The sequence below is a fragment of the Meriones unguiculatus genome, chromosome 6 (genome assembly GCF_030254825.1).
Source record: "Meriones unguiculatus strain TT.TT164.6M chromosome 6, Bangor_MerUng_6.1, whole genome shotgun sequence".
In the NCBI taxonomy this organism is placed as follows: domain Eukaryota; kingdom Metazoa; phylum Chordata; class Mammalia; order Rodentia; family Muridae; genus Meriones; species Meriones unguiculatus.
The window spans coordinates 96,340,274-96,484,452 of NC_083354.1; the positions used below are offsets into that span (position 1 = coordinate 96,340,274).

The 144,179-nt window shown below is 40.8% G+C and overlaps 2 protein-coding genes across 4 annotated transcripts; one reads left to right on the forward strand and one right to left on the reverse strand.

Moving 5' to 3' along the window:
* Window positions 1–4,299: 4,299 nt before the first annotated feature.
* On the forward strand, window positions 4,300–85,701 carry LOC110541158 (signal-regulatory protein beta-1-like). The gene is made up of 7 exons (XM_060385746.1): window positions 4,300–4,372; window positions 14,054–14,410; window positions 67,157–67,513; window positions 78,574–78,888; window positions 79,325–79,639; window positions 83,679–83,793; window positions 84,755–85,701. The coding sequence occupies exons 1-6, from the start codon at window positions 4,300–4,302 to the stop codon at window positions 83,789–83,791; spliced, it is 1,530 nt and encodes a 509-aa protein (XP_060241729.1). The 3' UTR covers window positions 83,792–83,793; window positions 84,755–85,701.
* A 10,904-nt stretch (window positions 85,702–96,605) lies between these two features.
* LOC110541159 (tyrosine-protein phosphatase non-receptor type substrate 1-like) lies at window positions 96,606–113,489 on the reverse strand. Of its 3 annotated transcripts, none has more exons than XM_021627957.2 (4): window positions 113,352–113,489; window positions 101,935–102,291; window positions 97,770–97,884; window positions 96,606–96,842 (listed from the first exon to the last, which is right to left on the reverse strand). In XM_021627957.2, exons 1-3 carry the CDS (start codon window positions 113,413–113,415, stop codon window positions 97,772–97,774), a joined length of 534 nt encoding a protein of 177 aa, XP_021483632.2. In that variant the 5' UTR covers window positions 113,416–113,489; the 3' UTR covers window positions 96,606–96,842; window positions 97,770–97,771. The 3 variants fall into 3 exon arrangements, with proteins under 3 accessions (XP_021483632.2, XP_060241735.1, XP_060241734.1); XM_060385752.1 differs by having other exon boundaries at window positions 96,606–96,867; XM_060385751.1 differs by having other exon boundaries at window positions 96,606–96,960.
* Between the last annotated feature and the right edge of the window lie 30,690 nt (window positions 113,490–144,179).

Below are 144,179 nucleotides of genomic sequence, written 5' to 3' on the forward strand. Positions count from 1 at the left end.
CACAGCACATCCACACAGTAGCTCACCACCTTTGCTTGCATTCTTCCTGAGGTGGAGGAATACTTTTTTGCTCAAGTTGCTGTCTCTATCTTTGGTCCGTGATGTCTTCCTCCTAGATTTACGTAACATGAAGATTCAGTGTAAATAACATAATGGTTCCTCAACTGTTATCCCTTCTAGTGTTTGTTAGTATTTCAGGGCTCTGGGTATCATGCAAGTCTCATGCAGATTAAGCATCCACCCCCAGTATTCAGTATCTTATTGCTATAAAAAGCTACATCTTTAAAGGTATGTTTATAAATCATGACATCTTTATAAATATGCTCTGACTCTCTGGGGTTAAGAGAAAGCTACCATTTGCCTTCTTCAAAATATTATCATTTCAGTCACTATGTTGACAGTACTGTATACCCATTCCGAGCCTTTCAATTAGAGTGAATGCTGTGCTACTGCAGAAGCATGGGATGAGGAAGTGATACTAACGGCAAATTATGTTTGAGCAGAGTGAGGCTACAGTACTACAGTACGTGTGTCAAGCACAGCATTCTAGTAGGAGTACCCTAAGAACTACAGATGCAAAAACGTCCTGGGAACTGGTTCTCATGTGGTAAACGCTCAGCGATGAGCAATGTTCCTATTCTGATGAAATCACCCAAAACCCTTCTTTTTCTAGGCTCTGTCTTGGTTGTAAGCTTTCCAAGTACCCACTTGTGTTTGATGAGAAAAATCCTGTAAAGAAGCAGATGGAAAATTCATGAATGTTTTGAAGACTTTCAGGCACACTGATTGGGGTAACAAATTGTGTAAAAAAATGTTATACATGAACAATTTTGCATGGGTTTGTAGAGTTTACCTTAAAAAAATGTGTTTTAACTGACTTACCAAAAGTTAATTGAAGATTTTTTCAATTATTTTTTCTTTATTAATTACACTTTATTAACTTTGTATCACCCTGTGGTTCCCTCCCTCCTCCCGTCCCAATCCCTCCCTTCCTCCACCCTCTGTATACATGCCTCTCCCCAAGTCCACTGATAGGGGAGGTCTTCTTTTCCTTCCTTCTGATACTAGTCAATTATTAGAAGGCTTTAGGTTTAACCTAGTCTTGACACCTGGGCTGGGAAGAGGTCAAAAATTGGGAGCCCCTGGCATGCCACTGTATGCCAATGTAAACCACTAGAAAAGATAGTGATGGTGACTTAAGATATAAGGCATTGAGTCTGTAGATGGCTTTTGGCAGGATGGCCATTTTAACTGTGTTAATCCTAGTGATACAGGAGCATGGGGGATCTTCACAGTTTCTAAAATATTCTTTGCCGCAACCCGCGGTGTTAGGAATTATAAAAAAAAGAGAGAGATGTGGAGGTTACAGAGGTTACACGCAAGGGTCCACAGATCACACCACGAGATTGGTTCCACGCGGGAGGTTTATTAGGTAGAGGGGGGTTACAGAGAGGGAGGTAGATAGAGAAGGAGAGAGAGAGAAGAAGAAGCGAGAGAGGAAGAGAGAGAGAAGAAGGAGCAGGAAGACGAGAAAGCAAGGGGAGGGCCCCAGTTCTCTTATAGGAGGGTCCAGAGCATGCGCGGGTGGTTCCAGGTGGTCAGCAGGTGGTCTGGGTGTCTTTCCAAATGCCTGATACCTGCTGGGTCTGCCAGGCCCCAGGGGCTGCCTGTAGAAATGCCTGCTTGCTGATCCCAACACGCGGGACCTAGTTATTTGTGGGGGCGAAGGGGGTCGCAGCCTGTAAAAGATGAGCGGGAGAAAGGAAGGACTCAAGCAAATGTGCACTTGTCAAGAGTCAAATTTTATTGAACCAAAGTAGGCTTTTAAGGCCAACCTTAGATAGGGGAGGGGCGATGGAGGAGCGCAGTGTAGAATCCTTTTTACTTTGGGAGGGGCAGGTTGGAAAGGCCTACTTTAGAGCCGCCCAACTCTGGAAGGGGCAGGGTGGAAGTTACAGAATCTTCTTGGCCCGGGGCCTGGAACACTTTGCAGTTATTATAGGAAGTCAAGGCACAGTTAGCACATCTCTGTAACTGTCAAGCAACCAGGTGCAGCAGGGTGGGGGGAGTGAGAAAAGGTCGGAAGTTTCTCGGGGCTTGTCTCCAACAATTCTTTGATTTCTTTTTTTTTAATTAAAAACTTATTTATTACAATTTATTCACTTTGTATCCCAGGTGTAGCCCCTCCCTTAGCTTCTCCCAATCCTGCCCTTCCTCCCTCTTCTTCTCCCATGCCCCTTTCCCAGTCCACTGACAGGGGAGGTCCTCCTCTCACTCTATTGCCTGCTTCTGGATCACTTCCCCCTGGCAGGCTGCCTTGCCTGGCCTCAGGGGATGAGGATATTCTCAGTCCTGATGTGACTTGATGTACTGAGGAGTATTAATATGGGGACGCTCACCTTTTTATGGGGGAAAGGGAGAAGGTAAGGGGAAAGTAGAGGAAGGGGGAACTAGGATGAGAGGAGGGAGGGAGCACCCTTGGGATGTAAAGTAGATAAACTGAAGTTTTAAAACAGCAATGTACATAAAATGAAAATAAAATTAAATATTAAAACTATATAAGCAGAGGTCTATGTCTGGTATGTCACAGTATCAATACTTCTGTGTGCTTCTTATTATCAGTTTACAAAACTGGCATTCCAGTAGCATTCAATAGTAAGCATGCATCACTTAGTCATGAGTCTGCAAATTAGCTATACTTCAACAGATCAGAGTGAGACTGTTCACTCATGACTTTAAGCTTATGCTGGACCCTGGATTCTCATTCTTTCTGTCTAGTTGCCTTTTGTTATGTTAACTACTTTCCACTCAGGCAACATCTACAGACAATACTTTTGACAAAGCATGGCACAAGATGAGCCCGAGAATATTTAGCAAGCAAAAGTACCTTTTTTAAAACAATGTTAATAAAATTGATAAATATTTACAAACAGAAAAGATGGTTTATATAACCAGTTTAAATATAATTCTATATTATTTTATGGAAAACAAATGTTTAATTTGCTAATTTCACTGCATAATGTTCTACCTTCTAGAGAACCCTAGGGGACAACATTACCACTTAATTCACATCTTAATGACCTTCAAATTTTCTATGTCAGTTAATTTGTTGTCTAGAATCTAGCCACACAGTTACTACTACAGTGAACTAGATCCTCCTTAATTAACAATGGGAAAAAAATGCCCCACAGATGTGCCCATGGACCAGCATGAAACAGGAAATTGCATAACTGAGGTTCTTGTTTTTGATGTTCAGTTCCTAGCCAAGATTAGCTCTCATACCAACAGAAACACCACAGTAAAGACTTCTTCAACCTAGATGAGAGAGGATAACATTGGGTCTTGAAGGTTTAGCTCTCTTGCTCTTTTTTCTAGGCACACATCTGAGGTTGGTGAGGGCACTTATCCTCTCTTCCTAGTTCTTAGCTGCACACAGTAAGAAATGAAATATCTTCTCTCTATCCAGAAAGACAATGGCATCATTGTGTCTGTGTTCTCCCTGTCTCAAAAAGCAGTCTTTTCTATTTCCTTGTCACTGTAGTGATAAAAACCTTCATGTTTCATTAAGCATATACTTAACTAAAGTGTTCCCACTTGCTCTCTGGAAGAAATCTGGATAATATTATTGAATGTCCTGGCAAAAGTATCATAAAGGATCAAAGGCATACTGTATTCACAAATCCAAATTAGTTTGTTGCAGCAACTTCAAGGTTGAAAGATCTTGAAGATCCATAGACAACATCTGAGAGCAATGAAGTAGTGCATGCATGCAAGTACTCAGGTGACCCTGTCTATTTTACAGTTCAAGATCCTCTGCTCAGGACATTGATCTGCCCAAAAATAAGATGCATTTTCCCACTTCAATTAATTAAACACAGTCCCTCACAGATAGGCTCAGAGACATTCTAAATCACAGCAAACTCTCACAGATATCCCTGGTGATCGGCTTTGTCTGTGCAAAGTTGACAATTCTAATTCTAACTTGTTTTACTGTGTTTGTGTAAATAGAAAGACTCCTAAGTGTCACTTGGAGTACATGCACCAGGATATCAGTAAGAATATCTAAGGGATAATTTCAAGATAAACATAAGTTTTTCTTCAAAACATGAATTATAAAGAACAAATCTTTGCTTATAGCTATATACCACACTGGGTATCAATTTCAAAATAACCGTTATGGTTCCTGTTTCCCCCCAACACTGGCATGCCCATTAAGCACAGTACCTCTCTTCTCTGCAGATCAGAAGCTGAGATCTCCTGAGCACACACACTGGCAGAGCAGGCTCCTTGACCCTGACCATGCTTCCCATGGACTCCTGGCCACACTCTCCTCACTGTGTCCTGCTGCTGATCCTGCTGCTGGGACTTACAGGTGAGCATGTCCCAGGAATAGCATCATCTTCCTGCGTCTGGGTGACCCCTGCCTTAGAAACTAAAGGACTCCAGTTGGCCACCTGAACTGTCCCAGGAATATTCAGAATATTGTCTCAGGTCCTAGAGCCAGAGCTCTGAGCAGTGCTCTGCATGTCCATAAGTTTTAACAGTGGAATAGAAGCATCCTATGAGATAATGCTTTAAAAATGGTATGTTCTTATATTTAAGCTGAAGAAAATATTTTCAGCAGAATCTTAATTAAATCACTCTATCTCTTGGGCCCATTGGAGCCACAAAATCACTTCCAGTGCACCCGTCCTTTTCCTCTGACCCTTACCAATCGGGTCTCATCAGGACTGATTGCATTGTCTTCCTTTGTGGACTGGCAAAGCTGCATCCCTCACGGAAATGTGAACAGAGAGCCTGTCACTGAGTTCATGCTAGAGACAGCTCCTGCTCCCCTTACTAAGAAGCCCACTTAGAGACTGAGTCTATAGACTGCATCTGAGCTGGTGTTTTAGGTCTTTGGTTGGGGTATCATTCTCTTCAGGGTCCCCAGAGCTGAGATTTTTTTTTTGGCTCTATTGGTCTCTTTTGGGGATCCTGTTCCCTCTATGTCTTTCTATCCCTGCCTTGTTCATAAAATTCTATGCATTCTGCCCAATGTTTGGCTAAGAGTCTCAGCCTGTGTTTCAATACCTCAATCAGAAGAGTTGTAAAATTTTGTTTCAGTAGTGAGAAGGTATTTAGTAAAAACATTATGCTTTGAGGCTCAAATATATTAAAATTTTCTGTGTTAAAATCTTTTCAACAAATAATGATGCTACAGTGAAAAATTGATTATTTAGAAGATAACGTCTAACAGGATAGAAGGTCATAGAAAATGGGGGGAGGAATGCCTTTGAGGGCAGCATGTAGCCTACATCCATTCTTGCCACTCTATGTTCTCATCACCATAAGACATGATCTTGGGTCATTGACTCCTTATAACCTTTTCATAAAATTTCTTGCCAAGATTTTAATCAATATAATGTCCTTCAGGAACTTTGGTTAGAATTACATTGTTCTGTAAAAGGCATCATTCTACCTTGTCATCTTCTGGTTTTTAGTGATCTCTTTCAAGATTCACCCATAAGGTGATCTGTTATTTTTGCTACACCAATGAAAAGGCCTTTATAGTAAATTCCCCTTCTCTTGAAGATTGTCTGTTATGCAGTGTTAGTTTTGTTTCCAGTGTGGCACTGTGGTAAAGACCCTCTGTATATTTTTGATGAAATCAAAAGTTTGTCACAGTTCAATACATGGTCGAGTCAGAGACCCATGAGCTCACACAGGTGAGGATCACAGTGAGTGTACACAGCAGAGGGGATGGAAGCCCAATGTGTAGCCATCATAACAGTGAGAGTGGTTGTACTAGTAGAATGATAATTCTTTTGTATATAAAGGGTTAAACTCAGTAGTGGTAAAGTGCCTTTGGCATTGCAATCTCTGAGAGAACAGGGGGCCTGAAGCTCCTGTCCATAAAATAGCCAATGGCATGAGCCACCCTCAGTACAGACAGAAGCAGCAGAAGAGCCACAGTGTTCCTACTCTATTATTGATCAGACCATGGACGTTTCAGCATGCTAAGATAGGGCCTAGAGGCAGAGTGGAGATGGGTACTTCATGTCCACCAGTTCTCAGTCAGTCCTAGCATTAATACAACCCACAGAGAAGACAACACAGCATTTGACAAAAGAGATACAACATACTTGAAACTTATTATCATGCAAGAAGCTCTACTCCAATCTAGTGAAATCCTGTTCTCCTTTATTAAGAGGCACTGGACAGTGCCTGTCACTTTTGTCTGCTGGGCAAGCTGTAGAGGGTGAAACTCCTGTGCTAGTGTCCTGGGATTTCTGTGGACTCAAGAATGAGGATGTAAAAGACTATCTGACCTCCCACAACCAAACCAGTATGAAGTCAGAAACACTTCACTGATTTGGATAATGTATAGCTACTGTAGCTTGGGGTCTTGGATGAACAAGAGAATGTCTGGCAGCTGTGAAGACTCTTGCTGGTCTCCCTAAATAACCTGAAGCCAGTCATGACTGGAAATTCTCAGACCGCCTATTTGTTCTCCCACATCCATGCAAACAGACTTAGCTGAGAATCTCAAATCCTCTCTGAAAAAGAAATTTCACAGTTGTCAGTATACTTATTTCAGTTTTCTGTGCTCACAGTTTTCTGTGCTTTCCAGACAGGCAAGGTTCTAGCCACTCCTTTGATGCATTCTTTCCCTCTCCCTTGGTGGCTTGCCTCAAAATACAGCTGGTTAAAACATTAGGCAGAGTACAGGAAATCTTATCATAGAAGGGGAAGAAGAATTGAAAGAGCTAGTGAGGTCAATAATACCACATGAAAACCTACAAAATCAACTATCCTGGATCCTTAGGTGCTCACAGAGCCTGTACCACCAACCAGAGAAAAGCCATGACACAGATTTAGTCCTCACATATATACCTAACAGATGTACAGCTTGGTTCTCATGAGGGCCCTCTAACAGCAGGAGTAAGAGCTGTCCCTGACTCTCTTGTCTTCTCATGTTTCCCTTGCCCATAACTGGGATGTTTTGTCTAGCCTCAATAGAGGAAGATGCACCCAGTCCTCCATAATATGTCTAGGTGGGCTGATACACACAGGAGGTCTCCCCTTTTCTGAGAAGAAAGGGAGGGGAGCACAAAGGAGGGGACAGGAGAGGAGAGGAAGAGACTCGTAGGAGAGGAGGGAGGTTAAGTCCCTTCTGGGATGAAAAGTAAATAACTACATTAATTAATGAAAATTTAAAAAATACAGCTGGTAACAGATGTAGTTCTATGTGAGAGATGAGATGAATGGTAGGCACATGTGACTGGCCTTCATATCTCCCCATATTTAACATTTTACCTTTATAGAATTTAATGTCAAACTCCCTTATTATTATTTTTCTTTTTAAATATAAATTATTTCATGTTTTTCCTTTTCTGTAGCACTCTCCCTAGTCCCCTCCAATCCCACCCTCCCTCCCATTTCCCTACCCCAGTCCACTGATAGAGGAGGTCCTCTTTCCTTTTCCTCTGACCCTAGCTTATCAGATCTCATCAGGAGTGGCTGCACTGTCTTCCTCTGTGGCATGGTAAGGCTGTCCCCACCCCTCAGGTAGAGGTGATCAAAGAGCCAGCCACTGAGTTCATGTCAGAGATAGTCCCTGTATCTCATACTAGGGTACCTATTTAGACACTGAGCTGCCATGGGCTACATCTGTACTGGGGTTCTAGGTTATCTTAATGCATGGTCCTTGGTTGGAATATCAGTTTCACAAAAGACCCTGGTACCCATATTTCTTGGTTATGTTGCTCTCCTTGTGGAGCTCCTACCCCTCCAGGCATTTCTATCTACCTCTTCTTTCATAAGATTCCCTGTACTCTTCCCAAAGTTTGGCTATAAATCTCAGCATATCCTTCAACACCCTGCTGGGTAGAATCTTTCAGGGGCCCTCTGTGGTAGGCTCCTGTCCTGTTCCCTGTTTTCTCCCTCTTCTGATGTTCATTCTTTTTGCCTTTCTGAATGAGGATTGAGCGTATTACCCAAGGTCCTCTTTATTGCTTAGCTTCTTTAACTGTATAGATTTTAGTATGTTTATTCTATATCATATGTCTAATATCTGCTCATAAGTGAATATATACCATGTCGGTCTTTCTACTTCTGGTAAAGCTCACTCAGGATGATCTTTTCTAGTTCCCACCATTTGCCTGCAAATTTCATGATTCCCTTGTTTTTAATTGGTGAGTAGTATTCTACTGTGTAAATGTACCACAAATTCTGTATCCATTCCTCAGTTGATGGACATCTGGGTTGTTTTCCGATTCTGGCTATTATGAATAAAGATGCTACAAACATGGTTGAGCAAATGTCCTTGTTGTGTACTTGAGCATCTTTTGGATATATGCCTAGGAGTGGCATAGCTGGATCTTGAGGCAGCACTATTCCTAGTTGTCTGAGAAAGCACCCCTTTGACTTCCAAAGTAATTGTACAAATTTACATTCCCACCAGCAATGGAGGAGGGTTCCCCTTTCTCTAAATCCTCTCAAGCAAGTGTTTTTCACTTGAGATTTGATCTTAGCCATTTTGATGAGTGTAAGGTGAAATCTCAGGATGATGAGCATTTAAGTGTTTCTCTGCCATTTGATATTCCTCTATTGAGAATTCTCTGTTTAGCTCTGTACTCCATTTTTTTTAATTAGATTACTTGATTTGTTATTTTATAAGTGTTAAAACAGCATTTCATTTTAGTTTGTTCATTAATTTATAGAATTTATGGTAACAAGAAATGTTGCAGAGGATGGGGTACCAGACATGGTCATGTCTAGACAATCCTACTGGAGCAGAAATCATACACACGCTCTCTAATTTGTGTTTTGCTCCTATCTGACACCATAAGCCCTAGTGCTTAATAATATTTGAAGTTACAGTTCTGTTGCTTTATTTTTCAATTTCTTGTGTTATAGTATCTTAATACACATAGCAACTAGTGTTTTTAAAATTTAATATTACTTATATAATTATTTATTTTTACAATATATTTACTTTATATCCCTGCTGCAGCACCCCCTGCCTTGTCTCTTCCTAGTCCCATGCACCCTCCCTCTTCTCCTCCTCAGCCCTTTCCCTAGTCCCCTGATATGGGAAGACCTCCTCCCCTTCTATCTGAACCTAGCTTATCAGGATTCATCAAAGGCTGGCTGCATCATCTTCCTCTCTGGCATGGCAAGGCTGTACTGCCCAATAGGAGGTGATCGAAGAACCAGGCACTGAGTTCATGTCAGAGACAGACCCTGTACCCCTCACTGGGGAAAGCACTTGGAAACTGAACAGCTAATTGGCTTTCTTAGAACAGGGGTTCTATGTCTTCACCATACATGGTCCTTGATTGGAGTATTGATGTCTCCAGGCATCCCTGGGCCCCAGGTATTTTTGTTCTGTTGGTCTCTTTGTGGAGTTCCTGACCCCTCCATATCTTTCTATCTCTCTCTTCTTCCATTAGAATCTCGACATTCTGCCCAAAGTTTGGCTATGATTTTCAATATCTCCTTCAGTACCTTGGTGGATAGAGTCTTTCAGAGGTCCTCTATGAAAGGCTCCTGTACTCTTCCTTGTCTTCTCCTACTTCCAATGTCTATTCTTTTTGGTCTTCTGAATGAGGGTTTAACATCTTTCCTAGGGTCCTCCTTATTGTTTAGCTTCTTTCTGGTGCTTTCTCGGAAACTTAGGAATAGTGCTACCTCAGGATCCAGCTATACCTGTTAGGCATATACCCAAAAGATGCCCCACCATTCATTAAGGACATTTGCTCAGCCATGCTTTCGAAGCTTTATTTGTAATAGCCAGAATCTGGAAGCAACCTAGATGTCCCTCAAAAAAGGAATGGATATAAAAATTGTGGTATACTTAAACAATGAAATACTATTCAGAAATTAAAAACAAGGAAATAATGAAATGTGCAGGCAAACGGTGGGAACTAGAGAAGATCATTCAAAAATGTGAAAGACACATATGATATATACTCACGTATAAGTGGATATTAGCCATATAACATAGGTAATTGTTTTTTGTTTTTTTTTTTTCAAAATTCATTTTATACCCTGATCATAGCATCCTCCCTTCTCTCATTCAGGTCCCACCTTCCCTCCTTCTTTTCCCTATTCCATCTCCCCTACTCCTGAGAAAAGGAGATCCTCTTGCCGCAACCCTATCAAGCTGAATCAAGACTGAGCTCATCTTCTTCCCCTGTGGCCAGGTGAGGTAGCCTGCAAAGGGGAAGTGATTGAAAAGCAGGCAACAGAGTCCATGTCAGAGATCCCACAGTTTCCTTACTAGGGAATCCACAATCTCTATGATGTTTAGTTAAAAATATTTTAGTCTATAATTTTGGTATATAAATTTAAGATTTTCAGTTGGAACAAATTATAGAACTTTGACAAAATGAGTTATATAATTTGTGCACACTCTTATGCCAAAGTATAAATTACTATATAGCCTTACACAATGCAATCCATTCAAGTTATTTTCATTATATTTTATTTTTTGTCAGTTAGTATCCTAGTACTATCTATCCTATCCACAAGTTTGCTAGATCTGCCATTAGTCGGTTACACAAAATTTTAATTTCTTTTTTTAAAAAATTTTTCATTCACATTTTATTCAATATATAGCCCAATTGAAGCCTGCTCCCTCAACTCTCCCAGTCGCACTCTCCCTCCCTCTTCTCCTCATCCCCTTCTCCTAGTCCACAGAAAGAGGAGGGAGCTCTCTGCTACTGCCATCTGCCCATAGCTCGTTAAGTCCCATCGCACTCTCCCTCCCTCTTCTCCTCATCCCCTTCTCCTAGTCCACAGAAAGAGGAGGGAGCTCTCTGCTACTGCCATCTGCCCATAGCTTGTTAAGTCCCATCAGGACTGCTTGGATCCTCTTCCTCAGTGTCCTGGCAAGACCCCAACACAGGGGGCCAGAGATCAGAGAGTAGTCAACTGAGTTCATGGTAGAGATTGCCCCTGATTCCCTCATTCAGAGATTCACATGGAGACTGAGTTGCCAATTGACCACATCTGAACAGGGGGTCTAGGTCCTCTCCATGCATGATCCTCAGTTGGTTCATCAGTCTCGCCAGGACCTCCTGGGCTCAGATTCTTTAGCTATGTTTGTCTCCCTGTGGGGTTACTGTTCTATCCACGTCCCTCTAATTCCACCCTCTTTTTTGCCCAAAGTTTGGCCCTGATTCCAGGAATCTGCTTCAATCCAGTTATGTGAATCCTTTTAAATGACCATCTATAGTAGACTCCCATCCTATTTCCTCTCTCCCACTGCTTCTGGTTTCTATCCTGTTTGCCATTCTGAGTGAGATCCAAGCGTCCTCCCTAGGGTCCTCCTTGCTGTTTAGCTTCTTTAGGGCTGTAGATGGCTGTGCTATATTATATGGCTTATCTCCACTTATTAGGGAATATTTACCATGCCTTTCTTTCTGTTTCTGGGTCACCTCACTCAGGATGATCTCTTCTAGTTCCATCCATTTGCCTGCAGATTTCATAATTTCCTTGTTTTTAAGAGCTGCGTAGTATTGCATTGTGATATTCCCTTACCCTACATTGATAAATCACTAATATTCAGAATATATTAAAAAAACTCAAGAAATTAGACACCAACAAACCAAGTAATCCAAATAAAAAATTGTGTTCAGAGCTAAGCAGAGACTTCTCAACAAAGGAATATATAATGGCAAAGAAATGCTTTAAAAAATGCTCAATGTCTTTAGTCATCACAGAAATGCAAATTAAAACAACACTGAGAATCCATCTTATACTTACCAGAATGGCTAAGATAAAATCTCAATTGACAACACATGCTTGCGAGGATGTGGAGAAAGGGGAACCCTCCTCCATTGCTGGTGGGAGTGCAAACTTGTACAATCACTTTGGAAATCAAATGGGCGCTGTTTCAGGAAATTGGGAATGGTACTACATCAAGATGCAGCTATACCACTCCTGGGCAGACATTAAAAAGTTGCCCTACATTCAATAAGGACATTTGCTCAACTATTGTCTTACCAGCTTTATTTGTAATAGCCAGAATCTGGAAACAACCCAGTTGTCCCTAAAAGAGGAAAGGATACAGAACTTGTGGTACATTTGCACAAAGTTTTAATTTCTTGAAATTCCTTTTGTTTTTGGCTTCAGTTATCTAGGGAAGCTGAGTCTTGCCCTCAGATATCCTTGTCTGAGACCTAACAGTGACTGAGTTGTCTGTCCATGGCCATCCCCCATACTTCTCAGCAGGTTGAAAATTAGAGTCACCATTATCCAAAAACTAAGAGGAAATGCTGAGCTCAGAATAAATGCTTTATGAAAATGTAAAAGTCACGTAAAGGAAGAAGTTATTTTATCTTTCACTACTCCCTTACTCTCTGGCTACTTTTATGTCAGCCCAAAAGAGCCCATTAGCATTCCCTGCAGGGAAGGTACCATTGTAATGAGAGGAGATATTTAACTTGAATACTATGTTGATTCCTTTGTGTTGATTCCATAGTGTTATCATGTATGGAATTCTTGGTTTTATTTAAATTCTGGATGTATTCTCTCTTTCTGATCGATACAGTATCTCACTACTTCCTGGATGTTGATATTTCTGATATGAGCAATGTTCATATCATTTTTCAGGATGTTTAAAGAAAAGAATTATGCTCTAGGCTGCTTTCAGTCTTCTCTTACTATACTTGGCTTTTGTCTGTTGGATTACAAATGTGCCGGCAGGATTTTCTCTGAGTTTATACCACATTTAATTAGTTCATGTTGGCTTTACAGATTTTGTATTCATCAAGCTTCCAAGATATTAGACAACATTTTTTTCAATAATCCTTCACCTTTACTCCAAATTCTTTAATTTCTTCTCTTTATTTGCCCACTGCCCCTGTGCTGCTGACTCAGTCATATTATTGTATCTATTTCTATGATTTATGATTTATTATAAAATATGTAAGTACTTTATAGATGTGTAAATTGAACCTCTAGGTCACCTTGTATCTTGACTCCCCAATAGCATGTGTTTCCTGCTTACCACTTCTCTAGTGTTCTTATCTTCCTAATCAGACTCTTGACTTTCTTTCATTCAAAATTGGTAGCTAGACTTCTGGTTGTTATCCTGGCCTGCGGTCCAGCAGGAGTCTCCGTTTTTCTGACTGGCATGGCCTTTCCTTGAGTAGCAGCTATACAGCAGTGTAGGTGTGGGGGCATGGCAGCAGGAGGCAGATGTCAGAAGCTGGGTCTTTGGGCTATGAAAGGAGAGAGTGGGAGGGTTCCAATGGCAGATGGAGCCCTTCCCTGTTCTGGCTTGTGTGGCCTGTACCTGAGCAGTGGAGGTCTGCCTAAGAAGGGGAACGTACATTGAAAGGGTGGGGGCAGAGGGCCAGGGAAGGTATCATTGACTTCCAAACTGAAGGAGTGGGAGGACTCAAACAGCAAGTAGGTCTCTTACCTCTTTTGGTTGGCATGGTCTGCCCCTAAGCAATGAATGTGCACCTGAGTAGCAGGAGTGTGGAGGTGTGGGGAATGGGGAGTGTAGGTGAGTGTTGTGTGGGGTAGCAGGTTTTATCTTTGGGCACTGAACCAAGGAAAGAAGAGTGAAAGAGAGTTCAAACAGGATGTCAACTCTTTCCTGTTTTGTCTAGAAGTTTTATTTCTTAATGAGGTTATATGTTATAATTTTTGGGGATCTATCTAAAGCAGCATTACCCCATCTGATAAACCAAATCCCATCATGAGAATATTGAAATCATATGTAGAGCTCACTATACACTTATGTTCCTATGTCATTGGTCTAAAAGAGTCAAATAATCACACCCAATAGTATTGTAACTGAAGTTCCATATGCTGTGTGCACAGAAAATGAAGCAGATACTGGATGAAGCATGAGAACTCCCAACAAAGTAGGGCTTCAATCAGAATCCTGCCAATTTCCCTCTGTATCTGTGATTCAGTTTCGTCATCTGTGTTAAGAGTCACAAGAGAGGGGAACTGTGATCATGTGCAGGCTGAGAGTTCCTGAGAACAGTATTTGATCACAAACCTGTAAGCTCTCATCAGCATGAGCACTAACTGATGTTTCCCGCAGGAGCAGCTATGCTGGAGCTGAAGGTGATTCAGCCTGAGAAATCAGTTTCTGTCCCTGCTGGAGAGTCAGACACTCTGAACTGCACTGTGACCTCCCTGCTCCCTGTAGGGCCCATGAAGTGGTTCATGGGTAGAGGACAAAGTCGGCACATTGTAAATAGTTTTACTGGAGAGCAGTTACCCAGAGTCACAAGTGTTTCAGATACTACAAAAAGTAACAACCTGGACTTTTCCATCCAAATCAGTAACATCACTCTTGCTGATTCTGGCACCTACTACTGTGTGAAGTTTCATTATGACCCATCAGAGTTATGGAAAGAGCTTCAGTCTGGGAGAGGCACTGTGTTGTATGTGCTTGGTAAGTACTACATTGTCCTCCTCATCCCTGATTTCTCCAACAGGTAAAAACCGTGTCCAAGATCTGTGAACAAGTAAGAACCAAGTGTGGAAGTAAGCCCTCATGTTCATAGGGTGACTTTCCCCAACTGTGGTCCAAGTAACCTGAAGAGAGGAGATGACATACTATTTGCTAGAGGTTCCCCTTCTGATAAATCCATGCCCTTGTCTGCCTGCCCCACAGAGCTTACCTTTCCCAATATGTCCCAACCAAGTGACTGACAGCTGACTGCCTGGTCCAGTGATGAGATCACACCTGGCCTACGGCCTCCATAGGGTCTTTCTTCACCTGATGAATTCTTCTCTTTCTATCCAAAAATCCTGGGGCCTAGTTGTGCCATGTTCTACTCTAGATGTCAACACAGACGGCAGAAAGCTGCCAAGCAGGAGCTCTTTACTCAAAATTTGTGTTTTCTCCCTCCCAAGAGAAAAAAACACATCACTACAGAAAATGACCAGGCTAAGGAAGGGTGTGATTTCTTCATTTGCTCTACATCTACAGCACACTGAGAAAATTCTGGATATGTCTACATTCTCTGTGGAATCTCTTAGCTCTGGTTTAGGTGTTGGCACGAGGCTACCCTTAGTACTGTCAGAAAACATTTTGCGTCAGGGACCAACTCTCCCAGGCACTAAAGGTCTAGGCCAGTGTTAGCTTGCCTCCTAGAGGTCATTCCATGAGGATTGTCAGTCGCCAGCTGAGGTAGCCAGGTTCTCACATTGAATTTCCTGACAGAAGCCGAAATTCTTCTAACTTGGTCTTGATTTCAGGAATTTTGCAGCATGAAGGACAGTCACACTATCCAGCTACTCCTGTAGGTGATATGAGCCCTCAATAGCCTGAGTCTTGACCTTGATGACATAGCCAGCTATTGGTCAGATCTGACATATAATCCATGTCTCATTCTAGGCCTCCTTCTGATTGTCCAAGCAAGAGACACCATGATCAATTATTAGCCTGATTAATAAGAGATGTTGATTCAGAATTTCATGAACTTGGGCAAAATTTTCTTTCACCAACAGCTCCAAGATTTTGAGATTTTTCTCATTCTCAGAATCTATATACAGTAGTGATCAGAAATCTTCGCAAATGTCAACCATACTCTTACCCCATATTCTAGGTGAAAACTCTTCCACTGTGGAAATAAAGCATAATAGTCCAACAGCTAGAGATACCATATTTCAGATCTCAGGCCATGAATGTTTCATTTATTTCAATTTTTGGCTATTCAAACATTGCCACAGTGATCAACTCTGATAGCTACCATTTTGGCCATAAGGCACATGTTCTCCGGAGAAGGACTGCTGGATTTGAGAGTGAATTAGATTATAAGGATGTTACTGTTTTCCCACATAGATATGATGTAGCAAGTCTTCTCATAACACCTTAACAGAAAGAAACAGGGAGAGTGGCTTCCTCCTGAATCCATCCATATCATGAACAAGGACACTGAAGTTCTAGGTAATGCAATATTTAGGCAACCAGCAAGTGACTCAAGTAAGATAAAATGAGTAAGTTTTTAGTGATAATAGCTTTATTTTCCATATCGTTTGTCCTAAGGATACTGTTGATGAAGGACACACTTATAAGAACAGGTATGAAATAGCAATGTGCTATGTGTGATGTCTCTGTTATGCAATTTTCTGCTACGCATGTGTTACATGGGAAAAGTCACCTCTCCCTTTTAGAGAAGAAGACCCTGAGGTTTATAGAGCTCACCTGACTTGTGCACAGGTAAGGAAGAGGAAAGGGTTGACTACAGCACACTGCCTCACAGACTGACACAGCATATGTGCTAGTCTTCCTACATAGTATGTATATTCTCTGAGCAGCAGACACAAAAGAGAAGGTCAGGGTCTACAGGAACCTGGGGCCCCTGGAACAAAGGTCTCCTCTGCCTGGAGCTATCTGGAGCAGGCATCTGGCAAAGAATTCTTCAGGTCAGATTCTTAGGGAAGAAGTAGAGTGCAGGGCTCCAGTGTGGAGACATTTAGTTTCTTGTGAGAAACAAAAGTGAGGGCACAATAATGGCCTCTGAGATGCAGCTGGGAAGAGCAGACAGGGTGTCTGTTTTAGGCTTCAGTATCCTCATTTGTAGCATGATGTTGCTCATAGTTCCTTAAGAGAAAGCCCTGAGCCCTTTCTATATTACCTGAGAGCAGTATGCCAAAAACAAAACAAAACAAAACAAAAACAGTGGCATATCATGGTTTTCAAACCCTTGGATAACTCATTGAACCTGACCCGTAGTTTCTTCTTCTGTAGAAGATGGCTCCTGTGCCCACTTTTCCAGAGTGCTATAACTACCCAGGCATGGAGGGGCACAATCTAACTCTTTATGGAGTCCTCAGTTTTCTATTTTGTGATGATGACAGCCATGGTCCCTGGTAGGTGTTTCTTCATGAAGGAGAAAACATGTTCATATTCTTGGCTGGTGATATCAGGGTCATTAAGAACATCAAAATTTCAGTGGTTTGCAGGAGAGAGGAAAGAATTTAAATGCCTGAACATGCATCCCAGCACAGCTACTCTCTGACAAGTGCTCAAAACAAGACCTTCTGCAGGGGCCTCATGATATAGTCTTCCTGCTACATAGTATGTAAACTGGCTATACTGAAGGAGTGAAGTCATATTAAAAAACTTAGAAAAACTGCTGACTTCTAGAAAATATTTCACCAATTTGAGCTGTGTTACTAAGGGGCCATGTGACCTTGGCTTTTCACTTTCTCTCTAGGATTTAGGTGTCAATCAAGTTAGAATGAGGTAGGTTGTTCTTTACTTGGCTATTTTTGGAATTCCTTGGAAAACAAAAGTAAATCCTAGATCCACATTCTTTTAATTGTTCACTTCTGGGTATTTGCTTCTGAAATATCAAATACATGCTCTGAGACAAAAGTACATATGTAATCATTCCCTAGATAGAGCTGTTCAGACACCAAGCTGAGACATTACAAACCCTCATGCTTCAAAATAGCGGGGCCAAGCCTGCTGTGCTCAACTCTCTAAAGCCAAAGGAATGAACTAGGAACACTTCTTAGGGAGAAGACCAAGGCATTAACCAAGGTTTAAACTAAGGTTTAACTAAAGCAGAGCCCTGTTCAACTGTAATCTCAGGGCAAATATTTCCTACATTGCACAGGTCTGCATTAAAACTATTTCTGGGGAGAGAGATTTCTCTTCTTCACTCAGAACTCTATGTTTTATGACACAGTATGTCAACAACAGCTCTGAGCTTCTCCCTTCTCATGGTCATGTGCTCTCTAAAGTTAGCTCCTCTGGAGTAAGGGCCTGGGTCCCCATTGTGCTATATAAGGCACTGGCAAACATAGTGAGAGGATCACTAAGAAAGCAGAAAATGTCAGGGTATAGAAGCTTCTGCTCCTTAGGTGGGAATGTCATGCTAGTAGTGGCAACAACCCAGAGACACAACATATACCTTTTGTATATGTCTTTGTATGCCTTTTCCTGAACCAAAATGGTGAAAAAGAATAAGTGATTCTAAAACTTGTAACAAGGGTAGTATAAGTAGGATTTGATAAGTGGGATTCTAGCATCCTTTTCATCTTTCTAGGGAGAGGTTTTAATCCAGTTTTTAATGGAAGGGTATTAGGAAAAGTATTAGCTCAAGTACCAGTCCAAGACCAAGTTCTCATCACAAAGGACAGAGGGAAGAGAGCAAGAGATAAAGTCAGGGAATAAAGTTTAAGGAGAAGGGGAATGGAACAAAGTAAAGGGAGGAAGGATATTTCTTCTAAAAAACAAAGGACTGCCTCTTGATAGAGAGGAGAAAGACATGGCTCAGAGGTAAATGGCAGTTTATGAAGGCCAAACAGGAAAGGTTGTGCTAGGATGACATATTCACTTTTAATTGGGTATGTTAATTAGGTAAGCTAAAGGGGGTTTTTGAGTGATGGAATTCAATACTTGCACATTGGTAGTCAGCCTCAGGAGGAGAAAGTGGCTAGGTTTCTGAAGGGAACTTAAGGTACATAGCAAGGCAAAGTGAGTGGGGGAGAAGGGCAAGGCCTGCCAGAGCCACACTTGTCATGCTCAAGCTGGCCAAAGTCTCTTCGCAGGGGACATTGATGTATATTAAATAAAGATTAGGATTTAAGTTAATCAGCTGATGTGTCTTAGATGAACTTTGCACTTTAGACTGTGTAACTTCTCCACCCACATGCACTCTGATCTTAATCCTACCAAAGCTTCATCACTGGAATCTACACAGTGAAAGAATGCCTAGAAATTCCTAATAATTGGTGGCTTACTCTGGCCCCCACAAACCCATAGGGTCATCACGTTTGCTAGAGCTTAGATAACTTGACTTCACATAACACTTGTTTACATTCCTGATTGGATGGCCATTTGAGAAGGAATTACACATGTATAAGCACCAATGTGTAATATTTGTCATACTTTGCTTATAAGACAGGTGAATTATGGGAACCTCAACATGAGACATCTACAGGGAAAACTGCATTCATCTCAACAGTCCACACATATGCATGCATGTAGGACCAGAGAGTATTTCTGTCTGCTCAGCAGGCTTGCTTCTGTGTCTTTTGAGATTAATAGTTAAGAAATAAACCACCTCTGGCTTTATCCAAAGAAGGTAAACAGTGTTTGACTTAAGACTAAGTCTACCTTGAGCCCAGGTATGGAGATACAGACTCTTGGGCTCTCAGTTTGAAATTCAGGACTTGGCACAGAATAGACATAGTGGCATATAGGTACAAAGAAAGAAAGAAAATGGAATCAGGAAGGGTTCTTGCTTTGTGCCACTTCTGGGATGCATTTTATTTTCTCAGTTATACTAGATGTCAATCTAGAAACATTTACTGTAGGTTGTCTAGATTTCATGAGGAGGCCAGCAGGAATATATGAAATAAAATATAAAATACTTTTGTAATTGCCATTTTTGGCAAGGCCTAGAACTTTAACTGCCCTGGCTCTTCCTCATTTTTTCCTGGGCACCTCTGTTAAACTGTGCAGACACAGAACAAGGGATACCACAGGAGGTTCCAGACAAAAAACAGGAAAACACAATGAGGAGGATGAGCACTTACTGTCTGTGGCTAGGACACAAGCATGACATGGGTGAAAAGCAGGTCCTTAGTATGGCTGAAGCTCTGCTATTGATCCCGAGCACCAAGCAAACCATGATGGTGGTGATATTATCTAGGAAGGTTCTTCACAATGTTATGTCCTCAGTGGAGGCCATAACAATCACATCCTTGTCTACATGCTACTTTTCAGCAAAGCCTTCTCCTCCTGTGGTCTCATGACCTGCAGCCCGAGCTTCACCTCAGCAGACAGTAACCTTCACATGCAAGTCTCATGGATTCTCCCCTCCGAATATCACACTGAAGTGGTTCAAAGTGGAAAAGAGCTCTCTCCCTTCAAAACTGCTGTTGACCCCAAAGGAGAAGGAGTCTTCTACAATGTCTCCAGCACAGCCCAGTTAGTGCTGGGACCTAGGGATGTTCATTCTCAGATCATCTGCGAGGTGGCCCATGTCACCTTGCAAGGAAGCCCTCTCCGTGGGACTGCCAACTTGTCTGACATCATCCAAGGTAGGTGTCTTTAAATCACAGCTCAAGCTCATATCTGATTAGAATGGTTTCTCCATAATTCCCAGCAAGTATTCATGTGTACCACACAGGAGCAATAAAAGGCTATCATCAGCACATGAAGGAAATTTTATTTATTTTAACAGAAAAAATGAAAGCTGTACTAATTATGAGCCCCACAGCTCATGCACACATTTTCAGGCATTTATTTCTGTTCTAGTGTACACTGGAGTTTTTCTTTTCTTTTTTTTTCCATAATTTTTTTCTCATTAGTTACATTTTGTTAATTCTGTATCCCAGCTGTATCCCTCATTCCCTCCCCAATCCCACCCTCCCTCCCTCATCTCCTCCCTGCCCCTTTCCAAGTCCACTAATAGGGGAGGACCTCCTCCCCTTTCATATGACTCCCTTTTGTCAGGTATTTTCAAGACTGGCTGCAAAGTCCTCCTCTGTGGCCTAACAGTACTGCTCCTCCCTTGGGAGGTGGGGAGGTCAAAGAGCCAGTCATTGAGTTCCTGTTAGAAATAGTCCTTGTTCCCCTTACTATGGGAAACCAATTGATTACTGAGCTATCACGGGTCACATCTGAGCAGAGGTTCTAGGTTTTATCCTCTCATGGACTTTGGTTGAGTGTCCATCTCAGAAAAGACCCTGTGCCCAGATACGTTTGATCCTTGTGGAGCTCCTATCCTTTCCACATCAAACTCCCCTTCTTTCATATGATTCCCTGCACTCTGCCGAAGGTTTGGTTGTGAATCTTAGTATCTATTTTGGAGCACTGCTAGGTAGAGTCTTTCAGATGCTTTCTGTGGTAGACTCCTGTCATACGTTCAATGCATATCCCATTTGTCTTTCTAAATGAGGATTGATCATCATACCCCGTGTCCGCTTTCTTGATTATCTTCTTTAGGTTTATAGATTTCATTATGTTTATCCTATCTTTTAGGTCTATATAAGCGAGTATATTCCATGTTTGTCTTTCTCCTTCTGGGATACTTCACTCAGAATGATCTTTCCTAGATCCCACCATTTGCCTCCAAATTTCATGATTTCCTCCTTTTTGATTGCTGAGTAGTATGCTCAATGTCATTAGCCATTAGGGAAATGCAAATCAAAACCACCCTAAGATTTCACCTTGCACCCATCAGAATGGCCAAGATGAAAAACACAAATGAGAACACATGTTGGAGAGGTTGTGGAGAAAGGGGAACGCTCCTCCATCCACTTTGGAAGTCAATCTGGTGCTTTCTCAGACAATTAGGAATAGCGCTTCCTCAAGACCCAGCTATAGCACTTGCTAGGTATATACCCAAAATTTGCTCAAGTACACAATAAGGACATTTGCTCAACCATGTTTGTAGCAGCTTTATTTGTAATAGCCAGAACCTGGAAACAACCCAGATGTCCGTCAACGGAGGAATGGATACAGAAATTGTGGTATTTTTACACAATGGAGTTTTTCTTATTAATTTCACTTATTAGGATCCACACACATCACTGCCTTATATGCTTAGTGGTGGCTCTACCCTGGAACAAACATTCCTGTCCCATGATGCATTTGCAATGGTGGTGGGTCCTCAGGACTCCAGACTCTTCCCTGTGCCTCAGTTCCATCTGCCTCAACTTCTGCTTGTGTTTTTCAGTTCCACCCTCCCTGGAGGTCAGCTAGCATCCAACAGTGATATTGAATCTGATAAATGTCACCTGTCAAGTGAAGAACTTCTATCCTTTGAGCCTTCAGTTGACCTGGATAAAGAACAGAAATATTTCTCTGACAGAAGTGGCTTCTACACTCACAGTAAACAAATATGGAACCTACACACGGACCAGCTGGCTCTTGGTGACCATATCTGCCCACGAGGAGGACATGGTACTCACATGCCATGTTGAGCATGATGGACAGCCAGCAGTCATGAAATCACATACTGTGATGGTCAGTGCACATCAGAGGGAACAAGGTACTGGCATTATGTCTGGTAAGGTCTCCACCCCTCCTCCTTGGCTGTGTAAAATAAGGCCATTTAGAATAAATTTCTAATAAGAAATAGCACAAGATTATCTGTTATTGTGTTCCCCTAAAAATCTGTTCTTAACTCCAGTAGCAGAGATTGTGATCTTGAAGGCATATAGGACTGTGTTTGTTGCTTCTGCATAGCTGCGCACAAATCAACTTAGGTCAGGAACAAACTATATTTCCCAACAAGGATCTTAAAAGGACTGTATTTTGAGTTTTTCAAAATCACTTTTATAAGCTTTTGTGTGCCACAAAATTAGGTTTTATTTCATCTTTAAATCCTCATCATCTTTCTTGATAAATTCTTTGGACCTCAAAGAAATCTCTCCCAATGTGTTAAAATGATGAATTCAATTTCCTTCAATGTTCATAAAAACACATTAGTCATCTGATATTGGACATATTGTTGAAAGTTGTATGTTTTGGAGAATTTTTATCATTTTTATCTGAGTTTTGAAATTTCTGCTATAGAAATTCTCAAAGGGTTTTATTGTCATTTTTAGTCTGCTGTCTATGATGATACTCCTGTCTCAGTGTTGATGTGGAAAACTTGTGATTTCTCTTATATTCCATCAGTCATTAGAGAGATATTGTGCACAAATGGTGGGAAACGGGGTTCAGAGAAACTGTAGCACAGCCTCTGAAAAAGGATAGGATACTATGATGGAGCAGCTGAGAGTGGCCATTGTCACGGTAAATTCTACCAGAGTGGACGCAGGACTAGCCACAGGATTATCATCATGGATTGCTGCAGCCATGAATCATCTGAAGGAATGGGCGGGCATGGGAGTGTTAGCAGACCTTCTGATTTTGGTCTCCTTTGTTTGCCTGTGGTACATATGCAAGATTAGAGTCTCACAACAGCATAATGCAGCCATGACCATTCAGGCCTTTACAGCCATTGAAGCAGGACAGTCTCCCAAAGCATGGTTGGCTACCATAAAAAGCTAAAATATTAAGCTCAGGATGCGAGGCTAAGCACTGCACTCAGGGTCAGCCACTTTGGACCCAGAGAAGAGCATGTCTGATTGCATCCGGGTTGATGCCCCAGGTCCCGCCTCAGAGAAAAAGGTATCGGTCGGGTCTGATGCTCTTTGGGTGGATGACACCTAAATGAACATCAGTACAAAGTCCCAATCTATTTCTAATATCAGAGATCAGACCTCTACTCTTGCCTGATGCATCTAAAACAAAAAGGGGGAACTGTAGAGAGCTGCGTAATGCTATGCCTTAAAGATGGAGCTGGTTTCCGCCTTCCACCTTCCCGATGGTGAGTGCTCTCTGTCACGAACAACTGCACATTCGGCTAAGGCTGAGGATCTGGCTTGCTTCCATGTATGTGGACCTATCTGCATTGCCCACGTGGCATGCTGGGGCTGGCTACCCAGAGGCTATTTAAGCTGTGGGCTGGCTTTCCCCAGGGTCAGATGATTGTTCAAGGTTCCTGAATAAACTGCATTGAAAAAAAAATTGTTTTTTCATGGCCAGACCTCAGTTGTAACTAAACTTAACAGCAGCTCAGCTAGCAGGAACAAAGCTAAGGACAAAATTCTAGGAAGGTGAAGGGCAGCATTTCATTAAGGGACTAAGTATTCCACCTATTTATTTGGCATGAGATAGACTTAAGTTGCCTTCATAGGACTTAAGCTAGAGATTTTATTTTCTTGATATGAAGTTTTAGTGCATGGGCCTTTATTGCTATTCTAAAGATATAATTTTTTCACTCTGTTTTCTCCTGGTTTATTTTTGTTTTGTTGGTTTCCTTGAAATGGGAGCAATCAATTTTAATGCTTGATGCAAAAAATAATTACCTTTCTGTGTATAACCATTGTCTGCTGATTTAAGGTAAACAGTTATACTCCAGGGCCTCTGATCTGTCATTCTTGGATCTCCAATTCCAGGCAGTATATTAATTAAATTTCAAATTCATATTATAATTCCAAGGAAATACATGCTAAAGTGGATGAAGAAAGGGAGGCCATTCTGTAGTACTGTGGCTATCAGCACAGGTGTGAAACAGCTGGTTTAGCAAAGGAAGACATGATCACAGTATTGGTCCAATAAAAGACATCATAGATACTCAGAGAGCTGGAGGATGGGATGGCCATTAATAGTTTTTCAGGCTGAAGAGATGGGAGGAGGCAATAGAATTCCTATCTCAAATAAGCTGTATAAAGTGGGGTGTCTGCTTATTCCTAAGGCTCCATCAAGAGAATTTTATTCTTGTTTGTGTGTAATTTCAGGCAATGCTATACTTTCATTTCTGTTGCTGTGATAAAATATCCTGACCAAAAGAAACATAAAGGATTAAAGCTTTTGAGTAGCTTACAATTCCAACTTACCTAAAGAAAGCCAGGCAGAGAGAAAAACAGCTATAATTTCTGTTTGCTGCCTGATACTCAACTAGATTTTCTTGCTGATCTTACACACTGTGGGGCCCAGTGGTTAATGAAGTGTTGCCACCTACATTCAGAGGGGGATAGCATCTCAATTAGCAATTAAGACAATCTTCCAGAGCCCCACGAACAGGTCAACTCAACTTAACAATATCCTTAACTACAATGTTCTTCCTAGGCAATTTAGGTTTTGGCAATTTGCACTGGTAGCTAACCACCAGACAGTGTAAGAAATAACACTTTTGATCCTCTTGTTTCCACATCACAAGTGTTAGGATTATAGGTATGGGCTACCAAATTATCTGTGGTGTTGGTGTGGTTGTGCTGGAGAGTGAGTCTAGGGCCTCTCATTTGTTAGCAAATACCACACCCAGTGAACTATGCACACCGCCTGTTTCTATTCTTAAAAATAATTTTAATGTTTGATTAATTGCAAATTAAAACTAGCTCTTCCTGAATGATAGAAATAGTTCAGATGACATCTGTGCTGGGGTGGACATGGGCTAGATGATGGTTGAGTCACCAGGCCATGTAATCTTGTCTTATAGATTCTTATCTATACATTTTAATTCCTTTACCTGCATGTTTTCCAGCAAGTGGTTTTATGTGGCTGTTTTCCATTTACCAGGCTCCAATCATACTCCAGAATCTAGAATTTTTTAGGATGACTTTTATCTAAAAGAGGAAGAGTGTCAATTCTCTTACTCACAAGTTTTCTCTTTTATGTGTAGTTCTTGTTTACAGCTATTCCTGGGCTATTAGAGATGACCCTGTCTGGGCAAGGATCATCCTAGACAGGAGCAGTGAAGAACATCTCTTGATCCCACAAAACTTGTGACCCTCACCCCCAGTGTACAGTTATTCCTGAAAAGTGGTAACCCCTGAAACACAGGATTCTATAAACCAAGCATTGCTTACTAATTAATTAATTAACTATGTATATGAATTCCCTATCTGCAACCTGCATGCCAGAACAGGACACTAGATCTCACTGTAGATGATTTTGAGCCAATATGTGGTTGCTAAGAATTGAATTCAGGACCTCTGGAGGAGCAGCCAGTGCTCTTAACATCTGAGCCATCTCTCCAGTCCCCCAAACCAAGTATTTAACAGTTGACAAAACACTATTCTCTCCTCAAAGAAGACACAAAACAGTTCATTTTGGATCCAAATATCAGTGATCGTTTCCCAGTAATACAGGTTCCAGAAAGCTAAAAGTCCACTGTGAAAGTTTATGAAGTTATTGTAGTAACAGAAGAAAGAAAGTCATTAACCAAGACAATTAAAATTCTTTGTTGGGAACATGGTAGAGGTGTGTTAAGAGCAGGGAAGCACCTTAGAAGTTTCAAATATTATCTGATGACAACCAGCATTTATATTAGCTGAAACTCCATCTGCTAAGTTAATGTTAATTTTCCAAAGAAAATGTACTTTGCTTGCACATTCCAAATGATTCACCTAATCATCACAAAACTGTTAATCAGGCACAGAGGAAGGCAATACATAGCTATTATGAGGATTAAATATGATCCAAGCTAATTTGGCTCTGGCCTGCAATATGCCAAGCTCTTACTCACTGAAGTTGTAAACAGTTAATTGGCCTTGTAGAAGGTTCACTTTGAACTTTCATCTTTTTGTGAGAACTTTTGTTCATAAAATCAAGTGCTATGTGACACTGACCACAAATTCTTACACAGTTTTTCCTAGAAGGACAAGTTGGAGACATGAGCTGTTGCCAATAGAGAAATAGAAACCTCATTACCATCTCTTTTGTTTTGAACTTATCCTTTGAACTGGTAGAGAATACACATTCAAAATCCTAAGAGCTTTGAATGTGCTTAGAGGTCCACAGATGAGCCAAGAGAAAACCAGTGATGATGAGCTCCATGTGACCTTTCTAATGGTTCCTTCTACATTTTGGTTTCAGAATTGAAGACTTCAGATTCTGCTAAAGTCCTTGTAGCTGTGCTCTTTGGACACAAACTGTTGCTGGTAATTGGGGTCTTTGTTGTGTACAGGTACAAGAAGCAGAAGGCCTGACTGTAAGTTAGAAGGGATGCACGTTTATTCATTAATTTTCTGTTTCTGTGATAAAATTCTATGACTACAACAACTTACAGAAGAAAAGGGTTTATTTGACCATTTACTGTTCGAGAGGTGTATGAGTCCATCATGCTGGGGAGGAATGGCAGATAGAAGAGAAGTTAAGTGCTTACATTCGTAGAAAAAAAGCATGAAGCTGATTGAACAAACTGGAACTAGTAAAAAGCTTTTAATCCCAAGGCTCACTTTTTGAGACATACTTCCTTTACCAAGGCTAGACCACCTAAATCTTCCCAAACAGTACCCACAACTGGGAACCAAGATCAAAATATCCTAAAATATAGGGAATGTTTCTTATTCAAAGCAGATGGATATCAGTGTGTTGATGAAAATAGACATAGCAGGATTAGTAGGACGGCCATGTCATTTATCTGTGATAATGGCGTGTTTCTAAAGCTCATCAAGAATCTCGTGGAACCCTTTGATACATACCTAGCTTACAGGAAATGTGTGAATACTGCAGAAATGATTAAATCCAAGATCAACAAAGGTGCATAAGGAGACCTAGAGGATGTGAGGGAAATGGGCCCTGGGGTAGGATGTGGTGTATTGGCTAAACTATTCTTCTTGGAGATTACTACAGTAAGTGGAAGACAAGGAGTTCATGGGAAATATCAGTCTACGTTTATGGGACAGAATTTATACATTTCAAATGGCTGTAATAATGACTGTTTCTGCTTTGGCCTCTCTGTGACCATGAAGAATAGGGTCAGAAGACTGCATGACTCAGGAGCTAGGCTGAGATGACACTTTTATGACATGGAGACCTAATCTACTCAGGACAGGAATGCTAGGGGGAGAGAAGTACCGTGGACACTGAAGAACTAAATAATGTGTAAATGATGAAAGGAGTGTTGAGTGAGAGGTGATTCTTCACAACACTGGAACCCTGGCTATATGCCATAGAGGCTCATTCTAGAAGAAACTGGTGAGAAGCCATGGAAGACTTTTCGCCTAATGACTCCCTTACAAGGACAACCCCAACACAAAATTTCTTGTTGTCCCTCTGTATCTGCACTATTATCAAAGAGCTCTGATGTTGTGTATTGGGTTCTATTCTTGGAGTCTTTTTTGTCATTTTTAAAATAATTTAGATATGGACTTAAAGTTCAAGGATAATCTACCCTAGTGCAAAGAAAAATTCTCAGTACAAGCAAAGTGTAAATCTCTGCAACCTCATGGAAAAGGAGGACAATGGAGGATCAAGGGAGGAAGCAGCCTTGCTGTTTCAGAAGGCATGGATGTCTGACCTCAGAAAGGAAGGTTTACCCCGCTGAACCATAGCATAGCATTTAGCGACTGTGCTGGGGTGGGAGAATTCTAGGAAGGATAGGGTAATGTATCAAATAATGGAATAAATTATTTTGATTTCTTTTGTTATTGAGACAGGATCTCACTGTGTAGCCTTGACTCTTCCAGAACACACTATTTAGCCTAGACTTGCCTTGAACCATTAAGATTGACTTGCCTCTACTTCTTGCATGCTGGGATTGATTGTGGGTTGCATCATTACATCTACTTAGGAAAAATTATCCCATTTATTCCTTCAGTGAAGTGTAAGAGTATCCTTTACCTGAGGCACCAATGGATGACCATGCATGGAGAGGACCTAGACTCCCTGCTGGCTGATTGGCAGCTCAGTTTTCATGTGGATCTCTGAATGAGGATATCAGGGGTTGCCTCTATCATGAACTCAGTTAACTGCTCTCTGATCACTGACCCCTGATAATGCAGCCTTGCCAGGTCCCGGGGGAAGAGGATTCATTCATTCTTGATGAGATAGGATAAGCTATGAGCTGATGGCAATGGTGGAGAACTCCTCTGTTTTAGTGGACTATGGGAAGAGGATGGGAGGAGGACGGAGGGAGGGTGGGACAGGGAGATTTGAAGGAGCAGGCTTCAATCAGGATATATAATGAATAAATTGTGAAGAAAAAATAAAAATAACAACTATAAAAATGAGTGTCCTTTGCCTGAGTAATTGACCCTGAGTTCTCCACCAAGGTCACAGTTTCGTTTTCTAAATCATCAACTTTTCTTTTATTGATACTCTAACACCACTCTGAAAAGGTAATCCTAAAATCATTTGGGAAACAATATCATGGATTACAGCCTCCAAAGACTTTTGGAATCCTTGGCCTTTAGCAAAAACAAGGAACAAATTGTCCAAAGGACAATTTTCGCTTCTAGACAAAAACTGAAACTCTTTGTGGTCTGTTTCCATTAAATCCTGTTCAGATTCTAACTCTTATTCTTTTGTTTTTGTTCTTTCAAGTCAGCTTCCACTGTGTAACATTGTCTGTCCCAGGACTCACTCTATAGATCAGGCTGGCCTCAAATTTACAGAGATCCACCTGCCTCTGACTCCCCAATGCTGGGATTAAAATTGTGCACCACCGTTACAGGTTCTACCTCTTATTCTTATCACAAGATCATTATGTGTGAAAAAGGATCTGAGCACCTGTTCGTGGTATGAAATTTCCCTTTTTGAATGCATCTTCCTGTTTATAATCCATTCCCTTGGAGTTACCATCACTGCTCACTTTAGTTCATGTTCTCTGGTACTATTCTGGCTCATAAACTCCCAACCTATTGATGTTCTCTGTTGAGCAGTATCATAATTTTAGGAATAAAAATTATTCTCATCCCTATTTTTCTGAAAGATCCTCAACCAAAATAAATAAGGAAATGCTCTTTAATTATTGAGATGAGAACATAGCTTTTTCATCTTTATTGCTTTCATCCCTGCTGCTCATGGTGTAAATGTTGTAAAAGTTCGATGAATATGGCCATTTGCCTTTCTTCCTCCTTGATCTGTGTGTCTGTGTGTGTTTCTCTCTCATAATGCATCCAATGGAGACTTTAAAATGGTATCGCTTCTCTTGCCAGGGTAAATACACAAAATTTGGTTCTGAAGAGAGGAGAAAGTACTGATCTGCATTACTTTCAACATACCATCATGTAAACAGTTTCTCAAGGTCAGTTTCAATCAGCCAACCTTTAAAACTCTGAATGCCCAGCCATGACAGTCTATCACAGAGTGGTCCAACCTGTGCCTATACATCACTGCACTGTGTCTATGGTCTGAGCATGCCTTACCTGCCTGTCTGCACTTGCCACAGCATCTCCTAAGAACTCTCTCTACAGCTTCTACTAGCTCCCATTTTAGCTACCAGAATGTGTTGATAAACTAAGTTAAATAAATTGACCTCTCTGCTTCTTCCAAATATTATTTCATTAAAATTATTTACCATACGTGCTGGTTGTATCTCATCTCTCTTTCTTCAGAGACTTGGAGTTTTTACATAGCCACAAATAATGTAAAGCATCTTGGTGTTACTCTGACCCAGCAAGTTATAGACCTGTATGACAATAACTTCAAGTTTTTAAAGAATGAAATTGAAGAAGATATCAGAAGATGAAAAGATTTCCCATGCTCATGAATGGTAGAATTATCACAGTAGAAATGGCCATTTTTTTTTACCTAAGGCAATCTACAGATTCAATACATTTCCCATCAAAATGTTAACACAATTTTTTATAGACCTTGAAAAAACAATTGTCAACTTCATATTGAAAAATGAAAAACCAAGAATAACTAAAACAGCCCTATACAATAAAAGAATTTGTTGTTCAAGTAAAACAAAGCAATAGTAGTTAAAATAAACACATGGTATTAGCATAAAATCAAACAGTTTAATCAATGGAATTGAATTGAAGAACCAAAAATAATCCCACACACCAATGGACGCTTGGTTTTTGACAAAGATGCTAAAACCATACAATGGAAAATAAGAAAGCATTTTCAACATATGGTGCTGGTCTAACTAAATGGCTCATATACAAGAATGGAAATAGATCCATATTTATATCACCATGTACAAAGGTCAAGTCCAAGTGGATCAAAGATCTCAACATAAAACTGGACACAATAAATTTAATAGAATAGAAAGTGAAGATTAGCCTTAAATCACTGGCACATGGAAAACTTGCTGAACAAAACAAAGCTTTGATTTGTTGTACCCCTACAACTACTCCATCTATGAACTGATGGAGCCAGATGAAGGGGCCAGTCTTGCAAAACCAAAGCTGCAGGATCTTCCATGACACAAGGCAGCAAGGTATCCTATCAGACCCTTGGTGAGGATCAATTGTTGATAGGGTAGCAGAAGCTAGAGCCCGCAATCAGGCCAATGACTCATTGCAATTAACGTTTGCAAGAAAAGATATTGACCAAATGGGTATACTGGGTGAAACATCTTGACATCCTGAAGCTTCTTCAGCCCAAAATGTATTTGTATTAATAATCAATTACTTACTTTTATTTTTATTTTTAAGGGAGTTTGCAAGGACAAAGGGCAGATAGGGCAGGATGGGAAGATGAGGTAACTGCGGTGCATGATGTAAAATTCACAAAGAATCAGTGAAAAGTTAAACAGAAAGAAATAAAGTAGGAAGGAAGGAAACAAAGAAAGCAGTAGATAGTAAATACAGTAGCACATTTACAACTGAAAAATCTTGAAAGCAATTCACTACAGGGAAAATATTGCAAGGGTAGTGATTTAGTGTAAGAAAGTAGGGAACTTGAGATCATTATTAGAGCAATGCACAAGGACATTTTTCATACAACAAGAAATGAGTAGGGGAGGAGAGTATGAGACTAACTATAACTGTTAGAGAACAGTTAGAGTGCACAGTTCCATCTATGTGCATAAAATACATGCACAAATGACTATGACATTGCACAGTGACATATTTGTATAAACCAGTGTAGCTCTACATAAAAAGACTGAATGCTGTTAACAGGGGCTTTTTTTTTTTTTTACATTTTTTCTATTAAATTTTTATTTTTTATATTAATTACAGTTTATTGACTTTGTATCCCAGCTGTAGCCTCCTCTCTTTTTCCCTCACAATCCTACCCTTCCTTCCTCATCTCCTCCCTGCCCCTCTCTAAATCCACTGAGAGAGGAGGTCCTCCTCCCCTTCCATTTAACCATAGCTTATCAGGTCTCATCAGGACTGGCTGCAATATCCTCCTCTGTGGCTTAGCAAGGCTGCTCCTCCCTGGGTGGTGGGGAGGTTTAAGAGCCAGCCATTGAGTTCATGTCAGAAACAGTCCCTGTTCCCCTTACAAAGGAACCCACTTGGATACTGAGCTACCATTGGTTACTTCTGAGCAGGGGTTCTAGGTTATATCCATACATGGTCCTTGGTTGGAGAATGGCAGCGACCAGTGCACACTGTATTCAGAGGAGCTGAAACTCTGAATTGGTGAGTCGAGAGGCTGTGGAACCCAAAACAACAGTACAAGGTGTCTGGGGTGAAGTGGAACAAACCCTGATGTGAGTCCAGTAGGACACAGGTCAACCGGGGACATCTTGGGCACTTCCCTGTAACAGGCAGAAGCAGAGGAAGAGGTATCCAAATCTGCAGGTACTGCAGCCAGCAGGGAGGCAGCAGCACAGGTACCACAGCCTGCAGCAGAAGCAGAGGAGGCAGCCAACAGCAACTTGCAAAGAGCACGGTGCTGCCTGCTCCAAGCACAGATCTCCCTTCTTGAGATTTGAGACTGAGAACACTCAAACCCAGGCATTTCCCTCACAACCTCTGACCTCCCTCCACCTCTAGTCTTGCCTGAGGGGGAGGCGGCAGAGAAAACACAGAGCACTTCCCAACTCAAATAGCAGAGCCTAGCCTGCTGTGCTCACAGCTTCTAACACAGAGCACAGGGCCCGGCACACGGAGCCCACAATAGAGTATGTGTCCCACCCCCAGCGTCAGCCATAGACCTGAGTCCAGACCGCAGAGCCCGCCACAGACTGTAAACTATTAGGTATTCAGGAAACCTGTGCAGGCGCTTTGCACCCACAATCTGAGCTTGCTAACAGCGCCAGCACCCACATCCCCTCCTGCGCTTGCTCCCAACCCCCATAACCCAAGCACCTACACTCTCTAGCACTCCCCTTCAAGACACACACACACACATGCTTACTCCCCCACAATAACGATTCTGCGCCAGAGGCTTTTCCTCCCTCAGGTGCAGCTGAAGCAACAACTCAGACTCTCAAACCACTGGACCTCTCTTATCTTCCTGAAGAGTACTCCAGACAACAGAGAAAGATGGTTCCAGTCTGAAGTTCACACTCAAGGAACAAACAGTGAAGTTTACATATAAGCAAATGGCCAGAGGTCTGCATAAGAACTCTCTCAACAAAAATCAGGAAATCATGGCCCCACCAACAACCCCCAAAATCAATGGATATTTTAATTCAGCAGAAACACAAGAAAACGACCTTAAAGCTATGCTTATGCAGTTATTAGAGGAACGAAAAGAGGAAATGAACAGAGCTCTCAAAGAAATTCTGTATTTCTCTCAAAGAAATACAGAAGAATATAACTGCCCACATAGAGGAAAAATTAGTGGCATATAGAGAGGAAACAAACAAAAAAATAGGAGCCACATTCAATCAGATGAAGGAAATGGTGCAAAGCATGAAAATAGAATTAGAATCTATAAAGAAAACACAAACAGAGAAAACCCTGGAACTGGAGAACTTAGAGAAAAGATCAGGAACCACAAAGGTAAGCATCACCAATAGAATACAAGAGATGGAAGACAGAATCTCTGATGCTGAAGATATACTTGCTGAAATTGATACCTCCCTCAAAGAACAAGTAAAATCAGAAAAGTCCCAAACACATAACATACAAGAAATCAAGGACCCCGTGAAAAGACAAAATCCAAGAATAATAGGAATTGATGAAAAAGAAAACTCCAGGCTCCAAGGACAGGAAAATGTTTTTAAGAAAATCATAGAAGAAAATTTTCCCAACTTAAAGGAAGAGATGTCCATAAACATATAAGAAGCCTACAGAACACCAAATAGATTATACCAGAAAAGAAATACCTCATGTCACATCATAGTCAAAACACTAAGCCTACAGAACAAAGAAAAAATATTAAAGGCAGCAAGGGAAAAAGGCCAAGTAACATATGAAAGCAGACCAATCAGAATCACACCAGACTTCTCATCAGAAACTATGAAAGCCAGAAGGGCCTGGGCAGAGGTCATGCAGTCTTTAAGGGAACACAGATGCCAACCCAGACTACTACACCCAGGAAAGCTTTCAATCAACATAGATGGAGAAAACGAAATATTCCATGACAATATTAAATTTAAGCAATATCTACACAGCAACGCAGCGCTACAGAAGATACTAGAAGGAAAACTCCAATCCAATGAAAACAACTACACCAAAGAAAATATAGGATACCTATAATTTCCCCAAAAAAAAAATTAAAAGAAAAAAAAAGAGTGAATCACAGTAAGACCACCAACTCCACAAAAAAAGGACTAACAGTCATTGGTCACTGTTATCTATCAACATCAATGTACTCAACTCTCCAATAAAAAGACACAAACTAACAGAATGGTTGCGGAAACAGGATCCAACATTCTGTTGCATCCAAGAAACACACCTATGCAACAAAGATAAATACTATCTCAGAGTAAAGGGCTGCAAAAAAAGGTTTTCAAGAAAATGGACCCAGTAAACAAGCTGGGGTAGCAATCCTAATATCTAATAAAATAGACTTTCAACCACAATTAATCAAAAAAGATGAGGAGGGGAACTTCCTTCTCATCAAAGGAAAATTCCAACAGGAGGACATCACAATTTTGAACATTTATGCCCCAAATACAAGACCATCTACATTTGTAAATAAAACATTGATCCCAACACCTTAATAGTGGGAGACTTCAACACTCCACTTTCACCAAGGGAAAGATCAACTAGACAGAAAACAAACAGGGAAATAAAAGCACTTACAGAGTCCCTGAATCAAATGGATCTAATAGATGTCTACAGATCTTTTCATCCAAACTCAAAGAGTATATCTTCTTTTCAGCACCTCATGGAACTGTCTCCAAAATAGACCATATAGATGGTCACAAAGCAAGCCTCAACAGATACAAGAAAATTGAAATAATACCTTGTATCCTATCTGACCATCATGGTCTAAAGCTGAACCGCAACAACAACAGAAACAGCAAAAAGCCTGCACATACATGGAAACTGAACAACTCCCTACTCAATGACAGCTGGGTTATGGAAGAAATAAAGAAAGAAATTAAAGACTTCCTAGAATTCAATGAAAATGAAAGCACAACACACCTAAACTCATGGGACACAATGAAGGCAGTGCTAAGAGGAAAGCTCATAGCACTAAGCACCTTCAAAAAGAAACTTGAAACATTTCATACAAGCAACTTAATGGCCCAACTAAAAGCCCTATAAAAAAAAAAGAAGCAGATACACGCAAGAGGAGCAGACGGCTGGAAATAATCAAAATCAGGGTTGAAATCAATCAATTAGAAACAAATAAAACTATTCAAAGAATCAGTGAAATCAAGAGCTGGTTCTTTGAGAAAATCAACAAGATAGACAAGCCCTTAGCGAAACTAACTAAAAGGCATAGAGAAACTATCCAAATCAACGAAATAAGAAATGAAAAGGGGGACATAACTACAGACACCAAAGAAATCCAAACAATCATTAGGTCTTACTACAAAAGCCTATATGCCACAAAATTTGAAAATCTAAAAGAAATGGACGATTTTCCTGATAGATTCCATCTACCTAAATTAAGTCAAGATCAGGTAGAAAGACTGAATAGTCCCATACCTCCCAAGGAAATAGAAGCTGTCATCAAAAGTCTCCCTTCCAAAAAAGGCCAGGGCCAGATGTTTTCAGCACAGAATTCTACCAGACCTTCAGTGAAGAGCTAACTCCAATTCTCTTCCAACTATTCCACAAAATAGAAACAGAAGAAACATTACCAAATTCATTCTATGAAGCCACAGTCACCTTGATACCTAAACTACAAAAAGACCCAACAAAAAAAAGAACTTCAGACCTATCTCTCTTATGAATATTGCTGCAAAAATACTCAATAAAATACTTGCAAACCGATTAGAAGAACACATAAAAGATATCATCCACCATGACCAAGTAGGCTTCATCTCAGGCATGCAAGGATGGTTCAATATACGAAAATACATCAATGTAATCCACCACATTAACAAACTGAAGGGGAAAAACCACATGATCATCTCCTTAGATGCTGAAAAAGCATTTGACAAAGTCCAACACCCATTCATGTTTAAAGTCTTGGAGAGATAAGGGATACCAGGCACATAACTAAACATAGTAAAGGCAATATAGAGCAAGCCTATAGCCAACATCAAACTCAATGGAGAAAAACTTAAATCAATCTGATTGAAATCAGGGACAAGGCAAGGCTGCCCACTCTCTCCATTCTCTTCAACATAGTACTTGAAAGTCCTAGCTAGAGCAATAAGACAGCTAAAGGAGATCAAGGGAATACAAATCGGAAAGGAAGAAGTCAAAGTATCACTATTTGCAGACGATATGATAGTATACATGAGTGACCCCCAAAATTCTACCAGAGAACTCCTTCAGCTGATAAACACCTTCAGCAAAGTGGCTGGATACAAAATCAACTCAAAGAAATCAGAAGCCCTCCTGTACACTAAAGACAAAAGGGCTGAGGAAGAAATTTGGAAAACAACACCCTTCACAATAGCCACTAATAGCATAAAGTACTTTGCTGTGACTCAAACCAAACAAGTGAAAGACCTGTTTGGGAAAAACTTCAAGTCTCTGAAGAAAGAAATTGAAGACGATATCAGAAGATGGACAGATCTTCCATGCTCACGGATTGGTAGGATTAACATAGTGAAAATGGCCATTCTCCCAAAAGCAATCTACAGATTCAATGCAATTGCCATCAAATTACCAACACAGTTCTTTAGAGACCTTGAAAGAAAAATTCTCAGCTTCATATGGAAAAACAAAGAAACCCAGAATTTCCAAAATGATCCTGTACAACAGATCATTCCTGATCTCATGCTGTACTACAGAGCAATAGTAATAAAAAAAAAAAAACTGCATGGTATTAGCATAGAAACAGAATAGTGGATCCATGGAACTAAATAGAAGACCCAGAAATAAACCCACACAGTTGCCGAAATTTGATTTTTGACAAGGAAGCCAAAACCATTCAATGGAAAAGAGACAGCATCTTCAACAAATGGTGGTGGTCCAACTGGATGTCTCTATGCAGAAAAATGAAAATAGATCCATATCACCCTGCACAAAACTAAAGTCCATTTGGATCAAAGACCTCAACATAAAACCAGACACATTAAATCAGTTAGAAGAAAAAGTGGGGACAAACTTTGAACTCATTGGCACAGGATATTACTTCCTGAACAGAACACCAACAGCACAGGCTCTAAGAGCAACAATAAATGAATGGGACCTCATGAAACTGAAAAGCTTCTGTAAAGCAAAAGACACTGTCATCAAAACAAAACGAGAGCCTACAGATTGGGAAAGGATCTTCACCAACCCTATATCTGACAGAGGACTAATATCCAGTATATATAAAGAATTCGGGGAGGGGCAAGATGGCGGCGCCGGGAGGACTCTCATTCTGAGCAGCAGCACAGCAGGATCAGCACAGTGAACAGCAATCAGAACTCTCGGCCATAAAACACAGTCATTGTGTTTCCCAGGTGAGAGGATACCCCACGGTGGGGGATTCAATCAGCTTTTAACTCACCCGGCTAAACTGTGGAAGAGATCCCGGTTCCGCCAGATGCTTGGCTGCCGGCCACCAGCCCCAGCCCCAGCCCAGAGCCACAAGCCAGTGTCTCTGGTCATGGTCCCAGACTGAACCTTGGGCACCACACTATCAGAGACTGGAATTTTCAGTCGAGAGATAACCCCAGGGTACAGGAAACGATTGGGACCGGCCTTAGGTCACCCAGACATCCCCTGGAAAAGACTCGGGCGGGTTCCACGGGCACCCCAGGAGCCAGCCCGGAGCCAGAGCCGGGGACCCAGGTTCCGGCACAGAGCCCTGCCTGCCTGCGCGCCTGATTCGCCGCCAGAGATAGAAACGGCGGGTCTGATCTCAGAGCACTCAGCTCACCCCCAACCTGAAAAGGTCCCCGGAAAATTACCCAGCTTAGGGAGCCACTCAGACTCCCAAAAGCCACAAAGGCAGACACAGGCAGTTTCTGGGCACCAGACAGCTGGCAGAGACTGAGCCGCCATCACACAGCTGTGCTCCAGGCACAGGCAAATTTCTGTGGCCAGCCAGCTGGCAGACACTGAGCAGTGTGCACCAGGGCAAAAAAAGACACTAGGAGTCCGTGTCTCCAGAGAATCCACGGGGAAGGAAGGAAACTGTACTGATCTAAATCACCCAATCCTTCCCTAGAAAAAGTCTAGTAGTCTAGTGGGGCCGAGGCGCCAGCACTCAGCTGTGCTCCAGACACAAGCACAAACAGTTGAGGCGCGCCTGATGTCCAACTGGGTCACAGCAGCTGATCATTAAATTTGCAACAAGAAACCCAGATACAGGGCAGCTGCCCTCAGGACTTCCCTGGGTGAGAGGAGAACCCTCTCGACAAACAAAGACCACAGTTACCACTCAGGTCTATATCCCTGAGGTGAGCAACTCCTGAAAAAACACCAGCCATCCAGGGACTATACCCAAAAAGCTGAGAAGACATCCTTCAGGAAAATCCAGCTTTCTGCAAAGGGGATTCTCTCCACCACAGGATCCCCAGGAACCACCAGAAAATAACCCCAAACTCCTAAGATAACACAATGGGTAGAGGCCAGCGTAAAAGCTCAAGCAACAAAAGACAGAGCAATATGGCATCTCCAGAACCCAGTTACCCAGGGGCAAGTAGCTCTGAACACCCCACCATAACTGAAATCCAAGAAGATGACCTAACAAGTATGCTCATGAAGATGATAACAGAGGAAACAAATAAGATTCGTAAAGACATAGAGGAAGATAAACTCAAACAGAATATTGCCATCCGTAAAGAAATAGAGGAAGCTGCAGCCAAACAGTTTATGACCTTTAGAAAGGAAATGCTTAAAACACTGAATGAAATGAAAGAAACAGAGTTGAAGGAACTAAAAGAAAAACAGGAAAGTACAATCAGACAGGTGAAGGAAGTAAACAAAACAACTCAAGACCTGAAGATAGAATTGGAAAAATTAAAGAAAACACAAATGGAAGAAATAATGGAAAGGAAGAATCTAGGGAAGAAAACAGGAACTACAGAGGTTAGCATAACCAACAGACTACAAGAGATGGAAGAAAGAATCTCAGGTGTAGAAGATACAATGGAAGAAATCGATGTATCTGTCAAAGAAAATGTTAAATCTGAAAAATTCCTGACACAGACCGTCCAAGAAATGCAAGACAATATGAAAAGACAAAACCTAAGAATAATAGGTATAGAGGAAAAAGAAGACTCCCTTCTCCAAGGCCCAGAAAATATTTTCAACAAAATCATTGAAGAAAATTTCCCCAAGCTAAAGGAGAGGCCAATTAGAATACATGAAGCCTACAGAACACCCAACAAATTTGACCAGAAAAGAAAATCCTCCCGCCACATAATAATCAAAACAGTAAGTATACAGAACAAAGAAAAAATACTAAAAGCTGCAAGGGAAAAAGGCCAAGTAACATATAATGGCAAACCCATTAGAATCACACCTGACTTTTCAACAGAGACTATGAAAGCCAGAAGGGCCTGGACAGATATCATGCAGACCCTAAGAGAACACAGATGTCAGCCCAGGCTACTATACCCAGCAAAACTCTCAGTCCTCATAGATGGAGAAAACAAGATATTCAATGACAAAAACAAATTTCAACAATACAAACAAATCCAGCATTACAGAAGACACTGGAAGGGAAAATACAACCCAAGAAAGCTAGCTACATTCAAGAAAACACAGGAAATAAATAACCTCACTTCAGTAAAACAAAAAGCAACCAAGCACACAACCTGATGACCACAGCCAACATCAAAATCAAGAGATCTAACAGCCACTGGTCATTAATCTCTCTCAACATCAATGGACTCAACTCTCCAATAAAAAAGACACAGATTAACAGAATGGATACGTAAACAAAACCCAGCAATCTGTTGCATACAAGAAACACACCTAAGACACAAAGATAGACATTACCTGAGGGTAAAGGGTTGGAAGACGACTTTCCAAGCAAACGGACCCAAGAAGCAAGCAGGAGTAGCCATTCTAATATCTGATAAAATAGACTTTCAACCAAAATTAATCAAAAGAGATGGGGAAGGACACTTCATACTCATCAAGGGAAAATTCCACCAGGAAGACATCACAATCCTGAATATATATGCCCCAAATACAAGGGCACACACATTTGTAAAAGAAACATTGATAAAATTTAAAGCACATATAGATCCACACACATTAATAGTGGGAGACTTCAACACCCCACTCTCAACAAAGGACAGGTCAACCAAACAGAAATTAAACAAAGAAACAATGTCTTTGACAGAGGTCATGAATCAAATGGACCTAACAGACATTTACAGAACTTTACACCCAAACACAAAAGAATTTACCTTCTTCTCAGCACCTCATGGAACCTTCTCCAAAATAGACCACATAGTGGGTCACAAAGCAAGCCTCAACAAATACAAGAAGATTGAAATAATCCCATGTATCTTGTCTGATCACCATGGAATAAAGCTGGACCTCAACAATAACAGAAATAACAAAAAGCCTACACACACATGGAAACTGAACAACTTGTTACTAAATGACAGCTGGGTCAGGGAAGAAATAAAGAAAGAAATTAAAGTCTTTCTAGAAATCAATGAAAATGAAGACACAACATACCCGAACTTGTGGGACACAATGAAAGCAGTGCTAAGAGGAAAGTTCATAGCACTAAGTGCCTTCAAAAAGAAATTCGAGACAGCTCATTCAAGCACCCTAATGGCTCACTTAAAAACCCTAGAAAAAGAAGAAGCAGACACACCAAGAAGGAGTAGACGGCTGGAAATAATCAAACTCAGGGCTGAAATCAATCAATTGGAAACAAATAAAACAATTCAAAGAATCAATGAAACCAAGAGCTGGTTCTTTGAGAAAATCAACAAGATCTACAAACCCTTAGCCAGGCTAACTAAAAGGCAGAGAGACACCACCCAAATCAACAAAATCAGAAATGAAAAGGGGGATATAACTACAGACACTGAGGAAATCCAAACAATCATTAGGACTTACTTCAAAAGTCTATATGCCACAAAATTTGAAAATCTAAATGAAATGGACAATTTTCTTGATCGATTTGACTTACCAAAGCTGAACCAGGACCAGGTAAATCAACTAAATAGAACTATATCCCCCAAAGAAATAGAGGCGGTCATCAAAAGTCTCCCATCCAAAAAAAGCCCAGGACCAGATGGCTTCAGCGCAGAATTCTACCAGACCTTCAAAGAAGAGCTAACACCAATTCTCTTCAAACTATTCCACAAAATAGAAACAGAAGGAATATTACCAAATTCATTCTATGAAGCCACAGTCACCTTGGTACCTAAACCTCACAAAGACTCAACAAAGAAAGAGAATTTCCGGCCAATCTCCCTTATGAACATTGATGCAAAAATACTTAATAAAATACTTGCAAACCGAATCCAAGAACACATCAAAGATATTATCCACTATGACCAAGTAGGCTTCATCCCAGGTATGCAGGGGTGGTTCAATATACGGAAATCCATCAATGTGATCCACCATATTAACAAACTGAAAGAAAAAAACCACATGATAATCTCCCTAGATGCTGAAAAAGCCTTTGACAAAATCCAACATCCATTCATGTTCAAAGTATTGGAGAGATCAGGGATACAAGGCACATATCTAAACATAGTAAAGGCGATATACAGCAAGCCTATAGCCAACATCAAACTGAATGGAGAGAAACTTAAAACAATCCCACTGAAATCAGGGACAAGACAAGGCTGCCCACTCTCTCCATATCTCTTCAACATAGTGTTGGAAGTCCTTGCTAGAGCAATAAGACAGTTGAAGGAGATCAAGGGGATACAAATTGGAAAGGAAGAAGTCAAATTATCACTATTTGCAGATGATATGATAGTATACGTGAGTGACCCCAAAAACTCTACCAGGGAACTCCTACAGCTGATAAACACCTTCAGCAAAGTGGCAGGATACAAAATTAACTCAAAAAAATCAGTAGCCCTCCTGTATACAAAAGACAAAAGGGCTGAGAAAGAAATTAAGGAAACAACACCCTTCACAATAGCCACAAATGACATAAGGTACCTCGGAGTAACCCTAACCAAGGAAGTCAAAGACTTGTATGAAAAAAATTTCAAATCTCTGAAGAAAGAATTAGAAGAAGATATGAGAAGATGGAAAGATCTCCCATGCTCATGGCTTGGTAGGATTAACATAGTAAAAATGGCCATCTTACCAAAAGCAATCTACAGATTCAATGCAATGCCCATCAAATTACCAACACAATTATTTACAGACCTGGAAAGGAAAATTCTCAACTTCATATGGAATAACAAGAAACCCAGAATTGCTAAAACAATCCTCTACAATAAAAGATCTTCTGGAGGTATCTCCATCCCTGATCTTAAGTTGTACTATAGAGCAACAGTTTTAAAAACTGCATGGTACTGGCATAGAAACAGAATGGTGGATCAATGGAACCGAACAGAGGACCCAGAAATAAACCCACACACTTATGGACACCTGATCTTTGACAAAGACGCCAAAACCATACAATGGAAAAAAGATAGCATCTTCAACAAATGGTGCTGGTCTAACTGGATGTCTACATGTAGAAAAATGAAAATAGATCCATACTTGTCACCCTGCACAAAACTGAAGTCCAAGTGGATCAAAGACCTCAACATAAAACCAGACACATTAAATCAGCTTGAAAAAAAAGTGGGAAATACCCTAGAACTCATTGGTACAGGGGGAAACTTCCTGAACAGAACACCAACAGCACAGGCTCTAAGAGCAACAACCAATAAATGGGACCTCATGAAACTGAAAAGCTTCTGTAAAGCAAAGGACACCGTCATCAAAACAAAGCGACCACCTACAGATTGGGAAAGAATCTTCACCAACCCTTTATCTGACAGAGGACTCATATCCAGTATATATAAAGAACTAAAGAAGCTGAAAAGCAGCAAACCAAGTAATCCACTTAAAAAATGGGGAACAGAGCTAAACAGAGAATTCTCTGTAGAGGAATACCGAATGGCAGAGAAGCACTTAAAGAAATGCTCAACCTCATTGGCCATTAGAGAAATGCAAATCAAAACAACCCTGAGATTTCACCTTACACCCATGAGAATGGCCAAGATCAAAAACTCAAGTGACAACACATGCTGGAGAGGTTGTGGAGAAAGGGGAACCCTTCTCCACTGCTGGTGGGAATGTAAACTTGTACAACCACTCTGGAAATCAATCTGGCGCTTTCTCAGACAACTAGGAATAGCGCTTCCTCAAGATCCAGCCATACCACTACTGGGCATATATCCAAAAGAGGCTCAAGTACACAAAAAGGACATTTGCTCAACCATGTTTGTAGCAGCTTTATTTGTAATAGCCAGAAGCTGGAAACAACCCAGATGCCCCTCAACTGAAGAATGGATGCAGAAATTGTGGTACATCTACACAATGGAATATTACTCAGCAATGAAAAATAAGGAAATCATGAAATTTGCAGGTAAATGGTGGGATCTGGAAAGGATCATCCTGAGTGAGTTGTCTCAGAAGCAAAAAGACACACATGGTATATACTCACTCATATAGACATACAACATAGGACAAACCCACTAAAACCTGTGCATCTAAAGAAACTAAGCAAGAGAGAGGACCCTAACTAAAACGTCCAAACCCCATCCAGAAAGGCAAAGAGGATGGACATCAGAAGAAGAAGAAAACAGGAAACAACCTAGGAACCTACCACAGAGGGCCTCTGAAAGCCTCTGCCCTTCAGACTATCAAAGCAGATGCTGAGCCTGATGGGCAACTGTTGGGCAGAGTGAACGGAATTTTAGGTAAGAACTGGGAAATAGTAAGAGCTGGAGAGGACAGGGTCTCCACAAGGAGAGCAACAGAACAAGAAAATTTGAACACAGGGAACTTCCCAGAGACTCATACTCCAACCAAGGACTATTCATGGAGATAACCTAGAACCCCTGCACAGATGTAGCCCAGGGCAGTTCAGAGTCCAATTGGGTTACATAGTAATGTGAAGAGGGACTGCCTCTGACATAATCTGATTGGCCTGCTCTTTGATCACCTCCCTCTGGGGGGGGAGCAGCCTTACCAGGCCACAGTAGAGGACAATACAGCCACTTTAGATGTTAACTGACAGACTAAGATCAGAAAGGAGAGGAGAACCTCCCCTATTAGTGGACTTGGGGAGTGGCATGCAAGCAGAGGGAGGAGGGAGGGTGGGATTGGGATGGCAGGAGGGAGGGGCTTATGGGGGGATGCAGAATGAATAAAGTGTAATTGATGAAAAATTTAAGAAAAAAGGGAAAAAAGTAATTTAAGAACCTTAAATGACTTTCAAAATTGGAGGAAAACATGGAGTTAGTCAATTGGCATGGAGCACATCTCGCCCCTGGGGGCAATGGTCTCCTGAACCTACTCAGACCTCGGACACCACCACTGCTAGTTCTAGAACTGACGCAGGATGTTCCAACGAGGGGTTAAGGCTTCTCATAATATTTCCTATAAGCCCACACCTGTTTGTCTATATCCCCCATTTTTATTCATTATTAGCCAGATAGAGCCAAGTAATTGTGGTAATGATACTTGCTTTTTTGCCCAATGCTGGAATGCTAGTAAAGTTAGGTATGCCCTGGTTACTCGCATGCCTCACTGGGTGCCTATGCCCATTGATGCCCCTCACGCTATGACTCTCTTCAGACAGAAAAGGGATCTTGGAACTACAGCCACCATTGTTACTACCATCTCATTGACGGCTGTTGGAGCTACCACCAGGGCATTAGCCATGAGTCATACTGGGCAGACTGCTCAGACCCTGAATAATCATTTAGCCAATGTAGCTCATGCCTTAGTTGTACATAAAGGAATTAATGCTCAACAAAAAGGAAGCTTGATGGTGTTCAATCAGAGGATTGACCTCTTGCAGGAGCAAATTGATACCCTATGGCAAATCGCTCAACCTGGCTGTCAATGAAAGTATGCTGGACTTTGTGTCACTAGCATACAACATGAGAATTTTTCCTGCGCTGCAAATCTGTCTAAACAATTGTCGAGCTATATTTTAGGTAATTGGACTGGAGAATTCGATACTACGATGGAGCAGCTGAGAGTGGCCATTGTCACAGTAAATTCTACCGGAGTGGACGCAGGACTAGCCACAGGATTATCAACATGGATTGCTGCAGCCATGAATCATCTGAAGGAATGGGCGGGCATGGGAGTGTTAGCAGGCCTTCTGGTGTTGGTCTCCTTGGTTTGCCTGTGGTATATATGCAAGATTAGAGTCTCACAACAGTGTGATGCAGCCATGATCATTCAGGCCTTTACAGCCATTGAAGCAGGACATTCTCCCCAAGCATGGTTGGATACCATAAAAAGCTAAAATGATACGCTCAGGATGCGAGGCTAAGCACTGCACTCAGGGTCAGCCACTTTGGACCCAGAGAAGAGCATGTCTGATTGCATGCGGGTTGATGCCCCAGGTCCCGCCTCTGAGAAAAAGGTATCGGATGGTCTGATGCTTTTTGGGTGGATGACACCTAAATGAACATCTGTACAAAGTCCCAATTTATTTCTATTATCAGAGATCAGACCTCTACTCTTGCCTGATGCGTCTAAAACAAAAAGAGGGAACTGTAGAGAGCTGCGGAATGCTATGCCTTAAAAATGGAGCTGGTTTCCGCCTTCCACCTTCCCAATGGTGAGTGCTCTCTGTCACGAACAACTCCACATTTGGCTAAGGCCGAGGATCTGGCTTGCTTCCATGTATGTGGACCTATCTGCATTGCCCCCGTGGCAGGCCTGAGTTGGCTACCCAGAGGCTATTTAAGCTGTGGGCTGGCTTTCCCCGGGGTCCGAGGATTGTTCAATGTTCCTGAATAAACTGCATTGAAAAAAAAAAAAAAAAGAATTCAAGAAGTTAAACAGCAACAAATCAAGTAATCCAATTAAAAAATCGGGTATGGAGCTAAACAGAGAACTCTCTGTAGAGGATTGTAGACTGGCAGAAAAAACACTTAAAGAAATGCGCAGCATCCTTAGCCATCAGGGAGATGCAAATCAAAACAACCCTGAAATTTCACCTTACTCCCATCAGAATGGCGAAGATCAAAAACTCAAGTGACATCACATGCTGGAGAGGTTGTGGAGAAAGGGGAACCCTCCTCCATTGCTGATGGGAATGTAAACTGGTACAGCCACTTTGGAAATCAATCTAGAACTTTCTCAGACAACTAGGAATAGTGCTACCTCAAGACCCAGCTATATCACTCCTAGGCATATACCCAAAAGATGCTCATGTTTGTAGCAGCTTTATTCCTGATAGCCAGAACCTGAAAACAACCTAGTGTCCCTCAACAGAGGAATGGATACAGAAATTGTGGTACATTTACACAATGGAATACTACTTAGCAATTAAAAACAAGGAAATCATGAAAATTGCAGGCAAATGGTGGGAACTATAAAATATCATCCTGAGTGAATTTTCCCAGAAGCAGAAAGACATACATGTTATATACTTATAAGTGGATAATAGACCTATAAGATTAGACAGCATAAACATACTAAAATCTGTACACCTAAAGAAGCTATAGAAGAAGGAGGACCCAAGGTAAGAAGATCAATCCTTACTTAGAAAGACAAATAGGATGCACATTGGTAGTAGAAGAAAACGAGAAGCAGTATCTGAGCCTACCATAGATGGCCTCTGAAAGACTCTACATAGCAGTTTATCAAAGCAGATGCTGAGACTCAAAACCAAACTCTGGGCAGTGTGCAGGGAATCATATGAGAGAAGAGAGAGTTAGTAACACCTGGAGATAACAGGAGCTCCACAAGGACCAAATATATCTGGCACAGGGGCTTGTCTGAGACTGATTCTCCAACCAGGGACCATGCATGGTTATAACCTAGAACCCCTACTTGGATGTAGCCCATGGCAGCTCAATATCAAAGTGGCTTCACTAGTGAGGGGAACAGGGACTGTCTCTGGAATGAACTACATGGCTAGCTCCTTGATCCCCCAGCCCTCCTATGGAGGAGCAGCATAGCTAGGCCACAGAGGAGGACATCGCAACCAGTCCTAGTAAGACCTGATAAGCTAAGGTCAGATGGAGGGGGAGGAGGACCTCTGCTATAAGTGGACTTAGAGAGGGGCAAGGAGGAGATGAGGGAGGGAAGGGGGGATTGGGAGAGAATGAGAGAAGGAGCTACAGCTGGGACACAAAGTAAATTAATTAATTAATATAAAAATAATTATATAAAATAAAATAATTAATATAAAAATTATAATAAAAAAGACCAAAAAAGAGAAAAGACCTAAGAGGGGCTTCTTAAAGGTGGTTTCATACACCTCTGAATTTACTTTTACCAGAAAAGCAGTTGTTACATTTCCACTGATAGTGGATTGTTGGAAAACAAAATGAACAGATAATATACATCTGCAAAAACTTTTGAAAACAATTCAGCTCATGGAATTTTACAGCAAGGAGAGTGATGATTTAGTATAAGAAAGCAGAAAAACATAAGTTTATCATTGGATCACTGCACAAGGACATTTTTTATTACAAGAAACAATTGGGGAGCAGAGTACGTATTTCTTTAATATTTATAGCACACAGTGCCATGAATGTATAGAAAACACAGGCACAACTGATTAAGCATGGCATAGTGGCTTATTTGCAAATAAACAATGAACTTCAACTATAGAGAAAACTAAATCCCATCTACAATGGCTAAAAGATTTCTTCATACATTGCTGGAGTAAGAAACTCCAGCAAACTTTGCTCTTTAGAAGAGCAAAGCATATAGTCCCGTGTAAGTTGCATTTTTAGAAAACATGGTGAAAATGGTAATTTCCTTTTCACTTGCAAAATGTATTTAACGCAATGCAAGGCAGGGGAAATTTCATCATGGAAAGTGGTAATTTACACTAAGGAAGCAGGCCATATGAGTTTATTTTACTAGCACTTCATGAGGACATTTGTGCTAGATTTATGGTAAAAATTAGAACTAGAAAGGAATGGCAGAGAAGCATGTGAGTATCTGAAATGTTCACAGCACACTCTACTCCATGCCACACACACACACACACACACACACACACACTACAAAAATATTGCAAAGTGATCTATTTGTCCAAATGAATGTACTTCAACCATAGCAAAGACCTGGGAATGAGGCTTGGATATTGGGCTTGGAGGGAGAGTTGAAGCTCTATACTTAGCCTAACTGCTTCCCTGGAAGGAGTAGCTTGTGGGTTTCCAGGGAGTGCCTGGTGGAGGTGGGGGTTGGCATAAAGAAAGTAGTTGAGAGCGAGGTTAGAAGAAGATCAGTGTGACCCACTGGAGATGAGGGCAGGGAGAGAGGCTAGGCTGCTGGAGGTTGTTTTGTTGCAGGGCTGGAGATGAGGTGGTGTGTTTGGTTGGAGGAGCAAAAGGAGAGGTGAAAATCTGGAGTTAGCCAACCTTGTTCCCTGCTATAAATCCATAATCAATTTTTCTTTGAGAATCTTTTTTAAACTCCCAGAGTAGCTTGAAAAAATTTTACACTACTATGTCCTAAATAGACTAAAATGAGATACATTTGCAGTCTGTATATAACAACATATGTAAAATATGTCTAATAACTGAGTGGACAGCATCTTACTAGTCATACTCAGAAGGCAATTATTCATAAAATAGGCAGAGTGTTTTGTTTGTTTTTGTTTTTGTTTTTCTCACAGGCAGTAGCTGTCAAATTTGTCCTTGGTTAGTCTTTCAACCTTTTGCCTCTCCTTCCTCTTTTCTCTTCCTAATCTTTGTCCTCTTTCTGTTCTCCTCCTCTTTCTACTTCTCTTTTTTCCTTCCTTCTTTTGGAGACTAGGTCTCACATGTGGGTCAGAATGCCTTGAGCTTCTGGACTCAGGTGATTCTCCTGTATCAGCTTCCAAAAGTTGGGACCACAGTGATTACCCCCTGGCTGGCTTCTGATGGTTAAATTTACAAGTCCATTTGGTTATGTCACAGTGTTTTAGATATTTTTGAAAATAAACTGAATATTTTTCTAAAGTTTTTTTTTTTTTTGGTATATGTGAATGAGTTTATCTTAAATAGGTAAACCAGTTTCACTCTCTGGTATGGTGGGCCTCATTGTAATAGTGATTTACTAAGCCACAATTGAACAAAGAAAGGTTTCCTACCAGATCTCCGTGAATAGGGAATTTTTCCTGGATCTATAGTCAGGTCCTACTGGCTGGCATATCCAACCTCCAAAATTCAGTGAGTCATTTTATTTTCTAAAGAAATCTCAAAATGAATAAATTGTAATAAATTATTTAAATTAAAAATTAAAGAAGAGAAATCTTCCCTTTCCTTCGTATAAATGTTAGAAAAAAAAAAACACTGAGTAATTTATGTAAGGATCAAAGAAACATAAAGAAAACAAATGTATCTCAACAAGGCAGTTATTTTGCAAAAATGCTACCAGAACTCAAACTGTGCTGTAACACACAGAGGTAAGATGGCTGTTGTCTTTTAGTTCTGATGTAGGTGGTCAGTGCATCCCATCGGATTGGTGGGAGCTCTTCTTCAAAATCTAAATCAGTTGACTGCACAAACAAAGGGAAAGCAGAAGGTTCAGCCCATATGGCTTCTTCCCAAGCTAAGTTTTCTTGATGAAGAAAAAAGAAAGATCTGACACGAATTGTTTCTCTGGTAGCACTAATAATGTGCCTGGCTTTTTCAATTAAAAAAAAAAATCCTGTGCTTTACAGAAGCTTTTCCGTTTCATGAGGTCTCATTTATTGATTGTTGCTCTAAGAGCCTGTGCTGTTGGTGTTCTGTTCAGGAAGTTGTCTCTTGTACCAATGAGTGCAAGGCTCTTCCCCACTTTTAGTTCTAACAGGTTTAGTGTGTCTGGTTTTATGTTGAGGTCTTTGATCCACTTGGACTTTAGTTTTGTGCAGGGTGATAAGTATGGATCTATTTGCATTTTCTACATATAGACATCCAGTTAGAGCAGCACCATTTGTTGAAGATGCTATCTTTTTTCTATTGTATGGTTTTGGCATCTTTGTCAAAGATCAGGTGTCCATAAGTGTGTGGGTTTATTTCTGGGTCTACTATCTGATTCCATAGATCCACTGGCCACAAAAGAAGACAATGCAGGCACTCCTGATGAGACCTAATAGACTAGGATCAGAGAGAAGGGGAGGAGTACCTCCCTTATCAGATAGTGGACAGGGAGAGGGACAAGGGTGGGGAAGAGGGAGGGTGGGATTGGGAGGGGAGGAAGGAGGAAGGTACAGGGGGGACACAAAGTAAATAAACTGTACTTAATAAAAATAAAAATAATTTTTCAAATTCCTGTAAAGAAACAAATGGAAAATTTGTGAATGTTTTGAAGATTTTCAGGCACATTAATTGGGTTAACAAATTGTGTAAAAAAAAAAAAGTTCAACATGAACAACTTTTCATGGGACTGTAGAGTTTTCTTTGAAAAAAAATTACTTTTTAAATGACTTACCAAGAGTTAATTGAAAATATTAACTAGAAGGCTTTTGGTGAAGCTCTGGTCTTGAGACATGGGCTGGGAAAAGGTCAAATTTGGGAGGCATTGGCATCAATACTACTAGGAAAGATAGTGATGATGACTTAAGATACAAGGCATTGAGTCTGTAGATACCTTTTGGCAAGATGGCCAAATAAATTTCAATTCTGACTTTGTATAGTGTATATTATGACACTGAATGAAAACTCATGGCCAGTTCCTAATATGACTTAAACAAGTTTTCTGAATTCTGCATTTCTACATGTCTGAGACTTTCATTTACTTCTAGTACAACAGTGTCATATTCGGCTAGAAGAATTTCACTGCAACCCCTTCAGTCTTTTCTAGGCATCTGTGCCCTATACACATGCACAGCCTACCAATAAGGGTAAAGTGATATCTCAAAGTACTCATTGGCTTCATACTTCCTTTAACACTCTGTTGGCATGACTTATGACATAGAAATGCAAACATCATGGGGCTAAGTCAACAAGTGATGAAAATAATAATATTCAAATCAATTGAAAGTAAGTAGAAATTTCATTATCCATTGACAGGGTCTTTCATAACCTGTTGATAGGTATGTAATCCTGGTTGGCCTCATGCTCAGAGAGAATTATCTGTCTCTGTTTCTGAGGGCTGAAACTGAGGGTGTGTACCTCATCCCTGGCTTGTGTGCCTTTCTTATTCAGGCCTGATTCACCTACCTAGGGCAGCATTGTTCACAGTGAACTAGATCCTCCTTAGTTAGCAATGGAAAAAAATGCCCCACAGGTGTGCCCATGGGCCAGCATGAAGCAGCAAATTGCTCAACAGTGGTTCTTGTTTTTGACTTTTAGTTCACAGCCAAGATTAGCTTTCACACCAACAGAAATAACATAGTAAAGTCTTCTACAGTCTAAATGAGAGTGGAAAAAATTGGGTCTTGAAGGTTTAGCTCTCTTTCTCTTTTTCTTAGGCACACATCTGAGGTTGGTGAGGGCACTTATCCTCTCTCCCTATTTCCTATCTGCACACAGCAAGAAATGAAATATCTTCTCCCTATCTAGAACAGACACTGCCATTATTGTTTCTATGTTCTCCCTATTTCAAGAAGCAGTCTTTTCTATTTCCTTGTCAGTATAGTGCTAAACACCTTCATGTTTCATTAAATATATACTTAACTAAAGTGTTCCACTGGATCTTCCAAAGAAGTCAGGATAACATAATTGTATACCCTGGCAAAAGCATCATAAAAGATCAAAGGCTTATTAGTTTCACAACTCCAAATTAAAGTTTATTGCAGCAACTTCAAGGTTGAAAGATCTTGAAGCAGGGAGTCGCATTACATCCATAGACAATATCTGAGAGCAGTGGAGTAGTGCATGCATGCTAGTACTCAGGTGACCCTGTCTATTTTACAGTTCAAGACCCTCTGCTCAGGACATTGTTCTGCCCAAAAATAAGATGAGTTTTCCCAGTTCAACTAACTAAAGAAAATCCCTCGCAGATAGACTCAGAGACATTGTGAACCCCAACAATCTCTCACAGATATCACTGGTGGGCTGCTTCATCTGTGCCAGGTTGACAATCAATTCTAATTCTAACATATTTTAATATAAATAAAAAGACTCCTAAGTGTCACTTGGACTACATGTATCAGGATATCAGTAAGAATATCTAAGGGATAATTTCAAGAGAAACATAAATTTTTCTTCTAATCATAAATTATAAAGAACAAATCTTTGCTTGCAACTACATACCACACTGGGTATCGATTTCAAAATAACCGGTGTGGTTCCTGTTTCACCACAACACTGGCATGCACATTATGCACAGTACCTCTTTTCTCTGCAGATCAGAAGCTGAGATCTCCTGAGTACAGACACTGGCACAGCAGGCTCCTTGATCCTGGCCATGCTTCTCATGGACTCCTGGCCACACTCTCCTCACAGTGTCCTGCTGCTGACCCTGCTGCTAGGACTTACAGGTGATCATGTCCCAGGAATAGGACCATCTTCCTGCATCTGGGTGACCTCTACCTTAGAAACTAAAGGACTCCAGTTGGCCACCTGAACTGTCCCAGGAAAGAAGGTCAGAATATTGTCTCAGGTCCTAGAACCAGAGCTCTGACCATGGCTCTGCATGTCCATAAGTTTTAAGAGTGGCATAGAAGCATCCTATTAGATAATGCTTAAAAATGGAAATGTCTAATATTTAAGCTGAAGAAAATATTTTCAGCAGAATCCTAATTAAATCACTCTATCTCTTGGGCCCATCAAAGCCACAAAATCACTTCCAATGCATCTAGTAGGACCACTTGGCTATAAGCTCAGGAATCTCTGCTCACTTCCTGAGACATAAAAACTGACATGCAGGCCAGTGGCATGTCTCTAGGTGAAGTGTGTCCAGCAGTGCTCAGCCACCATTTCTTCTAAGTTAGGATCTTTATCCTCTGACTTCTATTACCTTTATTATATGATCTCAGTATTCTCATTCCATGCTCCTTCTTTAAGAGGCTGTTGCTAGGATTGCCATGAAGGTTGGAGACCAGAGTCAAGGTGTCCATTGAGCTGATTTCTTCCAAGATGTTTCTCCTTTAAATTGCACTGTCTCACTCTGTCTTCTTGCATGATCTCACCTCAGCCCCTGTCTGTGGATTTTCTCCACTTCCTAAACTAAAAAGAGTCACACTGGACTAAGATCCACCCAACTATCCCCAATTGACCTTAACTCTTTCAAGACTCTTTACCATATACAGTCACACTATAGGTTATGGCTTTGATATATAAAATATAAATGATTCTTCAATAACTGGTCTCCACACATTCCTGGTATTGTTTTTTCTTTTATTTATTATTATTATTATTATTATTTTTTATTACAATTTATTCAATTTGTATCCTGACTGTTGCTCCCTCCCTCATCTCTTTCCAATCCCATCCTCCCTCCTCTTCTTTCCCTATGTCCCTCCCCTAGTTCACTGATAGGGGAGGTTTTCCTCCTTTTTTCTCTGACCCTAACCCTCAGGTCTCATCAGGACTGGTTGCATTGTCTTACTTTCTAGCCTGGCACCCCTCAGGAGGAGGTAATTAGAGAGCCTGTCACTGAGTTCATGCCAGAGATAGTCCAAGCTCCTCTTACTAGGGAATCCATTTAGAGACTGAGTCAATAGGCTACATCTGAGTTGGGGTCTTAGGTCATAGTTTGGGGTACAATTCTCTTAGGACACCCAGGTCTCAGATTTTTGGCTCTGTTTGTCATCTTTTGGAGCTCCTATCCCCTCCAGGTCTTTCTATCCCTGCCGTCTTTCATAAAATTTTATGCATTCTGCCCAAAGTTTGGCTAACAGTCTCAGCCTCTGCTTTGATACCTCAATCAGTAGAGCCTTAAAATTTTGTTTCAGTACAGAGAAGGTGTTCTGCAAAAATATTATGCTTTAAGTCTCAAATATATTCAAAATTTACGTGTTAAAATCTTTTCAATAGATAATGGCACTACTTTGAAAATTTGATTATTTAGAAGATAAGGTGTAACAGGGTAGAAGGTCATGGGAAATGGGGGAGCATGCCTTTGAGGGCAGCATGTAGCCTATATCCATTCTTGTCACCATAAAATGAACAACATTGTTCCATCACACACCATCACATGATGAGGCTCTGTTTAACCTGAGATCAATGCAACCAATCAACCCTCAGGACCTGAACAATGAGCCAGAAGAAATACTCAGTCTTTTGAACTTCTGATCCCAGATAGTTTTCAATTCAATAAAATGCTAATTTAGCATGCTATAATTATGTTCAGGTCCATGTCTGTATCTACAGCTAGAATTAGCTGCATGAATTGTTCCCAGCTCCATGAAACTATACAGATCATCCAGTGTATGTAAGCAGCTTCTCTTGAAAATGTCATCCACATGGGGAACTTGGTCTATCTTTTGCAGAGAACAGGGGAAATAATAATTAAGAAAAAAGGTGAAATGTATGATATTTTAAAAATATATGTACAAATATGTCCCTATGTCTAAAGGTATACATATTGAATATGGAATGGTATGCATGAGAATCAATGAGAAGAAGAAATTCAATAACAAGATACAGAGATTAAAAAGATAAAAAGAAAGCATGAACATGAGTCATGTGGCCCAGCATCCTAGAAGGGCTACACTGAAGTCAGCTGTATGTGTAAAGGCCATAAGTAGAACTTCCTGCCACACTCATGGACAGCGCTTTCACTCTAGGTGAATGGGAGCCATTTCAGGCTTGGAGCAGTGAAGAACTATGGCCTAACATGGGTTTTGAAGAGATTTTTCTAATGATTGAGCACAGACTCTTCCAGGACAGATAGAAGGAGGCCATTGAATGTGAACAAATGAGACAGGGCTGCTTGCACAGTACAGTAGCAGAAAAGAAACAGGAAAGAGGCCAGATTTTTGAATATATGCTGAAGTGGAGCTTATAGGATTTCCTGAAATATCAGACTTGATGTGGGAGTGCAGACCCTAGGCTTGAGGCCCATGCATGTGGAGGAAGATAGGAACTTCATCTAAATCCACAGATCTTGACAGGGTTTCCTGATTGGGCATGTTCACCCCGAGATTCTCACTTCACTCCAGCGCATACTGGACAGCCAGCTTCAGAGTCATAGTGGGAGGGGCTGGGCTCCAGGTTTTCTTTCCAAGACATTCCTATTTCTTCTCTAACAATTCAGCTTCTGCCCTCTCATCTTTCCTAGATGTCAAAACTTAAATCACCCAAGAATTGTGGCACATGAGTCCCTGCCCTATGCTCCCTTGAAGAATGTCACTTTTACTATGTATGTTCTTGGATCATTGACTTCTTATAACCTTTTTGTAAAATTCCTTGCCAGGAATCTAATCAATGTGATGTCCTTCAGGAACTTTCACTAGAATTATATTGTTCTTTAAAAGGCACCGTGCTACCTTGTCATCTTCTGGTTTTTAGTGTTCAACTTCAAGATTCATGCATCTGGTGATTTGTTATCTTTGCTACACTGGTGTAAAGCCTTTATAATAAATACACATTCTCCTAAAGATTGTCTGTTATGCAGCACTAGTTTTGTTTTCAGTCTGGCACTTTGTTAAAGACCCTCTGTACATTTCAGCTAAAATTAAAACTTTGCCACCGTTCATTACATGGTCAAGTCAGAGAACCATGAGCTCACATAGGTGAGGGTCACAGTGAGTGTACACAGCAGAGGAAATGGGAAGCCCAATGTGTAGGCATCACAACAGTGAGAGTGCTGGCACTAGTAGAATGGTATTTCTTTAGTATATAAAGGATAGCAAGAAAGTGCCTTTGGCATTGCAATCTCTGGGAGAACATGGGGCCTGAAGCTCCTGTCCATAAAACAGGCAATGGCATGAGCCCACACTCAGTACAGACAGAAGCAGCAGAAGAACCATAGTGTACCTACTATATTATTTGATCAGACCAAGGACAATTTAGCATGCTAAGATAGGGCCTAGAGGCAGAGCAGAGACAGGTAATGCATGTCCACCAGCTCTCTGTCTTAGCATTAGCACATCCCACAGGGAGGGCCACACAGCATTTAACAAAAAAGATACAACATACTTGACTCTTATTCGTATGCAAAATGCTCTATTCTCCTCTGTAGTGAAACCCTGTTCTCCTGGATTATGAGGCACTGGACAGGCTTAAATGTTACTGTCACTGTTATTCTGCTGGGCAAGTCCTGCAGCAAGGCTGTAACCCCTGTGCTGGTGTCCTGGGATTTGTATGGACTCAAGGATGAGGATGTAACAGACTGTCTGACCTTCCACAACCAAACCAGCATGAAGTCATAAACATTTCACTGGTTCAGATAATACATAGCTACTGTAGCTTGCGGTCTTGGGGTGAAAGATAGGGCATTGATGGGGTCTTTCCCAAGCCCAGCTGCTGGTCTCCCTAAATTACCTTAAGTCAGTCATGACTGGATGTTCTCAGGACCTATGATTGCCCACCTCCATGGAAATAGTTTTAGCTGAGAATCTCAAATCCTCTCTGAGAAGGAAATTTCACAGTTGTCAGTATACTTATTTCAGTTTTCTGTGCTCTCATACCAGACAGACAAGGGTCTAATCACTCCCTTGATGCATTCTTTCCTTCTCTTAAGTGGCTTGCCTCAAAAGTAAATCTGGCTAAAACATTAGGCAGAGTACAGGAAATCTTATCATAGAAGGGGAGGAAGAATTGAAAGGGCAAGAGAGGTCAAGGTCACTACATGAAAACCTACAAAATCAAATATCCTTAACTGTACCAACAACCAGAGAAAAGCCATGGGACAGATCTGGGCTTCACATACATACCGAACAGATGTACAGCTTGGTTCTCATGTGGAACCACCAACAGTGGGAGCAGGGGCTGTCTCTGACTCTGTTGTCTTCCCACAAATCCCTTCCCCATAACTGGGATGTCTTGTCCAGCCTCAATAGAAGAAGATGCACCCAATCCTCCTTGATATGCCTAGGCAGGCTGATACTATGTATCAAACTACTTCATAATTATTTTTCTTTTTAATTTAAATTGATTCATGTTTTTCTTTTTCTTTAGCCCTCTCCCTCATTCCCCAGGCCCCTGATAGGGGAGGTCCTCCTCCTTTCCCTCTAACCCTACCCTATCAGGTCTCATCAAGACTGACTGCATTGTCTTCCTCTGTGGCCTGGTAAGGCTGTCCCCACCCCTCAGGGGGAGGTGATGGAAGAACCAGCCACTGAGTTCATTTCAGAGACTGTCCCTGTTCCCTTTACTCAGGATTTCCACTTCGACATTGAGCTGCCATGGGCTACATCTGTGCAGGGTTTCTAGTTATCTCCATACATGGTCCTTGGTTGTAGTTTCAGTCTCAAAAAAGACTCCTGGGCTCAGATTTCTTGGTTCTGTTGCTTTCCTTGTGGAGCTCCTGTCCTCTCCAGGCATTTCTAGATCCCCCTTATTTCATAAGATTCCCTGCACTCTGCCCAAAGTTTGACTATGAATATCAGTATCTCCTTTGACACACTGCTGGGTAGAGTCTTTCAGAGGCCCTCTGTGGTAGGTTCCTGTCCTGTTCCCTTTTTTCTCCCTCTTCTGATGTCCATCTTCTTTGCCTTTCTAAATGGGAATTGAGTATCTTACCCAGGATCCTCCTTATTGCTTAGCTTCTTTAGGTGTACAGATTTTCATATGTTTATCCTATATTATAAGTCCAATATCCGCTTGTAAGTGAATATATACCATTTGTGTCTTTCTGCTTTGGGGATACTTTACTCAGGACAATCTTCTCTCGTTCCCACCATTTGCCTGCAAATGTCATGATTTCTTTGTTTTTTATTGCTGAGTAATATTCCATTGTGTAGATGTACTACAATTTCTGTATCAATTCCTCAACTGAGGGGAATCTGGGCTGTTTCTAGCTATTAAAATAAAGCTGCTACAAACATGGTTGAGCAGATGTCCTTGTTGTATACTTGAGCGTCTTTTGGATATATGACTAGGAGTGGTACAGCTGGATCTGAGAAAGCACCAGATTCATTTCCAAAGTGGTTGTATAAGTTTACATTCATACCAGCAGTGGAGGAGGGTTACCCTTTCTCCACATCCTCTCCAGCATCTGTTGTCACGTGAGTTATTCATCTTATCCATTCTGATGGGTGTAAGGTGAAATCTCAGGGTCGTTTTGATTTGCATCTCCATGATGGCTAAGGATGTTGAGCATTTCTGTTTTTCTGTCATTCTACAATTCTCTACAGAGAGCTCTCTGTTTAGCTCTGTACCCCATTTTTTAATTGGATTACTTGATTTGTTGCTGTTTAACATTTTGAGTTCTTTATATATACTGGATATTAGCCCTCTGTCAGATATAGGGTTGGTGAAGATTCTACCCCAATCTGTAGGCAGTCATATTGTTTTGATAACAGTGTCCTTTGCTTTACAAAAGCTTTTAGGTTTCATGAGATCTCATTTATTGATTGTTGCTCTTACAGCCTGTGCTGTTGGTGTGTTCTGTTCAGGAAGAAGTCTCCTGTGCCAATGAATTCAAGGTTCTTCCCCAATTTTTCTTCTAACCGATTTAATGTGTCTGGTTTTACGTTGAGGTCTTTGACACACTTGGGCTTTAGTTTTGTACAGGGCGATAAGTGTGGATTTATTTGTATTTTTCTACATGTAGACATCCAGTTATACTAGCACCATTTGTTGAAGATTCTGTGTTTTTTCCATTGCATGGTTTTGGCATCTTTGTCAAAAATCAGGTGTCCATAGGTGTGTGGGTTTATTTCTGGATCTTCTATTCGGTTCCATTTATCCACTATTCTGTTTCTATGCCAGTGCCATACAGTTTTTATTACTGTTGCTCAATAGTATAGCTTGAGAGCAGAGATAAAGATACCTCCAGAAGATCTTTTATTGTATAGGATTTTTTTTCTTTAAATTTTATTTTTTTCTTATCATTTACATTTTATTAACTCTGTATCCCAGCTGTGTCCTGATCCTTCATTCCCTCCCAGTCCCTCCCTCCCTCCCTCATCTCCATTGTGCCCCTTTCCAACTCCACTGATGGGGGAAGACCTTCTCCCCATTCATCTGATCCTGTTTTATCAGGTATCTTCAGGACTGGCTGCAAAACCCTCCTCTGTGGCCTAACAGGACTGCTCCTCCCTTGGGGTTGGGGAGGCCAAAGAGCCAGTCATTGAGTTCCTTTTAGAAATAGTCCTTGTTCCCCTCATTTTGGGAAACCAATTGGTTACTGAGCTACCACAGGCTACATCTGAGCAGATGCTCTAGGTTATATCCATACATGGTCCTTGGTTGAATGTCAGTCTCAGAAAAGACCCTGTGCCCAGATATATTTGGTCCTATCCTTTCCCCATCAGACTAACTCCCCTTCTTTCTGATGATTCCCTTTACTCTGCCAAAAGTTTGGTTATGAGTCTTTGCTTTGAAAACACTGCTAGTTAGAGTCTTTCAGATGCGCTCAGTAGACTCCTGTCATACGTTCAATGCACATCCCATCTATCTTTCTAAACGAGGATTGATCATCTTACCCCATGTCCGCTGAATTGATTATCTTTTTTAGGTGTATAGATTTCATTATGTTTATCATATCTTATAGGTCTATATAAGTGAGTATATACCGTGTTTTTCTTTTTCCTTCTAGGATATTTCACTCAGAATGATCTTTTCTAGATCCCACCATTTCCCTGCAAATTTCATGATTTCCTCCTTTTTGATTGCTGAGTAGTATTCCATTGTGTAAAAATACCACAATCTCTGTACCCATTCCTCCATTGATGGACATCTGGGTTGTTTGCAGGTTCTGGCTATTAAAAATAAAGCTGCTATAAACATGGTGGAGCACGTATCCGTTTTGTGTACTTGAGCAAACTTTGGGTATATACCTAGCAGTGGTATAGCTGGGTCTTGAGGAAGCACTATTCCTAATTGTCTTAGAAAGCGCCAGATAGCTTTCCAGAGTGATTGTACCAGTTTACATTCCCACCAGCAGTGGAGGAGGGTTCCCCTTTCTCCACAACCTCTCCAGCATGTGTTGTCACTTGAGTTTTTGATCTTGGCCATTCTGATGGATGTAAGGTGAAATCTCAGGGTTGTTTTGATTTGCATTTCTCTAATGGCTAATGAGGTTGAGAATTTCTTTAAGTGCTTTTCTGCCATTCGATATTCCTCTGTTGAGAATTCTCTGTTTAGTTTTGTTCCCCAGTTTTTAAGTGGATTACTTGGATTGCTGCTTTTCAGCTTTTTTAGTTCTTTGTATATACTGGATATTAGTCCTCTGTCAGATAAAGGGTTAGTGAAGATTCTTTCCCAATCTGTAGGCTCTCGTTTTGTTTTGATGACAGTGTCCTTTGCTTTACAGAAGCTTTTCAGTTTCATGAGGTCCCATTTATTGATTGTTGCTCTTAGAGCCTGTGTGCTGTTGGTGTTCTGTTCAGGAAGTTGTCTCCTGTGCCAATGAGTTCTAGGCTGTTCCCCACTTTTTCTTCTGACAGCTTTAGAGTATCTGGTTTTATGCTGAGGTCTTTGATCCACTTGAAATTTAGTTTTGTGCAGGGTGATAAATATAGATCTATTTTCATCTTTCTACATGTGGACATCCAGTTGGTCCAGCACCATTTGTTGAAGATGCTGTCTTTTTTCCATTGAATGGTTTTGGCTTCTTTGTCAAATATCGAGTATTCATAGGTGTGTGGGTTTATTTCTGGGTCTTCTATGCGGTTCCATTGATGCTCCTTTCTGTTTTTATGCCAATACCATGCAGATTTTATTACTATTGCTCTGTAGTACAACTTGAGATCGGGGATGGAGATACCTCCAAATGATCTGTTGTTGTACAGGACTGTTTTGGAGATTCTGGGTTTTTTGTTTCTCCATATGAAGCTGAGAATCTTTTTATCAAGGTCTGTAAAGAATTGAGTTGGTATTTTGATGGGAATTGCATTGAATCTGTAGATTGCTTTTGGGAGAATGGCCATTTTCACAATGTTAATCCTACCAATCCATGAGCATGGGAGATCTTTCCATCTTCTGATATCTACTTCAATTTCTTTCTTCAGAGACTTGAAGTTTTTCTCAAACAGGTCGTTCACTTGCTTGGTTAGTGTCACCCCAAGGTACTTTATGTTGTTAGTGGCTATTGTGAAGGGTGTTGTTTCCCTAATTTCTTTCTCAGCCCTTTTGTCTTTGATATACAAGAGGGCTTCTGATTTTTTTGAGTTGATTTTGTATCCAGCCACTTTGCTGAAGGTGTTTATCAACTGGAGGAGTTCTCTGGTTGAATTTTTGGGGTCGCTCATATATACTATCATATCATCTACGAATAGGGACACTTTGACCTCTTTCTTTCCAATTTGTATCCCCTTGATCTCCTTTAGTTGTCTTAGTGCTCCGGCTAGGACTTCAAGTACTATGTTGAAGAGGTATGGAGAGAGTGGACAGCCTTGTCTTGTCACTGATTTCAGTGGGATTGATTTAAGTTTCTCTCCATTGAGTTTGATGTTGGCTATAGGCATGCTGTATATTGCCTTTACTATGTTTAGATATGTGCCTTGTATCCCTGATCTCTCCAAGACTTTAAACATGAATGGGTGTTGGACTTTGTCAAATGCTTTTTCAGCAGCTAAGGAGATGATCATGTGGTTTTTCTCCTACAGTATGTTTATGTGGTGGATTACATTGATGGATTTCCGTATGTTGAACCATCCTTGCATGCCTGGGATGAAGCCTACTTGGTCGTGGTGGATGTTATCTTTGATGTGTTCTTGGATTCTGTTTGCAAGTATTTTATTGAGTATTTTTCGACAATGTTCATAAGAGAGATAGGTCTGAAGTTATCTTTTTTTGTTGGGTCTTTGTGTGGTTTAGGTATCAGGGTGACTGTCGCTTCATAGAATGAGTTTGGTAATGTACCTTCTGTTTCTATTTTGTGGAATAGTTTGAGGAGAATTGGTGTTAGCACTTCTTTGAAGGTATGGTAGAATTCCGTGCTGCAACCATCTGGCCCAGGGCTTTTTTTGGAGGGGAGACTGTGAATGACTGCTTCAATTTCCTTAGGGGATATAGGGCTATTCAGTCTTTCTATCTGATCTTCACTTAATGTTGGAAAATGGAATCTATCAAGAAAATTGTCCATTTCATTTAGGTTTTCAAATTTTGTGGCATATAGGCTTTTGTAGTATGACCTAATGATTGTTTGAATTTCCTCAGTGTCTGTAGTTATGTCACCCTTTTCATCTCTGATTTTGTTGATTTGGATAGATTCTCTCTGCTTTTTAGTTAGTTTGGCTAAGGGTTTGTCTATCTTGTTGATTTTCTCAAAGAATCAGCTTTTTGTTTCATTGATTCTTTGAATAGTTTTATTTGTTTCTAATTGATTGATTTTAGCCCTGAGTTTGATTATTTCCAGCCGACTGCTCCTCTTAGGTGTATCTGCTTCTTTTTTATCTAGGGTTTTCAGTTGGGCCATTAAGTTGTTTGTATGTGATGTTACACATTTCTTCTTGTAGGCACTTAATGCTATAAATTTTCCCCTGAGCACTGCTTTCAATGTGTCCCATAAATTTGGGTAGGTTGTGCCTTCATTTTCATTGAATTCTAGGAAGTCTTTAATTTCTTTCTTTATTTCTTCCTTAACCCAGCTGTCATTGAGTAACAAGTTGTTCAGTTTCCATGTGTGTGTAGGCTGTTTGTTATTTCTGTTGTTGTTGAGATCCAGCTTTAGTCCATGGTGGTCAGATAGAATACAAGGGATTATTTCAATCTTTTTGTATCTGTTGAGGCTTGCTTTATGACCAACTATATGGTCTATTTTGGAGAAGGTTCCATGAGGTGCTGAAAAGTAGGTATACTCTTTTGAGTTTGGATGAAAAGATCTGTAGACATCTATTAGGTCCATTTGATTTAGGGTCTCTGTAAGTGTTTTTATTTCCCTATTTGTTTTCTGTCTAGATGATCTGTCCCTTGGTGAGAGTGGGATGTTGAAGTCTCCCACTATTAGGGTATTAGGATCAATGTGTGATTTAAGCTGTAATATTGTTTCATTTACGCAGGTAGGTGCTCTTGTATTTGGGGCATAGATATTCAAAATTATGATGTCCTCTTGGTGGATTTTTCCTTTAATGAGAATATAGTGGCCCTCCTTATCTTTTTTTATTAACTTGGGTTGAAAGTCTATTTTATTAGATATTAGGATGGCTACTCCAGCTTCTTTTCTGGAACCATTTGCTTGAAAAACATTTTTCCAGCCCTTTAGTCTGAGGTAGTGTTTATCTTTGTTGCATAGGTGTGTTTCTTGGATGCCACAGAATGTTGGATCCTGTTTCTGCAACCATTTTGTTAGTCTGTGTCTTTTTTGGGGGAGTTGAGTCCATTGATGTTGATAGAAACTAGTGACCAACAATTGCTACTTACTTTAGGTGTGGGGTTGGTGGTGTCACTGAGTTTCATTGCTTGTATTCTTTTGGGTTTTTTTTGTTGTTGTTGTTGAGTAGTTATCTATTTCCTCTGTTTCCTTAGATGTAGTTGTTTTCTTTGGTTTGGAGTTTCCCTTCTAGTTACTTCTGTAGAGCTTGGTTACTATGTAGATATTGTTTAAATTTGGTTTTGTCTTGGAATATTTTGAATTCTCTGTCCGTGTTGACTGAAAGTTTTGCTGGGTATAGTAGTCTGGGTTGGAATCTGTGGTTCCTTAAGGACTGTATGATTTCTGTCCAGGCCCTTCTAGCTTTCATAGTTTCTGTTGAGAAATCTGGTGTGATTCTGATAGGTCTACCTTCATGTGTTACTTGGCCTTTTTCTCTTGCTGCTTTTAGAATTTTTTCTTTGTTCTGTAGGTTCAGTGTTTTGACCATGATGTGACGTGAAGAATTTCTTTTCTGGTCTAGTCTACTTGGTGTTCTCTAGGCCTCTTGTATATTTATGGCCATCTCCTTCTTTAAGTTGGGAAAGTTTTCTTCTATAATTTTCTTGAAAATATTTTCCGGACCTTTGAGCCTGTTGTCTTCTTTTTCTTCTACTCCTATTATTCTTAGATTTTGTCTTTTCATGCTGTCCTTGATTTCTTGGATGTTTTGTGTTTGGAACTTTTCTGATTTTATTTTTCTTTGAGAGACGAGTCAATTTCCGCAAGTGTATCTTCGAATCCTGAGATTCTTTCTTCCATCTCTTGTATTCTGTTGGTGATGCTTACCTTTGTAGTTCCTGATCTATTCTCTATGTTCTCCAGCTCCTGGTTTTTCTCTATTTGTGTTTTCTTTATTGATTCTAATTCTGTTTTCATGTCTTGCACCATTTCCTTCATCTGTTTGAATGTGGAGTCCTGCTTTTCAATGTGAGCTTCTATTTTTTTTTCTGTCTCCTCTCTATGTATCACTAATTGTGCTTTTACTTCTTTGGGTATAATTGCCTGTATTTCTATGAGAGCTTTGTTTATTTCTTCTTTATTTGCCTTGATTTGTGTGGACATTTCTTTGAGAGCTTTGTGCATTTCTTCTTTGTTTGCCTCAATTTTTGTGGTCATTTCTCTTAGAGCTCTTTTTGTTTCCTCTTGGTTTGTCTCAATTTCTTTGGTTATTTCTCTGAGGGCCTTGTTCATTTCATCTTTATGTGCCTCTAATAGCTGGAGAAATATAGTTTTGAGGTCATTTTCTTGTATATCTAGTGAATTGAAGTGACCATTGTTTTGTGGGGTTGCTAGTGAGGTCATTATGTCCTGATTTTTGTTGGGCGTGTTCTTACGTCTGCCTCTAGCCATCTGGTTATTTATAATCCTCACTGTTTGTTCCTTGAGATTGTAGTTCAGGCTATGATCCTCTCTTTCTGTTTTCTGGACTGTTTTTTCAGGAAGATGAGAGAGGTTCACTGGTTTGGGAGTGTGCACTGTAGTTTCAGTTTTGCCTAAGTAAGGAATGTGATGCTGGCACTATTTGCGTGTGCTTTTAGCGGGCACAGTGTGCATGCGCGGTGGATTCTCTAACTATTGCAGTGGCCTGCAAGCCACTATTACGCAGTTCTTTCTGAGATCCAGGGATTGTTTGCCTGGATTACACTGGTGGACCCACAAGGCAGAGGCTTCAATGTTGGGGTCGCTAACCCAAGAATCCCTATGATGCACACACTAGGGATCCCTATGAGAATCCCTATGTGGCAGGGATCTCGTCTGGTTGCTTCTGTGGAGAGGCCCTGGGTCTGGGACAAACTCTCCCTCTGCCTTGAGGGGTTATGTTGGCTGGTCCCAGGGTGGTGCGGAAAAGAGTTAGGTTGAGTGTTCTCAATCCCAGATCTCAGTCCCAGATCTCTCTGCCAGAAGCAGCCTGGCGGTAGAACCTATGTTTGCTGATCCTGAGAGAGTACCAGGTAGGGTTGAGTGTCCTCAGATCCAGAGCTTGGGTTTCTCTGCTAGGGGCCGCTGGGTCAGCTGGAGAGTGTGTGTTGTGTCCTTGGCAGGCTGCCTGTCCTTCCCTTTTGACCTTCCCCTCTGCTAGGGCAAGCTTATGGAGGTGTTCTCACGAGAGTGCCAGAAGGGGTTGGGGCTTCTCAGTCCGATCCTGAGCTGGGGTTTCTCTGCAAGGGGTTGGGGGCGGGGGGCGCCAGTGATAGAACTTGCTCCTAGACCTTATCGTGCTAGACCCAGGAGAATCTCAGGACGTGTAGAATGACCACCGTCCCTGATCCTGAGCTGAAGTTTATTTGCTGGGAGCAGCTGGCAACACTGGAGTTCTGGCACTGTGAAGCCGCTGTGCGCCTCTTTATCCTTCTGCTCTACCATGGCAGGGTTATGGTGGCATTTGGGGGAGTGCCCAAAAGGATTGGGTTTTCTCAGCCCCCATCTCGGGTTGGGGTACAGACAATTTGGTCTGTGGCAGAATCTGCTGGTTGCCTCCTGCCTCCTCCCAAGAGGGAGTAGGGATTTTGAGCTGGATGTGCAGTTCTCAGCGCGGGCTGTAGCTCAGGTAGTGGGTACCCGAGGTCCAAGAGACCTTCCAGGGAAAAACTGGGTGACCCGTGATCAGTCTTGCAACTTTGTTTCCCCTTGGGGTTTTCTTGCGACTGGGACTCCCAGCCTCAGGCACCCTTGTGCCCACCAATCAGCCTGGGAAAGTGATCAGGACATGCAGTCTTGCGGCACCAGCCCGGAGACCCAAAGCCCGAGTTAGCCAGGTTCTCTTCCGGGTTCTGGCTGGGCAGCCGAGAGTGGACCCGACCGATTTCCACGCCGTGGGAGCCTCCTCTTACGTGGGAAACACGACAGCTGTTGTTTTAGGGCCCAGAGTTCAGTCTCTTGGTTGCTACACGAAGTGTGTTGTCCTGCTTCTCAGCCACAGTGTTCTCCAGGAGCCGCCATCTTGGCCCCCTCCTGTATAGGATTGTTTTAGCAATTCTGGGTTTCTTGTTATTCCATATGAAGTTGAGAATTTTTTTTCAAAATGTATAAGAATTGTGTTGGTAATTTGATGAGAATTGCATTGAATCTGTAGATTGCTTTTGGTAAGATGGCCATTTTTACTATGCTAATTCTGCCAAGCCATGAACATGGGAGATCTTTCCATCTTCTCATATCTTCTTCTAATTCTTTCTTCAGAGACTTCAATTTTTTTCATACAAGTCTTTCACTTGCTTGGTTAGGGTCAAACCTAGGTGCTTTATGTCTTTTGTGGCTACTGTGAAGGGTGTTGTTTCCCTAATATCTTTCTCAGCCCTTTTGTCTTTTGTATACAGGAAGGATATTGATTTTTTTTTTTTTTAGTTAATTTTTTATCCAGCCAGTTGGCTGTAGGTGTTTATCCACTGTAGAATTTCTCTGGTTGAATTTTTAGGGTCACTCTTATATACTATCATATCATCTGCAAATAGTGAAACTTTGACTTCTTTCCAATTTGTATCCCCTTGATCTCCTTCAATTGTCTTATTGCTCTAGCATTAAAATAATTCAAAGAATCAATGAAACCAAGAGCCGGTTCTTTGAGAAATCCAAATTTTATTTCTTAACTAGGTTACATGTTATTATTTTGGGGAATCTATGTAAGGCATTATTACCCCATCTTATAAGCCAAACCCCATCATGAGAATCTTGTAACTAAATGTACACCTTACACTTATGTTCATACCTCATTGGTCTAAAAGAGTCACATAATCACACTCAATACTGTTTTAACAGAAGTTCCATATACTGTGTGCACAGAAAATGAAACCAAGCAGATACTGGATGAAGCATGAGAATTCCAAACAAAATTAGGGCTTCAATCTAATCCTACCAAGTACGTAGTGTCTCTGTGATTCAGTTTCCTCATCTATGATATATTCTTGTGTTAAACATCACAAGTGAGAGAAACTGTGATCATGTGCAGGATGAGTGATAGTGATAAAAGTATTTGATCACAAACCTGTGGGTTCCCATCAGGATGAGCACTGACTGATGTTTCCTGCAGGAGCAGCTATGCATGAGCTGAAGGTGATTCAGCCTGAGAAATCAGTTTCTATCCCAGCTGGAGAGTCAGCCACTCTGAACTGCACTGTGACCTCCCTGCTCCCTGTGGGACCAATAAGGTGGTTAATGGATAAAGGACAAAGTCGGCACTTTATATATAGTTTCACAGGAGAACATTTCCCCAGAGTCACACAGGTTTCAGATACTGCAAAAAGAAACAACCAGGACTTTTCCATCCGCATCAGTAATGTCACCCCTGCTGATACTGGCACCTACTATTGTGTGAAGTTCCAGAAGGACACATCAGAGCTTGGGAAAGAATTTCAGTCAGGGGGAGGCACCACGTTGTATGTGCTTGGTAAGTACTGCATTGTCCTCCTCATCCCTGATTTCTCCAAAAGGTAAAATAAGTGTTCAAGATTCTGTGAACAAATAAGAACCAAGTGTGGAAGTAAGCCCTCATGTTCATAGGGTGACTTTCCCGAACTGTGGTCCAAGGAACCTGAAGAGAGGAGGTGACATGCTATTTGCTAGAGGTTCCCCTTCAATTAATGGGATAAATCCATGTCCTTGTCTGCCTGTCTCACAGAGCTTACTTTTCTTAATCTGTCCCAGCCTAGTGGCTGATAAAATTCCTGACAGCTGACTGCCTGGTCCAGTGATGGGATCACACTGGTCCTACTGCCTCCAGAGTGTCCTTCTTCAGCTGATGAAGTCTTGTCTTTCTGCCCTAACAACCTGGGGTCTAGTTGTGCCATGTTCTACTCTAGATGTCAACACAGATGACAGGAAGTTGTCATGCAGGACCTCTTTACACAAAATGTGTGTCTCCACCCTCCCAAGACGGAAAGAATATTAATGCAGAAGATGACAGGGCTAAGGAAGGGTGTGATTTCTTCATTTCCTGTACATCTACAGCACACTGAGAATATTCTGGGTATGTCTACATTCTCTGTAGAATCTCTTAGCTCTGGTTTAGGTGTTGGCACCAGGCTACCCTTAATACTGTCAGAAAACATTTTGTGTCAGGGACCAACTCTCCCAGGCACTAAAGGTCTGGGCCAGTGTTAGCTTGTCTCCTAGAGGTAGTTCCATGAGGATTGTCAGTCCCCAGCTGAGGTAGCCAGGTGCTTTCTTTGAATTTCCTGACAGAAGCCGAAATTCTCCTAACTTGGTCTTGATTTTGGAAATTTTGCAGCATGAAGGACAGCCACACTATCCACACCAATCATGTTAGTGATGAAAGCACTGTATGTCTGTGTTCTGTATATAATCACATAGTCAGTTAGTGCTGAGATGTGGTCTATAATCTTCATCTCATTCCAGGCCTGCTTCTGATTGTCCAAGCAAGAGACACTATGTTCACTTAGAATCTTCATGAATAAGAGATGTTGGGTCAGAATTTCTTGAACTCAGCCAATATTTTTATTCATCACCAGCTCCAAGGTTTTGAGATTTTTCTCACTTTCAGATTCTATACACAGTAGTGATCAGAAATCTACACAAGTGTCAGCCATACTCTTATCCCATATTCTAGGTGAGAACTCTTCCCATGTGGAAATATAGCATAATAGTTCAGCAGCCAGAGATACCATATTTCAGCTCTCAGGCCATGAATGTTTCATTTATTTCAATATTTGGCTAAGCGAACAGTGCCACAGTGCATCAACTCTTAAGGCTATCATCTTGGCCATAGGAACATGTTCTCTGGAGAAGGCCTGCTGCTTTTGAGGGTGAATTAGATTATAAGGATATCACTGTTTTTCCACATAGGTGTGATGTTGCAAGTCTTCTCACAACCCCTCAACAGAGAGAAACAGGGAGAGTGGCATCCTCCTGAATCCATCCATATCATGAACAAGAACACTGAAGTTCTAAGTAATGCAATGTTTAGGCAACTCCAACCAGCAAGTGACTGAAGTAAGATAAAATCCATAAGTTTTTAGTGATACCAGCTTTTTTTCCATATCATTTGCCCTAAGAATTCCGTTGATTAAGGATGTACTTGTAAGGAGGGGCATGAAAGAGCAATGTGTTATGTGTGATGTCTCTGTTATGCCATTTTCTACTAAGCATGTGTTATATGAGAGAAGTCATGTTTTGTTTTAGAGAAGACCCTGAAGAGCATAGTGTTTACCGGACTTTTGAGCGGGTAAGGAAGAGGAAAGGATTGACTACTGCACACTGCCTCACAGACTGACACAGCGTATGTGCTAGTCTTCCTACATATTTTATTCTCTGAGCAGCAGACACTGAGTAGAGCTGCCTCCAGCATCCAGTCAGGGTATACAGGAGCCTGAAGACAATGGAACAAAGGCCTCCGTCTCCCTAGAACTATTTGTAGCAGGCATCTGGCACAGAATTCCTCATGCCAGATTCTTAGGGAAGAAGTAGAGAGGCAGGGCTGCAGTGTGGGGACAGTTGGTTTCTTGTGGGAAACGAAAGTGAGGGCACAGGAAATGGCCTCTGAGATGCAGCTAGAAATTTCAGACAGTGTGTTTGTTTTCAGCATCAGTATCGTCATTTGTGGTATGATGATGTCATAGTTCCTTCAGAGAAAAAGCCTGAGCCCTCTGTATATCACCTGATACAGCAGTATGCAGAAAAACCAGTGGCATATTGTCGCGCCCACCTCGACCAGCAAGGAAGGCAAGGCAGGCGGGACCTGGGGCATCAACCCGGATGCAATCAGACATGCTCTTCTCTGGGTCCGAAGTGGCTGACCCTGAGTGCAGTGCTTAGCCTCGCATCCTGAGCTTAACATTTTAGCTTTTTATGGTAGCCAACCATGCTTGGGGAGACTGTCCTGCTTCAATGGCTGTAAGGCCTGAATGGTCATGGCTGCATTACACTGTTGTGAGACTCTAATCTTGCATATATACCACAGGCAAACCAAGGAGACCAACACCAGAAGGCCTGCTAACGCTCCCATGCCCGCCCATTCCTTCAGATGATTCATGGCTGCAGCAATCCATGATGACAATCCTGTGGCTAGTCCTGCGTCCACTCTGGTAGAATTTACCATGACAATGACCACTCTCAGCTGCTCCATCGTAGTATCGAATTCTCCAGTCCAATTACCTAAAATATAGCTCGACAATTGTTTAGACAGATTTGCAGCACAGGGAAAATTCTCATGTTATATGCTAGTGACTCAAAGTCCAGCATACTTTCATTGACAACCAAGTTGAGCGATTTGCCATAGGGTATCAATTTGCTCCTGCACGGGGTCAGTCCTCTGATTGAACACCATCAAGCCTCCTTTTAGTTGAGCATTAATTCCTTTTTGTACATCTAAGGCATGAGCTACATTGGCTGAAAGGTTATTCAGGGTCTGAGCAGTCTGCACAGTATGACTCATGGCTAATGCCGCGGTGGTAGCTCCAACAGCCGCCAATGAGATGGCAGTAACAATGGCGGCTGTAATTCCAAGATCCCTTTTCTGTCTGAAGAGAGTCATAGCGTGAGGGGCATCAACGGGCACAGGCACCCAGCGAGGCATGCGAGTAACCAGCTAGTAAATTTACTAGCATTCCAGCATTGGGCAAAAAAGCAAGTATCATTACCACAATTACTTGGCTCTATCTGGCTAATAATGAATAGAAATGGGAGATATAAACAAACAGGTGTGGGCTTATAGGAAATATTATGAGAAGCCTTAACCCCCTCGTTGGAACATCCTGCATGAGTTCTAGAACTAGCAGTGGTGGTGTCTGAGGTCTGAGTAGGTTCAGGAGACCATTGCCCCCAGGGAAGAGACGTGCTCCATGTAAATTGACTAACTCCATGTTTTCCTCCACTTTTGAAAGTCATTTAAGGTTCTTAAATTACTTTTTTCCTTTTTTTTTAAATTTTTCATCAATTACACTTTATTCATTCTGCATCCCCCCATAAGCCCCTCCCTCATCCCCTCCCAACCCCACCCTCCCTCCACCCTCTACATGCATGCCACTCCCCACTTCCACTGATAGGGGAGGTTCTCCTCTCCTTTCTGATCTTAGTCCATCAGTTCACATCAAAACTGGCTGCATTGTCCTCTACTATGGCCTGGTAAGGCTGCTCCCCCTCAGGAGGAGGTGACTAAAGAGCAGGCCAGTCAGTTCATGTCAGAGGCAGTCCCTCTTCACATTACTATGTAACCCAATTGGACTCTGAACTGCCCTGGGCTACATCTGTGCAGGGGTTCTGGGTTATCTCTATGAATAGTCCTTGGTTGGAGTATGAGTCTCTGGGAAGTTCCCTGTGTTCAAATTTTCTTGTTCTGTTGCTCTCCTTGTGGAGACCCTGTCCTCTCCAGCTCTTACTATTTCCCAGTTCTTTCATAAAATTCCATTCACTCTGCCCAACAGTTGCCCATCAGGCTCAGCATCTGCATTGATAGTCTGAAGGGCAGAGGCTTTCAGAGGCTCTCTGTGGTAGGTTCCTAGGTTATTTTCTGTTTTCTTCTTCTTCTGATGTCCATCCTCTTTGCCTTTCTGGATGGGGATTGGACATTTTAGTTAGGGTCCTCTCTCTTGCTTAGTTTCTTTAGATGCACAGGTTTTAGTGGGTTTATCCTATGTTGTATGTCTATATGAGTGAGTATATACCATGTGTGAATTTTTGCTTCTGGGACAACTTGCTCAGGATGATCCTTTCCAGATCCCACCATTTACCTGCAAATTTCATGATTTCCTGATTTTTCATATCTGAGTAATATTCCATTGTGTAGATGTACCACAATTTCTGCATCCATTCTTCAGTTGAGGGGCATCTGGGTTGTTTCCAGCTTCTGGCTATTACAAATAAAGCTGCTACAAACATGGTTGAGCAAATTTCCTTTTTGTGTGCTTGAGCCTCTTTTGGATATATGCCTAGGAGTGGTATGGCTGGATCTTGGGGAAGCACTATTCCTAGTTGTCTGAGAAAACGCCAGATTGATTTCCAGAGTGGTTACAAGTTTACATTCCCACCAGCAGTGGAGAAGGGTTCCTCTTTCTCCACAACCTCTCCAGCATGTGTTGTCACTTGAGCTTTGATCTTGGCCATTCTCATGGGTGTAAGGTGAAATCTCAGGGTTGTTTTGATTTGCATTTCCCTAATGGCTAGTGAGGTTGAGCATTTCTTTAAGTGCTTCTCTGCCATTCGGTATTCCTCTACAAAGAATTCTCTGTTTAGCTCTGTTCCCCATTTTTTAAGTGGATTACTTGGTTTGCTGCTTTTCAGCTTCTTTAGTTCTTTATATATACTTGATATGAGTCCTCTGTCAGATAAAGGGTTGGTGAAGATTCTTTCCCAATCTGTAGGCGGTCGCTTTGTTTTGATGACAGTGTCCTTTGCTTTGCAGAAGCTTTTCAGTTTCATGATGTCCCATTTATTGATTGTTGCTCTTAGAGCCTGTGCTGTTAGTGTTCTGTTCAGGAAGTTTTCTCCTGTACCAACGAGTTCTAGGGTATTCCCCACTTTTTTTTCAAGCCGATTTAATGTGTCTGGTTTTATGTTGAGGTCTTTGATCCACTTGTACTTCAGTTTTGTGCAGGGTGATAAGTATGGATCTATTTTCATTTTTCTACATGTAGACATCCAGTTGGACCAGCACCATTTGTTGAAGATGCTATCTTTTTTCCATTGTATGGTTTTGGCGTCTTTGTCAAAGATCAGGTGTCCATAAGTGTGTGGGTTTATGCCTGGGGCCTCTGTTCAGTTCCATTGATCCACCAATCTGTTTCTATGCCAGTACCATGCAGTTTTTAAAACTGTTGCTCTATAGTACAACTTAAGATCAGGGATGGAGATACCTCCAGAAGATCTTTTATTGTAGAGGATTGTTTTAGCAATTCTGGGTTTCTTGTTATTCCATATGAAGTTGAGAATTTTTCTTTCCAGGTCTCTAAAGAATTGTGTTGGTAATTTGATGGGCATTGCATTGAATCTGTAGATTGCTTTTGGTAAGATGGCCATTTTTACTATGTTAATCCTGCCAAGCCATGAGCATGGGAGATCTTTCCATCTTCTCATATCTTCTTCTAGTTCTTTCTTCAGAGATTTGAAATTTTTTTCATACAAGTCTTTGACTTCCTTGGTTAGGGTTACTCCGAGGTACCTTATGTCATTTGTGGCTATTGTGAAGGGTGTTCTTTCCCTAATTTCTTTCTCAGCCCTTTTGTCTTTTGTATACAGGAGGGCTACTGATTTTTTTGAGTTAATTTTGTATCCAGCCACTTTGCTGAAGGTGTTTATGAGCTGTAGGAGTTCCCTGGTGGAGTTTTTGGGGTCACTCACGTATACTATCATATCATCTGCAAATAGTGATAATTTGACTTCTTCCTTTCCAATTTGTATCCCCTTGATCTCCTTCAACTGTCTTATTGCTCTAGCAAGGACTTCCAGAACTATGTTGAAGAGATATGGAGAGAGTGGGCAGCCTTGTCTTATCCCTGATTTCAGTGGGATTGATTTAAGTTTCTCTCTGTTCAGTTTGATGTTGGCTATAGGTTTGCTCTATATTGCCTTTACTATGTTTAGATATGTGCCTTGTATCCCTGATCTCTCCAATACTTTAAACATGAATGGATGTTGGATTTTGTCAAAGGCTTTTTCAGCATCTAGGGAGATTATCATGTGGTTTTTTTTTTCTTTCAATTTGTTAATATGGTGGATCACATTGATGGATTTCCATATATTGAACCACCCCTGCATACCTGGGATGAAGCCTACTTGGTCATGGTGGATGATATCTATGATGTGTTCTTGTATTCGGTTTGTGAGTATTTTGTTGAGTATTTTTGCATCAATGTTCATAAGGGAGATTGGCCTGAAGTTCTCTTTTTTGGTTGGGTCTTTGTGAGGTTTATGTACAAAGGTGACTGTGGCTTCATAGAATGAGTTTGGTAATGTTGCTTCTGTTTCGATTTTGTGGAATAGTTGGAAGAGAATTGGAGTTAGCTCTTTTTTGAATGTCTGGTAGAATTGTGCGCTGAAACCATCAGGTCCTGGGCTTTTTTTGGATGGGAGACTTTCGATGATTGCTTCTATTTCCTTGGAGGATATAGGACTATTTAATTGATTTACCTGGTCGAGATTTAGCTTTGGTAAGTGGAATCAATCAAGAAAATTGTCCATTTCATTTAAATTTTCAAATTTTGTTCCTTATAGACTTTTGAAGTAAGTCCTAATGATTGCTTGGATTTCCTCAGTGTCTGTAGTTATGTCCCCCTTTTCATTTCTGATTTTGTTGATTTGGATGGTGTCTCGCTGCCTTTTAGTTAGCTTGGCTAAGGGTTTGTCTATCTTGTTGATTTTCTCAAAGAACCAGCTCTTGGTTTCATTGATTCTTTGAATTGTTTTATTTGTTTCTAATTGATTGATTTCAGCCCTGAGTTTGATTATTTCCAGCCATCTGCTCCTTCTTGGTGTGTCTGCTTCTTCTTTTTCTAGGGTTTTTAAGTGAGCCATTAAGTTGCTTGAATGCACTGTCTCAAATTTCTTCTTGAAGGCACTTAGTGCTATGAACTTTCCTCTTAGCACTGCTTTCATTGTGTCCCACAAGTTTGGGTATGTTGTGTCTTCATTTTCATTGAGTTCTAGGAAGACTTTAATTTCTTTCTTTATTTCTTCCCTGACCCAGCTGTCTTTTAGTAGCAAGTTGTTCAGTTTCCATGTATGTGTAGGCTTTTTGCTATTTCTATTGTTAATGAGGTCCAGCTTTATTCCATGGTGATCAGACGGGATACAAGGGATTATTTCAATCTTCCTGTTTCTTTTATTTTATTCAGTGATTAAAAGCTTTTTGCTACTTCCAGTTTGTTCAATCTGCTTCATGCTTTTTTCTAAGAACGTGAGCACTTAACATCTGTCCTGGTTGCCATTCCTCCCTAGCACGATGGACTCATTTGCCTCTGGAAGAGTTAATGGTCAAATAAACCCTTTTCTTCTATAAGTTGTTGTAGATTTTATCACAGAAACAGAAAATTAATGAATACACTTGCATCCCTTCTAACTTATAGTCAGACCTTCTACTTCTTGTACCTGTACACAGCAAAGACCACAATTACCAGCAGCAGTTTGGGTTTGCCATTATATGTTACTTGGCCTTTTTCTCTTGCAGCTTTTAGTATTTTTTCTTTGTTCTGTATACTTACAGTTTTGGTTATTATGTGGTGGGAGGATTTTCTTTTCTGGTCTAATTTATTGGGTGTTCTATAGGCGTCTTGTATTCTTATTGGCCTCTGCTTTAAGTTGGGGAAATTTTCTTCAATGATTTTGTTGAAAATATTTTCTGGGCCTTGGTGCAGGGAATCTTCTTTTTCCTCTATTCCTATTATTCTTAGGTTTTGTCTTTTTATGTTGTCTTGAATTTCTTGGATGGTCTGTGTCAGGAATTTTTTAGATTTAACATTTTCTTTGACAGATACATCTATTTCTTCCATTGTATCTTCCACACCTGAGATTCTTTCTTCCATTTCTTGTAGCCTATTTGTTATGCTAACCTCTGTAGTTCCTGCTTTCTTCCCTAAGTTCTTTCTCTCCACAATTTCTTCCATTTGTGTTCTTTTTAATTTTTCCAATTCTATCTTCAGGTCTTGAGCTATTTAAAGGCCACATACCATTTGGCTTCAGCTTCTTCTATTTCTTTTCGTATTTTATTTGTTTCCTCTGTTATCATCTTCTTGAGCCTAGATGTTAGGTCGTCTCCTTGAATTTCATTTATGCTGGGGTGTCTAGGGCTATTTGCCCCTGGATAACTGGCTTTTGTTGGTTGAGCTTTTACGCTGTCCTCTACCCATTGGGCTATCTTAGTTGTTTGAATTTAGTTTCTGGTTGTTCCTGGACTGTTGTAGTGGAGAGAATCCCTTTGGCAGGAAGATGGTTTTTCCTCAAGGAAGCCTTCCAAGCTTTTTGGATATAGTCCCTGGATGTCTGGTGTTTTTCAGGAGTTGCTACAGCTCACCTCAGGCATAGAGACCTGGATGGTAACTGTGGTCCTGATTAGTCAAGAGGGCTCTCCTCTCACCGGGAGAAGTCCCGGAGACAGCTGCCCTCCTTCTGGGTTTCTTGCTGTAAATTTAGTGATCAGCTGCGGTAATCTGTGGCGGGTGAGTACTGCTCTGGTGTCTTGGGGCACTCAGTTCTGTCTGTTTGCAATCTGCAGTCTGCTAGACTTTCCCTAGGTGACTCCAGCATCACGGTTTCTTCCTTCTCTGTGGGGGTCCTCTCCGGACAGGGGTTCCCAGTCCCTGTTGTACTGGGGCACGCAGCTTGTCTGTACCACTGAGCTGAGCGCAAAGCTCTCTGCGCGTGGCAGGAGCTTGGCTGTGATGGCGGCAGAGACCTTCCGGGGAAAGACTGGGTGACCTGCGATCAGACCCTGGGTGACCTGCGATCAGACCCGCAACCCTGCTTCCCCGTGGGGTCCCCCCGCTACTGGGACTCCCAGTCTCAGGTACCCTTGTGCCCACGGATCAGCCTGGGAAAGTGGCTGGGACATGCCCGCTTGCGGCTCCAGCCTGGAGACCCAAAGCCTGCGTTACCCGGGATTTCTTCTGGGTTCTGGTTGGGTAGCCATGAGTGGACCCGACCGATTCCCACGCCGTGGGAGCCTCCCCTCACCTGGGATGCACGATTGATGTAGTTTCAGGGCCCCGAGTTCAGTCTCCTGGTCTCTGCATGGAAAGTGCTGTCCTGCTTCTCAGACGCGCTGTTTTCCCGGCGCCACCATCTTGGCTCCCCCGAGGTTTTTTTTTAATCTAGATTTTTATCAGAAGGTATTAGGAAAACTATCAGCTCAAGTACCAGTCCAAGACCAAGTTCTCATCACAAAGGACACAGGGAAGTAAGGGATAAAGGAAGAGGATAAAGGTTAAAGAGAAGGGGAATGGAACAAAGGAAAGGGGAGGAAGAGTCAAAAGTCCTAAAGAGCAAAGGACTACCTCTGGATAGAGAGGAGAAAGACCTGGCTCAGAGGTAAATGGAAGTTTATAAATGCCAAAAGGGAGAAAGCCTATGCTTCGAAGAAGTGTTCAAATTTAATTGGGTTTGTGAATTAGGTGAGCTAAAGGGCTTTCTGAGTGATGGACTTCAATACTTGGAGCTTGGTAGTCAGCTTCAGGAGGAGAAAGTGCCTAGGTTTAGGAATGGAATTCAAGGTACTTAGCAAGGCAAAGTGAGTGGGGGAGAAGGGCAAGGCCTGCCAGAGCCACACTTGTCATGCTCAAGCTGGCCAAAGTTCCTTCAAAGGGGACATTGATGTACATTAGATAAGGATTGGGATTTAAATTAATCAGCTGTTGTGTGTTAGACTAACTCTGCACCTAAGACTGTGTAACTTCTCAGCCCTCATGCACTCTGATGTTAATCCTACCAAAGCTTCAGTCACTGGAATCTGCACAGTGAAAGAATGCCTGGAAATTCCAAATAAATGATGGCTTGCTCTGGCCCCCTCAAAGCCATAGTGTCATCAGGTTTGCTAGAGTTTAGATAGTTTTACTTCACATAACGCTTGTTTATATTCCTGGTAGGATGGCCATTTGAGAAGGAATTACACGTGTACAAAACAAATGTGTATGATATTTGTCATTCTTTGCTCATAAGACAGTTCATATGGGAACTTCAACACAAGACATCTACAGTGCATAATGCATTCATCCCAACAGTCCACACACATGCATGCTTGTAGGACCAGAGAGTATTTCTCTTTGTGTAACAGCTTGCATCTGTGTCCCCTGAGATGAACAATTAGGAAATGAACCACCTCTGGCTTAAACCTCAGAAGGTAATCTGTGTTTGACTTAAGAATAGGTCCACCTGGAGCCGACGTATGGAGATATGGATTCTTGGGCTCTCAGTTTGAAATTCAGGACTTGGCACACATTAGACATAATGGCATATAGGTACAAAGAAAGAAAAAAAAAAACTGAATCAGGAAGGGTTCTTGCTTTGTGCTACTTCTGGGATGTATTTTATTTTCTCAGTTATAATAGATGTAAATCTAGAAACATTTCCTGTTGGTTGTCTAGGTTTCATGAGGAGGCCAGCAGGAATATATGATATAAAATATAAAATACTTTCATAATTGCCTTTCTTGACCAAGCCTAGAACTTTAACAGCCCTGGGTCTTCCTCCTTTTTTCCTGGACATATGTGTTAAACTGTGCAAACACAGAACAAGGGATACCACAGGAGAACTAGGAAAAAAAAAAAAAAAACACCAGGAAAATCCATTGAGGATGATGAGGATGATGAGCACTTAATGTCTGTGGCTATGACACAAGTATTACATGGGGAAAGAGCAGGTCTTTAATATGGCTGAAGCTCTGGTATTGATCCCAAGCACCACAGTAATGCATGATAATGGTGATATTATCTAGGATGATTCTTCACAATGTTATGTCCTCAGTGGTGGCCATCACAGTCTCATCCTTGTCTACATGCTCCTTTATAGCAAAGCCATCTCCTCCTGTAATCTCAGGACCTACAGCCCGAGGCTCACTTCAGCAGACAGTGACCTTCACATGCAACTCTCATGGATTCTCCCCTGGGAATATCATATTGAAGTGGTTCAAAAGTGGAAAAGAGCTCTCTTACTTCGAAAATGCTGTGGATCCCAAAGGAGACATCTTCTACAATGTGTCCAGCATAGCCCAAGTGGTGCTGGGACCTGGGGATGTTCATTCTCAGATCATCTGTGAGGTAGCCCATGTCACCTTGAAAGGAAGCCCTCTCCGTGGGACTGCCAACTTGTCTGACATCATCCGAGGTAGGTGTGTCTGAATCACAGCTCAAACTCATATCTGTTTAGAATGTTTTGTCCACAGTTCCCAGCAAGTATTCATGTGTACCACACAGGAGGGATAAAAGGCTATGATCAGCACATGAAGGAAATTGCATTTATTTTAACAGAAGAAATGAAAACTGTACTAATTATGAGCCCCACAGCTCATGCACAGCATTTTCAGGCCTTTATTTCTGTCCTAGTGTACGCTGGAGTTTTTCCTATTAATTTCACTTATTAGGATCCACACACATCACTGCCTGAGCTTCTGTGTGTTAGGAGCTGTGTGAAGTGGTGCCTCTACTCTGGAACAAACACTCCTGTCCCATGATGCATTTGTAATGGGGTGGGTCCTCAGGACTCCAGACTCTTCCCTGTGCCTCAGTTCCATCTGCCTCAGCTTCTGCTTGTGCTTTTTCAGTTCCACCCTCCCTGGAGGTCAGCCAGCATCCAACAATGATATTGAATCTGATAAATGTCACCTGTCAAGTGAAGAACTTCTATCCTTTGAGCCTTCAGTTGACCTGGATAAAGAATGGAAACATGTCTCAGACAGAGGTGGCTTCTACACTCACAGTAAACAAGGATGGAACCTACACACGGACCAGTTGGCTTTTGGTGAACATATCTGCCCACGAGGAGGACATGGTACTCACATGCCAGGTTGAGCATGATGGACAGCCAGCAGTCATGAAATCACATACTGTGGTGGTCAGTGTACATCAGAGGGAGCAAGGTACTGGCATCCTGTCTGGTGAGGTCTCCACTTCTCCTCTTTGACTGTGTAAAATATGGCCAAGTAAATCAAATTTCTGATGAGAAATATCACAAGATTATGTGTTGTTGTGTCCCACTTAAAATCTGTTCTTAACTCTAGCAGCTGAGATGGTGATCTTGAAGGCATTTAGGACTGTGTTAGTTGCTTCTGCATAGCTGCACACAAATAATTTAGGTCAGGAACAACTATATTTCCCAACAATGATCTTACAAGGACTGTATTTTGAGCTTTTCCAAATCACTTTTATAGGCGTTTCTGTGCTCCAAATTTAGGTTTTATTTCATACTTAAATACTCATCAGCTTTTCTTGATAAAGTCGTTAGACCTCAAGAAATCTATCCCAATGTGTTAAAATGATGAATTCAATTTCCCTCAAAGTTTATAAAAACACATTAGTCATCTGATCTTGAGCATATTGTTGAATGTGGTTTGTTTTGGAGGTTTTTTTATCCATTTTTATCTGTGTTTTCAAACAGCTGCTACAGAAATTCTCAAAGTGTTTTATTGTTCTTTTTAGTCTAGGGTCTATGGTGATTTTCTTGTCTCTGTCGATGAGGAAAACTTGTTATTTCTCTTATATTCATCAGTCGTTAGAGAGATACTGTGCACAAATGGTGGGGAAGAGAGTTCAGAGAAACTGTAGCACAGTCTCTGAAAAAGGATAGGAAAAAAAAGAAAAAGAAAAAATGTTTTTCATGGTCAGGCCTCAGATGTAACTGAACTTCACTGCAGCCCAGATAGCAGGAACAAAGCTGGGGACAAAATTCGAGGAAGGAAAAGAGTAGTATTGCATTAAAGGAATATTTATTCCACCTAATTATCTGACATGACCTAAAGTTAAGGTGCCTTCCTAGGACTTAAATGAAAGATTTTATTCTCTTGATGTGAAATTTAGTGCTTGAGCCTTTATTGTTCTTCTAAAGATATAATTTTCTTACTTCTATTTTCTCCTGGTTTATTTTGGTTTTGTTGGTTTCTTTGAAGTGGGACGCAATCCATTTCAATACTAGATGCAAAAATAATTACCTTTCTGTGTATAACCATTGTCTGCTGGTTTAAGGTAAACAGTTATACCCCTGGGCCTCTGACCTCTCTCTTGTGCTGGGATCTCCAATTTCAGGCAGCCCATTAATTGAATTTCAAATTATTCAGTTTGATAGTGCTCTTCAGACTACTCTTGTATATTACAATTCCAAGGAAGTAAGTACACTCTAAAATGGATGAAGAAAGGCAGTCCATTCTGTAGTATTGAGGATATCAGCACAATTGTGAAACAGCTGATTTAGCCAAGGAAAACATGTGATCACAGTGTTGGTCCAATAAAAGACATCATAAGTACTTGGAGAGCTGGAGGATGGGATGGCATTAATAATTCTTTCAGATGGAAGAGATGAGAGGAGGCAATAGAATTCCTATCTCAAATTAGCCTTATAAAGTTGGGTGTTTGCTTATTCCTAAGGCTCCCTCAAGAGCATTTTATTCTCATTTGTGTGTAATTTCCAGCAATGCTATAGTTTCATTTCTATTGCTGTGATAAAATATACTGACCAAAGAAACATAAGGGATAAAGCTTTTGAGTAGCTTACAATTCCAACTTACCTAAAGAAAACCAGGCAGGAACTCAAGCATCATATCCACTGTCAAGAGCAGAGAAAAAAACTGCACCTCCAATTTCTGTTTGCTGCCTGATGCTCAACTAGCTTTCTTTGCTGACCTTACACACTGTGGGGCCCTGGGTTTAATGAAGTGATGCCACCTACATTCAGAGTGGTGCTGCCATCTCAATTAGCAATTAAGACAATCCTCCACAGACCCACTAACAGTTCAACTCAACAATGTCCTTAACTGCAATCCTCTTGCTAGGCAATTCTAGGTTGTGGCAAGTTGTCATTGACAACTAATCACACTTTCTTAAAGTATTTTTTAATTCTTAATACTTTTTATATAAATTTACTTTGTGTCTCAGCTATAGCCTGCTCCCTCATTCCCTCCCAATCCTACCCTCCCTCCCTCATCTCCTCCCTGCTCCTCTCTAAGTCCACTGATAGAGGAGGTCCTCCTTCCCTTCCACCTGATCCTAGTTTATCAGGTCTCATCAGGACTGGCTGCAATGTCCTCCTCTGTGGCTTAGCAAGGCTTCTCCTCCCCCAGGGGAAGGGAATCACAGAGTCCAGTAGCTTCATGTCAGAGACAGCCTCTGTCCCCCTTACTAGGGAAACCCACTTGGATGCTGAGCTGCCATGTGTTAAGTCTGAGCAGAGGTTCTAGGTTATATCCATGCATGGTCCTTGGTAGGAGAATCATTCTCAGAAAAGACCCTTGTGCCCAGATATATTTGGTTCTTATGGTGCTCCTGTCCTCTCCAGGTCTTACTAACTCCCTCTTCTATCATATGATTCCCTGAACTCTGCCCAAGGTTTGGTTATGAGTCTCAGCATCTGCTTTGATACACTGCTAGGTAGAGATTTTCAGAGGCCCTCTGTGGTAGGTTCCTGTCCTTTTTGATCCTCTTGTTTCAACATCCCAAGTGTTAGGATTATAGGATGGGCTACCAATTATGTGTGTTGTTAGTGTGGTTTTGCTGGAGAGTGAGTCTAGGGCCTCTAATATGTTGGGCAAACACCACACCCAGTGAACTATACACCCAGCCTGTTTCTATTCTTAAAAAATAATTTTAATCTTTGATTAATTGCAAACTAAAACTAGCTCTTCCTGAATGATAGAAATATTTCAATGGCATCTGTGCTGGGTTAGACATAGGCTAAAAGATAGTCGAGGCACCAGGCCATGTAATCTTGTCTCATAAATTCTTATCCATAAAATTTTCTCCATTTATCTGCATATTTTCCAGCAAGTGGTTTCATCTGGCTGTTTGTCACTTTACCGCTTCATTCTCCAGAATCTAGAATTTTTTAGGGTGACTTTTATCTAAACAAGGAAGAGTGTCATTTCTCTTACTCACAATTTTTCTCTTTTATGTGTATTTCCTGTTTACAGCTATTCCTGGGTTGTTCAGAGACTGATCCTGTCTGTGAAGGACACTGTCTCAGGGATCATCCTAAACAGCAGCAGTGAGGAACATCTCTTGATCCCACTAACCTTGTGACCCCTCCATAGTGTACAGTTATCCCTGCAAAGTAGGAATAATAATCCCTGACATGCTGGAGTCTTAAAATCAGGCATTTAACAGTTGACAAAAAACTATTCTCTCCTCGACAAGGACACAAAATAGTTCATTCTGGATCCAAATAGTAGTGACCCTTTCCCAGGAATACAGGTTCTAGAAACCTAAAAGTCCACTGTGTAATTTTATTAAATTGTTGTAATAACAGAAAAAAGAAAGTTGTAAATCAAGACACTTAAAATCCCTTATTGGGAACATAAAAGAGGTGTGTTAAGAGCAGGGAAATATCTCAGAGTCTTCAGACACTATCAGATGACAACCAGCATTTATGATGGCTGAAACTCCATCTGCTAAGAAAACACATTCCAAAGAAAATGGACTATGCTAGTACATTCCACATGATTCACCGAATTGTCATAGAACTGTTAGTCAGGCACAAAGGAAAGCAATGTAAGGCTATTAAGACTAAATATGATCCAAGATAATTTGGCTCTGGCCTGCAATATGCCAAATTCTCACTCACTGAGGTTCTAAACAATAAACTGGCCTTGTAGAGGGTTTGTTTTGAATGGTCATCTCCTTTGTGAGAACTTTTGTTCATAAAACCAAGTGCCATGTGACACTGACCACAAATTCTTACATAGTTTTTCTTAGAAGGACAAGTTGGAGACATGAGCTATGGCCAGTTGAGAAATAGATACCTCATTACCATATCTTTCACTTTGAACTTCTGCTTTCAACTGGTAGAGAAAACACATTCAAAATCCTCAGAGCTTTGATGTGCTCAGAGGTCCACAGATGAGACAAGAGAAGACCAGTGATGATGAACTCCATGTGACCTTTCTAATGGTTCCTTCTACTTTTTGATTTCAGAATTGAAGTCTTCAGCTTCTGCTAAAGTCCTTGTAGCTGTGCTCTTTGGACACAAACTGCTGCTGGTAATTGGGGTCTTTTCCGTGTACAGGTACAAGAAGCAGAAGGCCTGACTGTAAGTTAGAAGGGATGCATGTGTATTCATCAATTTTCTGTTTCTGTGATAAAACTTTATGACTACAACAACTTATAGAAGAAAAATATTCATTTTGCTGTTTACTGTTCCAGAGGCATATGAGTCCCTCATGCTGGGGAGGAATGGCAGCCAGGCCAGATGTTAAGTGCTCACATTCTTAGAAAAAAAAGCATGAAAGAGTTTGAACAAACTGCGAGTGGCAAAAAGCTTTTAATCCTGAGGCTCACGTTCATTGACATACTTTCATTAGCAAGGCTATTCCACCTAACTCTTCCTACACAGTACCCACACCTGGGAACCAAGATCCAAATATCCTAGAATATAATGAATGGTTCTTATTCAAAGCAGGTGGATATCAGTGTCTTGCAGGATCAGTAGGAAGACCATGTCATTTATCTGGGGTAATGGCTTGCTTCTGAGGCTCATCAAGAATCTTGTGGAACTCTTTGATACATTCCTTAGCTCACAGGAAGTGTGTGCATACTGCAGAATGGTTCAGTCCAGGGTCAACAAAGGTGCCCCAAGAGACCTAGAGAATGTGAGGGAAATGGGCACTGGGGAAGGATGTGGTATATTGGCTTCACTACTATTTCTGAAGGTTACTACAGTAAGTGGAAGCCAAGGAGTCCATGGGAAACATCAGTCTACATTATGGTACAGAATTTAGACTTTTCAGATGGCTGTAATTATGACTGTTTCTGCTTTGGCCTGTCTGTGACCATAAAGAATAGATTCAGAAGACTACACAACTCAGGAGCTAGGGTGAGATGACACTTTTATGACATGGGCACCTAATCCACTCAGGACAGGAATGCTAGACTCTCATGAACACTGTAGCACTAAGATAATGTGTAAGTGATGGATTATTGAGTGAGAGGTGATTCTCCTCAGCTCTTCCCTTCATCCTCTACAACACTGTAATGCTGACTATCTGCCATAGATGCTCAGTCTAGAAGAAGAAGAAGCTGGTGAGAAGCCATGGAAGACTACTCCTAATGACTCCTTTACAAGAACAACCCCAACACAGAATTTCTTGTTGTCCCTTTGCATCTGCATTGTTAGCCCAGAGCTCTGATGCTGTGTGCATATTGGGTTTTACTCTTGGAGTCCTCATTGTCATTATTAAAATAATTTAAAGATGGACTTAACGTTCAAGCATTATCTTCCCTAGGGCAAAGAAAAATTCCAGTACAGGCAAAGTGAAAATCTCAGCAACCTCATGGAAAAGAAGGACCATGGAGGATAAAAGGAAAAAGCAGCCTTGCTGTTTCAGAAAGCATGGATGTCAGACCTCAGAAAGGAAGGTTTACCCCGCTGAACCTTAGCACAGCATGTGGGAACATGCTGGGTTGGGAGAATTCTAGGAGGGATGTGGTATTGTATCAAGTAATGATTTCTTTTGTTATTGAGACAGGATCTCACTGTGTAGCCTTGACTCTTCTGGAACACACTATTTAGACCAGACTTGCCTTAAACTCATTGAGATTGGCCTGTCTCTGCCTATTGCATGCTGGGATTTATTGTGGATTTCACCATTACATCTATTTAGGAAAAAATTATTCCATTTATCCCTTTACTGTAGTGTAAGAGTATCCTTTGCCTGATGCACCAATGGAGGACCATATATGGAGAGGATCTAGACTCCCTGCTGGCTGACTGGCAGCTCAGTCTCCATGTGGATCTCTGAATGAGGGGATCAGGGGCTGCCTCTATCATGAACTGTTCTCTGATCACTGGCCCCTGATGACAAAGCCTTGCCAGGCCACAGAGGAAGAGGATTCAGGCAGGCCTGATGAGCATATGGCAATGGTGAACTCCTCATTTCAGTAGACTAGGGGAGGGAAATGGGAGGAAGAGGAAGGAAGGGTAGGACTGGTGAGAGTTGAGGAAGGGGGCTTCAATCATGTATATGATGAATAAATTGTGAAGAAAAAATAAAAATAAAAATTATAAAAAAGAGTGTCCTTTGCTTAAGTGATTGACTCGGAGGTCTCCACCAAGGTCATAAGTTTTGTTTTCTTAATCATCATTTTTTTAATGGGTTTTTATTTATACTCTAACACCACTCTGAAAAGGTAACCCTAAAATCATTTTGGAAACAAATGATGGATCACAGCCTCCAAACACTTTTGGTCTCCCTGGCCTTTAGCTGCAAACAGACCAGAGGACAATTTTGGCTCCTATAAAAAAAAAAAAATTGAAATTCTTTGAGGACTGCTTACACTAAATACTGCTCAGTTTCTACCTCTTATTCTTTTGTTTTCTTTCAGACAGGTTCCACTGTGCAGCATTGTCTGTCCCAAGACTTACTATATAGTCCAGACTAGTTTCATATTTACAAAGATCCACCTGCCTCTGACTCCCCATGTTGGGATTAAAGGTTTGTACCATTGTACCACCATTCCAGGCTCTACCTCTTATTCTTTTCATAAGATCTTTATCACCTGTGTGAAAACTGATCTGAACCCCTCTTTTTGGTATGAAATTTCCCTTTGTGAGTTCATCTATCTGTTTATAATCCATTCCCTTGGAGTTGACCATCACTGCTCACTTTAGTTCATGTTCTCTGGTGCTACTCTGGCTCATAAACTCTCAACCTTTTGATGTTTTCTGTTGAGCTGCTGTATCATAATTTTAGGAATAAAAATTATTCTCATTTCTATTTTTCTCAAAGATCCTCATCAAAAATAAATAAGGAAATGCTCTTTAATTATTGAGATGAAAACAAAGCTTTTTTCTGTCATCTTTGTTGTTCTCATCTCTACTGCTCATGGTGTAAATGTTTGAAAGTTCACTGAATATGGCCATTTTGCTTTCTCTTCCTCCTTGATATCTCTCTCTCTCTCTCTCTCTCTCTCTCTCTCTCTCTGTGTGTGTGTGTGTGTGTGTGTGTGTGTGTGTGTGTGTGTTTCTCTCTCACCCATACATACAACAAAGACTTTAAAATGGGTATCACTACTCTTGACAGGGTAAAAATATAAAATTTGGTTCTGAAAAGAGGAGAAAGTACTGATCTGTATTGCTTTCGACATTCCATCATGTAACATTATTCTCAAGGTCAGTTTCATTTAGCCAACCTTTAAAACTCTGAATGCCATGACAGTTTATCACAGAGTGATGCAACCTGTGCCTATACAGCACTGCACTGTGTCTATGGTTTAACTCCTCTGCCTGTCTGCACGTGCCACAGCATCTCCCAAGAAATCTCTCTACAGCTTCTACTAGCTCCTATTTTAGCTACCAGAATGTGTTGAGAAACTAAGTTAAATAGATCGACCTCTCTGCTTCTTCCAAATATATCTTTCTTTATAATTATTTACTTTACAGCCTGGTTGTATCTCATCCCTCTTTCTTCAGAGACCTGAAGTTTTTACATAGCCATAAATAATATAAAGTATCTTGGTGTAACTCTGACCCAGCAAGTTAAAGACCTGTATGAAAAGAACTTCAAGTTTCTAAAGAAAGAAATTGAAGAAGATATCAGAAGATGGAAAGGTCTCCCACGCTCTTCGACTAGTAGAATTATCATAGTAAAAATGGTCATTTTAACCTAAGGCAATCTACAGATTCAATGCATTTCCCATCAAAATGTCAACACAATTCTTTATAGACCTTGAAAGAACAATTCTCAACTTCATATTGAAAAATGAAAAACCAAGAATAACTAAAACAGTCCTATACAATAGAAGAATTTGTTGTTCAAGTACAACAAAGCAATAGTGATTAAAATAAACACATGACAGTAGCATAAAATCAAACAGTTTAATTAATGGAATGGAATTTAAGAACCAGAAATAGTCCCCCACACTTATGGACACTTGGTTTTTTACAAAGACGCCAAAACCATGCAATGGAAATAAATAAAGCATCTTTAACATATGGTGCTGGCCTAACTAGATACCTGCATGTAGAAGAATGGAAATAGATACATATTCACCACTTTGCACAAAACTGAAGTCCAACTGGATCAAAGACCTCAACATAAAACTGGACACACTAAATTTAATAGAAGAGAAAGTGAGGATTAGCCTTAACTGCACTGGCACATGGAAAACTTCCTGAACAGGGACAGCTCAGGCACTGAAATAACGATTAGTAAATGGGACCTCATGAAACTGAAAATCTTCTGCAAGTCAAAGAACACTGTCAATAGGACAAAAAATCATTCTGCAGAATGGCAAAAGATCTTCACCAACCCTATATCCTACAGAGGTTTAATATACAAAATATATAAGGAACTTAAATTAAATAGCAAGCTTGGCATTTGGGGGTACAACTTTAGCACTTGGGAGGCCGAGGCAGATGGACATCTGTGAGTATGAGGCTAGCCTGGTCTACAAAGTGAGTCAAGGACAGCCATGGTTACTTCGAGAAAACCTGTCTTGATCGCCTTCCCCCTCAAAAAAAGACTATAACTTTCCATAGTATGCCCATCAGCATGGTTAACATGAAAGACTCAAACAACAGCTCACTCTGGAAGGATGTGGAGCAAGGGGAACCATCTTCCATTGCTGGCACATTTCCAAACATGTACAGCCAGTTTGGAAATCAATCCAGAAATTTCACAGAAAATTAGGTATAGTTCTACCCCAAGACCCAGCTATACCATTCTGGGCATATCCTTAAAGATGCTCTTCCAAATCTCAAGGACATTTATTCAACTATGATCATAGCAGCTTTATTGATAATAGCCAGAAACTGGAAACAACCCAGATGTCTCTCAACTGAAGAAAGGAATAAAGAAATCACAGTACATTAACACAAGGGAATACTACTCAGCTATTAAAAACAAGGAAATCATGAAATTTGCAAGCAAATGGATGGAATTAGAAAAGATCATCCTGAGTGAGGTAGCCTGGAACCAGAAAGACACACATGGCATATACTTACTTACAAATGGATATTAGCCATATAATATACAATAAGCATACTAAAATCTGTAGTTCTAAAGAAGCTAAACAATGAGGACCCTAGGGAAGATGCTTAATCCTCATTGAGAAGGGTGAACAGTATGAACATTGGATGCGGGAGAAGACAGGGAACAAGGCAGGAAGCTTTGATCAAAGACTCTTAATCCAGGCCTGAAGGAAAGGTGGTCCTCAGGCTTTCTGAGTTCCTCCTCCCTGTGTAGAGGATCTTTCTCCCTGTATGCTTTGTTGTGTGTGTCGGGGGAGGGGGACAGGGTAGTTCCTCACCCTCAATAAAGGCCTGTCTTCACTGCTGTGCTGAGATTTTCCCTGCTGCTACAATTCTGTAACTGGCAGAATAAATGGACCTGGTCAAATCCCTAGATGTAAAAGTAGGGAACAAATGAGAGTGTTTTTAAATACTGAAGAAAATTCATTTCAGAGGAAAATTAGGTTAAACATTTAGGGATGAATTAAACCCAGTTTTACTGCATGAGAAAGACTATAAAAGTAATTTTTAAAAAACTGACTCCATGCTCCACTTGAGATAATTACTGGGATTTTTTTTTTCTCAATGTCTATGTATATGCCACTAGACCTAACCAGTATCCTGATTTGAGAGAGAGCATGTGACAGGGCTGCTTCTCAGAGTCGAATCTTTAGGCAGCTTTAGTTTGGGTTTGAAAACAAGGATGGTCCGATGCAGAGGGAACCAGGGATAACTAATTTCCCAATTGTTAAGTAATCATAAGGCACAGACACAGGCATCCTGAGCAGGCAGAAGCACTTCTTGGTCTTGAATGAACACATATAGATAGATTGGAGAAAGGAGGGCAGTGTCCCTTTTATATAGTCGACTGCTTGTCTTGTGTGGTTCCTCTTTTATCAGTAAGCCTGTGCTGACAGACTCCAGGCAGCATGGATCACATATACTATGTTTGTAAATATGTAACCTCCTTCCAAACGTCCATCCAACCTTTGAGTGTAGAATAAAGAAGTGTCACTTTTAGCCATCCCCACTCCTCTAAGGTGATTATCCTCATTTCATAGGTAAGGAAAGTGAGGTTGAGAGAAACAAGGACCCTCCCCCTTGTTTCCTAGAGTTAATTTCCTATGTTCTTGAGCCTTCCCCATTTCTGAAGCACCGAAACATACCACCCACCTACACCCACTGAATCTGAATTCACAAATTTTAGAGAAAAATTAAAAGCCTTTGGAGTGTAGAAAACTGAGATAGGCTCCTGTTTTTCTTAGGAGGCCCATATTCCCTCCAGGACTGTCAATATCCTTCTGCACGGATAGACTGGATGTGGTAAGCTGAGAACCAACATTGCTCTGTGGCTGATGCTTAGGAAGACTCAGAGTAGTGCTGAGAAAGCAGCTCCAGGCCACTGAGTGTTGAGATGAGCCTCTTGGGAGCAGCAGAGAGGTATTCTGGAACAGTGTGAGAAAGATCTTGATTTGGGGACAGCCCCACAGAAATTCATAGACCCATTGTGTTTTTGTTTGTTTGTTTTAAATTTTTATTAATTACAGTTTATTCACTTTGTATCCCCCCTGTACCTTCCTCTCTCCTCCCCTCCCAATCCCACCCTCCCTCTTCCCCATCCGTGTGCCTCTCCTAGTCTCTGACAGGAACTGATTGGCCTGCTGTTTGATCACCTCCCACTGAGGGGGGGAGCAGCCTTGCCAGGCCACGGAAGAAGAAAATGCAACCACTCCTGATGAGACCTGATAGACCAGGATCAGAGGGAAGGGGAGAAGGACCTCCCTCATCAGTGGACCCATTGTGTTTTAATACTTATTGCTGTAGTATAGACATTATAAGGTGTCAGGAGAGGCTTGAAGCACGTCTACATTTTAACAAGATTGGTGTGAGGGTTTTGGTTTCCACCTACTAACAAGTGAGTGTCTATTTGAACATCAGTGTGATTCACTGAAGAAGACCATCATGCAGTGGGTGATAAAGGTCTCTGTACTAGTTAACTTGATGCTATGGTTACTAAAATTTATCTTTGGAATAATCTCCAAACCTTAGTAGTTAAATTCTGTGTTCCTCTCTATGTGCCTCAAATTTAACCTCTGGGTGTCAATGATAGTCTGAGCATAGGTAAGGTTGGAAAGTATTGAATTTTTAGGTTATTAGCAGAGCAAACACTGACATATTCCAGATATTAAATAATGTTCTTTTCTGGCATTTATTTCCTCGTATTCTAATAAGGTTCTGAGGTTCTGGGAGCTGTTATGGCACCAGTGGTTCCGGGTACTAGTGTGGCCTCTGGTAGATCAGTGGGTTTCTAGGGTTCTGGGTACCGGCTTGAACTCTGGGGTCTCGGATATCGACATGATCTCTGGGGTTCCAAACACCAGACGTGCCTCTGGTAGAAAAGAAGGATTCTGGGGTTCAAGGAATTGGCATGGCCTCTGGAAGAGGAAGGGACATTTGTCAGAGTAATGGGCCTGAGTCTGGAGACAAGGTAAGGGGGTGTTGTTGGCGAATCTGGGCGGGCTCTAAGAAAGCACTGGGTGTCTGCAGGTAGGGTCTTACCTGGGGTTCCGGTTAACAGTGTGGCCTCCAGAAGAGCAGGGCGCTTGTGCTAGAGTTGGGGGGAGGGATATGGAGACGAGGGAAAACGGTTGCTATTTGAGAGCTGGGTGGTCTCTAAGGAATGTTGGCAGGCTGTGAGTGGGACTTACCTGGGATTCTGGGTACAAGCGAGGTCTTGGGTAGAGCAGTAAGCTTCTGCCAGAGTTGTGGGCAAGGATATAGAGATGAGAGCAGGAGATGTTGTTGTGTAAGCTGGGCAACCCTGAGGAAGTGCTGGATATCTGCGGGAGGGGTCTTATCTGGAGTACCAGGTCCCTACTTTGCCTCCGATAGATCGGTGGCATCGGGCAGATTCTAATGGAAGAACATCCTCTGGGATACCCGCCACAATTCCTCAGACGTGTCAGTCACCCTACCAGGATAAGTCTGACAGGAGCCGAAATAGACACAAGTAAAGGTAAAATGGTATCCTCCGTTAAGAATATACGGAGGAAATCCATGAAATGTGTGGTATTTGATAAATTCCTGTGTCATCACTCAACAAAGTACAATACGACATAAGGAAAGAAAGGAAAATTGGTGGAAGGCATTCAGGAAACCTGGAGCCCTATGATTTCAGTGGCTCCTCACCCAGCCCATGCTCGTGAGGCTCCTGGGTGAGCGAAGGTTAAGAGAACTGGAAGAACCCGAGTTAGAAGGATCCACAGGAATGAGCAAGGTATACAAGAGAAGAACTCTTGCCTCCAGAAACTTTGGACTTTTTTCAGGTCCATTTCTTAGCTCATGCCAGTCATTTCTGTCCAAGTTATAACCAGGAAGGAAGATGTGTCCTGGTGACATAAACCTTCCTCACATCACAAGCCACTTTTGCTGTTGTCATGATTTGGGAATTGTAATGTGCCCATTCAAGTCAGAGTACAAGACCTTTCCAGGACAGACATTCAAACAAAGCTCAATCCATGAAAGAGACTCAGAGGTCAGAACATTTGCCATGGTATTTGTTTTAGCCACTGAAAATATAACACACACAAACTTCTCTTTTTAAAGTTGGCTTATCCCAAGTGTTTTAAAATAGTGATAATAGCCCTAAGAACACTGCGGCAGTTCCTGTTGTTCACAAGCTTTCCCAACACTTTCACGGAAATTTTCTAGGAATATCTAAGTATGTGAGTGACATTTATCATCTTGATAGGAAAGTCAAGAAAGTGCTAAAGAAAAGAAAACATGCACAATATCTTTTCTTGGTGTCTTAGATATAAAAACCAACAACAAATTATTAATGAACATTTCCTAGCATTATGTAATATTATATATCATAACCAATGGTGTTTATGTTAGATTGTTAAGAGTACATCAAGACTTCAGTCAGCCTTTGCAATCCAAGAATACAAAGAAAACTAAAGATGCTAAAGAAAACTATAAATCATATCTATTTGTGTGGAAAAATAATTTTACAAAATTCAACTGTGTACTCAACCTGCTTAAAAACACTTTAAGAAAACACTGTAAGCAAACTTCCTGTGCCTTGGACTTCCTATGTAATTAAGCTTTTATAACATAAGCTAAAGGTGTAATTTTAATCTTAATTATGTATTCTTCCATGCCCATGATCCAGAATAGTGTGTGCATTATTGTTGTTACTGCTGTTTTTGTTGTTACCACTGTAATAATTTACTGCAAGCAACCATTTGTTGAAAGCAACCCTAAAGAAAACAAGTAGCCGCCATAAATTTTGGAAGTGACATGTGGATATAAGCTGACATTATATGAGTGGTTTTTACTTCTATTCCAGGCCAGTAGGGTTCAGTGAGACACATTTTTTTCCTTATAAACTCTAGTAAAAAAAATGCTAAGTAAGAAATTTCACATTTCTTTCCCATACCATGCTTCCTGTACTGGTTAATAAATGAATGGCAAAGCCATTTGGGGGGGAGACTTAGAAGACATGGGGAAGAGAAGTTGAGAGTTTAAATCTGAACTACTCCAAAAAGAATATTTTATTTTCACTAATGCAGAACTGATAATTCTACTTCCTTTATTCTCACTTTACAAGGTTCTAAAACACATGGGGAGAGAAGAGGAAAGCTGGAGAATTCATCTAGTTTAGAAAGAAATAGAAATACTTCCATTTAAAGATGATTGATTTCCTACCATGAAAACCTAATGAATCCACTGGGAGGCAAGTCTTACAGATTTAAAAACAAACAAAAACAAAACTAGACCTCCTCCCCTCGGCTCTGCATCCTAGACCACAACACGCCTGCAGAAGACCCCTGCTCTACCTGAGGTCAGCTAGTACCCAATACTCCCTGTAAGACACTGAACACCTACTGCCAACACTCATTAGAGCCTCCCTCCCAGATGTCTCCAGCGTCAAGCACTCCCCTCAGTTCCATATTCAGGCCAACAACTCAGACAGAAGACTCCTGCCTACTGGAGCCTCAAGGGTACTAAGAACCCCAGGTAAGATACTTTCCATCACCTCTAACACTCCTCAGAGCCCATTTAGCTTTTTCTAACAGCATCCCCTACACTCAGATACATAACCAGGCTCACAACTCCAGAAGTCTCCTTCTCTACCAAGAGTCAAACCAGTATCCAGAGCCTAAGAGGCCAAAGGAGTAGTAGGCAGCCCAGAGATCACTCCAGTATCTAAAACCTAAGAGGCCATGCTGGTACCCAGCCTCACAGACACTCACTCCTCAACCAGATATGACAACAGTATCCAGAATCACAGAGGCCACACAAGTTCCCAGAACCTCCGAACTCAAGAGGCAATGCCTGCACAAAAAACCCAGAGGTCACACAAGCTTTCAAATCCCTAGAGGAAATACCCTACTTGCCCTTAGGACTTGATGGTCACCAGAACCACAGGCCAGTCAGGCCAGTCGACCAGAGAGGAAACAGAAACCAAGGGGGAAAACATCCATCTAACAAAGATAAACTCAGAGATCAGCACCTACATGTGTAATTATCCCAAACCAAGAAGCTTAGAGGCCATCATAAGAACAGTTAAGGACAGCCAGAGTAATACGGTACCAGAGCCCAGGTATCTTACTATAACAAGCCCTGCATATCACAACACAGATGAGGAAGAAAACAATTTAAATACAATTTTATGAAGTTGATAGAGGTCCTGAAAGTGGAAATGACTAAATTCCTTAAGTGAATTCTGAAAAACACAAATAAGATTAGAAGAAAGAAAAAATTCCTTTAAGAAAGCCAAGAAGAAACAGACAGGTGAAGTAATGAATAAACCTGTTAAAGACCTGAAAATGGAAATAGAAGCAATAAAGAGAAAAACAAATTGAGGGAATCCTAGAGATAGAAAAGCTAATTAAACAAACAGGAACTACAGAAACAAGTATCACCAACAGAATACAAGAGATTAAAGAGGTACAGAAGATACAATAGAGGAAATGATACATCAGTCAAAGAAAACATTAAATGTAAAAAGTTCCTGATGCAAAATAACCAGGAACTCTGTAACAGTATGAAAAGGTCAAACAAAAGAAAAATAGGGATAGAAGAAGAATCCCACATCAAAAATTCAGAAAATATCTTAACAAAATCATAGAAGAAAATTTTCATAACTTTAAGAAGGACATGCATATAAAGATACAAGAAGCTTACAGAACACCGAAAATATTGGAACAGAAAAGAAAGTATGCCTGCCACAGAATAATAAACATACAGAACAATGAAAGAATATTAAAAGCTGCAAGGGAAAAAGACCAAGTGACCTACGAAGGCAGACCTATTAGAATTATACCTGAATTTTCAATGGAGACTCTAAAAGCTAGAAGAACTTAGGCAGATGACTTGCAGACTCTAAGAGACCACAGATGTCAGCCCAGACTACTAAAACTAGCAAGATTTCCATCAGCATAGATAGAGAAAAATAAGATGTTCCATGACAAAGACAAATTTAAACAAATCCATATCTATCCATAAATCCAGCCCTACAGAAGGTGCTAGAAAGAAAACTCTATCCTGTGGGAGCTAAATACACCCATGAAAACATGGGAAAAAAATAATCTCACACCAGTAAATTTAAATATAGGCACATGCATGTGCAATACTCACACACATGCGCACACACACACACACACAAAACCCACTATAATTTGGTGAGTAATATCCCTCAACAGCAATTAACTCAGTTCCCCCCTCCCACCAAAAGACAGGCTAACAGAATGGATGCAAAAGCAGGATTCATCCTGCTGCTGCTGCTGCTGCATACAAGAAACAGACTTTAACATCAAAGAAAAACCTCACCTCAGCGAAAAGGTTTGGAAAAAGATTTGCCAAGCAAATGGATCTAAGAAACAAGCTGGTGTAGCCATTCTAATATCTAACAACAACAACAAATACTTCAAAATTAACCAAAAGAGATAGAGATGTACACTATATACTCACCAAAGGAAAAACTTCAGCAAGATGATATCTCAGTTCTAAAGATTTGTGCCCCAAATGCAATGTCACTCACATTTGTAAAAGAAACATCGTTAAAGCTTAAACCCCTCACTGAACCCCACACATTAATAGTGAGAAACATCAATGCCCCAATGGACTCTCACCAATGGACAGATCATCCAGACACAAACCAGGTGGTGAAATAACAGAGCTAACATACGTTATGACTCAAATGGATGTAACAGATATCTGTAGAAAACTTCACCCAAATGAAAAAGAGTAGACTCTGTGGCCCCTGGTGGAGACCTAGCATTCCAGGGTAAATCAGCCAGGCTAAGGATCCTCTCACACCACACTAAGGGTCTAGGTTGGTAATGTTTTCTATGCAGGTATGCTGCTTTAGCACATGTTCAACCCCAGCTCTCAGGAGGCAGAGGTAAGAAGATCTAAATAGGTCAATGCCAGCTTTGTCTACACAGTGAGTTCCAGGACCTCCAAAGCTATATAGTAAGACTGTCAAAAAAAGAATATTTTATTAAATGCTCTACCACCCCTCCCTTCCCAGAATTTTCCCTATCCAGCACAGTCCTTTCATGCTATGTTGAGGTTCAGTTGGGTCTGCCTAGCTGGCCTGACTCGGATAGAAACTGCTTTTTCTTTTTGTTTTTTCTTTATTTTTTTTACTGCCTCTTTCCTTTGGGTTTAGATGCTGGCCAGAACGTTAGAACAATTTTTATGATACCTTGGGACTTCTTAACTCCCTTCTTTCCACTATGTGCCACTGTCTGACCTCTGTGCCTTCTTAGACAGCATGCTTTTCCCATTACTCCTCCATTCTCTTACTCTGTGAGGTTGCTGAATTGTATACGTTGCCTAAACTGGGAATTTTTCTTTTCTTTATCCATGGGCGCTCACTTGAGTTCATCTTTAAATTCTTTATTTAATGATATTAAAAACCCCCAAAATGTATTCTAATATAACCAACATCACAGCTCTGGACTATCAATGCTAGGCAGGTGAATAACAAGAACTTGTGAGTTGCAGTTGTCCTTGTAAGGCAGATAGTAGGAGACACACCTTCCAGCATGTCTCACCAGCATCTTCTCCTTCTATGTTGAGCTCCTCAAAGAAAGGTGATGTCAGATATTCAGGGTTTTCTGTAGCAGAAGACGGAGAGAAGAGCTGTAGAAAGTCAGTTCTGATTCAATACTCCTTTCATCACTTGCACATCGTATCATAGTGTTTCAATGTTCTCTACTACCGGTTTCCTCCTTCCTGAGTGAATGAGATGCCCGTGTCATCAAAGTGTCAACTCAGCCTAGTTTCTGAGTCATACAGTCTTTATGAGCCTATTCATCATCACAGAGAGGTCAAAGAAGAAATATTCCTTATTAAAAATGACCTGAAACTTCTAAAAATTGGTCCATAATGTAGATTGCTTTTACCCATGGATCCCTTGCATTCTACTTATTGTGCAGTGAAGGCAATTCCCCACATCCTATCCCAGGGCCCTGGTCCTTCATATCCTCTAGGTCTATTTGAATACCTTTACTGGTCCTTGACTGACCCTTTCTGCAGAACACAGACTTCCTGAGACTGTGGCATGTGTCAAAAGTTTCCAAGAGATTCTTGAGGATCCTTAATACATGTCATCACCAGATTCCAAAAAATGTTTGACCAGTGAATTGGCCCTTCTATTTCAGTCCATAGATTCATATCCCCAGGATGGTTTGAATAAGAAATATTCCCTATATTCCAAGATGTCTGAACACTTGGTTCCAAGTTGGAGATACTCTTTGAGGAGGTTTAGATGAGACAGCCTTGCTAGAGGAAGTATGTCATAGGAGTTGAGCTCTGAGGCTTAACATCCTTATAACACTTCCAGTTTGATCTCTCTGTTCCATACTTCCTGCTGGCTATGTCATTTCTCAGCTTCCTGGTCAGGCTTCCGTACCTCTCAGGCATGATGGGAACGTATGCCTCTGGGGCACTGAAGCCAAATAAATCCTTTCTTGTATACCTTGTTTTGCCTTGCCACAGCAATATAAAAACAATTAATACAGTCTCCATCCCTTCTAACTTACAGTTAGGCCTTCTGCTTCTTGTGAAGGTAGATGGAAGAGACACCAATTGCCAGCAGCAGTTTGGTTCCAAGGAGCACAAATATAAGTACTTTAGCAGTGTCTGATGTCTTCTTTTCTGGAAATCAAGGGGCAGGGGAAACAGTTAGAGAGGACACAGTTTGTCTTCAGGGGGCTCTATTTGGCCCATCTGTGGACTTCTAAGCCCAGTTTGAATTCATTGCCTATCCCAACTTCTTCAACTTCTTCAAAGTGGAAGAGACGGAAAAAAAAGATATCTAGTTCCCTGTTGACCCTAACTCAGCAAGTTGCCCTTGTAGAAAGAGTGGGTTAGAATTTGTGCTCAGTGCCAATTGACACTTGGTTTTATGAACAAAAGATTCCACAAAGAAGCTGAACATTCAAACGTAACCTTTTTAAATGCTTTTTTATCTTCTTAGCATTAATGAATTGTAGTTTGGCATGTTGCAGGTCCAGAACCAAATTATCCTGGACATATCTAGCTTCATCAATGGCTATATATTGCCTTCCACTGTACCTGACATAACAGCTATATCACAACTAGTTAAATCATTTGGATTGTACAAGCAGAATACTAGTTCTCCTTTAGAATGTATTAACTTAACAGACCACTAGTTTCAACTAACACAGATGCTAAGGTCTAACATGTTCCCCTAACATGAGGCCTCTGACATGTTTCCCTTCTGTGTTGTAACCCACCTCTTCCATATTCCCACTTTCAAAAGTGTCTTAATTTATTACTTTCTTATCCTGTTACTATAAAAATGACATAAATCTTCTTCCACAGTGGACTTTGAAGTGACTTACATCTGTATTCCTCAGCCATGGTCACCCATATTTACACCTAGACTGAACACTTTTTTTTTTTCTTCTTATGCCTGATTTGCATAATTCTGGATTTGGGGGATTATTATTCTCACTCTAACCATGAATCTAACTCCTAGGGAGGGTCACAAGGTTAGTGGGATCTAGCGAAGACCCTGTTTGGTGATATTTAGGATGATCCCTGGGACAGTGTCCTCGGACCAAGACAGGTGCAGTCTCTCAAGTTTCCAGTAATCTCTGTGAATAGGAGAAAGGAGAAAAGGAGGTTTGGTGGGAGGGTGATGAGAGGGAGGGGCTGGGAGTAGAGGAGGAAAGGGAAGCTGTAATCAGGATATAAAGAAAATAAAAGAATTAATTCTAAAAATGCCAACCCCCCCCTACAACTAAACAAGAAAGGAATGTGATGCTTTAAGCATAAAAGCTACTATTGACATTCAAAAACAGAGGAAACATTTACACGCCACCAAGGATCTGAGTGGAGCCACCGACCCCACTCTAACTTCACTAATACCTAAGGCCTAGAGATGTAAAGTGAAAAGTCCAAGGTCACATGGCCTTTGACTAACACAACTCAATGATGAAATATTTCTTACAAGTCAGAAAGTTTCCCTAACTAAGTGTGTTACAGATTTCGTTCTTTCCATATAACCAGTTTGTATAGTGTGCTGGCAGGGAAAATATATAATGTGAGAACACTACATGGAGGGTAGTCCCGGGCACCTGTCAGAGTTTAACAGTGCCAGGATGCATACCCAGACACTAAATCTCGTCCCTCTCTTCTGAAGACCATGGCCCTACTGATCCCCTGTAAAGGCCATGATGTCACCATGTAAGATGTGTCCATAACATTGACCATGGACCATGGCTGCCATCATCCCAGAAAGGGAAAATAGCACTCCACAAAAAGCAAGGTTTTCTCATTCATGGCTTCCTGATGCCAGCCTCTCAGCAATTTTCTGGGTAGTGATTGCACCCTGGAAAAGTGGGTGCAGGTATCCCCATTCTACAGAAGGGGAAACAGGTTGGAATTCAGTAAATTGTCCAAGGTTTTACAACCTTGTCAAAGTTTTACAACCATGATGCCACTTAGTTTGGGGATAGGGATGTTGCCACTGTTTCAGTTGATATACAGAGGACCCAACCTTTCTCTCTGAAGTATCTATGACCATCACCATGGCACAGATGAAGATATCAAGGATGAAATAGAGACTTTGTCTCCTCTTCCCTGCTGTGTCTCAGAGGACATTTCCTGTGCCCTCACTTTCATTTACCACAAGATAGTAAACTGTCCCCATACTAATGCCCTGCTGTTGACACTACTTTAGTTCTTCCCTAAGAATCAGACCTGAGGAATTCTGTACCAGGTTGCTGCCCAGAAAGCTCCAGGCAGAAGGAGGCCGTTGTTCCAGGGGCCCCAGCTCCTGTAGACCTGACTTATTTCTTCTTCTCATTTTTAAGACTGGATGCAGGAGAAAGCTCTAGTCTGTGGCTGCTGCTCAGAAAATAGCTATGTAGGAAGGAGAGCATGTATGCTGTGTCAGTCTGTGAGGCAGAATCCTGTACTCAACAGTTGCTTCTTCTTCACCTGTTCACAAGTCAGATGCCCTTTATGAACCTCAGAATCTTCTTCTCTAAAGGGAAGAAGTGACCTCTCTCCTCTTGAACATGCACAGGGAGAAAATAACAGAGACGTGGAACCTAGCACGTTGCTATTTCATTTCCCTCCTTTCACCTACTTGCAAAGCAATGGCATCCTTAGGACAAATAGCATGGAAGATAAAACTGGTATCACTAGAAGCTTATGGATTGCATCTTACCTGAGTCACTTGCTAGTTTGGGTTGCCTACAAGTTGCATTACCTAGAGCTTCAGTGTCTCTCTTCCCTGAGGTGTTGTGATAAGGCTTGCTAAACCACATCGAGGTTGGAAAATGGTAATATCTTTATAAACTAACTTACACTCAAACCCAGCAGGCCCCCTCCAGAGGGCATGCCTTATGGACAGAACCATGGCTATATGAGTTCATCCACTGTGACATGCTATAGTGGCCTCAAAGAGAAATAAATGAGACACTTGCAACCTGGGATCTGAATTAGAGTACATCTACCTGATGCTTTGCTTATACAGGGGAACAGGTCTCAGTTCCAACACAGAGCAATCAGGCTGACATTGGGATAGCTTTCTGATCACTTCTGCAGAGTAGCTCAGATGCAAGAATATCTTGAAACCTGGGGAATATGATGAATGGAAATGCTGGCTGAGTTCAAGAAATTCTGATTAAGCATCTCTTATGTGGTAGGCTCATCAGGGAAGATGGTGTCTATTCCTTGGATAGCAAAAAGCTGGCCTGGAGTCAGATGTGGATTTGAGATCATATCCCAGCCCTTTCTGGACCTGAGATTATGGACAGGGGGCTGGATCACAGGACGCACATCTCAGGCACAGTGATATTGGATAGTCGGACTCTCCACATTGTACAATTTCCAAATCAAGACCAAGAAAAAAGATTCCAGGCTTCTGCCAGGAGATTCAAAATGATTATTTTGTTTTGTTTTGTTTGTTTTTTAATTTGTTAACCTCAGTTAGTGATTAGGGATCTTCCATAAGGAGACTTTTTCTAGGACATAAGCCTATATTGCTCAAAATTTTCAATGCCTGTGAGAGTTGGTCCCTGATACAAAATGATTTCAGAAAGATTTAAGGCAAAGGCCAAATTGGTACCAGCATCTAAACAAGGGTTAAGAGATTCCACAGGGAATGTGGGCATATCTTGAATGTTCTCAGGGTGCTGTGGATGGCAAACAAATGAGAAAATCATACCATGCCCTGGCCCTGACACTTTCTGCCTTGGTGTGATTTTCCTTGTGAAAGGCAACAGACACATACATCTTGGGTAACTTGACTGCTTCCTGCCATCTCTGCTGATATCTATGGTAAAACTTGGCATAACTAGGCCCTACGTTGTTGGGGCAGAAAGAGAAGACTTCATCAGGAAAGGAAGTACTATGGGGCTGTAGGCCTGGTCTGACCATCATCTCACTGGGCAAGGAAGTCAGCTCTCAGGGTCTTTATGAAGCTACTATTCTGGACAAATTGAGAAAGGTAAGCTCTGTGGGACAGGCAGACAATGCATGGATTTCCCATTTCTCAGAATGAGGATGCCTAGCAAGTACAGTGTCTCAGCTTCTTTCATTTGTCCACAGTTGGGCTAAAGTCACCTCAAGAACATGAGGGCTCACTTCCACACTTGCTTCTTTTTGCTCTTGGACACTGTTTTTGCCTGTTGGAGAAATCAGGGATGAGGAGGACAATGCAGCACTTACCAAGCACATATAATGTGGTGCCTTCCCCTGACTGAAGCTCTTTCCTGCATGCTGATGTGTCCTTCTGGAACTTCACACAGTAGTAGGTGCCAGCATCAGCAGGGGTGACATTACTGATATGGATGGAAAAGTCCAGGTTGTTTCTCTTTGTTGCATCTGTGAGATTTGTGACTCTGGGGAACCGCTCTCCTGTGTAACTATATATAAGGCACCGACGTTGTCCTGTACCCCTGAACCACTTCATGGGCCCCACAGGGGTCAGGGAGGTCACAGTGCAGTTCAGAGTGGCTGACTCTCCAGCAGGGACAGAAACTGTTTTCTCAGGCTGAATCACCTTCAGCTCCTGCTCATCTGCTCCTGCAGGAAACATCAGTTAGTGCTCATCCTGATGGGAGCTCACAGGTTTGTGATCAAATACTGTTCTCAGGAATGCTCAGCCTGCACATAATCACAGTTCCCCTCACTTGTGAGTCTTAACACAGATGAGGAAACTGAATGACAGAAAGACAGGGAACTTGGCAGAATTCTGATTTGAAGCCCCAGTTCTGTTTGGAATTTGTCAGTCCCAATCCCAATCTGCTGGCCCACGGTTACAACAAGTGGCCAGGCAGGAATGGCCAGGGTAATGAAACCTCAGCCAGCAGACTCTTGGGAGTCAGGCTTCAGTGGAACCATTTAATCTGGGGGAACAAAGCTTTTTAAACCTGTGGGGGTGAGTGGGAGCTATGGGGTGAGTCTACCTACAGCATTGGTCAGGGTGGGACAGTAGGATGCCTCATTTGCATAAAGATGAATTCCAGGAGATTCCTGAATATAACCTTATAAGGGGAAGGGAAGTTTAACCTAGCTACTGACTGTATTTACCTCCTCTAGTATGGGTAAAGGTAAGAGGTACAGAGCTATGGTGCAGCCGTTGGTCTGATGCGTGTTACTGGTCCTTCAAGATCTGGTTACACCTATCTTTGTTTTACAAACCTGCCTAAGACATACTTGATTGCCTGATTAAACAGCCTATACCTGGGGAGGCAGAATGGGGTAGGCGTGGCTAAGGCTCCTGGGCTTGGAGAGGACAGGGGAATCACAGGAGACAGACAGGAAGAGAGATGGAAGGACAACACCATGCTGGGTTAGTGTGGAGAAGAAAACCACATGGGAAGAGAGGAAGAACTCCAATAATGGCGTGAAAAGGCCCACATGAAGAATACAAGCAAGTAGCATGAGATTATGGATGGAAGGCAGCCCAGATGAGGAGGATTAAGGCCAACGGCATTGTATGGGTCTACGAGATGGATGGTGAGGTTATTGAACCAGCTTAGGTGAAGTACCTGCCCAGTCCAAGGTAAATAAGGCAAAGTATAAAATCTAACAGGTGTCTCTGTCTTATTATTTGTAATAGCGGGTTAAATAATACCACCATGATAATCTCAGGGCTAATAATTATATTACATTATCTAGCCCAGCATTCATTTTTTAGTGTACTACAACAGGTAGGTGTGCTGGATGGAACATGTAGGCCAAGGGGAGTGGTCTCACCTCTCCCAATCTCCAGATGAGATTTCCAGGGTTGGACATACCACAGACCCACTCCTGCTCCAGACTGGCTCCTTCTGGTCCCACAGCTTCCCGGCCCCACAGGAATTTTCATGTTTCCTCCAGTGTCTGTTCTGATTTCATTTCCTATGCACGTGTTGTGTGGCACTTCTATAGAGTGTACTTATGTGACTCTTTTAGACCAGTAGATGTGAATATAAATGCCAGGTATAGTTAGTGAGATGTACAATTGGCTACAGGATTCTCGGGGTCAGGCCCATAGCTCAAGACCGGGTTTGCTTTATCAGGTGGAGTGATAATGCCGTGGATAGCTCACGGTATAAAATAACATGAACACTACCTAGATAAATAAGACCCCAGATTAAGTTACCAGTTTTTAAAACATCAATTATAATAATATTAACTAATTAACTATGTGTATGTGTGGTTTTTTTCAATGTTTCAATGTATGTCTCTATACCAAATGCATGCCTGATGCTCAAGATCTTCCTGGTGTCAGATGTCCTGGAACTAAAGTTACAGATGGTTGTGAGTCACAGTGTGGGTGACTGTGTCAAGCTGGGGCTTGAACCTGTGTCCTCTGAAAGAGTAGCAAGTGCTTTTAATCCTGGCACTATATCTCCAACCGCAACATTACATTAATTTTAAGTATGGTATAACAATTTACTAAAAAGATTTGAGGCTTGACAAAACAAAACATTTTATTTCATGCCTTGGAAGTCAGAATTTCTAACTTGGTGTAGCAAGGCAACTACCACATGGTTACAGAGCTCCATATCCAGGAGGCCTTGTTTCTTTCCTTACACTTGGTATAGCCATCTGTGTGTATGATCTCTTGTAACCTGTCTTCCCATCATTGCACCCCATTTGCTTAGTAACTCGGACTCCCACAACATTGACACTTCAGGTGCCTTCTTGCCTAGACTTTTGTACTACACAATTGGACCAAGACAATACAAATGCATTTGAAATATGAAAAGGGCAAAAGAAAGTATGGAAAAACACTAAAGAAGTCAAAAGTCTGAATAGCAAAATAAGAACACCAAACGAAGAGAAACTGTGAGAAGAATACAAATGGAATTGACTTAGACAGCCAATGGAGAGGGTCCACAGAGGGTTGGGTAGGTTGAATAAAAAAAAAGTCCCAATTTATTTCTAATATCAGAGATCAGACCTCTACTCTTGCCTGATGTGTCTAAAACAAAAAGGGGAAACTGCAGAGAGCTGCGTAATGCCATGCCTTAAAGATGGAGCTGGTTTCCGCCTTCCACCTTCCCGATGGTGAGTGCTCTCTGTCACAAACAGCTCCACATTTGGCTAAGGCCAAGGATCTGGCTTGCTTCCATGTATGTGGACCTATCTGCATTGCCCACATGGCATGCTGGGGTTGGCTACCCAGAGGCTATTTAAGCTGTGGGCTGGCTTTCCCCAGGGTCAGATGATTGTTCAAGGTTCCTGAATAAACTGCATTGAAAAAAAAGAAAAAAGAAAAGGGAAAAAAAAAGAATAGAAATAGATAAAAAAATGTTACTCAACCCACAGTGCAGGGGCAAGGAGAGAATAAAAAGAAAAAAATGGAAGAACCTGGAGTGTAGGGGGTAAGATTATTGAGGGGAAATGTATAACACCTTCCTGGTTTGATGAAATATAGGAATTACCTATCTAAGCCACTGAACTAATTCAATGCAAGATAAACTCAAAGATAACCACACACTAGCACACACTGTAATCCAACTGACAAAGGCAGAGAAATGAGATAATACTGAGAGCAGCCTCTTCTTCTTCAACATCTTTCAAAAGGATATGTGTACAAGTCAGATGAAAAGTACCAACATTCAGGAGACAGTGAGATGGTGTATTCATGAGGCTAAAGAAAAAAATAAATCCAGAATTTAAATAAAACCATAGATTCTACAAATGAAAACACTACGGAACCAACACAAGGAAGAAAGCATGGTATTTCTCATTAAACATCTGAGTATGTTACAATGACACCTGCCCTGCAGGAAATGCTAATAGTTTCCTTGGATTGAAATAAAGGATGCCAGATATTAAGGCCCAGTTGTAAAAGACAATACAACTTCTGGCTGAATAGTGAATTTTTAAATTTCGTAGCTACTAACTTGCTCTTTAGCTGTTGTAAATGGTGACTTTAAGTTTCCACCTCAGTGGTCCTCATTAGTAGATGTAGGGTAAGCCACATACTAGGAGCTACTGAGAAGGATGGTGGATGGGCTCAGGCTTTACATTTACTGTTAAGCCTATATATATTGGGTAAAGCCAGCTTCCCTAGATAACTTAAGACAAAGGCAAAAAGGAACATTATGAAATTAAAACCTTGTGTAATGAGGCAATAATAGATCTACTAAACATGTGGACAGTCTTTGGGAAAAATAATGGGAATGAGTTAGATTATGTAAGCTTATATAGTAATTTATATTTTGGCATAAGTGTGTAAAACAAAGAAATTATATAACTAATATTGTCAATGTTTCATAACTTGCTCCAACTGGAAATCTTAAATTTATATGCCAAATTTATAGACTAATTTTTTTTATTAATTACACTTTATTTACTTTGTATCCCCCCTCTAGTTCCTTCCCTCCTGCCCTCCCAATCCCTTCTTTCCTTCCACTTCTCTACACATGCCCCTCCCCAAGTCCACTGGTAGGGAAGGGCTTCTTTTCCTTCCTTCTGATCCTAATCTGTTAGATCTCATCAGGAGTGGCTGCATTGTCTTCCTCTGTGGCCTGGTAAGGCTGCTCCCCCCCTCAGGGGTAGGTGATCAAAGAGCAGGCCAATCAGTTCATGTCAGAGACAGTCCTTGTTCCCATTACTATGGAACCCACTCAGACAGTGAACTACCATGGGCTACATCTGTTCAGGGGGTTCTAGGTTATCTCCATGCCTGCTACTTGGTTGGAGTATCAGTCTCAGGGAAGACCCCTGTGCTCAGATTTTTGGTTCTATTGCGCTCCTTGTGGAGCTCCTGTCCTCTCCAGATCTTACTATTTCCCACTTTTTAAATAAGATTCCCTGCATTCTGGCCAAAGTTTGTCCATAAGTCTGAGCATCTGCTTTGACAGTCTGCAGGGCAGAGCTTTTCAGAGGCCCTTTGTGGCAGGGTCCTAACTTGTTCTGTTTTCTCCTTCTTCTGCTTCTTCTGATGTCCATCCTCTTTGCCTTTCTGAATGAAGATTGAGCATTTTAGCCATAGTCCTCCCTCTTGATTAGTTTCTTTAAGTGTACAGATTTTAGTAGGTTTATCCTATATTATATGTCTATATGAGTGAGTATATAGCATGTGTGTCTTTCTGCTTCTGGGATAGCTCACTCAGGATGATCTTTTCCAGTTCCCACCATTTACTTGCAAGTTTCATGATTTCCTTGTTTTTTATTGCTGAGTAGTATTTCATTGTGTAAATGTACCATACTTTCTGTCTCCATTCCTCAGTTGAGGGGCATCTTGGTTGTTTCCAGTTTCTGGCTATTATCAAAAAAGCTGCTACAAACATGGTTGAGCAAATGTCATTATTGTGCACTTGAGCATCTTTTGGATGTATGCCCAGGAGTGGTATAGCTGGATCTTGAGGAAACACTATTCCAATCATCTGAGAAAGCACCAGATTGATTTCCAGAGTGGTTGTACACATTTACATTCCCACCAGCAATGGAGGAGGGTTGCTCTTTCTCCACAACCTCTCCAGCATGTGATGTCACTTGAGTTTTTGATCTTAGCCATTCTGATGGGTATAAGGTGAAATCTCAGGGTTGTTTTTATTTATATTTTGCTGATGACTAAGGATGCTGAGCATTTCTTTAAGCATTTCTCTGCCATTCAATATTCCTCTATCGAGAATTCTCTGTTTAGTTCTGTTTCCCATTTTTTAATTGGATTACTTAATTTAGTGCTTTTTAACTTCTTTAGTTCTTTATATATACTGGATATTAGCCCTCTGTCAAAAAATCCATAAAGGTTAAAAATACCTAATTAGCTTTTCTACTAACATAAAACAAGAAAATTTAAAATGTCTCAAAATTTTGCATGCTGGTTTAATATAGTATTTTAAAGCAGAATTTTCACTTCCAACTTTATTTAGCACTGGGAGCTGTAATGTGATACAGAAACAAAACAAAAAATAGGGAAATAGTATGCATGGCTTGCTTTTCTAGTATACTTGCCTAAATATCATATACATCTGATACCTATTCATCCACAACATTTCTTATTAGTATGGATGCTCTATCATAATGAACTAAATGGAATAATGTTTTTGCCACTTGAAAAGTAGTTTGATAAATTTAATTCTATAAACGTAAAATGGGAAATATGGAGAGATTTGAAGATCAATGGAATGTGCACAAGACCTACCTCATCTGTCACAAAGAAATAAAGCAGTAGCCTTCCTTTGAGGTAACGGATTATGGGTGAGCGAAGGAACTCAGCAAGGAAGTGACTAGAACCTTGACTCTCTGGGATGAGGGCACAGAAAACTGAATGAACTATCATGGAAGCTATCGAATTTCCTTTGCAAAGTGGATTTGAGAATCTAAGCTAATTGTATTTGCCTGGATATGGGCGATCATAGGTCCTGGGAACATCTAGTCATGACTGGCTTCAAGTACTTTAGGGAGATCAGGTAGAGTGTTCATAGCAGCTAGGCTTGGGGGAGACCCCATCTATCCTCACTCTTCCAGCCCAAGAGCCAGGATGCAATATATATGTAGTATCTAAACCAGTGAATTGTTTCTGACTGGTTTGGTTGTAGAAGGTCCTATCCTCTTCTGTGAATCCACAGAAACCCCAGGGGTAGCACAGGGGTTGCAGCCTTACTGTTCAACTTACCTAGCAGAGCAACAGTGGCAGCAACGCTCAAGGCTGTTGAGTGCTTTATGACACAGGAGACCAGCTTTTCAGCAAAGAGGAGAATAGAGCATGTTACATAGGAGTAAGTGTGTTGGATGTTGGATCTCCTTTGTCAAAGGCTTTGTGAACTTCCATGTGGGCTTTGTGTTAATGCTAGGACAGAGAACTTGCCATCATTCTGTCCCTAGGCCTTATCTTAGTATGTTGTACTGATAAAGTTCTGATCAAAAAATATAGTATGCATACTGTGATACTTCTGTTGCTTCTGTGTGTACTGAGTGTGGGCTCATGCCATTGGCTGTTTCATGGGCAGGTGGTTCAGGCACCCAGTTCTCTTGTGGGAGCAATGCCAAAGACATTTTCTCACAGCTAAGCTTAACTCTGTAGCTACTGAAAAATATACATCATTTCACCAGTACCATCGCTCTCACAGTTGGAATACCTGCATGTTAGGTGTCCCATTCCTTCTGCTATTGTCTTTGCCTATGTGTGTTGCTCATGAGATTGTGGTGATTTTTAACTTGACCCTATAATGTGGCAAGGTTATTAATTGCAGCTAAAAATGCACAAGGGGACTGTACTACTGTTTCAGGCTAGAAACAAGGCTAAAATTGCATAACAGATAATCTCCAGGAGAATGTGTCCTTTCATGAGTGCAGCAGAGAAAACAAGTCACCAGCTGCATATACCTCAGTATGTATATACAGAACCCAGAAAACCTGAAGATGAGAAGGTTGCATGATGCCTTTTAAAGAGCAACGTGTTCTAGCAACAGATGCTGCAGGACATTATGTTGATTCAGTGCCAGGGAAAGAATGTTAAGAAAAGAATATAAGGAGTCAGTGATTTAGAAACATACACTGGAAGTGTACATCAATGCTATTCCAGATTGCCCTTCTCCAAGAAAACACACAATATTACAGGGCTTGGGTTGATGTCCCATGATCTTTGGGTGGTTTGAGTTTTAAAGTCTGGGAAAACTGAATTGTTAATAGAAATATATAAATAATATTAGAATGGAAAAATGGAGCCCAGCCCCCCACCTTCTGACTCTGAGCTTATCTGACAAGGGATGTGCTTACATGGCTCCTGGAGGAAAGTGAGAATCTCAAGGTGAACAAGCCCAAAAATTAGGTGCTGACATGACCTATACATTTTAACTGAAGCTCTTTCCTTCCTCCAGATGCTTGGGTTCCCAAGCCTAGGGTCTGCACTCCCACATCAAGTCTTATCCTAATTCTGTAGATCTACTTTAACATGTATCCAAAAGCTGACCTCTTTCCTGTTTTTCTTCTGCTACTGTCCTGTGAGAACTGCCCTCTCCCATTTGCTCACATGTATTAACCTTCTCCTATTGATAATCTGTGTTCAATAGTTAGATAAAACATTAGTTTAAGCTCATGCCAGGTCATGGTATTCTCTGTTCCAAGCCTTAGTGCCTTCTATCTATGGGGAGTGAATCTTTGTCCATGACATGGCAGGATGTTCTTATGGCCTTTGCACATGCTACTGCCTTCATGGAAGTCCTTCTAGAATGCTGGGCCTCCTGCCTCACTCTCACTTTTTCTTTTTGTCTTTTCTCAGACTTCCTCTTCTTGGTGATGCTCATTCATACCACCCTGTTTTCCTGTTTTCAATGTCTCACTCCCCAAAGAGCCTTCTATTTCTTTAGACAGTTGGACAAATTTCCATGTATCACCTTTTAAAATATTAGTTATGCTCAATTCTTATATGTAGTCTACGCTTCTCATGGGCACCTATGCTACCACTTATATTTTCCAGTGTAACACATGTTCATATAAGAACCCTTAGCTCATACCCCATATCCAACCAGTTTTCCTTATAAAAGATTTTCTTGGTGTGACGCTTTCCACATCATGCAAACACATTTTAAATTGGTAATTTATTTAGAAATACATAAACCCAGTTTTCCATATGAATGATCTTTTCAAAGAAAGGCTGTTTTCATGGAAGGAGGAAGCTGAAGAGCTCAAAGGAAAGAAATCCATAGACCCTGTTCTCACTTCACCAGACTAAGCCCCTGGAATATATCAACGTTTTTGTAAAGAGTGATTGCTAACCTTGTGATCTCGGTCAGACATCCCAAGTTCAAATCACAGTTCTAGACATTGACATTAGTGTGGTTTGTGCTTCTGCTTCCTCTTCTGTGACTGTGGTAGTGTGATAAGAACACTGACCTGAGATGTTGGCCCATATAAGACAGAAGCATTGAGCCCTTCCCACAGTGTCTGGAAGTGAATGTTGATGACACTAAAATGTTCTTTTTCAGTTCATGTGCTGAGTCATGGAACCTTTAACTGACATTGAAGGACCTGCACAGTGGCATGGAGCTAGGTCTAATGTTAGATATGGACGGGGATCTGGATAGAGTTATAGCTTGTTAAATTCGCTTCCTGTTGATCTGAAAAATATCTTGGAACAGCAGTTCAAAATAAGAATATTCCTCTGGCTTATTCCTCTGGCTCAGAGAGGCCAGTGATCAGATGGTTTACTGGACCCATTACAGTGGCCTCAGGTGAGGCAGACCCTCATCGTGATGACAGTATATATGAGACAATGTTGCTCATCTTCAGCTTATTTTTAAATACCCAATCACCTCTCACAGCAGTGCTATCATCTAGGGAAAAGAGATTTAATACATGAATTTGGGGAATATTTCAGACCCAAAATGTAACATTTGTGCTAGATAACTTTCCAATACTGAAATAAATTCCTAAGATAATTCAACCAATAAGAGCAGTTGTTGCACTAAGTATCACAGTTTAGAAATTTCAATGCACTGGAAGTCCTGTTGTGTTTGAGCCTGTAGGAATATCAGATGATAATCTTACATAGACAGCAGTAAAACAAAGCATGGATGGAACGTGAATGAAAATAGATAGCAAGGACATAAATGACATATTCCCTATTAATGTTATCATGTGTATTGGTGTTATGTATTTACATATTTAGGAATGTGTGTGTTTGTATAAAAGAAAGAGAGAGCAGTTAAAGAAATAATTCACAAATTCGAGACAGGAAGCAGGGAAATTATGTAATTGATATAATTATATATTAGTTTGATAAAATTAAATAGAAAGCTTCTGGAAGTGCTGATGTCATCAGAAGGACTCTTGTCTTAATGTTTGTATCAGATGCAGTGAGAGTGTAATGAGGGCACTTTAAATGTCAGCTTCTATGACATTAGACAACATAACACCAAAGTGGGGAGAACCCGAGGGCTGATAAATCCAGACCTGAAGCCATCAAGTTTTTGTGAAGTACAAAGAAGGGACTGAGCACAACCAGCCTGGAGAATCATAAGCAAGGACCACTCTGAGTGTCCATAATTCTTCTTGCTAAGAGAAGAAGGAAAACAAAGTTCTCTGGAGAACATCAGAAAGAACAGAGATGTATGGGTACCTGCTGTACATGAACTGCTTATATCTGCATATCAAAGCCACAACCTCAGCATGTCATAATGTGACTATATTTAGAACAGGGTCTTTAAGCAGATAAAGTTTTATTGATGTCATTTTTTTGGATCTTACCCCAATGTGACTGGTTTTATTTCAAGAAACTAAGAAGATCCAGAGAGATAAGATGAGATAATATCATGTATGAAGAAAGATAGAAAATATGCAATTTACAGCACAACAGGCATCCTAAAAGAAAGAAGCTTGGCACACATCTTGATCCTGGGCTCCCAGCCCCCACGTACCTTGCCATGGCAACCCTATGAACAGATCACAGGGAAGGCAAAATAATAGTTCAGCTTCTCAAACAAACAGCACTCAGTGATAAGACTGAGATCAGATGAGAAAGAAACTGGAGGAGAGAGGGGAAAATGAGGAATCCAACTGAGAAAGAATGATTGCTGAGTATTATTAGGACACTTCATCTCCGGCAAGACACTGGCCTGCATGTAAGCCTCTTTGTCTTAGTAAATAGGCAGAGAGAGCTGAGCTTGAAGCTAGGACACCACCAGCTTTGGGTTATGACTTGTTGGGTCAAGCGGCCTCAGTGTTACAATGATTTAACTATCATCCTACTGAAAGCAATTTTGTCAGTTTACATATTAGGACTCTGATTAAAAGGCTCAATCCCCATCCAGAAAGGAAAAGAGGATGGACATCAGAAGAAGGAGAAAACAAGGAACAAGTTAGGAAGCCTGCCACAGAGGGCCTCTGAAAGGCCTCTGAAAGATAGCCCTGAAGACTATCAAAGCAGATGCTGAGACTTATGGACAAACTTTGAGCAGAATGCAGGGAATCTTATAAAAGAAGTGGGAAATAGTAAGACTGGAGAGGACAGGAACTCCACAAGGAGAGCAACAGAACCAGAAAATTTGAACACAGGGGTCTTTCCAGAGACACATACTCCAACCAAGTACCCATGCATGGAGATAACCTAGAACCCCTGCACAGATGTAGCTCATGACAGTTCAGTCTCCAAGTGGGTTCCCTAGCAATGGGAACAGGGACTGTCTCTGACATGAACTGATTGGACTGATCTTTGATCACCTCCCCCTGAGGGGGAGCAGCCTTACCAGGCTACAGAGGAAGACAATGCAGCCACTCCTGATGAGATCTAACAGACTAGGATCAGAAGGAAGGAAAAGAAGCCCTCCCCTAGCAGTGGACTTGGGGAGGGGCATGCATGGAGAAGGGGGAGGAAGGGAAGGATTGGGAGGGGAGGAGGGGGGAACTAGAGGGGGGATACAAAGTAAATAAAATGTAATTAATAAAAAATTTTAAAAATAAGTTAAAAAAGAAAGAAAAATAGAATTATTGTTTTTGAATGATTTTCTGATAGACTGTATCTGCTTACCTGTTGCAATTTACCTGCTCACAGATCAGCTCTCAAGATTCTGTGTCTAGAAAAGAATGTTCTGAGCTTCTTTCCTGTGGCAGTTCTGGTGTTTGCCTGGAGTCCTTGAATTCCATTAGTAGGGGTAGCCAGAGGCAGGGAAATGACTCTATTCTTAAGAAATTCTTACCTGTGAGTTCCAGGAGAAGGGTCAGCAGTAGGACACTGCGTGGCCAGGAGCCAAGATCAAGCATAGTGAGAGCTAAGAAGTTTGCTTAGCCCAGTGTCTGTGCTGGTGAGATCCTAGATTCTGATCTTCACTGAAGGAAATACTCTGTTCTTTTATTTTGCATAAAGGAATTGAATGTGTAATGGTGAAACAGGAACCATACTGGTCATTTTGAAATAGATACACAGTGTTGCAGGCAGATGCTAGCAAGGAGTTATTTGTCATGCTACTTAAGAGAGACTCAAATATGTCTAGGAAAAGTAATCCTTTTCTTCTCTGGAACCTATGCAAGATCCACTTGGGTCTCAAGACTCTTTGGTTTAGTAACTCACCAAATGGAACCCAAGACAAAAGAATATTTTCTTTTGGATATATGCCAAAAAAAATGGATACAGAAATTGTGGTAGATTTACACAATGGAATACTACTCAGCAATAAAAAACAGGGATATCATGAAATTTGCAGGCAAATGGTGGGAACTAGAAAAGATCATCCTGAGTGAGGTATCCCAGAAGCAGAAAGACACACATGGTATATACTCACTCATAAGTGGATATTAGACATATAATATAGGATAAACATATAAAAATCTATACACCTAAAGAAGCCAATCAAGAAGGAGGACTCTGGCTAAGATGCTCAATCCCCATTCAGAAAAGTAAAAAGTATGAACATCAAAAGAGGGGAAAAAACAGGGAACAGGACAGGAGCCTACCACAGAGGGCCTCTGAAAGACTCTACCCAGCAATATATCAAAGCAGATGCTGAGACTCATAGTCAAACTTTGGGCAGAGTTCAGGGAATCTTATGAAAGAAGGGGGAGATATAAATACCTGGAGGGGACAAGAGCTCCACAAGGAGAGCAACAAAACCAAAAAATCTGGACACAGGGGTGTTTTCTGAGACTGATACTCCAACCAAGGACCACTCTTGGAGATATCCTAGAACCCCTGCACAGATGTAGCCCATGGCAGTTCAGTGTCCAAGTGGGTTCCCTAGTAATGGGGGCAGGGGTTGTCTCTGACATGAACTCAGTGGCTGGCTCTTCTATCACCTCCCCCTCAGGGGGTGCAGCCTTAATAGGCCAAAGAGGAAAACAATGTAGCTCCTCCTGATGAGACCTGATAAGCTAGGGTCACATGGAAGGGGAGGAGGACCTCCCCTATCAGTGGGCTGGGGGAGGGGCATGGGTGGAGAAGGGGGGAGGTACAGGTGGGAAACAAAGTGAATGAACTGTGATTAATTAAAAGAAAGAATGTTTTCTAAAGACCTAAGTTTTTGACTGTTAGAAGAAGTTGCTTTGCAGCCTATCCTTTCCCAGTTTCATCTAAGACTTCTCAGTTAAACCCATATTATGTTTGTAAGAAAATCTTAATGCTGGTTCACAACCCCCTGCTCACTTAAATTGCTTTGTCGAGGGCACTTTATCACAGCATATGGATTTCTTCCAGAGAGTAAGTGGGTATATTTTAATAAGTATCTACTAAATGGAAAGAAAAGGATATATCATTATACCTAGAAAAGAGTAGTATGCAGTGTTTTCCTGAGACAGGGAGAGCAGGCTGGCACAATGATCTCAGAGTTGTTCAGGAGAGAGAAAAGATAATCCATTTCCTGCTGTGTGCAGCTGGAACTAGAAAGAGAAAAGGATAAGTGTCCTCACTAACCTCAGATATGTACCTAGAAAAAAGACCAAGAGCAAGAGAAATTGTGCCCTCAAGACACAATTTTCTCCCCTCGAATCCAAGTATAAGAAGTGTTTGCTTTGACGGCTAATATTTGCTATGAATTTGACGCCTGAGAATAGGAACCCCAACTGAGTAATTTTCTACTTTGTGTTGTCCCATGGGCACATCTGTGGAGCATTTTCTGTACTGTTAGTTAGGCAGACTGGAGCTGTATGAAAAAGCAACTCAAGCCATGGATGATGGCTGGTACATGCTATTAACACCAGAACTCAGCAACAGGCAAGTGGGTCTTTCTGATTTATAGGCAAGCTAGGACTGCCCAAGAATAGAGGTTCCACTTGTATCTGGTATTGAAAATGAGAAGAAGAAAAAATAAGTTGGGTTTTGCACTTCACTGGGACCCCTTGAACAAAGGCCTTCTTCTGCTTGGAGCTATGTGGAGCAAGCATCTGACACCTGACCCTCAGTTTCCCTTTCTGTAGAATGTGTGTACCTGTGCCCACTTTTTGAGGGTACAATGACTACCCATAAAACTGCTGAGAGTCTACTATCAGGAAAACATTTGTGAGAAAACCTTACTCTCTGTGGAGTCCTCAGTTTCCCTTTCTGATGACATCAGCCATGTTCCTTGAGGAAGAAGAAACCATGCACATATTTCCAGCTGGTGATGTCAGGGTCATAAGAGCTGTCAATATTGCAGTGGTCAGCGGAGAGAGGAAGGAATCCAAATGCCAGGATATACATCCCAAAACTGATACTTTCTGACATGTGCCAAGGACAAGTCTCTCCACTTAGGGGCCTCACGTGATACAGTCTTCCTGCTAACACAGCATATAGACAGGCTATTCTGAAGGAGTGAAGTCATATAAAATTATGTAGAGAATCTGCTGACTTGTAGGAAAACATTTCATCAATGTGAGCTACGTTACTAAGGGGCCATGTGACCTTGGAATTTTCACTTGCCCACTCTATACCTAAATGGGGTTGGTGGCTCTCCACCTGGCTATTTTGGAAATACATAGCAAACAGTGAAATCCTACATCCAGTTTCCTTACATTGGTGTGATATGGCTCTTGGTATCTGAAATATATAATGATTTCAGGAGGTTCTAATACTAAAACTGGGCTGAAAATTCACTTAAACATGATTTCATGCAACCATAGGTATTTGTGAGTATCCCTTTAATAGAGCTGTTAGGACACCCAGCTGAGGCATGATAATACCTTATGCTGCAGAAAAACAGGAACCAGCCTTTAAACGACCTCAAGTAATGTGACAGGAACACATCTCTGGGAGGAAACTCAGAAGCACTAATGTCCAACCAAGATAGGTGTCCCAGGAATCTTTCCTATATTGCACAGGTCTGCATTAGAACAATTTTTGAGACCAGAAATTTCTCTTCTTCACTCAGAACTCTATGTTAAAGACACAGAATGTCAACAACAGCTCTATGCTTCTCCTTTCCTATGGTCATCTGCTCTCTATAATCAGCCCCTCTGGAGGAAGTGTTTGTGATCCCTCTTGTACTGTAAAAGCCACTGGCCAACTTAGTGTGAGAATCACTGAAAAAGAGGAGGATGTCAGAGGACAGAAGTTTCCCCTCCTTAGGTAGAATTTTAATGGAAGTGGCAGGAACAATGCAGAGACACGCCATATTTTCTCTGTATGGCTTTTATTGTACTTTAAATGGTGAAAAAGAGTAAAGGTGTGATCCTAAAACTGGTATCAAGTGAGAAGTAGGGTTCATAAGCATGTACGTAGGCATTGAACTCTACTTTCATTTTCATCTTTCTAGGATGAGGTTTTAATCCAGGTTTTATAGAAGGGGATATTGATGCTCATTAGATTAAGATTAGGACTTAAATTAATCACCTGCTAGGAGTGAGGTGAGCTTTTCCCTTTAACCTTCTCCACCCACATGCACTCTGATTTTTATCCCACCGAAGGTTTGGTCACCGGAAGCTGGGCAGTGCCAGGACAGCCAGAAACTCCTAATAAATCATGACTGGCTATAGTCTGACAAACTTGTGGGGACATCAGGTTGCTAGTGTTTACTTCATATAACACTTGTTTATCCTCCTGTTTGGATGGTCATTTGAGAAGGAATCATATATACACAAACATTAGTATGTATGATATTGCCAAATTTTGCCTTTTACACAAGTGAACTACAATAACCTCAACATCAGACATCTACAGTACTTCTACACTGCCTTCCTGTCTCTGGTCTAAACACATGTGTACTTTCAGGACAGAGAGTGCTTCTGTCTGGCCAACAACCTTGTGCCTGTATCTCTTGTGATTATGACATGGGCAGAGGGTAATCTCTGTTTTTTACCTAAAACTAAGTCCAACTGAAGCCCACAAATAGAAATGCAGGCCTTTGGGATGTTCAAAGTCAGGACTTGGAATGGATAAGATTTAGTAGCATATGTGTTAAAAAAAATGTGAACAATTGGGACAAGCAGGAAAGAATCCAGCTTTGTGGCACATCTGTGATTTATTTTTCTGGGTTACTATAGATGTAAATCTATGAATATTTTTCCTAGGTTGTCAAATAGAATGTTCATATCTGCTTTCCTTTGTAACTTTTCGCAGGTCCCATACCTCTCTGTTGATATAATGATCTTTTAAAATGTATACATCTTACCCTTGTTCATTCAAATGCTGATTTTCTCCCCACACCCTCTGGTTTCAATCCGGATATTGTATTGTGATACTCATTCTAAGCATTCTGTCTCAATCTTGTGTAAACAGACCAAAATAAAGCAACTAGACACAATGTAGAGCTGGGAGGAACCAGAGGACAGGAAAGAGGGGGGGGGCTAGAGGGCAGGAAATGAGTGGGAGGAGAAAGGGCGAGGATTGCTTGGAGAGAGAGCTGGAGGACAGATCTTGGAACTCCATGGAGAGATGGACTGGACCTAAGATATCACTAAAAGCCAGTATAATGTGGGAAATCTATATGTTAGGAAACTATGAGGGCTTGGAGGCTTAGGAGGGAGTAACCAGGGCTTGGAGGTTTAGGATGGAGTAACTATTGCCCAGCATTGTGTTCTATGTTAACTAAATAAATCATGGTCTCTGTGTGGTGATTTGATTCTACAGCTGCTTAGGATTGACAGCAGCATTACTAAAAGATAATTATCAGTAAATATTAATTGTCTCTTGCAACACCTCTCTTCATAGGTGGGATGACAAACACAAATATTAAATAAGGATGAAAGGAATGTATCATCTAACCTAGCTTCCTGTCTCTTGCGTTTTTCGCCTAACATTTGTAACATGCTCATGGTCACCTCTTTCCTTTTCAATACCTTCCCTGCCTTCATTCCATTTCAGATTTTTCTATGAATATATGTGTCCTCACTGAAGTGCAATTCCCAACATGTCTTCTTAGGACTTATAGTTACACTGTGGATGTGTTGATCAGCTGACACCAGTATGTGAAAATGACAGGAGCCTTCTTTCCTCCTGCTTTGATAAAATGACCCGCACTGTACATTTACTACATGAAAATTTCAGATTAACTGTGAACACTTGTCTAGATCAACCACCATCTGAGTCAGCGGTTTTACAGTCAGGCAAACTAGCAGTAGGGAAGCAATAGGGATGTGGAGTTCTTGCCCTGAGACCATATGATCTGATCTAACATAATAAAGGAAAATCAAATATCTCTGGGAGTAAGACCACACCCAGGATATAAGTCAAATTTGCTAGTAAAGTTAAGTATTTCCCCTTGGCTGGTTACTATGATAGAACTTTTGAGTTAGAAACACCTTCACTGTTACATTTCCCTCGTGAAACAGCAGGATTGGCCTTCAATTCCTTCAACTCTGGAAATACTCAGAGTCCTTTGCATACAGCCCTTATGAGCTCATTTTCCAGACAAACACTGGGTCATCTAAATATCCATGTATATTTCTGTAAAGTAGAAATCACCAGCTCCCATAGAGTCAGAGCTATGTAGATACTCCATAACGGTACCCTCTGATGGCTCTGCCATGTGTGTCCATGCAGTGCAAATGCAGTCCACTGTGGGTGCTTAGGTAAATAGGGCTATTTTCACTCAAAACCAAAATCATCAATACATTCAATGAAACTAACTATACTTCCCCACAATGATCTCAAATGGAATTTATGTTCCGTTTTCCAAGATCATTTTTATAGGTTGTTGTGTGCACCAAAATTAGGTTTAATTTCATCGTTATATCCTCATCAACTTTTCTTGTTAAAGCATTTGGATCTCAAGAAATCTATCCCAATATGTTAAAATGATTAAATCAATTTTTCTTAAGGTCTAGAAAATGTTGTATTACTCATTTGATATTAGGCTTTATTTAGCCATTATCAGAGGTGCTTCTTCCTGCAGCACAGGGCAACAAATACAGAGACATTAAGCATACACACACACACACACACACACACACACACACACACTTTGGAGCATACAGTTCTACATGTGATATCTCAATCAAATCCCTCTCCTCAGAGCTCAGGGAACCCTAAGGGAGAGGAATTGGAAAGAGTGTAAAAGCCAGAGAGGATGGAAGACAGTGGGAGAACAAGGGCCCCCTACATCAACTAAGCAAATCTCATTTGAACTCAGAGAGATTGAAGCAGCAAGCACAGAGCCAACACAAGTCTGCATCTGGTCTTCTGTATGTATATTATAGCTTTCAATTTAGTATTTTAACAGGATTCCTGAATGTGTTAACAAGTGGATCTCTGACTTTTGTGCCTTCTCTTAGACTCTTTTCCTTCTTTTGGTTTGCCTTATCCAAACCAACTTGATGTAATGATATTTGTTTTATCTTTTATATTTTATTTTGTTACCTTTTATTGTTATCTCTTAGAAGCCTCTTTCTTTCTAAGGAGAAGCAGAAAGAAAGTGGATTCGGAGGGGAAGGAGGTTGGGAGGAAGTGGAAGAAGTAGAGGGAAGGGAAACTGTAATCTGAATATAGTGTATAAGAAAAGAATCATTAAATTAAAAAAATAGAAAAGAATCAATTTTCAATTTAAAAAAAGAGGTGAGAAAAAAGAAAAAGAAAATCCCAAAACTATCCAGCCCTTCCTCTTTCTGGTTTCCTTGTTAGTGGTTTGTTCTCTCTCGAGCATGTAATTCTATATATGCCATATGGTACATAGCAGCAAAGGAGTTCCTAAGAACTATGTGGTAGAATTTGTACTTTCCGCCACTGAAAATATGAGACACAAATTTCTCACTTTACAGATGTTTTACCCCATGTGTTTTGATACAGTGTTTACCTCAGGGATGTCTATAGCAGGTTCTCACTTTTGCTTATTTCATAATCTCTTTCAAAATGTTTCCATAGAATTTTTCTGAGTCTTTCTAAGTATGGGCCTTTTACTACATTGGCAGAAAAGTCTGCCAATGCAACAGAATGAAATAATGAAACAGGATCCAACATCCAACATTCTGCTGCATTCAAAAAACACCTCTGTAACAAAGATAGACATTACCTTAGAGTAAAGCACTGAGAAAAGGTTTTCCAAGCAAATGGACCCAAGAAGCAAGCTGGAGTAGCCTTCCTAATATGTAATAAAATAGACTTCCAACCAAAATTAATCAAAAGAGATGGGGAGGGACACTTCATTCTCATCAAAGGAAAAATCCACCAGGAAGTCATCACAATCCTGAACATCTATGCCCCAAACACAGGGGCTCCTGTATTTACAAAATAAATGTTATTAAAGCTGAAATCACACATTGATCCCAACACCTTAATAGTGAGAGACTTTAACACCCCACTCTCACCATTGAGACAGAAGCTAAATAGAGAAATAATGAAACTTATAGCTGTCTTAAATCAAATGGATCTGATAGATGTCTACAGAACTTTACACTCAAAATAATATACCTTCTTCTATCACCATATAGAACTTTCTCCAAAACTGATCATATCCTGGGCACAAACCAAGCCTCAATAGATACAAGGAGACTGAAATAATTTGTTATATCATATCAGACCACCATAGTTTAATACTAAATCTCAACAATAACAGGAATAACAAAAAGCCTACACATACATGGAAACTGAACAGCTCTCTATTCAACGACAGCTGGGTTAGGGAAGAAATAAAGACAGAAATTAAAGACTCCCTAGAATTCAATGAAAATGAAGGTAAAACTTACCCAAACTTATGGGATACAATGAAGGCAATGCTAAGAGGAACACTCATAGCACTAAGTGCCTTCATAAAGAAATTCGAGACATCTCATACAAGCACCTACTGGCACACCTGAAAGCACACACACACACACACACACACACACACACACACACACACAAACACAAAGAAACAGACACACCAAAGCGGAGTAGATGGCTGGAAATAATCAAACTCAGGGGTAAAATTAAGAAATTAGAAACAAAGAGAACAACTCAAAGAATCAACAAAACCAAGAGCAGGTTCTTTGAGAAAATCAACAAGATAGACAAACCTTTAGCTAATTAAAAGGAAGAGGGATACTATCTAAATCAGACACAGAGGGAATCCAAAGAACCACTAGGTCCTACTTTAAAAGCCTATATGCAACAAAATTTGAAAATAGATATGAAATGGACAATTTTCTTGATAGATCCCATTTACCAAAACTGAATTAAGATCAGGGAAATAGGTTAAATAGCCTTATATCCCTTAAGGAAATAGAAGCTGTCATCAAATTCTCTTATCCAAAACAAGTCCAGAGCCAGACAGTTTCAGCATAGAATTCTATCAGACCTTCAAAGAAAAGCTAATACTCTTTAAAGTATTCCACAAAATAGAAATAGAGGGAACATTACAAACCTCATTCTTTGAAGTCACAGTCATCTTGATACCTAAACCGCATTAAGACCAAACAAAGAAAAAGAACTTCAGATCAGACTTGTTTATGAATATTGATAAATAATATTGATAAATAATAAAATTCTCTCAAAAACAAATCCAAGAAAACATCAAAGATATCATCCACCATGACCAAGAAAGCTTTATCCCAGGTATATACGGGTGGTTCAATATACAGAAATCCATCAATGTAATCCACCATATAAACAAACTGAATGAAAAAAAAAAACATGATCATCTCCTTAGATGCTGAAAAAAGCATTTCAAAAAATCCAACATATGTTCATGTTTAAAGTTTTGGCAAGATCAGGGAGACTAGGCACATACCTAAACATAGTAAAGGCAAGATATAGCAAGACTATACCCAACATCAAACTATAGATAACAAGAAAAACCCAGAATACCTAAAATACCCTGTGCAATTAAAGAACTTCTGGTGGTATCTCCAACCCTGATCTCAAGCTGTACTATGGAGCAACAGTAATACAAACTTCATAGTACTGGCATAGAAACAGAAGGGTGAATCCATTGACTCGAATTGAAGATCCAGAAATAAACCCACACACCTACAGTTACTCTATTTTTCAAAAAGAAGCCAAAACCACACAATGGAAAAAAGGTAGCATCTTCAACAAATGATGCTGGTCTAACTGGAAATCTACATTTACAAAAAGGCAAATAGACCTATATTTATCACCTTGCACAAAACTAAAGTGGCTCAAAGACCTCAACATAAAACCAGACACACTAAATCTTTTAGAAGAAAAAGTAGGGAAGAGCCTTGAATTCATTGGTACAGGACACAACTTCCTGAACAGAACACCAACAGCACAAATACTAAGATCAACAATCAATAAATGGGATATCATAAAACTGAAAAGCTTTTGTAAAGCACAGGCCACTCAACAGAACAAAATAACAGCCTACAGACTGGGAAAAGTTCTTCACCAACCCTACACCTGACAGAAAGCGAATATTCAGAATACATAATGAACCCAAGAAGTAAACACCAATAAACCAAGTAATCCAATGAAAATATGGGGTACAGAATAAACAGAAATTTCTCAATAGAGGAGTATTGAATGACAGAGAAACAAAGAAATATTCAACATTCTTAGTCATCAGAGAAACACAAATCAAAATGACACTGAGATTCTACCTTACACCCATCAGAATGGCTAAGATCAAAAACTCAAGTGACAATACATGCTGGAGAGAATGTGGAGAAAGGGGAACCCTCCTCCATTGCTGGTGGGAATGTAAATTTGTACAACTAGTTTGGAAATCAAAAATCAATCTGGCACTTTCTCAGAAAATTAGGAATAATGTTACCTGAAGATCCAGCTATAACACTTCTAGGCATATATCCAAAATATGCTCAAATATACAACAAAGACATTTGCTCAACCATGTTCATAGCAGCTTTTTTTTTGTAATAGCCAGAATCTGGAAACAACACAGATGTCCCTCAGCTGAGGAATGGATATAGAAATTGTGGTACATTTATACAATGGAATACTCAACAATTAAAAAAAAAAGGAAATCATGAAATTTGTAAGCAAATGGATGCAACTAGAAAAGATCATCCTGAGTGAGGTAACCCAGAATCGGAAAGACACACATGGTATATACTCACTTATAAGTGGATATTAGATATATAATATAGGATAAACATACTAAAATCTATAGTCCTAAAAAAGCTAAACCATGAGGACACTAGGGAAGAGGCTGAAACCTCACTCAGAAGGGCAAAAAGTATAGACATTGGAAGTAGGAGAAGACAGGCAACAGGACAAGAGCCTTCCACAGAGGGCCACTGAAATACTACCCATCAGAGTATTAAAGCAGATGCTGAGACAAATAGCTAAACATGGGCAGAGTGCAGGGAATCTTATAAAATAAGGGGAAGTAGAAAAGCCTGGAGAGAACAGGATCTCCACAAGGAGACCAACAGAGTCCAAAGTTCTGGACCCATGGGGGCCTGTAGAGACTTATGAATCAACCAAAGACAATGCATAGAGAGGACCTAGACCCCTTGCTCAGATGTAGCCAATGGGCAGCTCAGTCTCCATTTGGGTTCCCTAGTTAGGAAAGCAGGGGCAGTCAGAGGCAGGAACTCAGTTGCCTGCTCTTTGATCACCTCTTCCTGCTGAGGTGACCTTACTAAGCTACAGAGAAAGAGGATCCAGACAGTCCTGATGAGACCTGATAGGCTAGGTTCAGAGATAATGGAGGAGGACTTCCCCTATCAGTGGACTAGGGGAGGGGCATAGGGGGGAAGAGAGAGGTAGGTTGGGACCAGGAGGAGATAAGAGAGGGGGCTACAGTCACTATACAAAGTGAATAAATTTTAATTAATAATAATAATAATGAAAAAAAAACGTTAAATTTAAAAAGATTCAATTCAAATCTGTCTTGCCAAACTATTTTAAACTAATGTTGGGACTTTCATCCATTGTTTTATATTCATCTTCTAGCACTTGTTTATATCATTCCTTAACCAAATACTCTTGCTTCTGTCAAAAGGGAAGATGCCATCTCCGGAGGCAGTAAAGATAGAAAATTCCTTTAGGCTAGATGGCTGTGCTCAGTCTCAGACCACTTTAACAATACCTGGTTTTAATACAGAAGAGTGTACATGACTAGACTATTACAACAGAGGTTTGATAAATGGTAGGAGTCAAATGTCCCAGTCTGTAGCTTCAGCCCATCCCAGCCCCTTCATCTGCCCAGATGCACTTTCAGTTTTTTTGTGAGGGACAAAATTCTAATAAGAGGCTTAGGACAAAAATGTGTAAATTATTTCACCAAAAAGTCAGTGCATTGACTTAGATCCAGATGCTAGGAACCTTAAGTTTGTATTCTCTGTGTATACTTACTTAAATTTAAGAATTATATCAAGTTAAACTTTATCATTATTGAAGTAATGTTGAGAAAATGCTGGACTTAAAATTTTACAGTTAGAAATGAGATTAAGAGCTGATTTAACCAAATTCTTCACTATGCAAATGAAGAAATTTAAAGAACAGTTTGGCCAATTTATTGTTCAAATTATGGAGACAGGACTAGGACCACGATTCTGTCCCATCCATAATAATTTAATGCTCCTCAGGCAACTGTATTAAACCCCATCCCAGGAGCCAGATTTGGTGGAACACACCTATAATCACACTTGGCAGGCTGAGGAAGGATAACTGCCAGCTGGCAGTTAGCCTCGGTCTCATGGTTAGATCCTGCGTCTACTCACACAGTCTCCCAGGGAAGTATGTCAACAGATGAAATGTGCTCAGAAGCACCAGCATGAGATGATGGCTACATTACATAATCATTCCAAAGTTTCAAATGTAAATATCAAAAAGTTTCAAATGTAAAAACGCGTGTTTCAACAGCGTTAGCAGTTGCTTAGTTTTGGTTTTATGAAGCGCGTATGCTTCCTGTAATTTTTACCTTTTACCTGTTGACTTTTTCCTTATCTTTCTGTATTGAAAGTCTGTTGACGCTTGTCTGTATATAGAAAGTACCTTTGTTCTCCTCAATGTTTCTAATTTTTTGGTCAGTTACATCATCAAAATAGACAGCATATACAAATGTTAAACCAAATCCTCTTTTCCCTATATACCTTTACTTTTTTATTCACACTGCTCCTAGGGTGATGCTGAAGATAAACTGATTTTCAGACCAGACAAGCCTTTCATTACTACTAATGAATGAAGGCACTTTGCATATACTAATTTATTTCTGCAGCCTCAAATATGCAAAAAATCTATTTAGTTGATGAATTAACCACCAAAATAGGTCTCTGAGGTTTTTGAAGACTATCTATCTTTATCTAAATAATCTATCTATAGAATCATATGTATCTGTTAAACCTAGGATATATATTTTTGTGATAAATTAGACTAGTGTCTGACATGACCATGAGTTGATTAACTAAAAATTAACTTGCATTCCTTAATATACTAAACAGTTTCTAATCACAGTTTTAAAAGTATTGGAAGTAAATCTTAAACTTGTATCAATGTACCAAAATTTATACCAATATATCAAATATACTTATTTTTGTATCAGTATACAAAATTCTAGACCAATGAGTTTAGAAAAAAAAACTTATTTGAGAATAACAAATAATCCTTAAATTGAGTGACTCAATACTCTCCCTTTTATTTTATCATTCCTTTAAGATATCCCTATCTTCCTCTTTCTTTCTTTTCAAAAATTTACTCTTTATCTAAAAAAGAAAGAGAAAAGAAAAAAGAGAAGAGTGAAATCCCTGGGTTTCACTGCATATTTTCTCTGAACACGATCATTAATAATTTATAACTAACTCCCAAAGACAATAAACACCCATAGCCCAAGAAAACAACCAAAAACCTACCCAACCAAAAACCTACCCAGCCCCCTAGAGGGAAATAAGGCATTGTTCTCATGGTTTTATTTCTATCTGCTTTTTGGGTAAAGGAAAGCTATTTAGGGGCCCAAAGGAAAAAAATGGTTAAGCCAGCTAGCATTAACACATGTGATCCAGTCTCTAAATGCTGAGAAATTTCAGACTTAATAAAAGTTTTATTTTGAAGAGTTTGAAATGCTGGACCAATTGAGATCAGTAGCTTTTTTCCGAAGCTTTCTTGGGAGCAGGCTTTGATGAGGGACAACATCTGAGGTGGTTGAAGGTAGAAAGCTTGAACATGTAGGATGCTGGAACAGATGTGTCATCTCAGCATGCTGGAATATGAATCCTGTCAGGTTTGATCCAGCGTTAACCACTGTCCGGTCCTTTCGTTCTGAAAATATATAATTTCTCACAATCATTGTACAGTCCTAAAGTTAAAATGTGTGAGATGTGCAAGATGCACAAATCAGTTAAGGATGGTCTTCTGCTCTTTGTGTGAACAGTTTAAGGCATTTTTTTCCAGACTGGCAAGTCTGGGTTGTAAACCAAACTGTAAGCCAATTTTGTCTATTCCATGTTAAGTTTTGAGGCTATTGTAACCTAGGTATTCAGGAGGTCTCACCTGTCATATTTGATCTTTATTGTTCTGAGTGGAGTCCAGAGCCCTTTTTCTTTTCCTGTTACCGTAAACATAAAGCTTTCCTTCCAATATAATATAGTCTCCGTCCTCCAGTATGAAGTCATTGTAAGCATATGATCCAGTTTAACAGTCCAATTTTTATTTAGGTCTGTTATATTTTGGTCTTTCCTAAAAGAGATAAATAATATTATTATTGAATATATAAACATCTTGATGATGAAAAATTAGAACAAGATTGTAAGAAGTTCAAATACACTGTTTTATAGAGATGATATTTTTATGGAGACAAGGTTTTTCTGTGTAGCCCTGGCTCTGCCTCTTTCCTGTGTGGTGGCGTTAAAGGCATTAATTAATTATTTTATGTTAGTTAAAGTTCTTATCAGTTTCTGTGAAATGTAGGCTGTTCTGAGCACTTTTTTTAGTGCTATTTATTTAGCTCTGATTAAGTTACTTTCCGGTTCCATGGAAGCTACATGCTAGAAATCTGTTAGGCTACTCAGAAAATAAATTAATTATTCATTTTATGTTAGTCTGAGTTTCCTGCGTTTTATTATACATGTGTACTCAAACGAGGCTGCCCCCGGATGTTCCCAGGTGTCACAGCTGAGCTGATCAGGATATTTCCCATTGGCGCATATTCCCATAGGCACATCAAAAGTCCACTGTGGCAACTGCCTTTTGTTAAAAGTTTGCAGGTAACAGCTGCATCTGTGATACCCATGGCAGCAATGAGATCGACTGTGTAAGGTTTGGGAAATAAAACCATCTTTGCTAAGGAATCATTTCTTCCACCCACACACCTTTTTAAATTTTTTTTTTTTTAATTTTTGGTAGAGTTTGAAAATGGCTGTCTCCCTGGTAGACCAGGGAGCCATGTTTGTTTAGTGTTTAGTTGTCTCCCATCTGCCCAACTAGGCTTTCTTTTGTGGGTGTGTTTAAAATTTTTCTGATTGCATGAGGGTTGATGCCCCAGGTCCCGCCTCTGAGATAAAGGTATCGGTCGGGTCTGATGCTCTTTGGGTGGATGACACCTAAATGAACATCAGTACAAAGTCCCAGTTTATTTCTAATATCAGAGATCAGACCTCTACTCTTGCCTGATGCGTCTAAAACAAAAAGGGGGAACTGTAGAGAGCTGCGTAATGCCGCGCCTTAAAGATGGAGCTGGTTTCCGCCTTCCACCTTCCCGATGGTGAGTGCTCTCTGTCACAAACAACTCCACATTTGGCTAAGGCTGAGGATCTGGCTTGCTTCCATGTATGTGGACCTATCTGCATTGCCCACGTGGCACGCCTGGGTTGGCTACCCAGAGGCTATTTAAGCTGTGGGCTGGCTTTCCCCAGGGTCAGATGATTGTTCAAGGTTCCTGAATAAACTGCATTGAAAAAAAAAAAATCAGGCTGAACAAGCCATGGGAAACAAACCAGTAAGGAGCACCCTCCGTGGCCTCTGCATCAGCTCCTGCCGCCAGGTTCCTGCCTGTTTGGGTTCCAATCCTGACTAACAGCACTGTCAAAGTGTAATCCAAATAAACTCTTTCCTCCTCAAAAAAAAAAAAAAAAATTTTAAAGAGACATGTAGGAGACAGTTTTTGACCTGGGAGTTTTTAGATTTTAAACTTGGTTTGTCTTTCTGGGTGTTTGTTCCTCCCACCAAGCTATGATAACTTATGATTTTAAGGGTGTGGATACATAAAATTAGTTGGTGGGAGCCATTTGTTGTAAATAAATTGGTATTAGGCTATGTAATGTTCATTATTATTTGCCCTATAATTATTTTGGTGGTATTATTTAACCCTCTATCACAATTAATAAGACACAGACAGCTGTTAAATTTTATAATTGCCTAATGAACTCTGGGCTAGGTAGATTTTTCCACCTACGCTATCTCAGTAACCTCTCCATCCACTTCCGAGCTCCCATCAGATGCCATCTGCCTTACCCATTCCTATCTGGGCTACCTTCTACTCATAATCTTATAAATACTCAATTATGTTTTTCATCTTGGTGTTTCTTTTTACGGTATCCTTAGAGTCCTTTCTCTCTGCCCATGTGGTTCCTTCTCCGTGCAAACCCATATGGCTTCCTCCTTCCTCCTCTCTTCCTGTGTCTGTCTGTTTCCCATGATTCTCCTGAACCCAAAGCCTTAACTATGCCTACCCCATTCTGCCCTGCCAAGGTTTTAGGCCTTTTAATCAAACAATTAGGAATAATGTCTGAGACAGGTTTACAACAAGGATAGATGTATCCAGGCAGGAACCAGCTCTTGAGCGCCAGTAATTAGCATCAAAATACAAGCCTTAGACCAGCCCCAACAGTCCCTTTTTAAGCATGCTCTCTGACAAGGTCACAGTTATTTCACAGGCTTAATATCCTGCTTTGTTGCTAATTTTGACCTTGTCAGAATTTGTGCTTTAAGTCAGGGTTGACTCCTCTGTGATCTTTTTCCTACTTCACACAGACGAAGACCAAATTAATCAACCAATCATATCATATCATCCTTTTGGGCTTTACTTTTATCAAACGTAGATTTTGACAGTTTTGTTGCTTAGAAATATCAGCATTTCTCTGAACTCTGAGAGAGCTTCTCTTTTTCAGATGCTTTGAGCATATTCTGCCATCTTTTAGTAAAATGAGGTATTGCAATCCAATGTCAAAGTAGTTTCCACTAAGTTGATATAATTAGAATGACAAAAGGAGACCTAGATTATTTCATAATAAGTATATTAATACCCAATATAATTTTCTTACTAATGATACAAATCATGCTCATATTTTCATATAGGATAAAACAAGTTTCTTCTGAATCCTAATGCCATCTTTTACCACTGTCTACTATACAGTTGGATTTTATCTTGTCTTATTATGTGCCTTGAGAGCTCTTATCTTACTATTTTTCACTCTTTTCCAAGTCTCCTGGCTTTTGTGCTATGTTTTATTATGACCTTTGCCATTCTTTTAAAAGTCTATCTGCAATTCCTCTTTCCCAGGACGTGTACAGGATGCTGATGTTTATACTTGAGGACTTCAATGTGTGTGTGACATAATATTAAGATCAGAGATCACATTTAGGTGAAATGTAGTCAACCTCTCATCCTAATACATATGCTGGTACTGCTTATTATGTCTAAGGGAAGGTGTTGTGGATCTACTCGGCCATAGTGGTAGGAGCTGGTGGCTAAGGACTCTTCAGATTATAGCAGAACATCGAGCAGAGCCAGGCTGGAGTCAGCGAGCCCACCCCAAGTCATCTATAGACCCACAGCTTCCAGAATTAGCACCTAGAGCTGATGATCAGACATTCACAACTAAGCATGAAGGGAACACTTTAGTGTTCCCCTAACAGAACTTATTCCACACCCAAATTACTCTGTCTGAATTGAATAAATACTTAGTATTCTACCTCAAAACTGGTTTCCAATATTATTGTCTTCCTTGTTCTGTTTTCCCTATCTGAGGGTGCCTGCTTTAGTCATCAGTGAGGTGGAGCCAGCATGCACTGAGCAGGTGCCACGTATACCCCCCCACATGGAGGTGTGATGAAGGTCACCTTTAGGGGTGCCTGAATTTTCTTTCCAGAAATTGGAGCCTGCCACATTGCTCAAAATAGAAGGCAAACACAGTTCCAAAATACAATTACAAATGCAGTGGATCTCTAAATTTGAAAAAAAAAAAAAAATTCTGGTGTTCATGTTGAAATAATTTCAATATTAAAAAAAAATCTGTAAAAATTTTGAACTGAATTGACCTGTCTAGAATTAATACTTCAATTTTAATAGAAAGGTGGGGATCATTTCTTGAAACTGAGAACAGACCTCTATGCCTATTAAAAATAAACCTGGACCAGAGAAAAGCTGATCTCACTGTCTTCCCACAATACTGCAAAGGTTTGGCATGATGGGATGGCTGTGGACTCTAATACTGAGGCCTTGTCCACACACTTCTCTGAGGTCAATAGCTCCAGCATTTATAAATGGGCAGACAGACTCTAGTAAGGGGTGCCTGAGGTCACTTCGTGTTCATAGCACCATCCAGGGGATCAACTCATGGGTTCAGCCGGTTAGTCTCCTGTGGATTCACAGGGCGTTCTTCCTGTTCTTGTAAACCATCTAAAGATAGCTTTGTGCCTTGGGCTCTGGCCCTGTTACCTGTTTGGTGTGCCTGCCCCAGCCACACTTTAGACGAACTTAGAAGAACCCCTCTCAGTGCTGCCAGGGCTAGCTTTACAATTGGCTAGAGAAGGTGAGTGCTTGCCATCATGCATTTCTGTGAGTTCAGCTGCTCAAAGCGTTCTCTGCCATAGAGAATACAATGCCCCATCCTCTGAATGGCTTAGGGTCAGCAGAAAGGTGAGCAGGGGATTCATGCAAGAGGGTGTATTAAGTCCCCCTGGGAGACACCTGCACTCAGAAAGCATAAGAGACAGCAGAAGAGAAAGGAATTAGGACACGAACACATCTCAGAACACACTAAACAGCAGCACCTGGGGACCTCATCTTTCTAGGGAGCATCAAATATGAAGAGCAACTTCGCTCTCCAGACTGGTGGAGATACCAGGCTGACTTGCCTGAGACTCGGGGTAAGACGTTAGCCTTTTACTAATCCAGGTACCTTGCTGAAAAAAGAGGCTAAGGACTGCCCTCTTTCTGCCCTCTTTCTAAGAGATATCCACTTTCCAAGGTCTTCGAAGACATAGCTGCATCCAGACAATACTTGCTGGGGACCATTTTCATTGCTGTCCAGTAGCAATGTCAGGAGGACAGAAATGTAACTGTGTACAAAAACCAGCCATGCAGAGTGACTTCCTTTTTAAGAACAAGTATACTGCGCCAATAGGAGCCATTGTCCACAATATTAGTACTATTTTCTTTTTTTTTGTCATCTAATCCTCTTTAGTGTGTTTGCTTCCTTCTGTTCTAGAGCTTTCAAGTGTGCTACTAAGGTAGTAGGATGGGATCTCTTGAATTTCTTTATGAAGGCCCTTAGTGCTATGAACTTTGCTCTTAGCACTGCTTTCATGTGTCCCATAAGTTTGGGTATATTGTGTCTTCATTTTCACTGAATACTAGAAAGTCTTTAATTTCTTTATTTCTTCCCTGACCCAGTGACCTACTTGAACAGGTAGTTGTTCAGTTTCCATGAGTTTGTAGGTTTTTTTCTCAGCTGTTGTTGTTGAGATCCCCCTTTAAACCATAGTGGTCTGATAAGATGCAGGATATTATTTCAATGTAATATTGAAATAATATTATATTACATCTGCTGAGGCTTACTTGTGACAGAGTATATGGACAATTTTAAAGAAAGTTCCTTGAGGTGCAGAGAAGAAGGTATATTTTCTTGTGTTTGAGTGAAATGTTCTGTAGCTATCTATTAGGTCCATTTGATTCAAGGCATCTGTTTCTTTTTTCCCCATTTAGTTTCTGTCTTGATGATATCTCCATTAGAGAGAATGGGGTGTTTAATATTTCCACTATTAATGCGTGGGTTTTGGTGTATGATTTAAGCTTTAGTAATATTTCTTTTATAAATGAGAGTGCCCTTGCATTTGGGGTATAGATGCTCAGAATTGAGATCTTATCTTGGTGGATTTTGCTTTTAATGAGTATGAAGTATCCTTCTCCATCTCTTTTGATTAATTTTGGTGGGAAGTCTGTTTTATTGGATATTAGAATGGCTACCTCAGCTTTCTTCTTGGACCCATTTGCTTGGAAAACCTTTATCCAGACCTTTATTCTGAGGAAATGTTTTATCTTTATTACTGAGGTAAGTTTCTTGTATGCAGCAGAAAGATGGGTCCTATTTTCATATTCATTCTGTTAATCTGTATCTTTTTATTGGGGAGTTAAAGCCATTGATATTAAGAGATATTAATGACTAGTGATTGTTACTTTCTGTTTTTTTCTTTTTTGCTTTTGTTTTGTTTTTACATTAGTGATAGGTGTGTGTGTGTGTGTGTGTGTGTGTGTGTGTGTGTGTGATTTCCTTCTTTAGGTTTTACTGATGCAGTGTTGTTACCTATGTTTTTCTGAGTGCAGTTGGCTTCTTTGGGATGGAGTTTTCCTTAGATTATCTTCTGTAGGGATGGATGTGTGGACAGGTGCTGTTTAAATTTGTTTTTGTCACAGAATATCTTATTTTTTCCTATCATGATTAAAAGTTTTGCTGAGCTAACATCTTTGGTCTCTTAGTATCTATATGATATCTGTCCTTTTGTTTTTTAGTTTCTGATGAGAACTCAGGTATAATTCCGATAGGTTTGCCTTTATATGTGACTTGGCCTTTTTCCCTTGCAGCTTTGAATAGTCTCTGTTTGTTCTTTACATTTAGTGTTTTGATTATGATGTGGCAGGGTGATTTTCTTTTTTGATCCAATCTATTTGGTGTTCTGTTATCTTCTTGCATGTTTATAAGCCTCTCTTTCTTTAGATTGAGGAAGTTTTCCTCTATAATTTTGTTTAAAATATTTTCTGGACCTTGGAGCTGGGAGTCTTCTTCTTCTTCTATTCCCATTATTCTTAGGTTTGGTCTTTTAATATTGTCCCAGATTTCTTAGCCATTCTACGTCAGGAGCTTTGTAGATATCACATTTTCTTTGACGGATGCATTGATTTCTTCAACCATACCTTCTTTCCCTGAGATTCTCCCTTCCATCTCTTGTATTCTGTTGGTGATGCTTGTGTCTTGTTGAGAGCCGCTGGTCTGCCAGGCTGCTTTGGTATCTCAGCTGAGAGACTGCTTTCATACTGGCCTTCACTGGAGTCAGTGATAAGATACCAAGTCTATCTCCTTTTGACAGCAAGTGAAATGTCTTGTCAAAGTCACACCTTTTGCTTGACTTCCCTGTGACTGAGGTGCCTTTGCTTTGATGTAAAAAGGGCCAGTCTGGAATAAAGCAAAGGTCTAGAGGCTTTAGAGGTCTAGAACCTCTTGGAAAGGTCCTATGTGTTTTGTGTTGGTTTATTAATTTCAGTCCTCACTCCCAACTCAAGAACCGTTCAACTCTGCCGGCAGGCTCCGGCAGTGTCTGTATGTAGTTCCTGTCTTTTTCTCTAGATTTTCTATCTCTAGGATTGCCTCAAATTGTGTTTCTTTTTTTCTTCCATAATTAGGTCTTGAACAGTTTCATTCACTTCCTTCTCCTCTTTAATTGTAGTTTCCCATATTTCTTTAATTTCTTAGAGATTTGTTTGATTCTTTTACCAGTTTGATTATATTTTCCTGTTCTACTTTGAGAGCTTTATTTTTTTTTTTTACTTTAAGGCCTCTAGCATTTTTGTAACCTCAGCTTTAAAATCTTTTAATTGCACTTTGGGTGTGATGGTGTCTCCAGGGCTTGCTGTGGTAGAGCAGCTGATTTCCTGTGGTGCCACATGGCCCTGGGTTGCTTATGTCCTTGTGCTGGCCTCTAGGCATCTGATTGACTCTGGTGTTCACTGGCCTCATGGTCCCTCTACTGGATTCACTGTCTCTGTCCTGTGTGGGGCAGGCAGATGGAGAGCTGGTTTGGGGTCTCACAGGCCTCCTAGGGATGGCAGACAACAGAGCTTGGGTCCTGTTCCTAGCTCACCTTCACTGAGTTCACTGTCTCTGTTGGTTTTGGTGTCTGTGACCTAGGTGGGCCAGACAGATGTGGAGCATGCAGAAAAATCTCTAAGCAGAAAGCTGGTCCATGTCACACAGGCCCATGGGGCTTTGCTAGATTAAGATGAAATATGAGGTCTCTGGATAGCCATTTATTTGTGCTCCATCTATGATGGTTAACTCCTTTTTTCTCAGTGAAGCCCTAGAAATGCTCTCCCCCATCTGGGTGATCCCAGATCTTGTAAGGAGCTCACACAGTCTTCAGGAGAGCTTACAGGCCAGACTCTTTCCTGATAAAGAAAACAGTTCAGCTAGTTATCTATTCCTAGAAATGACCCACTGTTTTAAGGATCTCAGTCCTTAGCAGGGACCTCCAACTGTACCTGGAGATTTTCCCTCACCTATAGGGTAATTAAGCACTGTATTCTCCTTCTGCTAGGACCATGCTGCTACATGGAAAATGAGGCACATGGAAATCAAGTATCTCTGATCCTGTGGCCCCAGCCAATAAAACACTTTAACCCTCTAAATCCCCCCCACACACACATACACACTGCCCAAAGGTTTATAAATCCCTGATTTCAAATAAACGTGCTGGGGATGCATGCATGCTGTTGTCTGGCTGTGTGATATCATCAGCTTTCCACCATGACAGCCTGAGATTTGTCATTTATTCTCTGCTAGGCCATCTCTCACCAGGCTTGCTCTATGGCGTGCTGGGCCCTGGCCTTGCCAGACCCGAGTCTCTGCTGTAAGCTGAACAGCATGGGCTTTCACCGCCTTGATTAGTACAGAACCTTAACCAAGAGCTGTAACACTTTGGTATCACCATAGCCTTTGGAAAGCTGGAGTTTCCACTGTCACCAGCATTCTCATGCTTAAAGAGCTAAACTGTAACATTCCCTGGAAAACCCTGGTTTATCACATGGGCCTTGCTGTAAAGTGCTCTAACTGCCCTGAGAGAAAGGGAACCCTTGTTCTACTTCTGGAAGCCAGTTCCAGGCCCTTGCCAAGATCCAGGTGTCCACCAAAAGGAGAATGACACAGGCCTCCTTCAGATGGGGGGCAATGGGGTTTCCAGCAGTAACTTCTAAATGTGTGTAGTGTAATGTTGACAGAGACAGAAATGCTGAAGGGGCACATGACCCCTTGCAAATTAGTCCATAAAATGTCTCTGGGTGTCTGTGAATTGTACTACAGGTCATCAGACACTAGATGGAGCCAAAATACACCATATGTTAGTGTTTGGGCAGGCTAGAGCGAGAACTAGCTAAAACTAAAGCTGGATCCAGGTTGAAAAATAAGTTACAGAAATGGCACAGTAAAGATAACAGACTTTATGTTCATAAAGTCATTATATTTCCAAATCTAAGTGTGTCACGGTATTTTTGTGTAATTATAAAATACATGGTTTTCATTTAAATGTATTTATCAAGCAACATGTACCTCCAGTTTTCTTATTTTCAGCTCTTGTGACCAGTTGCTGTCTCCAGTGTAAGATGTACAGGTGAGGCTAGTATTTTCTTTAGTAATGAAGATGTTTTCCATTGAACCACATTTCATAAGACTCTGAAGAACTGAAAATGCTGGAGAGAGAATTAAAGCACAAAAATAGAATTGTAATATAAAACTGTTTGTTGATTTAAATTTCAGTTGAACAAGAGAACAGTGCTTAGTGCTGTGTGTATCAGAGACTGGGTTGAGAACTTTCAGAGAGAAGAGGGTGCTAGGATTCCTTCTCTCTGAGAAGACTGTATATATTGTCAGGGAAGTGGAAAGTTTTAAGAGGCCATACTGTATGGCAGAATGAAGGAACTGTGTCAGGTTGTTGAAGATCAAACTTAATGTAAATTTCATCATTCTTTCCTCTTCTAATGTCTCTCCTGTCTCTCTTTATTCTTCAGCTAGTTGTCTAACATAAAAGTGGGGTCCTGTGAGGTGAGGCACTCCTTCCTCTATTTGCCAAACTTGTTTTTCATTTCTTTGTCACTCCTTGCTATGTTATGGATAATTTCCTCCAATCTGATTTTGCAACTTCCTTAAATTTGGCTGCCCATTGTGTTGTTTAATTCCTCCTATAACCCTGATAGTTGGAATTAAATCTAGAGCCTTATTCCTTTGTTGTTCGGTCTTCAAACCAAGCCTTTGTTCTTTATTTCTGTGTCTGTTCTTTGTCACTTAATTTTGTCTTAGAGATAACAAGGGAGGGAGTTTAATGGGAAAATTAAATAAGGATGAAGGTTACAGAGTGAGACAACCTGGCTTCTATGGCAGTGCCATTGGTTCACTATCTATGTGTTCTCAGTCACTTGACTTCCCTGTCCTCGTTCTTCTCAACTGTTACAGGAACATAACACCCACTCACAGGGTCACTGCCAACATATGAACTCACATGGAACAACCAGCATGGTACATCACACAGTAATAAGAGCTCAGTAAAGGTCATCTTAACCATTTTGTCATCCTTTATCCTGGATTGCTCCAGGATCCAAGGTTCTTGAGAAATTAATCTGTTATTTGTATCTTCTCCATGACTGTTCCTTTCTTAGACAGTTCATGACTTAATTAAGAACTTAACTATGTGACAGCAGCTTCCCATGGCTGGTGCAGACACCCTGGCTATGAATACAGTCTCATGGACTACGGTCACACTTAACCTTGTAAGTCTGGACCAGCACCAAGGATCACTTCTGCTTTTGTGGGGCCTCCTATGGGCACTTCCCTCTCTGTTTCACACTCATACAGGTTGGGATTTCATATTCTGAATTCTTGAAAGTGATTTTCCTCCTGAGTCCTTTACACACTGTCCTGAGGCTTAAGGGGGATGGGTTTACTTTTAGGCTTAGCCCTGGAACTGGCTCTTCATGGCCTTTCTAGTTCCTCTATTGAAAAAGAAATGTCTTAGTGTGTTGTCATATCTCCCACTGCATGGGCCATTATACCTTAATGTCCAGCCCTGTGGCTTCACCTGAGCTCACAGACATGCTTGGCTTCTCTAGGTGTATTTCTTTTCCTGTCTCTGGAACCTGTATCTGTTTTTGTTTAAACTGGTTTTCTAGTTTGTACTCAGGCCTTCCCTCCCATGTATATTAATTAAGATTGCCCTGTTTGAGGGAGAGTGGGCCTAGGTTTGGTTTTCTCCTAGTGACCCAGTCAACTACATGGACTTGCAGTCACCTGTTACCAATTAGAAAAGAAACCTTAACTGAGAAAGGTAAATGAGAAAAGTAAAGCAAACAGTGCTGTGCTTAGGTAGTGTGAGCTGCTATGTCTTGTGTCTCTCCATGCTGGCCATCACATCCTAAAAAACAGTCATCAGCACCTAAATGAACATCAGTACAAAGTCCCAATTTATTTCTAATATCAGAGATCAGACCTCTACTCTTGCCTGATGCGTCTAGAACAAAAAGGGGGAACTGTAGAGAGCTGCGGAATGCAGTGCCTTAAAGATGGAGCTGGTTTCTGCCTTCCACCTTCCCGATGGTGAGTGCTCTCTGTCACGAACAACTCCACATTTGGCTAAGGCTGAGGATCTGGCTTGCTTCCATGTATGTGGACCTATCTGCATTGCCCACGTGGCACGCCTGGGTTGGCTACCCAGAGGCTATTTAAGCTGTGGGCTGGCTTTCCCCAGGGTCAGATGATTGTTCAAGGTTCCTGAATAAACTGCATTGAAAAAAAAAAAAAAAAACAGTCATCAGGCCTATCAAACCTCACTCTTATATCACCCTTAAATTCTCCTACAAAGCCTTTCCTTTTCATGGAGTTTGTCAGTTTGCCTGGATTTTTTAGTATCTTTTATCTAGTCTTCTGGACTTCACATGAATTTGAAATTGCTTCCTCAAACACAGACCCAAGAACAGTCTACCTCTGCTGGGAAGGATGCACAGCCCCGCAGCTCCAGACTAACTTGAGCAACCACTTATTAATGTGCTATTCATCATTATTATTCTCATTTACCCCTAGAACTGAAAGCTCCAGTGTTTTTTGGAATCTCACATGTCACTTTTATTGATAACAAACCCCTAAATTGTTATTATGTGTAGACATGTGAGCCTTGCCCCATTAAGAAGTCATTCCTGAGATTTCACCTTACACCCATGAGAATGGCCAAGATCAAAAACTCAAGTGACAACACATGCTGAAGAGGTGGTGGAGAAAGGGGAACCCTTCTCCACTGCTGGAGGGAATGGAAACTTGTACAACCACTCTGGAAATCAATCTGGCGCTTTTTCAGACAACTAGGAATAGCGCTTCCTCAAGATCCAGCCATACCACTCCTAGGCATATATCCAAAAGAGGCTCAAGTACACAAAAAGGACATTTGCTCAACCATGTTTGTACCAGCTTTATTTGTAATAGCCAGAAGCTGGAAACAACCCAGATGCCCCTCAACTGAAGAATGGATGCAGAAACTGTGATACATCTATACAATGGAATATTACTCAGCCATGAAAAATAAGGAAATCATGAAATTTGCAGGTAAATGGCAGGGACCTGGAAAGGATCATCCTGAGTGAGTTGTCCCAGAAGCAAAAATACACACATGGTATATACTCACTCGTATAGACATACAACATAGGACAAACCCACAAAAATCTGTGCATCTAAAGAAACTAAGCAAGAGAGAGGACCCTAACTAAAATGTTCAATCCCCATCCTGAAAGGCAAAGAGGATGGACATCAGAAGAATAAGAAAACAGGAAACAAACTAGGAACCTACCACAGAGGGCCTCTGAAAGCCTCTGCCCTTCAGACTATCAAAGCAGATGCTGAGCCTGATGGTCAACTGTTGGGCAGAGTGAATGGAATTTTATGTAAGAAGTGGGAAATAGTAAGAGCTGGAGAGGACAGGAACTCCACAAGGAGAGCAACAGAACAAGCAAATTTGAACACAGGGAACTTCCCAGAGACTCATACTCCAACCAAGGAGATAACCTAGAACCCCTTCACAGATGTAGCCCATGACAGTTCAGTGTCCAAGTGGGTTACCTAGTAATGGGAAGAGGGACTGCCTCTGACATAATCTGATTGGCCTGCTCTTTGATCACCTCCCCCTGACAAGAGAGCAGCCTTACCAGGCCATAGAAGATGACAATGCAGCCACTTTTGATGAGAACTGATAGACTAAGGTCAGAAAGGAGAGGAGAACCTCCCCTATCAGTGTACTTGGGGAGTGGCATGCATGCAGAAAGGGGAGGGAGGGTTTTTTGTATGGGGGGATACAAAATGAATAAAGTGTAATTAATAAAAAAAAATTCTAAAAAAAAAAGGAGTCATTCTGATAGCAGAGCCAAGAGAAGTATGTTAGGGAGAAGGGCTTGAGAACTATATGAAAATGTTTATTGACTTCACTCTCTCCAGAGAGTGCAAGACAGATTGCTTTCTTGGCCAAAGAAAGCAATCTTTTTGAGTTTTAATTAAGATACAGATGCACTATGCAATCATAGTCATCATAGTCATTGATAAGCATGAAGCTGTAAAATACATTCACTTGAGAAGATAATAGGTTGATTGGCCTGGGATAGGGAGAAAATATAACCATAAAAGTAGACACATGTTGATAGAGAAAGACAGAAATTGAGGGAAACACCATTGCAATCAACTTTTACTTGTGGAGGTTATAATACTTCTGGTGCTTGCTAATAAGCTTTTGTGAAAGTAAACAACTAAAAGATGTGAAGTTTCAGTGAAACAACTAAAAGCAGTGACGGTAATCAACACTCACTGAAATGTACACGACATAGAGAAGTTAAGGGATATTACAGGGATGATGTGACATTACACTTGGAACATGCCATGTGACAAAAAGAAGGAATGATGTTCCAGAAAGAAGATATTCACACGTTGTGTCGTGGATACATTATGTAGAATGAAATATCTGAAGACGGGGGTTGAGTGTGACTCGATTGAGGCTCTGGACAATGGGGAAAGGGAGAATGTGGTGTAGACAGCTTTAGACTATGTAAATTTGGACTGTGCTCCATGCCATTGAAAAACTGTACAATAAGAATATGTTGAATCACACACTTCCTGGGACACATCTTCTGGGGGATGGATTTCTGGTAGACTCTTAACCTCTGCAGTTCTTGCATGGGAAAACAGGGAGAAGTATTTCATTTACTACAGCTGTGACCGCACTTCTTATTTGTATCTTATAAGGGTTTCAAATTCTGTAGAATATGAGACACCACAACAGAGCTCTAGAAAGACACAATATCTAATTCAAACATTTTGTTGCTTGGAGCAGACAACCTAGCGAAGTAATTTAAAGTAATATTGTCTCAAGACATTAGAAATCTTTGTTCAAGACAGTCTGGATTCATTGCTGTGGTTTACCTGAGGTAGAACATCATGGCAGCAAAAGTGTGTAAGAGAAGTATTTCTCCCTTATGAGAATCCCGAAACAGAAAAAAGAGCCCAAGACAACAGAACAGCGAAATCTCCCCAGAACCCCAAGTCCCTCAGCCAGGTCTCCTCCATAATTACTGCCCAGTCAAGGCATCAGAGCTCATCCATCCATGAAGAACATTCATAATCCAATCACTTCCACAAGTCCAACTTCTGAACATGTTTCAGAGAATGCTTAGTCCAATGTAGTATTTCAAAGCAAAGTGGCTTTGAATTATCTGTCTGTGCTTTTGCTCTGAGAGTGTGGGACTTGAGAATCTCAGGTCTCCCTCCTGTGAGATACATAGAAGGATTTTATTTCTCACTTCATGAAATTACATAAGGATGAATGCCTTCTGTAAACTTCTGTTGGGAAGAGTTAGTACAAAGTAGCTAACAAAAGACAAAGATCAAAATGTATTTAGAACACAATAGTCTTTTATCCAAGGATCCTGAATCAGTCAGTGTTCAATCTGAAAGTGATCTCACTGGAAATTCACTGGCATTGGAAGTTAGTACTGTTTTCTTGCATCTGTATTAAATAACCATTTCCACAGTCTACAAAGAAATTCTAATAGCTCTGGAGAAATAGGCATTTTGCCTATTACCACAAGACCTTGGAATCATTGCGGCAATCTAAACCAACAGCATTTTCCATTACCTTTTCTTGTAATAATGTAGAAGTTTGAAAATCGTACACTTTTTTCCTGAGGTTAAAAGACAGGAAATATTTTGGTGTGATTATTACTCTTGCCATCATGAAAAATTAGAGAATAAATGAATGAATACATTTAAATTCATAGATATCCTCCATAACTCCTAACAGTGCGTAGCTTTGAAATTTCAAAGAAATGTTGCTGTTATAAAGAAGTAAGAAGGACAAACACCAAAAAGGCTAAAGTAGAAGATGTTTAAGAAAATAGTGGGTGAGGATAAGGAAGGAATGGCAAGATAAGAGGGATGGAGAGAATGGGTTAAATACTTTCTTAGCGGAGCCAAGTACAATGGTAACTTTTAGGAGGAAAGCTCTTAAGATCTCATTATTTTAAACAATGGAGAGAAAATATGCAAACTATTTTTTTCTTAAAAGTTATGAAGAGACTCATTTGCATTTTATTATAAAAGAATAGTCTTCAAACAGCTGACTTCATCAACCTCATGGGTGAATACAGGCACAGAGGAGGCAATTAGAGAAGAGGCCAAAGTCCTCCAGAGCTCAGAAGCCCAGACATGTAAAAATATAGGTAAAGATAGGAAATGCCAGAATGGGTGATGCTAACTTAGATAATCACTTCAAGTCAACTGTGATGTCACCTGGGGGATTATGAAAACCAATTTTCCTCACCTATGATGATTATGTAATGAATATGCTTGACTTGTGCTAACATTTCTTAAGGTCTACTAAGGATTTCACTATCTCTCTCTTTCCTGTTAAGTAAGTTTAATTAAAATATTTATGATTTTGTTTTAATATACATTCAAAATAAGATCAGAGTGGGAGTAAACTGCATAGGTGTAACTGCCTTAGCCATTTCTTAAATTTTCTCCTGTTTTAAAGTTCTTAAAGAGAAAAAGTATCAAGTATCCTGGTATTTCCACTCTACCTAGTGTTTGCTGTTTTGTGCCCTGAGTGAGCAACTTAACTTGTGCCCTGGTTGGGCAAGTTATAAGTAATAGACAACAACTATTACATACTTGACCTGTAGTGATCATTTAAAAGGTGTCTAGCTTTGAGGCCCTGTTTGCTGATATTTGACCAATCTTTATAAATATACTGCTAGACCTTTCACTCATAGTGATACATTTCTCAACTTTCAAATTGATTTTATTCTATGTATTATTTTCCAAGAGCTACCATCAAAAATAAAATAAAAGGATCTCACACCTTGTGGTTTAAGACAGCAGAAGCTATGACCTTTCAGGTCTACGAGTTTCAAGTCTGACATCTCAATGTTAGCACAAACACGCAATCTCTGCTTCCTTCCTAGCAGAATCCTTCTCTCTCCTCTCAGATTCTGGTGTTTAGCTGTCAAGCCCTGTGATCCCTAGCTTGTAAGAGCAGACTTCAATTATTTCTTTCATGTTATAGACCCTCCACGCATATCTGGTTCTCTTTTTATGAAAACAATGATCATATTAGGTTGTGGCCTCATCTTATTTATTTACAATAATCATACATCCAATGTTTCTACTTAACAAATGAAGTTCAAAGGTTTCAAAGGCTGTGGATGTGAAGATGTTGACATAGATATTCTGGGGACATCATGCACCTCACTACACTCACACACTTATGATCATCGACTGCATAACTACCATTGATCATCAAGTGTAATTCACAGGCAGATAATTAGTGGGAAACTTGTTTAGCTCCCTAAGACAGCAGGAGATTAAGCCTCTGCTTCACAACATATCTCCCAATGCAAGCAAGCCCTAAATAAAAGATATTTTAGTCAGTATTGCTTCACTTAAATATATTTGCTCATTTTGTATTGTTTTCATCTTGAACCAGATCTGACTGTGTTTCAGTGCAGGCTTTGCTGCCCGTGGGCGATGAGTTACACAGGACAACAGGAAATGAAAGCTAGCACTAGGAGCACAGTCTGGTGCAGATATGTGTGACTGAGGACCTGCCTTGTTTTGTTTATGGCTTAGGTTGTCTTTTGTTTACCTAGACATGGAGAAAAGAGTTTTCCAGGAATAGCGGGATTACAACAAGAAGTAGGTCAAATATCGAAAATTGAAAGCGCTTCAATACAGAAGAGCATAACACACATTTGCCTTGCAGGACAGGAGAGCACCTGCATGCTTTGTTGAGGAGGCAGAGGTATTCTGTCATAAAATGTCACTGTGAGAAGGCTGAATTCAGAACCACTGCTGAGCTCACCATTGCATGCAGCCTCCAGGCAATACTAATGTGAGTCTCCTGCCTGTCCTCACTGCTGCCAGAAACAGGAGCCTTAGTCCTGCTCTGTGATTAAAAATCACCCTCTGGGGGGGTGGGGTCTGTGCCCAAAGCCTTCCAGAGAAAAACCGTTCTGTCTGGATTCTCTGAGGATCCTCTTAGCTTAGTGTTTCTGTCCTCTTCTGAAAGCTGGCCATGACAGAGGCCTGATCTACTCACGGTTTGTCTATATTTACAGCCACTACTGTTCTCTCTGGGTACCAGTTACTCCAAAGTCACTGGATGTGGGGAAAAAGAATTGCAGATGATGGGCTCTGATGTCCATATCACCTGTTCATCAATCTCT

Bases quoted from the DNA above. Each gene is read 5' to 3' on its own strand.
- LOC110541159 (XM_021627957.2), bottom strand. From the start codon at position 113,415: ATGCTTGATCTTGGCTCCTGGCCACGCAGTGTCCTACTGCTGACCCTT. The intron at 102,292-113,351 runs GTAAGAATTTCT...TGTTTCCTGCAG, and splicing joins CCTTCTCCTGGAACTCACAG to GAGCAGATGAGCAGGAGCTG. The intron at 97,885-101,934 runs GTAAGTGCTGCA...CTTGATTTCCAG, and splicing joins CACCACATTATATGTGCTTG to AAAAGAAGACATCAGACACT.
- LOC110541158 (XM_060385746.1), top strand. From the start codon at position 4,300: ATGCTTCCCATGGACTCCTGGCCACACTCTCCTCACTGTGTCCTGCTG. The intron at 14,411-67,156 runs GTAAGTACTACA...TGTTTCCTGCAG, and splicing joins CACTGTGTTGTATGTGCTTG to GAGCAGCTATGCATGAGCTG. The intron at 79,640-83,678 runs GTACTGGCATCC...TTTTGATTTCAG, and splicing joins TGTACATCAGAGGGAGCAAG to AATTGAAGTCTTCAGCTTCT.